The 139,349-nt window shown below is 43.3% G+C and overlaps 7 protein-coding genes across 22 annotated transcripts; 2 read left to right on the top strand and 5 right to left on the bottom strand.

Annotated features, from left to right (window-relative positions):
• The first annotated feature begins 33,353 nt into the window (after nt 1-33,353).
• Nucleotides 33,354-36,776, top strand: LOC106578915 (chymotrypsin-like elastase family member 2A). Its single transcript, XM_014158170.3, has 6 exons — nt 33,354-33,551; nt 33,920-34,029; nt 35,026-35,120; nt 35,399-35,679; nt 35,858-36,021; nt 36,235-36,776. The coding sequence occupies exons 1-6, from the start codon at nt 33,422-33,424 to the stop codon at nt 36,412-36,414; spliced, it is 960 nt and encodes a 319-aa protein (XP_014013645.1). The 5' UTR covers nt 33,354-33,421; the 3' UTR covers nt 36,415-36,776.
• A 185-nt stretch (nt 36,777-36,961) lies between these two features.
• LOC106578916 (mitochondrial import inner membrane translocase subunit Tim23) lies at nt 36,962-40,425 on the bottom strand. Its single transcript, XM_014158173.3, has 7 exons — nt 40,009-40,425; nt 39,813-39,871; nt 39,596-39,689; nt 39,361-39,445; nt 39,154-39,212; nt 38,929-39,039; nt 36,962-38,804 (listed from the first exon to the last, which is right to left on the bottom strand). The coding sequence occupies exons 1-7, from the start codon at nt 40,103-40,105 to the stop codon at nt 38,689-38,691; spliced, it is 621 nt and encodes a 206-aa protein (XP_014013648.1). The 5' UTR covers nt 40,106-40,425; the 3' UTR covers nt 36,962-38,688.
• A 1,243-nt stretch (nt 40,426-41,668) lies between these two features.
• On the bottom strand, nt 41,669-81,253 carry LOC106578914 (protein quaking-B). Of its 7 annotated transcripts, none has more exons than XR_006760728.2 (8): nt 80,568-81,251; nt 65,215-65,366; nt 60,404-60,520; nt 56,187-56,330; nt 53,294-53,381; nt 52,841-53,137; nt 51,915-52,267; nt 41,669-46,262 (listed from the first exon to the last, which is right to left on the bottom strand). XR_006760728.2 is itself a non-coding variant. In XM_045702380.2 (8 exons), exons 1-8 carry the CDS (start codon nt 80,719-80,721, stop codon nt 46,247-46,249), a joined length of 1,065 nt encoding a protein of 354 aa, XP_045558336.1. In that variant the 5' UTR covers nt 80,722-81,253; the 3' UTR covers nt 41,669-46,246. The 7 variants fall into 7 exon arrangements, 5 of the variants coding, with proteins under 5 accessions (XP_045558336.1, XP_014013643.1, XP_014013644.1 ...); XR_006760727.2 differs by having other exon boundaries at nt 51,937-52,267; XM_045702380.2 differs by having other exon boundaries at nt 51,915-52,011; nt 80,568-81,253.
• An 11,248-nt stretch (nt 81,254-92,501) lies between these two features.
• LOC106578913 (peripherin-2) lies at nt 92,502-102,102 on the bottom strand. The gene is made up of 3 exons (XM_014158166.3): nt 101,154-102,102; nt 98,563-98,809; nt 92,502-94,442 (listed from the first exon to the last, which is right to left on the bottom strand). Exons 1-3 carry the CDS (start codon nt 101,732-101,734, stop codon nt 94,236-94,238), a joined length of 1,035 nt encoding a protein of 344 aa, XP_014013641.1. The 5' UTR covers nt 101,735-102,102; the 3' UTR covers nt 92,502-94,235.
• A 1,329-nt stretch (nt 102,103-103,431) lies between these two features.
• Nucleotides 103,432-105,232, bottom strand: LOC106578912 (tubulin-specific chaperone C). Its single transcript, XM_014158165.3, has 2 exons — nt 104,528-105,232; nt 103,432-104,389 (listed from the first exon to the last, which is right to left on the bottom strand). The coding sequence occupies exons 1-2, from the start codon at nt 105,116-105,118 to the stop codon at nt 103,922-103,924; spliced, it is 1,059 nt and encodes a 352-aa protein (XP_014013640.2). The 5' UTR covers nt 105,119-105,232; the 3' UTR covers nt 103,432-103,921.
• Nucleotides 105,233-106,058: 826 nt separating this feature from the next.
• LOC106578909 (BRD4-interacting chromatin-remodeling complex-associated protein-like) lies at nt 106,059-114,219 on the top strand. 6 transcript variants are annotated; one of them, XM_014158154.3, is made up of 13 exons: nt 106,059-106,233; nt 108,546-108,594; nt 108,932-108,977; nt 109,140-109,209; nt 109,333-109,398; nt 110,019-111,209; nt 111,319-111,355; nt 111,451-111,500; nt 111,579-111,628; nt 111,891-112,036; nt 112,158-112,252; nt 112,389-112,491; nt 112,584-114,219. In XM_014158154.3, the coding sequence occupies exons 2-13, from the start codon at nt 108,567-108,569 to the stop codon at nt 113,051-113,053; spliced, it is 2,352 nt and encodes a 783-aa protein (XP_014013629.3). In that variant the 5' UTR covers nt 106,059-106,233; nt 108,546-108,566; the 3' UTR covers nt 113,054-114,219. The 6 variants fall into 6 exon arrangements, with proteins under 6 accessions (XP_014013629.3, XP_014013627.3, XP_014013633.3 ...); XM_014158152.3 differs by having other exon boundaries at nt 108,541-108,594; XM_014158158.3 differs by having other exon boundaries at nt 106,061-106,233; nt 109,161-109,209.
• Nucleotides 114,220-115,207: 988 nt separating this feature from the next.
• LOC106578910 (uncharacterized) lies at nt 115,208-119,100 on the bottom strand. 5 transcript variants are annotated; one of them, XM_045702379.2, is made up of 5 exons: nt 118,711-119,100; nt 117,132-118,364; nt 116,842-116,943; nt 116,029-116,153; nt 115,208-115,940 (listed from the first exon to the last, which is right to left on the bottom strand). In XM_045702379.2, exons 2-5 carry the CDS (start codon nt 118,357-118,359, stop codon nt 115,902-115,904), a joined length of 1,494 nt encoding a protein of 497 aa, XP_045558335.2. In that variant the 5' UTR covers nt 118,360-118,364; nt 118,711-119,100; the 3' UTR covers nt 115,208-115,901. The 5 variants fall into 5 exon arrangements, 4 of the variants coding, with proteins under 4 accessions (XP_045558335.2, XP_014013636.3, XP_014013635.3 ...); XM_014158161.3 differs by having other exon boundaries at nt 117,111-118,361; nt 118,711-119,099; XM_014158160.3 differs by having other exon boundaries at nt 117,111-118,364; nt 118,711-119,098.
• Between the last annotated feature and the right edge of the window lie 20,249 nt (nt 119,101-139,349).

Genomic DNA, 139,349 nt, shown 5'->3' with positions numbered 1-139,349 from the left:
CATATTCTCACAATTTTACAACTAACATGCTGTAAGATTTCAGCTGAATTATTACTGTAAGAATGTTTATATTTAATGGCCAAGGAAAATCTAACTAATTTCCTGGTGAGATAGCACAGCCACAAGATAGCACAGCCACAAAGGCAGAATTGGCTATATCGTTAAAATTCATGAAAACAAAAATGTGCTTTTTTGTCATAATTTAAGGTTAGGGGTAGATATAAGGTTAGCGGTGTAGTTAAGGTTTAAAGTCACCTTTTAAGAAGAGAAATTGTATAAATACGTGGGGATTTGACTTTGTGGCTGTGGTAACTATTCACGACCCTCCCCTGTGAACATACCTCAGCTGTCATCTAATATAATGTTTGCCCCTCTCGTGATGAACACAAAGTTTTTTCACATCTTTAAGTTGTCACACAATATTTATTTTAATTAAATTAGATATAAATAGATGTGTGTTTGTCGTAGAATGATGAGACTAGTATAGTATCATCTTTTGTACCTGTGATATTTGCATATTTCCGTTGGGAAACGCCTACTATGAAGTGCGCGTTTTCAATAACTCAACTCGCCTTTGCACTCCTAAACAATGCCATTTTTGAAATATTGGCAAAGGGTGGAGTCTACAAAACTTAGTTCACTCTGTTCGTAGCATATTTTAGTTTTGGGAACAGAAAACTGTATTGAGATGAAATGTTTCGTCGATTAGTAAATTAGCAGAATGTCGGCCAAAATCCATCTTGTCCAACTGCCGTTCACTGGGCTTCCTCTCACGACCATATGTGGGAACGCCAAACGGATGTTCCACATTTATACATCCGGTGAAATATCTGCCTCATTGTTTTATCTGGGAGTGGGGTGTGTCGAATGTGCTCTGCTATTAGGTTAGAGGATTTTGATTGAGCTGTGTTTTTTTTCTTCTGTTTCTTGCCATGAAACTACCCTACATTGAGCTACCATACCGCTAGAGTTTGGATGAGTCTGAGTCGTATTTCACTGTTAGTTTTACACAAATAATTGTACAATTTTATTTATAAAACTGACAATTGTTTAATTTTAAATTGAAGTATTGATGATGACAAATGTTTAATTTATTTTTATTTAACCTTTATTTAACCAGGTAGGCCAGTTGAGAACAAGTTCTCATTTACAACTGCGAGCTGGCCAAGATAAAGCAAAGCACAGCAGTGCGACAAAAACAAAAACACAGAGTTACAGATGGAATAAACAAACATACAGTCAATAATACAATAGAGAAATCTATATACAGTGTGTGCAAATGTAGTAAGATCAGGGAGGTAAGGCAATAAATAGGCCATAGTGGCGAAATAATTACAATTAAGCATTAACACTGGAGTGATAGATGTGCAGATGATGATGTGCAAGTAGAGATACTGGGATGCAAAAGAGCAAAAAAATAACAATATGGGGATGAGGTAGTTGGGTGGGCTATTTACAGATGGGCTGTGTACAGGTGCAGTGATCAGTAAGCTGCTCTGACAGCTGATGCTTATAGTTAGTGAGGGAGATATTAGTCTCCAGCGTCAGTGACTTTTGCAATCCGTTCCAGTCATTGGCAACAGAGAACTGGAAGGAAAGGCGGACAAAGCAAGTGTTGGCTTTGGGGGTGACCAATGAAATATACCTGCTGGAGCGTGTGCAATTGGTGGTTGTTGCTATGGTGACCAGTGAGCTGAGATAAGGTGGGGCTTTACATAGCAAAGACTTATAGATGAACTGGAGCCAGTGGGTTTGGTGACAGATATGTAGTGAGGGCCAGCCAACGAGAGCTTTTGGGGCGACAGGTAGCCTAGTGGTTAGAGCGTTGGACTAAAAACCAAAAGGTTGCAAGATTGAATCCCCGAGCTGACGAGGTAAAGATCTGTCGTTCTGCCCCACAATAAAGCAGTTAACCCACTGTTCCTAGGCCGTCATTGAAAATAAGAATTTGTTCTTAACTAACTTGCCTAGTTAAATAAAGGTAAAATAAATACAGGTCGCAGTGGTGGGTAGTAAATGGGGCTTTAGTGACAAAACGGATGGCACTGTGATAAACTACATCCAATTTGCTGAGTAGAGTGTTGGAGGCTATTTTGTTAATGACATCGCCGAAGTCAAGGATCGGTAGGATAGTCAGTTTTACAAGGGTATGTTTGGCAGCATAAGTGAAGGAGGCTTTGTTTGCGAAATAGGAAGCCGATTCTAGATTTAATCGCGGGCAGCGATCGGTTGAAGAACATGCATTTAGTTTAACCGGCATTTAAGAGCAGTTGGAGGCCACGGAAGGAGTGTTGTATGGCATTGAAGCTCGTTTGGAGGTTTGTTAGCACAGTGTCCAAAGAAGGGCCAGATGTATACAGAATGGTGTTGTCTGCGTAGAGGTGGATCAGAGAATCACCAGCAGCAAGAGTGACATCATTGATATATACAGAGAAAAGAGTCGGCCTGACAATTGAACCCTGTGGTAACCCCATAGAGACTGCCAGAGGTCTGGACAACAGGCCCTCCTGATTTAATACACTGAACTCTATCTGAGAAGTAGTTGGTGAAGCAGGCAAGTCAGTCATTTGAGAAACCAATAAGAATGCAATAAGAATGCGGTGATTGACAGAGTCGAAAGCCTTGGCCAGGTCGATGGCGGTTATGATATCGTTTAGGACCTTGAGGCGTGGCTGAGGTGCACCCATTACCAGCTCGGAAACCGGATTGCATAGCGCAGAAGGTACGGTGGGATTCGAAATGGTCGGTGATCTGTTTGTTAACTTGGCTTTCAAAGACTTTAGAAAGGCAGGGCAGGATGGATATAGGTCTGTAACAGTTTGGGTCTAGAGTGTCTCCCCCTTTGAAGAGGTGGATGACCGCGGCAGCTTTCTAATCTTTAGGGATCTCAGACGATATGAAAGAGAGGTTGAATAGGCATTGCAACAATTGCAGCAGATAATTTTAGAAAGAGAGGGTCCAGGTTGTCTAGCCCAGATGATTTGTAGGGGTCCAGATTTTGCAGCTCTTTCAGAACATCAGCTATCTGGATTTGGGTGAAGGAGAAGAGGGAGGGGGGCTTGGGCAGGTTGCTGAAGCGGGTGCAGAGCTGTTAGCCGGGGTAGGGGTAGCCAGGTGGAAAGCATGCCCGGCCGCAGAAAAATGCTTATTGATATTCTCGATTATCGTTGATTTATCAGTGGTGACAGTGTTTCCTAGCCCCAGTGCAGTGGGCAGCTGGGAGGAGGTGCTCTTATTCTCCATGGATTTTACAGTGTCCCAAAACTTTTTGGAATTAGTGCTACAGGATGCAAATTTCTGTTTGAAAAAGCTAGCCTTTGCTTTCCTAACTGACTGTGTATATTGGTTCCTGACTTCCCTGAAAAGTTGCATATCGCGGGGGCTTTTCGATGCAATTTCTTTTTATTTTACCGTTATTTTACCAGGTAAGTTGACTGAGAACACATTCTCATTTACAGCAACGACCTGGGGAATAGTTTCAGGGGAGAGGAGGGGGTACACCACAGGAAGTTTTTGTGCTGGTCAAGGGCAGTCAAGTCAGGAGTGAACCAGGAGCTATATCTGTTCTTAGTTCTACATTTTGTGAATGGGGCATGCTTATTTAAGATGGTGAGGAAAGCACTTTTAAAGAACAACCAGGCATCCTCTACTGACGGGATGAGGCCAATATCGTTCCAGGATACCCGGGCCAGGTAGATTAGAAAGGCCTGCTCGCTGAAGTATTTTAGGGAGCGTTTGACAGTGATGAGGGGTTGTCGCTGACCCATTACGGACGCAGGCAATGAGGCAGTGATCGCTGAGATCCTGGTTGAAGACAGCAGAGGTGTATTTGGAGGGCAAGTTGGTCAGGATGATATCTATGAGGGTGCCCGTGTTTACAGATTTAGGGTTGTACCTGGTAGGGTCCTTGATAATTTGTGTGAGATTGAGGGCATCTAGTTTAGATTGTAGGACGGCCGGGGTGTTAAGTATATCCCAGTTTAGGTCACCTAACAGTACGAACTCTGAAGATAGATGGGGGCAATCAATTCACATATGGTGTCCAGGGCACAGCTGGGGGCTGAGGGGGGTCTATAACAAGTGGCAATAGTGAGAGACTTATTTCTGGAAAGGTGGATTTTTCAAAGTAGAAGCTCGAACTGTTTGGGCACAGACCTGGATAGTAAGACAGAACTCTGCAGGCTATCTCTGCAGTAGATTGCAACTCCGCCCCTTTGGCAGTTCTATCTTGAGGAAAATGTTGTAGTTGGGGATGGAGATTTCAGAATTTGTTGTGGCCTTCCTAAGCCAGGATTCAGACAAGGCTAGGACATCAGGTGAGCGCTACCATCAGTCCTGTGTCATGCCAACAGTAAAGCATCCTGAGACCATTCATGTGTGGGGTTGCCTCTCAGCCAAGGGAGTGGGTTCACTCACCATTTTGCCTAAGAACACAGCCATGAATAAAGAATGGTACCAACACATCCTCTGAGAGCAACTTCTCCCAACCATCCAGGAAGAGTTTGGTGATGAACAATGCCTTTTCCAGCATGATGGAGCACATTGCCATAAGGCAAAAGCGATAACTAAGTGGCTCAGGCAACAAAACATTGATATTTTGGGTCCATGGCCAGGAAACTCCCCAGACCTTAATCCCATTGAGAACTTGTGGTCAATCCTCAAGAGGCGGGTGGACAAACAAAAACCCACAAATTCTGACAAACTCCAAACATTGATTATGCAAGAATGGGCTGCCCTCAGTCAGGATGTGGCCCAGAAGTTAATTGACAGCATGTCAGGGCGGATTGCAGAGGTCTTGAAAAAGAAGGGTCAACACTGCAAATATTGTCTCTTTGCATCAACTTCATTTAATTGTCAATAAAAGCCTTTGACACTTATGAAATGCTTGTAATTATACTTCAGTATTCCATAGTAACATCTGACAAAAATATCTAAAGACACTGAAGCAGCAAACTTTGTGGAAATTTATATTTGTGTCATTCTCAAAACTTTTGGCCATGACTGTATGTTTAGTTCGTAGATGGAAAGTGAGATTAAAATATATTCGAAAAAAACTAAAAACTTTACAGACTAACTAATATGGGACAAGACAAACACACGCCCGACTGCTACGCCATCTTGGATTGCTGTCAGTGGAGGCTGGTGGGGGGAGCAATAAAAGGACGGGCTCATTCTAAAGGCTGGAATGGAGTTAATGGAACAGTATCAAACACATCAAACATGGAAACCACATGTTTGACTCCGTTCCATTAATTCCATTCCAGCCATTACCATGAGTCTGTCCTCCTATAACTTGTCCCACCAGCCTCCACTGATGGCTGTACTGTTGCTTCATGCATTGTTTCCTTGTGCTTATTGTAACTGTGTATAAACCCTAGATAACTAACACGGGGAGCTGTATTGAAGCGACAGGCCAGCCATCTTGGCACTCCTCAATTGTAAAAAATATTTTGGAAGCTATAGAAATACATTTATTAATGTCTACATTCATTTTTGACACATTTATTCTATTACAGACACCTTAATGCAGACTTTTAAATTATATTATGTGACCTAAACAGAACAATAAAAAAATAAAAAATAAAACAAAATATTTTTTTAGAGTGTACTAATGCTACAGTGCCTACTACAACAACAACAAAAAACACATACATATATTTAATTTTGTCCTTATAACATTTCATTGAAATACTATAGAATGCCATTCATTCCAATGGAGGACTGTTCCTACTAGGGAGTGCCAATACGGCCGACCGGTGGCTTCAAAGGCTCTCAATGACCAATACATATCATCAGTAACTCAGGGTTTGAATACGTCATTGGTTACTATTAGGTAGCTACTTCCCACACCGTGGCCGGACAGTAGTGCTTGTCAAGCGGTAGTGAAGGGCACTGTGTCCCAGTGTTGTTGCCCTCTCCTTTGAGTAGTAGACTGTATGTACGTATATATGTACAGGTGAAGTCGGAAGTTTACATACACCTTAGCCAAATATATTTAAACTCAGTTTTTCACAATTCCTGACATTTAATCCTAATACAAATTCCCTGTCTTAGGTCAGTTAGGATCACCACTTTATTTTAAGAATGTGAAATGTCAGAATAACAGCAGAGAGTGATTTATTTCAGCTTTTATTTATTTCATCACATTCCCAGTAGGTCATACGTTAACATACACTCAATTAGTATTTGGTAGTATTGCCTTTAAATTGTTTAACTTGGGTAAAACGTTGTGAGTAGCCTTCCACAAGCTTCCTACAATAAGTTGGGTGAATGTTGGCCCATTCCTCCTGACAGAGCTGGTGTAACTGAGTCAGGTTTGTAGGCCTGCTTGCTCGCACACGCTTTCTCAGTTCTGCCCACACATTTTCTATAGGATTGAGGTCAGGGTTTTGTGATGGCCACTCCAATATCTTGACTTTGTTGTCCGTAAGCCATTTTGCCACAACTTTGGAAATATGCTTAGGGTCATTGTCCATTTGGAAGGCCCATTTGCGACCATGCTTTAACCTGTTGGGGCTAGGGGGCAGTATTTGCACGGCCAGATAAAAAACGTACCCGATTTAATCTGGTTACTACTCTTGCCCAGAAACTAGAATATGCATATAATTAGTAGATTTGGATAGAAAACACTCTAAAGTTTCTAAAACTGTTTGAATGGTGTCTGTGAGTATAACAGAACTCATATGGCAGGCCAAAACCTGAGAAGATTCCATACAGGAAGTGCCCTGTCTGACAATTTATTGTCCTTCTGTAGCCTCTCTATCGAAAATACAGCATCTGTGCTGTAACGTGACATTTTCTAAGGCTTCCATTGGCTCTCAGAAGGCGCCAGAAAGTGTAATGAGATGTCTGCAGTCTCTGGGCAAAGAACAGCAGCAGAGTTTGTTACTGGCCTGCCTGGGGACAGTGACACTGGAGATGCGCGTTCATGTGATTTCTCCATTTTGTTCTTTCAGTCTTTGAATGAATACAACGTCGCCCGATTGGAATATTATCGCTATTTTACGAGAAAAATCGCATTAAAATTGATTTTAAACAGCGTTTGACATGCATCGAAGTACGGAATGGAATATTTCGCATTTTTTTGTCACGAAATGCACTCGCGCGTCAACCTTCGGATTGTGACCTGAACGCACGAAGAAAACGGAGCTATTTCAATATAACTATGGATTATTTGGAACCAAAACAACATTTGTTGTTGAAGTAGAAGTCCTGGGAGTGCATTCTGACGAAGAACAGCAAAGGTAATCCAATTTTTCTTATAGTAAATCTGAGTTTGGTGAGGGCCAAACTTGGTGGGTGTCAAATTAGCTAGCCGTGATGGCCGGGCTATCTACTCAGAATATTGCAAAATGTGCTTTCGCCGAAAAGCTATTTTAAAATCTGACACCGCGATTGCATAAAGGAGTTCTGTATCTATAATTCTTAAAATAATTGATATGCATTTTGTGAACGTTGATCGTGAGTAATTAAGTAAATTCACCGGAAGTTTGCGGTGTGTATGCTAGTTGCTAGTTCTGAACATCACATGCTAATGTAAAAAGCTGTTTTTTGATATAAATATGAACTTGATTGAACAAAACATGCATGTATGGTATAACATACTGTCCTAGGAGTGTCATCTGATGAAGATCATCAAAGGTTAGTGCTGCATTTAGCTGTGTTTTTGGTTTTTTGACATATATGCTTGCTTGAAAAATGGCTGTGTGGTTATTTCTGGCTATGTACTCTCCTAACATAATCTAATGTTTTGCTTTCGCTGTAAAGCCTTTTAGAAATCGGACAATGTGGTTAGATTAATGAGAGTCTTATCTTTCAAATGGTGTAAAATAGTCCTATGTTTGAGAACTTTGAATTATGACATTTTGTGGTTTTAAATTTGGCGCTCTGATGTGTCACTGGCTGTTGAATAGTGCGGGACGATTTCGTCCCACCTACCCTACTTCCTGACTGATGTCTTGAGATGTTGCTTCAATATATCCACATAATTTTTCTTCCACATGATGCCATCTATTTTGTGAAGTGCACCAGTCCCTTCTGCAGCAAAGCTTCTCCACAACATGATGCTGCCACCCCTGTGCTTCACGGTTGGGATGGTGTTCTTCGGCTTGCAAGTCTCACCCTTTTTCCTCGAAACATAACAATGGTCATTATGGCCAAACAGTTCTATTTTTGTTTCATCAGAACAGAGGACATTTCTCCAAAAAGTACGATCTTTGTCCCCATGTGCAGTTGCAAACCATAGTCTGTCTTTTTTATGGCAGTTTTGGAGCAGTGGCTTCTTCCTTGCTGAGCGGCCTTTCAGGTTATGTCGATATAGGACTCTTTTTACTGTAGATATAGATACTTTTGTACCTGATTCCTCCAGCATCTTCACAGGGTCCTTTGCTGTTCTGGGATTGATTTGCACTTTTCACACCAAAGTACGTTCATCTCTAGGATACAGAACACGTCTCCTTCCTGAGTGGTATGACGGCTGCGTGATCCCATGGTGTTTATACTTGGGTACTATTATTTGTACAGATGAACGTGGTACCTTCAGATGTTTGGAATTTGCTCCCAAGGATGAACCAGACTTGTGGAGGTCTACAAATTTCTTTCTGAGGTCTTGGCTGATTTCTTTTGATTTTCCCATGATGTCAAGCAAAGAGGCACAGAGTTTTAAATTAAATAATTTAAATTAAAATTAAATTAAATTAAATTTTAAGGTAGGCCTTGAAATACATCCACAGGTAAACCTCCAATTGACTCAAATTATGTCAATTAGCCTATCAGACGCTTCACAATGTCACGATTGGCCTCCTGGTGAATTCCATGAGAAGTTTCCTTCCTCTCTGGCATCTGAGTCAGGAAGGACGCCTGTATCCTTATAGTGGCTGGGTGTGTTGATTCACCATCCAAAGTCTAACTTCACCATGCTTAAAGGGATATTCAATGTCTGCTTTTTTTTTACTCATCTACCAATAGGTGCCCTTTGTGAGGCATTGGAAAACCTCCCTTGTTTTTGTGGTTGAATCTGTGTTTGAAATGCACCTTACAGACAATTGTATGTGTGGAGTACAGAGATGAAGTAGTCTTTCAAAATCATGTTTAACACAATTATTGTACACAGAGTGAGTGTGACTTGTTAGGGGAAAACACAACAAAAGCTATTCACCAGCAAAAAGACACTGAAGGCTGGTCACCAGCACAAATACAACAAAGGCTGGTCACCAGCACAAACACAACGAAGGCTGGTCACCATTGAAAACAAAACCAAGGCTGGTCATCAGTGAAAAGACAACGAAGCATGTTCACCAATAAAAAACAACAAAGGCTGGTCACCAGTGAAACACACACAATGCTGGTCACCAGCAAAAACACAACGAAGGCTGGTCAACAGCGAAAACACAATGAAGGCTGGTCACCATTGAAAACAATACGAAGCCTGGTCATCAGTGAAAACACAACGACGGCTGGTTCCCAATGAAAACACAATGAAGGCTGGTCAACAGCAAAAACACACACAATGCTGGTCACCCGCACAAACACAACAAATGCTGATCACCAGCGAAAACACAATGGAGGCTGGTCACCAGTGAAAACACACACAATGCTGGTCACCAGCACAATCACAATGAAGGCTGGTCACCAGCCAAAACACAATGAAGGCTGGTCACCAGCGAAAACACAATGATCAATATGGAGTTACATACAGGGAGTACCAGTACCAGTCACCATCGAAAGCAAAACGAAGGCTGGTCACCAGCGAAAACACAACAAAGGCTGGTCACCAGTGAAAACACAACGAAGGCCACACACACACACAAATCAAATCAAATGTTATTTGTCACATGCACCGAATACAACAGGTGTAGACTTAACTGTGGAATGTTGCTTATGAGCCCTTCCGGTACGATGACGAATAAAAAAAATGAATTGGTAACACAAGAGGAATAAAATACACAAGAATGGAGTTATATACAGAAGCAGCAGTACCAGATCAATGTGGAGTTATATACAGGGAGTACCAGTACCAGATCAATGTGGAGCTATATACAGGGAGTACCAGTACCAGATCAATGTGAAGCTATATACAGGGAGTACCAGTACCAGATCAATGTGGAGCTACATAAAGGGAGTACCAGTACCATATCAATGTGGAGCTATATACAGGGAGTACCAGTACCAGATCAATGTGGAGCTATATACAGGGAGTACCAGTACCAGATCAATGTGGAGTTATATACAGGGAGTACCAGTACCAGATCAATGTGGAGCTACATAAAGGGAGTACCAGTACCAGATCAATGTGGAGCTATATACAGGGAGTACCAGTACCAGATCAATGTGGAGCTATATACAGGGAGTACCAGTACCAGATCAATGTGGAGCTATATACAGGGAGTACCAGTACCAGATCAATGTGGAGTTATATACAGGGAGTACCAGTACCAGATCAATGTGGAGCTATATACAGGGAGTACCAGTACCAGATCAATGTGGAGCTATATACAGGGAGTACCAGTACCAGATCAATGTGGAGCTACATAAAGGGAGTACCAGTACCAGATCAATGTGGAGCTATATACAGGGAGTACCAGTACCAGATCAATGTGGAGCTATATACAGGGAGTACCAGTACCAGATCAATGTGGAGTTATATACAGGGAGTACCAGTACCAGATCAATGTGGAGCTACATAAAGGGAGTACCAGTACCAGATCAATGTGGAGCTATAGACAGGGAGTACCAGTACCAGATCAATGTGGAGCTATATACAGGGAGTACCAGTACCAGATCAATGTGGAGTTATATACAGGGAGTACCAGTACCAGATCAATGTGGAGCTATATACAGGGAGTACCAGTACCAGATCAATGTGAAGCTATATACAGGGAGTACCAGTACCAGATCAATGTGGAGCTACATAAAGGGAGTACCAGTACCAGATCAATGTGGAGCTATATACAGGGAGTACCAGTACCAGATCAATGTGGAGTTATATACATTTTGTACCAGTACCAGATCAATGTGGAGTTATATACAGGGATTACCAGATCAATGTGGAGTTATATACAGGGAGTACCAGTACCAGATCAATGTGGAGTTATATACAGGGAGTACCAGTACCAGATCAATGTGGAGCTATATACAGGGAGTACCAGATCAATGTGGAGTTATATACAGGAAGTACCAGTACCAGATCAATGTGGAGCTATCTACAGGGAGTACCAGTACCACATCAATGTGGAGTTATATACAGGGAGTACCAGTACCAGATCAATGTGGAGCTATATACAGGGAGTACCAGTACTAGATCAATGTGGAGTTATATACAGGGAGTACCAGTACCAGATCAATGTGGAGCTATATACCAGGGAGTACCAGTACCAGATCAATGTGGAGCTATATACCAGGGAGTACCAGTACCAGATCAATGTGAAGCTATGTACAGGGAGTGCCAGTACCAGATCAATGTGGAGTTATATACAGGGAGTACCAGTACCAGATCAATGTGAAGCTATATACAGGGAGTACCAGTACCAGATCAATGTGGAGCTATATACCAGGGAGTACCAGTACCAGATCAATGTGAAGCTATATACAGGGAGTACCAGCACCAGATCAATGTGGAGATATATACAGAGAGTGCCAGTACCAGATCAATGTGGAGTTATATACAGGGAGTATCAGTACCAGATCAATGTGAAGCTATATACAGGGAGTACCAGCACCAGATCAATGTGGAGATATATACAGAGAGTACCAGTACCAGATCAATGTGGAGCTATATACAGGGAGTATCAGTAACAGATCAATGTGAAGCTATATACAGGGAGTGCCAGTACCAGATCAATGTGGAGCTATATACAGGGAGTACCAGTACCAGATCAATGTGGAGTTATATACAGGGAGTATCAGTACCAGATCAATGTGAAGCTATATACAGGGAGTATCAGTACCAGATCAATGTGGAGTTATATACAGGGAGTACCAGTAACAGATCAATGTAGAGTTATATACAAGAAGTACCAGTATCAGATCAATGTGGAGTTATATACAGGGAGTATCAGTACCAGATCAATGTGGAGTTATATACAGGGAGTACCAGTACCAGATCAATGTGGAGTTATATACAGGGAGTACCAGTACCAGATCAATGTGGAGCTATATACAGGGAGTACCAGTACCAGATCAATGTGAAGCTATATACAGGGAGTACCAGTACCAGATCAATGTGGAACTACATAAAGGGAGTACCAGTACCAGATCAATGTGGAGCTATATACAGGGAGTACCAGTACCAGATCAATGTGGAGTTATATACATTTTGTACTAGTACCAGATCAATGTGGAGTTATATACAGGGAGTACCAGTACCAGATCAATGTGGAGTTATATACAGGGAGTACCAGTACCAGATCAATGTGGAGCTATATACAGGGAGTACCAGATCAATATGGAGTTATATACAGGAAGTACCAGTACCAGATCAATGTGGAGTTATATACAGGGAGTACCAGTAACAGATCAATGTAGAGTTATATACAAGAAGTACCAGTATCAGATCAATGTGGAGTTATATACAGGGAGTATCAGTACCAGATCAATGTGGAGTTATATACAGGGAGTACCAGTACCAGATCAATGTGAAGCTATATACAGGGAGTACCAGTACCAGATCAATGTGGAGTTATATACAGGGAGTATCAGTACCAGATCAATGTGGAGCTATATACAGGGAGTACCAGTACCAGATCAATGTGGAGCTATATACAGGGAGTACCAGTACCAGATCAATGTGAAGCTATATACAGGGAGTACCAGATCAATGTGGAGTTATATACAGGGATTATCAGTACCAGATCAATGTGGAGTTATATACAGGGAGTACCAGTACCAGATCAATGTGGAGTGATATACAGGGAGTACCAGTACCAGATCAATGTGGAGCTATATACAGGGAGTATCAGTACCAGATGAATATGGAGCTACATACAGGGAGTACCAGTAACAGATCAATGTAGAGTTATATACAAGAAGTACCAGTATCAGATCAATGTGGAGTTATATACAGGGAGTATCAGTACCAGATCAATGTGGAGCTATATACAGGGAGCACCAGTACCAGATCAATGTGGAGTTATATACAGGGAGTATCAGTACCAGATCAATATGGAGCTACATACAGGGAGTACCAGTACCAGATCAATGTGGAGCTATATACAGGGAGTACCAGTACCAGATCAATGTGGCGCTATATACAGGGAGTACCAGATCAATGTGGAGCTATATACAGGGAGTACCAGATCAATGTGGAGCAATATACAGGGAGTACCAGTACCAGATTAATGTGGAGTGATATACAGGGAGTACCAGTATCAGATCAATGTGGAGTTATATACAGGGAGTATCAGTACCAGATCAATGTGGAGCTATATACAGGGAGTACCAGTACCAGATCAATGTGGAGTTATATACAAGAAGTACCAGTGTCAGATCAATGTGGAGTTATATACAGGGAGTATCAGTACCAGATCAATGTGGAGCTATATACAGGGAGTACCAGTACCAGATCAATGTGGAGTTATATACAGGGAGTATCAGTACCAGATGAATATGGAGCTACATACAGGGAGTACCAGTAACAGATCAATGTAGAGTTATATACAAGAAGTACCAGTATCAGATCAATGTGGAGTTATATACAGGGAGTATCAGTACCAGATCAATGTGGAGCTATATACAGGGAGCACCAGTACCAGATCAATGTGGAGTTATATACAGGGAGTATCAGTACCAGATCAATATGGAGCTACATACAGGGAGTACCAGTACCAGATCAATGTGGAGCTATATACAGGGAGTACCAGTACCAGATCAATGTGGCGCTATATACAGGGAGTACCAGATCAATGTGGAGCTATATACAGGGAGTACCAGATCAATGTGGAGCAATATACAGGGAGTACCAGTACCAGATTAATGTGGAGTGATATACAGGGAGTACCAGTATCAGATCAATGTGGAGTTATATACAGGGAGTATCAGTACCAGATCAATGTGGAGCTATATACAGGGAGTACCAGTACCAGATCAATGTGGAGTTATATACAAGAAGTACCAGTGTCAGATCAATGTGGAGTTATATACAGGGAGTATCAGTACCAGATCAATGTGGAGCTATATACAGGGAGTACCAGTACCAGATCAATGTGGAGTTATATACAGGGAGTATCAGTACCAGATCAATATGGAGCTACATACAGGGAGTACCAGTACCAGATCAATGTGGAGCTATATACAGGGAGTACCAGTACCAGATCAATGTGGCGCTATATACAGGGAGTACCAGATCAATGTGGAGCTATATACAGGGAGTACCAGATCAATGTGGAGCAATATACAGGGAGTACCAGTACCAGATTAATGTGGAGTGATATACAGGGAGTACCAGTATCAGATCAATGTGGAGTTATATACAGGGAGTATCAGTACCAGATCAATGTGGAGCTATATACAGGGAGTACCAGTACCAGATCAATGTGGAGCTATATACAGGGAGTACCAGTACCAGATCAATGTGGCGCTATATACAGGGAGTACCAGTACCAGATCAATGTGGAGCTATTTACAGGGAGTACCAGTACCAGATCAATGTGGAGCTATATACAGGGAGTACCAGATCAATGTGGAGTTATATACAGGGATTATCAGTACCAGATCAATGTGGAGTTATATACAGGGAGTACCAGTACCAGATCAATGTGGAGTGATATACAGGGAGTACCAGTACCAGATCAATGTGGAGCTATATACAGGGAGTACCAGTACCAGATCAATGTGGAGTTATATACAGGGAGTACCAGTACCAGATCAATGTGGAGCTATATACAGGGAGCACCAGTACCAGATCAATGTGGAGTTATATACAGGGAGTATCAGTACCAGATCAATATGGAGCTACATACAGGGAGTACCAGTACCAGATCAATGTGGAGCTATATACAGGGAGTACCAGTACCAGATCAATGTGGCGCTATATACAGGGAGTACCAGATCAATGTGGAGCTATATACAGGGAGTACCAGATCAATGTGGAGCAATATACAGGGAGTACCAGTACCAGATTAATGTGGAGTGATATACAGGGAGTACCAGTATCAGATCAATGTGGAGTTATATACAGGGAGTATCAGTACCAGATCAATGTGGAGCTATATACAGGGAGTACCAGTACCAGATCAATGTGGAGTTATATACAAGAAGTACCAGTGTCAGATCAATGTGGAGTTATATACAGGGAGTATCAGTACCAGATCAATGTGGAGCTATATACAGGGAGTACCAGTACCAGATCAATGTGGAGTTATATACAGGGAGTATCAGTACCAGATCAATATGGAGCTACATACAGGGAGTACCAGTACCAGATCAATGTGGAGCTATATACAGGGAGTACCAGTACCAGATCAATGTGGCGCTATATACAGGGAGTACCAGATCAATGTGGAGCTATATACAGGGAGTACCAGATCAATGTGGAGCAATATACAGGGAGTACCAGTACCAGATTAATGTGGAGTGATATACAGGGAGTACCAGTATCAGATCAATGTGGAGTTATATACAGGGAGTATCAGTACCAGATCAATGTGGAGCTATATACAGGGAGTACCAGTACCAGATCAATGTGGAGCTATATACAGGGAGTACCAGTACCAGATCAATGTGGCGCTATATACAGGGAGTACCAGTACCAGATCAATGTGGAGCTATTTACAGGGAGTACCAGTACCAGATCAATGTGGAGCTATATACAGGGAGTACCAGATCAATGTGGAGTTATATACAGGGATTATCAGTACCAGATCAATGTGGAGTTATATACAGGGAGTACCAGTACCAGATCAATGTGGAGTGATATACAGGGAGTACCAGTACCAGATCAATGTGGAGCTATATACAGGGAGTACCAGTACCAGATCAATGTGGAGTTATATACAGGGAGTACCAGTACCAGATCAATGTGGAGCTATATACAGGGAGTACCAGTACCAGATCAATGTGGAGCTACATACAGGGAGTACCAGTAACAGATCAATGTAGAGTTATATACAAGAAGTACCAGTATCAGATCAATGTGGAGTTATATACAGGGAGTATCAGTACCAGATCAATGTGGAGCTATATACAGGGAGCACCAGTACCAGATCAATGTGGAGTTATATACAGGGAGTATCAGTACCAGATCAATATGGAGCTACATACAGGGAGTACCAGTACCAGATCAATGTGGAGCTATATACAGGGAGTACCAGTACCAGATCAATGTGGCGCTATATACAGGGAGTACCAGATCAATGTGGAGCTATATACAGGGAGTACCAGATCAATGTGGAGCAATATACAGGGAGTACCAGTACCAGATTAATGTGGAGTGATATACAGGGAGTACCAGTATCAGATCAATGTGGAGTTATATACAGGGAGTATCAGTACCAGATCAATGTGGAGCTATATACAGGGAGTACCAGTACCAGATCAATGTGGAGTTATATACAAGAAGTACCAGTGTCAGATCAATGTGGAGTTATATACAGGGAGTATCAGTACCAGATCAATGTGGAGCTATATACAGGGAGTACCAGTACCAGATCAATGTGGAGTTATATACAGGGAGTATCAGTACCAGATCAATATGGAGCTACATACAGGGAGTACCAGTACCAAATCAATGTGGAGCTATATACAGGGAGTACCAGTACCAGATCAATGTGGCGCTATATACAGGGAGTACCAGATCAATGTGGAGCTATATACAGGGAGTACCAGATCAATGTGGAGCAATATACAGGGAGTACCAGTACCAGATTAATGTGGAGTGATATACAGGGAGTACCAGTATCAGATCAATGTGGAGTTATATACAGGGAGTATCAGTACCAGATCAATGTGGAGCTATATACAGGGAGTACCAGTACCAGATCAATGTGGAGCTATATACAGGGAGTACCAGTACCAGATCAATGTGGCGCTATATACAGGGAGTACCAGTACCAGATCAATGTGGAGCTATTTACAGGGAGTACCAGTACCAGATCAATGTGGAGCTATATACAGGGAGTACCAGATCAATGTGGAGTTATATACAGGGATTATCAGTACCAGATCAATGTGGAGTTATATACAGGGAGTACCAGTACCAGATCAATGTGGAGTGATATACAGGGAGTACCAGTACCAGATCAATGTGGAGCTATATACAGGGAGTACCAGTACCAGATCAATGTGGAGTTATATACAGGGAGTACCAGTACCAGATCAATGTGGAGCTATATACAGGGAGTACCAGTACCAGATCAATGTGGAGCTACATACAGGGAGTACCAGTAACAGATCAATGTAGAGTTATATACAAGAAGTACCAGTATCAGATCAATGTGGAGTTATATACAGGGAGTATCAGTACCAGATCAATGTGGAGCTATATACAGGGAGCACCAGTACCAGATCAATGTGGAGTTATATACAGGGAGTATCAGTACCAGATCAATATGGAGCTACATACAGGGAGTACCAGTACCAGATCAATGTGGAGCTATATACAGGGAGTACCAGTACCAGATCAATGTGGCGCTATATACAGGGAGTACCAGATCAATGTGGAGCTATATACAGGGAGTACCAGATCAATGTGGAGCAATATACAGGGAGTACCAGTACCAGATTAATGTGGAGTGATATACAGGGAGTACCAGTATCAGATCAATGTGGAGTTATATACAGGGAGTATCAGTACCAGATCAATGTGGAGCTATATACAGGGAGTACCAGTACCAGATCAATGTGGAGTTATATACAAGAAGTACCAGTGTCAGATCAATGTGGAGTTATATACAGGGAGTATCAGTACCAGATCAATGTGGAGCTATATACAGGGAGTACCAGTACCAGATCAATGTGGAGTTATATACAGGGAGTATCAGTACCAGATCAATGTGGAGCTATATACAAGAAGTACCAGTGTCAGATCAATGTGGAGTTATATACAGGGAGTATCAGTACCAGATCAATGTGGAGCTATATACAGGGAGTACCAGTACCAGATCAATGTGGAGTTATATACAGGGAGTATCAGTACCAGATCAATATGGAGCTACATACAGGGAGTACCAGTACCAAATCAATGTGGAGCTATATACAGGGAGTACCAGTACCAGATCAATGTGGCGCTATATACAGGGAGTACCAGATCAATGTGGAGCTATATACAGGGAGTACCAGATCAATGTGGAGCAATATACAGGGAGTACCAGTACCAGATTAATGTGGAGTGATATACAGGGAGTACCAGTATCAGATCAATGTGGAGTTATATACAGGGAGTATCAGTACCAGATCAATGTGGAGCTATATACAGGGAGTACCAGTACCAGATCAATGTGGAGCTATATACAGGGAGTACCAGTACCAGATCAATGTGGCGCTATATACAGGGAGTACCAGTACCAGATCAATGTGGAGCTATTTACAGGGAGTACCAGTACCAGATCAATGTGGAGCTATATACAGGGAGTACCAGATCAATGTGGAGCAATATACAGGGAGTACCAGTACCAGATTAATGTGCAGCGGTATGAGGTATTTGAGGTAGATGCTGTATGTACATGAAGGCAGGGTAAAGTGACTAGGCATCAGGATAGATTATAATAAGAGTATAATAAAGAACAGGGTAGCAGCAGCATATGATGAGTGTAAAAGTGTGTGTGTTTGTGTTGTGTCGGTATACGTATGTAGTGTATGTGTGTGGGTTTTGTGTGAGATTGCCATTGTTTTGTGTGTGTGTGTGTGTGTGTGTGTGTGTGTGTGTGTGTGTGTGTGTGTGTGTGTGTGTGTGTGTGTGTGTGTGTGTGTGTGTGTGTGTGGTGTGTGTGTGAGTATATATAATCTTGTGAGTGTGCATACAGTCAGTGCAAGATACCCACTGGGCACACGTCAATTGAACGTCTATTCCACATTGGTTCAATGTAATTTCATTGAAATGACATAGAAACAACATTGATTCAACCTGTATGTGCGTAGTGGGTAGGGTCAGTGCAGATAGACTGTGTAACCATTAATTAACTATTTAGCAGTCTTATGACTTGGTGGTAGAAGCTGTCTTGGAGCCTGTTGTTCCGAGAGCAGATGCTCCCGTACCTTTTGCCAGATGGTAGCAAAGTGAACAGTCTATGGCTTGGGTGGCTGGATTCTTTGGCAATTTTTCAGGCCTTCCTCTGTAACCGTATGATGTGGAGGTCCTGAATGGCAGGGAGCTTGGCCCCGGTGACGTACTGGGCTGTCCGCACCACCCTCTGTAGCAATCGAGGGTGGTGCATTTCCTATACCAAGTGGTTAATCAAGATGCTCTCGATGGTGCAGCTGTAGAACTTTTTGAGGATCTGAGGGCCCATGCCAAATCTTTTCAGACTTCTGAGGGGGAAGAGACGTTGTAGTGCCCTCGACACGACTGTGTGGGTGTGTGTGGAATATGTTAAGTCCTAAGCTCCGTTGATATGGATGGGGGCGTGCTCATGTAGATTGTGTTTAAGCAAACTTTCAAAAATGAAAATACGATTTTTCACTTCAAAGTAAAAAATGGCCTTGACCAAATTATAAAAAATTCGAAAGAATTTTGTTGGAAGCAATTATTGTCCTTTACTGTGTAATGTATCTCACCTGTGGTGCCTTTCAGGTGCCTACGGGTGCCTACAGGGTAAAACATTGCCATTCAACCAGTTTTGAAAGAAAAAAACTGAACACTCTGCTCAATTGCACTCTATTATAAAATGCAAGGGTGCCAATATATCAGACTGCAACTGTATTCTCAGGCTAAAAATACTTTCAATGGAGATTCAACATTGAGCGTGCCATTTAGTCCAAGAGCACGCTTAATCTGGGCCATGGAAATCAACACACACACACACGCACCCACACACTTTGCTCAGGGATTTGGTTAATCTGAGAGAGCAGAGCTACAGCTAATGAGATGACAAGATGCTAATCCTTAGGGCTAATGCTAATGCTACAGCTCTAAGTCACACATATACAGCCACCTGCCCATCTTGGGCTCAGAGAGAGAGTTAGAGAGTGAGACAGAAGAAGAGAGGAAGTGATAGAATGAGTGTGAGAGGGGAAAGAAGGGAATGAAGGAGAGGTGTTCAAGAGGAGGAGCAGTATGAAGCAGGTAGACTCAGCTGTGGAGGAGAGGTGTACAAGAGGAGCAGTATGAAGCAGGTAGCGTCAGGTGTGGAAGAGAGGTGTACAAGAGGAGGAGCAGTATGAAGCAGGTAGAGTCAGGTGTGGAGGAGAGGTGTACAAGAGGAGGAGCAGTATGAAGCAGGTAGAGTCAGGTGTGGAAGAGAGGTGTACAAGAGGAGCAGTATGAAGCAGGTAGAGTCAGGTGTGGAAGAGAGGTGTACAAGAGGAGGAGCAGTATGAAGCAGGTGGAGTCAGGTGTGGAGGAGAGGTGTACAAGAGGAGGAGCAGTATGAAGCAGGTAGAGTCAGGTGTGGAGGAGAGGAGCAGTAGAGTACAACAGGACTCATAAAGGTAAGACCCTATAGAGTGTATCCAACGGTTGGGAAAGAGTGAGTGTTCGTGAGTACAGGGTTGATTTCCACGGCCCAGATTAACCATACTCCTGGACTAGATGGCACGCTCAATATTGACTCTTCATTGAAAGTATTTTAGTCCGGGAATACAGTTGCGGTGAAATATTTTGGCATCATTGTATTTTTCTAAGGCACTGCATCTCAGTGCTAAAGGCGTTACTACAGACCCTGGTTCAATTCTAGGCTGTACCACAACCAGCTGTGATTGGGAGTCCCATAGGCGGCGCACAATTGGCCCAGCGTCGTCCGGGTTAGAGTTTGGCCCGGGTAGGTGGTCATTGTAAATAAGGAATTTGTTCTTAACTGACTTGCCTAGTTAAATTGAGGAGAATGTTTCGTTTTTTCTTTCAAAACTGGTTGAATGGCAATGTTTGACCCTGTAGGCACCTGAAACGTACCACAGGTGAGATACATTACACAGTAAAGGACAATAAAGGACCAAATTTATTAGAATTAAAAAAAAAATTGTTTGAAAGTAAAGGACCAAATTTATTTGAATTTTTTATAATTTAGTTTGAAAGTTTTTTACTTTGAAGTGAAAAATCTTAATTTCAATTTAAAAATATATATTTTCTTGGTCCTGTGCAGTTGTAAATCAAACAAATAAATGTTTAAACACCCAAAAAATGTAAATGTCAATTTATTTTAAAAGAAATAGTGAACCAAGCAAGGGTGCCAATATATTTAACCTCATCTGTAGGTTTAATCTGTGTGTGTGAAACTGGCCTAAAGCATTTGTAAGGTGAGGTCAGTTTATGCGAGAGAGACAGGAGACAGAGGGATGTGTGGGTTTGACTGAGGACAACCATTGTGTGTGTTTTTCTCTCCAATAGCAGGCAGTTTGACTGGGTTTTCGAAAGCTTCTCAGCTATCTGGAAGGTTTAATACACCCACAAACACACTGCCTGGCACAGACACAGGACACAGGACAAACACTCAGTTGGCATGGTCATGTGGCTTTGCATTTTTTCAACTCATCGCTAACTCAATTATAGGATCCAGAGAGCTAAACTTAGTTGAATTGTTTTCCATGAGCCTATTGTTGTTCTCCTCTTCAGCTGGTCCATGCTGGTCTACGCTGGTCCATGCTGGTCTGTGCTTGTTGGATGCTGTTCAAGGTGGTCTGACTAGCATTGTTTAATGCTGGGCATACACTACACAACTTCTAAAATCTTAACTTAGACGTGCTCACATTTCCCCATTTCATTCCGTTTATCCTCAACCCCAGGACGTGGGTGCTCACATTACACAATGATTTCCTAGTTGATCCTGCCCTGCGTTTCTTGGTTGTCGTATGAAAAAAATGCAGATGCAAACAGTGAGCTGCTTTATTAGTGTGCATACATTATTATTGCTGAAAAAAATAGATAAAACTCAACTCTGGATCTGTTAGTTGGATATGAGGGGTCTAGGTGGTAAAGCTGATCTGACCAGCATGGTCTAGCTGGCAGACCAGCCTTCGTGGTGTTTTTGCTGGTGACCAGCCTTCGTGGTGTTTTTGCTGGTGATCAGCCTTCGTGGTGTTTTTGCTGGTGACCAGCCTTCGTGGTGTTTTTGCTGGTGACCAGCCTTCGTGGTGTTTTTGCTGGTGATCAGCCTTCGTGGTGTTTTTGCTGGTGACCAGCCTTCGTGGTGTTTTTGCTGGTGACCAGCCTTCGTGGTGTTTTTGCTGGTGACCAGCCTTCGTGGTGTTTTTGCTGGTGATCAGCCTTCGTGGTGTTTTTGCTGGTGATCAGCCTTCGTGGTGTTTTTGCTGGTGATCAGCCTTCGTGGTGTTTTTGCTGGTGACCAGCCTTCGTGGTGTTTTTGCTGGTGACCAGCCTTCGTGGTGTTTTTGCTGGTGATCAGCCTTCGTGGTGTTTTTGCTGGTGATCAGCCTTCGTGGTGTTTTTGCTGGTGACCAGCCTTCGTGGTGTTTTTGCTGGTGATCAGCCTTCGTGGTGTTTTTGCTGGTGATCAGCCTTCGTGGTGTTTTTGCTGGTGACCAGCCTTCGTGGTGTTTTTGCTGGTGATCAGCCTTCGTGGTGTTTTTGCTGGTGACCAGCCTTCGTGGTGTTTTTGCTGGTGATCAGCCTTCGTGGTGTTTTTGCTGGTGATCAGCCTTCGTGGTGTTTTTGCTGGTGACCAGCCTTCGTGGTGTTTTTGCTGGTGACCAGCCTTCGTGGTGTTTTTGCTGGTGACCAGCCTTCACTGTGTTTTGGACACTGGAGACCAGCATAAGCTAAAGAAAAACCACCATCAAGTCACAAACTGGCTAGCAAAGTGATGTATAATTACAATTGAAATCCTAGAGTGGATTTCCATAATCTGCATTTAGAATGGCTGCCACAGTTTGAAAGATGAATGAATGAGATTACCTAAACCATCTAAACTGGAACAACCATTTCAGTAACGGGTGTAATAAATCCAACTAACAGATTGGATTGGTTTAACAAAATGTACGTAATTTATATTTTTGTGGCATAACGTCCAAAGCTTTGTTTCGCCGAACAACCACCTGATTGCTTTGGTACTGGTTTCGGGTCAAAGACAAAAATGCTACTCTGCACATGTGCTACGGGGTGTGGGACATCATCTATAATAATTTGTTTGCTCTAAATTATTTTGACCAGCAGGTGCCACTAGCGTACACGGTGTTGATCAAAGTCTCGATTAATGAATCTATTTTCAACACAATTGGTTGGAAAGCCTTAATGGTTCAGGAAGCTTTGTTTCCCCATCACTAGTGAATGGGCAAGAAAATAATATTGAAGTGCCTCTGAATGGGTAGTAGATGCCAGGCACACCGGTTTGAGTGTGTCAAGAATTGCAACGCTGCTGGGTTTTTGATGCTCAACAGTTTCCTGTGTGTATCAAGAATGGTCCACCACTGTCAGGAGAATCTTTCAATCCCAATGATAATAACTAACAATCAATAAACTTAGACTAATCCCCTATGTTTGCAAGACACTGGGTTAATAATAATTAGTCAAAGACTCGGCTTCTGCAAAAGGTTCATACAGTTTATTCACGAGAACGTTCTGAAGTCCATAATACAGACATTCATTTTATAGTTCATTCCCTACTTACGCACATACATCCACACAAACAGTAGATATCCTACGCACATACATACACACGAACAGTAGGTGAGTTGTATCCCTCCCCAGAGTTCTCACCACTGTTTATCACTACCCAGCGCTGTCCGTTCCATTCCCCAGAGATTAGAGAAACCTTGAGAAGTACTCCCTGTCCAATCATAAGTCTCACAGAGTTCTAGCCAGGTCGAGACAAACACAGTTTTAATTGTTCTCTGTATTTTCTTCGACACACACACTTCTCTTCCTCACAGGTCTCTACTGAACCTTATGGGACTTACGTTTAGTACTTTAATTATTCATTATACATGCTACATAAACTAATAATCACTAATACACTGCTCAAAAAATAAAGGGAACTCTTAAACAACACAATGTAACTCCAAGTCAATCACACTTCTGTGAAATCAAACTGTCCACTTACGAAGCAACGCTGATTGACAATACATTTCACATGCTGTTGTGCAAATGGAATAGACAACAGGTGGAAATTATAGGCAATTAGCAAGACACCCCCAATAAAGGAGTGGTTCTGCAGGTGGGGACAACAGACCACTTCTCAGTTCCTATGCTTCCTGGCTGATGTTTTGGTCACTTGAATGCTGGCGGTGCTTTCACTCTAGTGGTAGCATGAGACGGAGTCTACAACCCACACAAGTGGCTCAGGTAGTGCAGCTCATCCAGGATGGCACATCAATGCGAGCTGTGGCAAGAAGGTTTGCTGTGTCTGTCAGCGTAGTGTCCAGAGCATGGAGGCACTAGGAGGACAGGCCAGTACATCAGGAGATGTGGAGGAGGCCGTAGGAGGGCAAAAACCCAGCAGCAGGACCGCTACCTCCGCCTTTGTGCAAGGAGGAGCAGGAGAAGCACTGCCAGAGCCCTGCAAAATGACCTCCAGCAGGCCACAAATGTGCATGTGTCTGCTCAAATGGTCAGAAACAGACTCCATGAGGGTGGTATGAGGGCCCGACGTCCACAGGTGGGGGTTGTGCTTACAGCCCAACACCATGCAGGACGTTTGGCATTTGCCAGAGAACACCAAGATTGGCAAATTCGCCACGGGTGCCCTGTGCTCTTCACAGATGAAAGCAGGTTCACACTGAGCACGTGACAGACGTGACAGAGTCTGGAGACACCGTGGAGAACGTTCTGCTGCCTGCAACATCCTCCAGCATGACCGGTTTGGCGGTGGGTCAGTCATGGTGTGGGATGGCATTTCTTTGGGGGGCCGCACAGCCCTCCATTTGCTCGCCAGAGGTAGCCTGACTGCCATTAGGTACCGAGATGAGATCCTCAGAACCCTTGTGAGACCATATGCTGGTGCGGTTGGCCCTGGGTTCCTCCTAATGCAAGACAATGCTAGACCTCATGTGGCTGGAGTGTGTCAGCAGTTCCTGCAAGAGGAAGGCATTGATGCTATGGACTGGCCCGCCCGTTCCCCAGACCTGAATCCAATTGAGCACATCTGGGACATCATGTCTCGCTCCATCCACCAACGCCACGTTGCACCACAGACTGTCCAGGAGTTGGCGGATGCTTTAGTCCAGGTCTGGGAGGAGATCCCTCAGGAGACCATCCGCCACCTCATCAGGAGCATGCCCAGGCGTTGTAGGGAGGTCATACAGGCACGTGGAGGCCACACACACTACTGACTTGTTTTAAGGACATTACATCAAAGTTGGATCAGCCTGTAGTGTGGTTTTCCACTTTAATTTTGAGTGTGACTCCAAATCCAGACCTCCATGGGTTGATAAATTGGATTTCACCAGCGAAAACACAGCGAAGGCTGGTCACCAGCAAAAACACAACGAGGGCTGTTCGCTAGGGAAAAGACAATGAAGGGAGAGAGAGGAAGAAAGGAAGAGAGAGCCAGAAGGGAGAGGAAGTGGCCACCTGTTAATGATCTCTTAAATCTAACTCAATCCTATGTTTTACTAAATAATCTAATAATCTTGACCCTGTAATCTTATTACCGGAAGTTAATCTGTGTGTGTGTGTGTGTGTGTGTGTGTGTGTGTGTGTGTGTGTGTGTGTGTGTGTGTGTGTGTGTGTGTGTGTGTGTGGGGGGGGAGAGAGACGAGAGAGTAAGAGAAGCGTCAGGGAGCATCTGACAGGAAGGGTTTATGAAAGGAGAGAAAGACAGGGGGTAGAGGGAAAGAAATTAAAGAAGAAAGAAAGGAGAGTAGAACAAACAACCAGGCCACTGCTGGAAGACGCATTGATTGATCCCTTCTTCCTATTTGTCAGTGTTATGGCGAGGCGCTGGCGTCCGTCATCGGACCACTTCCCCCCTGCCAGCTGCCATTTTGGATCAACAGGTGGATTCAGGACAAAGAGAAATGAAGGGGGGGGGGGGAGAAGAGGAAGAGGAGGAAGAACGCTCGCCCATCTACTCTCTCTCCAAGAGCTCCATGGACATAGTCATGGCAACCGGACACCAGCATCTGCGAGACCCGGCCTGGGCAAAACTGGAGCTGAGACGGAGCGCCAGCCACAACACACACTCCTCCCCAAACACACAAACACCAAAGCTCACACAGCTGCAGCAATACAGACAACACGCACCCTCACACACGTCTCAAAACACACACGGGCACAGATCTCCCCTTGGCAACGAGCGTGTGGAGAGTTGGAGTGTGTGTAGTGGCATTGTGTGTAGTGGTGGTAGCACGCCAGAGACGGTCATATGGAAGGGAGGGGCCTCCCGCCCCTCGATTATAGCTGAGAGCCCCTGTGTCCCATACTTCACTCGCTGCTCCAAACTGGCGTCAGAATCTCAGTCTTCCTCACCCCTAGCTGTAACCTCACCCTTTACCTCACCTCTAAACACACCCACACACGCCCCAACACTACAATCACACCACCCCCTACACCCCCTCCAATACATACCATCACACCTAACTGTAGACACACCCCATCAGACACACACACCCTCACCTGTAACCTCACCCCTACCTTTAATATCCTCAACTCCACCTGTAACCTCACCCCTACCTGTAACCTCATTTCTACCCTCACCCCTACCTGTAACCTCACCCCTACCTGTAACCTCACCACGATCCTCACCCCTACCTGTAATCTCACCTCTACCCTCACCCCTACCTGTAACCTCACCCCTACCAGTAAACTCATTTCTACCCTCACTCCTGCCTGTAACCTCACCTCTACCCTCACCCCTACCTGTAACCTCACCTCTACCCTCACCCCTACCTGTAACCTCACCCCTACCAGTAACCTCATTTCTACCCTTACCCCTACCTGTAACCTCATTTCTACCCTCACACCTAACTGTAACCTCATTTCTACCCTCTCCCCTACCTGTAACCTCACCCCTACCTGTAACCTCACCACTACCCTCACTCCTACCTGTAAACTAATTTCTACCCTCACCCCTACCTGTAACCTCACCCCTACCAGTAACCTAATTTCTACCCTCACCCCTACCTGTAACCTCACCTCTAGCCTCACCCCTACCTGTAACCTCATCCCTACCTGTAACCTCACCCCTACCCTCACCCCTACCTGTAACCTCACTCCTACCTGTAACCTCACCACTACCTGTAACCTCACCACTACCTGTAACCTCACTCCTAGCCTCATCCCTGACACATAAAGGATGCCCACCAAATCCTTACATTGACGAGGCTCGTTCCCCCCACAAGTATCCCTCTTCCCCCTACCCCTTCCCCTCTCCTTCCTGTAGAGCTCAAGGTGAGGAAGGTCTAGTGGAGAGGGGCAGCAATGAGCTGGTCCCACCCCAGCCAGGGTGCACCAGTGTGGGGACATGCTATGGAGAGAAGCCCCCTATCCTGAGTGCAAAACCCAGTCCCAGTCCTAATAACAACACACATCCCCTGGGTGTTAGCCTGGGCAGCCCTGTACAGCAGCAAGATGGGGAGATAGACCCTTGGGTGTTTTTCCCGAGCCCACCATCTCACCTGGCGTTGTCATGGTTACAGAGGCGCACCTGTCCGTCTGGCCGAGGTCAGAGGTCGGTGGCTTTAGTTTCCTCCATCAGTGACTCGCGATTGGATGGCTGCCACCGCTGCTGCTATAACTCTGCCCACTCAGGGGTCATGAACTTGACGTCATCACCCCAGGGGTCAGGGTTCAAGGAGGAGGGGACGATGACATCACAGAGGGAGCTGGTTGAGGTAGGGGTGCAGGCGGGGTCACCTCTAGGGTCAAAGTTCAACTTTAGGTCAAAGTCCTTCCAGAGCTCCATAAAGGATCATGGGTCGGACAGTAATCTGGGGTCTCCCCCTCGGTCCCACACCTGCATTGGCTCCAACTCTTATCTAGGTTCACAGTCTATCTTGGGGTCCCCTCCAGGGTCAAGGTTGAACCTGAGGTCATCGCTTGGCTCCCACTCCAACCTAATGTCGCCTTCTTCCAGTATGTGCCGTCTGGACAGCCCTGGAGAGGAGAGTGAGGAGGAGGTGAAGTGGGAGGAGAGCAGCTCTCCCCTGCTGGGGGAGATGGGGAGGAGGAGGTCCTGTCTGAAGGTGGTGGTACAGGAGGAGGAGAGGAGGAGGAGTGGAGAGAGGGATCACAGCAAAAGGAGGAGTGGTATGAAACAGGTGCAGTGGGATGAAGATGGACTGACCTGGGAAGTTTACGGAGCCTCCCTGGACTCAGAGGTGCTCAGCTCAGCCATACAGGTGTGTGTAGGTGTGTGTGTGTTAACCCTGCGTGGTTTCCGTCCCTACAGGTGTGTGTAGGTGTGTGTGTGTGTTAACCCTGCGTGGTTTCCGTCCCTACAGGTGTGTGTGTTAACCCTGCGTGGTTTCCGTCCATACAGGTGTGTGTGTGTGTTAACCCTGCGTGGTTTCCGTCCCTACAGGTGTGTGTAGGTGTGTGTGTGTTAACCCTGCGTGGTTTCCGTCCCCACAGGTGTGTGTAGGTGTGTGTGTGTGTTAACCCTGCGTGGTTTCCGTCCCTACAGGTGTGTGTGTGTGTGTGTGTGTGTGTGTGTGTGTGTGTGTGTGTGTGTTTGTTTGTTAACCCTGCGTGGTTTCCGTCCCTACAGGTGTGTGTAGGTGTGTGTGTGTTAACCCTGCGTGGTTTCCGTCCCTACAGGTGTGTGTAGGTGTGTGTGTTAACCCTGCGTGGTTTCCGTCCCTACAGGTGTGTGTAGGTGTGTGTGTGTTAACCCTGCGTGGTTTCCGTCCCTACAGGTGTGTGTAGGTGTGTGTGTGTTAACCCTGCGTGGTTTCCGTCCCTACAGGTGTGTGTAGGTGTGTGTGTGTGTTAACCCTGCGTGGTTTCCGTCGCTACAGGTGTGTGTAGGTGTGTGTGTTAACCCTGCGTGGTTTCCGTCCCTACAGGTGTGTGTGTGTGTGTGTCTGTAGCTTGCCTATTCAGGTGATGGTTTCTATATGTTACATTTTGTTCTCTGATCTAATCATATTGTGTCTTCCAGAAATACCTACAACTCCTGACCAGGACAGACAGCACAAACACAGAAACCACTTCCAAGACCAAACCCAAGTCAAGGGTTAAGATCAGGTCTAAGACCAAGACCCCTCCCATGGAAACCGCTACCACGTCAACCCCTGTTATGACAACCAAGCTCAAGACCCCTCCCATGGAAACCGCTACCACGTCAACCCCTGTTATGACAACCAAGCTCAAGACCGCTTCCATGGAAACCGCTACCACGTCAACCCCTGTTATGACAACCAAGCTCAAGACCACTTCCATGGAAACCGCTACCACGTCAACCCCCGTCACAAACAAAAGAAAGGCCACTTTCATGGCAACTTCCCCAATGGCAACCCTTGTCACACCCTTATCGATTAATACCATGGTGACTGCTGCTATAGAGACTGAGACTGACACTAAAGGAGAGGGAGATAGAGAGGGAGACAGAGAGGGAGATAGAGATAGAAAGCGAGGAGAGGTAGAGAGAGAAGAAGATGTACAGAGAGAAGCAGAGGGAGAAATAAAGGGAGAGAGAGAAGGAGAGGTAAAGAAAGGAGAGGAGGAGGGAGAAGGTACAGAGGAGGAGGGGACACCGGTGCTGTCTCGTAAGTCGTCATCCCATGAGAGTGGGCGGCGCAGAAAGAAGAGTGGAGGAGTGATGAGGTCACTAAAGCGATGCGTTCGCTCCTCAAACCCCAATGACTAACACTGGAAGCACACCCAGAAGGTGGACATTCTCCCATTATAAGACTAACCGATGACTGTATAGGACTAACACAGGGGGTTGGTGTGGTTCAGTCTAAAAGGGAAGAGTCATCGTATAGCCCCAACACTGGACTCCATCTGTATTGCCCTAACACTGGAGGCCATCTGTATTGCCCTAACACTGGACTCCATCTGTACATAACTAACACTGGACTCCATCTGTATTGCCCTAACACTGGACTCCATCTGTATTGCCCTAACACAGGACTCCATCTGTATTGCTCTAACACTGGAGGCCATCTGTATTGCCCTAACACTGGACTCCATCTGTACATAACTAACACTGGACTCCATCTGTATTGCCCTAACACTGGACTCCATCTGTATTGCCCTAACACAGGACTCCATCTGTATTGCCCTAACACAGGACTCCATCTGTATTGCCCTAACACTGGAGGCCATCTGTATTGCCCTAACACTGGAGGCCATCTGTATTGCCCCAACACTGGACTCCATCTGTATTGCCCTAACACTGGACTCCATCTGTATTGCCCTAACACAGGACTCCATCTGTATTGCCCTAACACAGGACTCCATCTGTATTGCCCTAACACTGGACTCCATCTGTATTGCCCTAACACAGGACTCCATCTGTATTGCCCTAACACAGGACTCCATCTGTATTGCCCTAACACAGGACTCCATCTGTATTGCCCTAACACTGGACTCCATCTGTATTGCCCTAACACTGGAGGCCATCTGTATTGCCCTAACACTGGAGGCCATCTGTATTGCCCCAACACTGGACTCCATCTGTATTGCCCTAACACTGGACTCCATCTGTATTGCCCTAACACAGGACTCCATCTGTATTGCCCTAACACAGGACTCCATCTGTATTGCCCTAACACTGGACTCCATCTGTATTGCCCTAACACAGGACTCCATCTGTATTGCCCTAACACAGGACTCCATCTGTATAAACCTAACACTGGACTCCAAACCTAACACTGGACTCCATCTGGATTGCCCTAACACTGGACTCCATCTGTACATAACTAACACTGGAGTCCATCTGTACTGCCCTAACACTGGACTCCATCTGTATTGCCCTAACACTGGACTCCATCTGTATTGCCCTAACACTGGACTCCATCTGTATTGCCCTAACACTGGACTCCATCTGTATTGGCCCAACACTGGACTCCATCTGTATTGGCCCAACACTGGACTCCATCTGTATTGGCCCAACACTGGACTCCATCTGTATTGGCCCAACACTGGACTCCATCTGTATTGCCCTAACACTGGACTCCATCTGTATTGCCCTAACACTGGAGGCCATCTGTATTGCCCTAACACTGGACTCCATCTGTATTGCCCCAACACTGGACTCCATCTGTATTGCCCTAACACTGGAGGCCATCTGCATTGCCCTAACACTGGAGGCCATCTGTATTGCCCTAACACTGGAGGCCATCTGTATTGCCCTAACACTGGAGGCCATCTGCATTGCTCTAACACTGGAGGCCATCTGTATTGCTCTAACACTGGAGGCTATCTGTATTGCTCTAACACTGGAGTCCATCTGTATTGCCCTAACACTGGAGTCCATCTGTATTGCCCTAACACTGGAGGCCATCTGTATTGCCCTAACACTGGAGGCCATCTGTATTGCTCTAACACTGGACTCCATCTGTATTGCCCTAACACTGGAGGCCATCTGTATTGCCCTAACACAGGACTCCATCTGTATTGCCCTAACACTGGAGTCCATCTGTATTGCCCTAACACTGGAGGCCATCTGTATTGCCCTAACACTGGAGTCCATCTGTATTGCCCTAACACAGGACTCCATCTGTATTGCCCTAACTCTGGACTCCATCTGTATTGCCCCAACACTGGACTCCATCTGTATAAACCTAACTCTGAACTCCATCTGTATAAACCTAACACTGGACTCCATCTGTATAAACCTGGACTTCGTACTGATGTAGTGTAGTTTTTAGCTACTTAATATTTTTGTTGTTACCTCAAACAAAATGTATTTCTGTTGGTATTCAAACGTATCTGCCAGTAGGTAAAACAAGTTTTTGCTTTTTAATAGAAGAGATACTACTTGAGTTCAGGGCTGCAATAGCATAAAGGTCCAGGATTCCTTGACGTCAATATGTGTTTTTATTTATCTGTTACTGCCTAACTGCAGGGTATTACAATATGTGTGGGAATATGAATGTATGGATGCTATGGTTGACTGTAAAGAATCTCCAATGGAAGAAAAAAACTATGTAATGTATTAAATAATCCGGTTAAAACATAACTATTGTCACTTTCATATGTATTCTCTGCACTATACATATACAGTACACTCCCTCACCCTCTCAAAATAAACACACAGGCACTCAGTGTGTAAACTTGGTGAACCATGGTGGTGTGAGTGAGTCTGTACTATATATGTTCAGTTCATTCAGGCTCTGTGTAGTGCCACTGTTCAGATGAGCAGGCACATTCCCTGTCTTTCACCATAGTAAAGGCCTGAAACCTTACCCTCGCTAGCTGCTTCTACTGTTGTCATATCTCACTGTTCACGAACAAACACGCTAGTTGTATGTATCATGTAGAGTAACAAAGCTCTCACTCTCTCTTTTTACATCATGCTCCCTGTGGGATGAAAGTGGTACAGTCTTGGGCCTAGTTGCAGGCCATACTTATATAGGATGACTTCATCCATCCACAGCCCTAAGGACGTTTGGATGAATTTAATGTAATGTAATTCCAATAAAGTGGTTTTGTATTTTATTGGATAGGTTACAGAGGTTAACTGGTGACGATTTATAGTTAAGTAAATGTTTAGATTAGTAAAAGTAAGCCTTATGAGGGAGATTATTTAAGCAATAAGGCCCGGGGAGGTGTAGTACATGGCCAATATACCACGGCTAAAGGGTGTTCTTAGGCACGATGCAACGCAGAGTTATAAACTGATTACCAACGTAATTAAAGCAGTAAAAATAAGTGTTTTGTCATACCCATGGTATACGGTCTGATATACCATGGCTCAAACCACCCAGTTTAGAATGAATGGGGTTTAATAGCTTGTAGGCATGAATGGGTAGAGTGATGATTTGATCAATTGTGTGTGTGTTTATGGGGGTAGGGGGTGGGGTTTGGGGGGGTACCGGTAAGGTCATCTAGAGGTCACCGGGTCACGTGACACAGGATCAGGAGGTGGCCTGATGGGGGGGGGGGGGGGACCTACATGTTTGTCCTATGTCTGCGGCCAAGGGAGCGTGTTGTGCCTGTGTGTATGTATTCATGCATGCGCATGTATGAATGTGTGTGTGTGTGTGAATGTGTGTGTGTTGAAAGTGCTGATGGGCCTCCCAGAAGCCCCTGGCTGCAGGAGAACAATCCAACGCTGGGGCTTTGTGGTCCTTTTTGTCCTTGGGGGAAGGGGGGAGTGTGTGTGTGTGCGCATATTAGTTTGTTTATGAATGTGTGTGTATGTGTATATGACTGAGTTTGTCCAGCGCTGTATAAATAGTGAGCTGTGGGCACGAGGCAGTGATTCTGCTGAAGATGGTTGATGTTCCAGGACCTCCGCTCATATCTCTGCTGCTGCTGTTGAGTGTGTCGGCTCTGCCTGCCGCCGCATACACCCTGACCCCTGGCAGACTGCCCCAGGGCCAGCACAAAGTCCTGCAACTAGGTGAGCCAGAAACACACAGTCATCTTAACAGCGACTACACCTCTCTCTCATTTATTCAGTGTGATCTCAACCCTTTCTACTTGGGCCAATAACTAAAACGAAGTCAAACAAAGAAATATCATTCTAATTGTTCTGACCTGTGATAGTCACAAAGGCTGTTTACACAAGCAGCCCAATTATGGGCAAAAGAGCGTATCTGATTGGTCAATAGACCAATTAGTGGAAAAGTATCAGAATTGGGGTGCCTGTGTAAATGCAGCCATAGTTTCGGATATTCTTAAACCGGCCCACAGACTTTGACATGGCTGATCTAGGATCAGTATTAGTCTGACTGTACTGACAGTTCATGTGTATTTTATCTCCTATAGACTGGCCTAAGGACTGTGGCATGGCACACTACAAACCCAACATGGCTGAACGGATCGTCTCTGGCAACGAGGCCAGACCTCACTCCTGGCCATGGCAGGTCTCCCTACAGGTAATCAATCAACATATCAACCAGCTAACTTAGGGCATAACATTTTTACTTAGAGACCAAGTGAAAATTTTACTTAAAAGTAACTGTCCATAATTTAACTTGTTTCCCAAATAATGTTATTGACTAGTCCTATACTCGTATATGGCCAAAGCAGAAATTTGAGAGAAAAAACCCACCTCAAACTTCCATCTCAAACAGACGTTTCAAAAATGCTAGCTATTTCCTCTTAGAAACCGGGTAGTTTGGCTCCTGGATGCTGATTGGCTTAAAGCTGTGGGTTCCCCCACACAACGCAACATGGAGTGCCTGGATACAGCCCTTAGCCGTGATATATTGGCCATATACCACAAACCCCCGAGGTGTCTTATTACTATTATAAACTTTTTATCAACCCAATTAGAGCAGCAAAAATAAATGTTTTGTATCCAGGCACTCCCCATTGCGTCGTGACTAAGAACACACCCACTGGGTCTTATTGCTTAAATATACCACGGGTATAATGCAAAACGACTTGTTTACTGTTATATTTATGCTGGTAACTGGTTTATAAAAGCAATAAGGAAGCACACCTCCTCGGGCCTTATTGCTTAAATAGAACACAATGTCATGTTGGCTCATTGGCTGAGCTGACCAATCAGCGGTCTACTCGCATGAATATTTTTAAAGACCGGTATACGCCCACACCATTCTGTTGTCGGGGTACGCCCACACCATTCTGTTGTCGGGGTACGCCCACACCATTCTGTTGTCGGGGTACGCCCACACCATTCTGTTGTCGGGGTACGCCCACACCATTCTGTTGTCGGGGTACGCCCACACCATTCCAACACAGAAAGGCTGCTTTTTGAAAATACTTAATTGCCATTTTTTGGAAGGAACATTATTTCACTCATATTGTAATTAAATGCAGGTCATATTTCATAGAAATCTGGAAACACAACAGTTACTTGAAGAGGAAGGTCTTGCTTGTGGGTTAATGGTACCTGTGTGTCTCAGGTTCGTCCCAGAGGTAGTAAGCACTACATCCACGTCTGTGGCGGAACACTCATCCACAAGAACTGGGTCCTCACCGCTGCCCACTGCTTCCAGAAGTAAGACCAGTTAGACAGTACAGACACACACTGACTCCCTAAGTAAGATTTGCCATTTCAATAATGTTGTGTGCTACCACTCATGAACCTGAGCTAGAAATAACCCCTAGGAGTGCTCTAGTCTCTAACCCCTACACTAAAACTCAGTTAAGACTAGAGTCAATACACCTTGAGAAAACATCAACGACTAGTAGACTACTAGATTACCTGTGTGGATTGAGACAGTTTCAGTCTGAACCCTGTGTGAACTCAGTTACCCACCATGCTGTGTGTCTCAGGGGTAAAGCCGAGGATGCTGGGAGTTGGAGGATCGTCCTGGGGAAGCATCGGCTGAAACGTTCTGAGACGCCCGAGAGGACTATCCCGGTGAAGAGGATCTACCGTCACGAGCACTTCCGTTACCCCACACACAGCGAGCTAGACTATGACATCGCCCTGGTCAAGGCTGCCACCGACATCGTGCCCAACAACCATATACGCTACGCATGCCTGCCGCGCAAACAGATCAACCTGAAGCCTGGACAATACTGCTGGGTGACGGGCTGGGGAGACACTCGGGGTAAGGTGGGATGAGAGGGGGAGGCACAAGGGTTGAGGTGGGAGGCTGGAGGGAGACTATAATCACTTATGTGAGAACTAAGATTGAGGACAAGAGAGCATCGACCAGGGTTGTGTTCAGTAGTAACAAGAATGTTACTCAAAGGTAATCCTGTGGTGTTTCCCTGTCTGCGTATCAGGTGGGAAGGAGAACGTGTCTCTGGCTGAGGCTCTGAACCAGGCCCGTCTGCCCATCATCGACTTCAAGACCTGCCGCCAGAAGAAGTTCTGGGGAGACCGCGTCAGGGACTCCATGATCTGTGCCGGCTTTAGAGATACAGAAGGACCACCTGCTGCCTGCCAGGTAGAAAGGGACGGAGGAGAGAGCAAGGGAGAGCAGGAGGGAGATGGGGACAGAGAGGGAGGGTAGGAGGAGGGAGCAAGGGAGGGAAGGGTGGGACAAAGGCAGGAATGGGAAAGAAAGACAGAGCCCAAAAGGGAGGAAGAAATACATACTTGTACTTTGTATTAACATCGGAATGTGATCTAACAATGTCTCTAACCCCTCTCCTCTCAGGGTGACTCAGGGGGTCCTCTGCTGTGCCAGCTGGGGCGTGACAGATGGGAGGTGCACGGTGTGGTGAGCTTCGGCCCCATTGGCTGCACCGTGGAGAACAAGCCCAGCGTGTTCACCCGCACTGCCAACTACATCCCCTGGATCGAAGCTACCCGCATCAGAGACTTCTTCCTGCACTAGACCACACACACACACACACACACACACACAGAACCTTACAACCCCTCTGCACCCATCAAACTATAGCAGTGTTTTTTGGGGAGAGATACCATATTGCAGTTTGTTTCGGAATTACACTCATGTCAATGATTGTGTTGTTCCATGTCCATAACCTATCAATTGTCTTGAGCATTCTGTTCTGCTAAATGTAACATTCAGAATCATGTTATCCCATTTTAAATGGTGCATATTTGCAATTTGTATGGCACTTATGACACCTTGACCTCCACCCTGTCCGCAACCACTGCTCCACTTCCTGGTTGCACTCTTTCCTGACTACATTTCCCACCATGGACCCAATAAAGTTAGCAGAAAAAGCAGAACATTGTGAAGCGCTTCTTTCTGATGTAGAACACTATGGTTATTAGTTTAGCTTACTGACCGATAGGATGCTGAGTTTGTGGCAGGTGAATTCAAACCCAGTCAGTCACAATGGCATATCCCCCCCCTACAGGCTTTCACCATGTAAACAGCATGAGCACAACTGACAAAGACCCAGTGCAACACATTCGTATTTCCAATGTTTGTTGTATTGTTCTTACAGTGGGATTAACAGGCAAGGCGACACAGATACACACTTCCAGTACTGTTTGGAGGTAACTTTTTTAAACAGGCCAGCATCAAGCCCAACTAACAGGAAAATGGTACTCACTATGAATAGCTGCATTAGAACAGTACTGCTTGTAAGGCCTTGGTAGGGTGTGTGTTGGGAAAGTTTCTCATGGCTCTTCAGTTTGAAGAAAAGAGTATTGTGGTTCGTATCTGAAGGACTACAACCAACATCAAGAGACAGGACTACAATCATGGTTTCCAGCAGCTTTCTGATCAGGTCTAAGACCAGTGTGGCAGAGGTGGTTCAATGAACCATGCTTAGATGATGAATAACCTTGCCTGAGAAGACTTGCTTTAGCTCTCTGTACTAACCACTCGGCTTTACAAGAGGGAGCTAATAGTCTTTACATCTTAAAGGGCAATTCCACCACTTTTCAACCTCCTTTCCATCATCAAAACAATGTCTACATATGTGAACAGTGTTTCTAAGATCTGTGGTTTAAAAGAATGTCCTAAAAAAACTGACATCACAGGGTAAGATTAAAACCTTCAAGTTTCTAGCCCAAGGCATGGTATGTTCCTGCTCCCCACGTCACTGCAAATCTGTTTAAAAATCACTTTTGATGTTATCAGGTAGAACTTTTTAAACTTCACATTTCTTTTCTACAAAACGTAGAAATGCACCGTTTTCACAAAACGTTGACACGTATTGTGTTGGAGAAAATGAAAATTAGGTTGAAAAGTGGTTTCCCTTTAAATACCTAGTCGGTAACACCAGCAGAGGTCTTCAAATATATCCATCATTCCTTCACCCCTCCTCGAAGTAATCACTGATCGGACATTTTATTTTTTACATTTAACCTTTATTTAACTAGGTAAGTCCGTTAAGAACAAATTCTTATTTACAATGACGGCCCACCCCGGGCCAAACCTGGACGACGCTGGGCCAATTGTGCGCCGCCCTATGGGACTCCCAATCACGGCCGGATGTGATACAGCCTGGATTTGAACCAGGGACTGTAGTGACGCCTCTTGCACTGAGATGCAGTGCCTTAGAACGCTGCACCACTCAGGAGAGCATGACTGGATAGGGGTAAACAGATCTCCACCGCATTGTTTCCATCACTCCAGTCATGTCAGATCAGTGACTACTTAACAGGGAGGGAGGAGGCATGTAAAAAGTATTACAACAGGGCCCCAGTCTCCCTCTGCTTAGTAAATACTGTTAACATGTCTCTCTCTCTCTCTCTCTCTCTCTTCCCGGCTGCTAGACGCAGCATTCAATAATATAACAAAAGATACATTTCTAAAAACAGTTCCCAATACCATAACACATGAACGCCTTGGAAATAGCTTTTCAGATAGATCTATGGGGGGTGAGAGGGGAGGTACCCCAAAGGGACTGGGCTCTGTCACCAGGTGGGCGGGGCAGCAGGGACAGTTGTGTGTAGACAGAGGGGTGTTTCTCAGAGGTCATTTTGTCCATGGTTTAACGACATCTCAGTCCTTCCTCCAATATCCCAGAACCCCTTAAAAAATAAAAAAAATAATCAGGAGGTGAACAGGGGGAGAGGCTGTTGATATTTGTGGGAGGGGTTTGACTACTGGCATCCTATTCCCTGAGGATCTGGAGGGAGGGAAGAGGGTGCCATTTTGGATGAAACCAAATAGACAGGGACGTGTTCAGTAGAGACTTGAAGAGGAGCCGCCTCTGATATGGTCCCAGTTGCTGTAGAGAGCATAGGCACCGGACAAGGCTAACCCCGCCAGACCACCACGCGCCACTCCCTTCAGCCCTCCTGAAACACAACACACACAATAAAATGAGTGAGACAGTCCATGGTGTTTACATGGCTCTATATCAGCACACAAGACACACAAACGTAGACTAATCACAGACAGGGCACACACACACACCCCTACCTGTGGATTTGAAGAGCATGCCTGTGAGAGTCCCAGCAGCCACAGTGTTGATATCATCCTCTGCTCCTCTAGCCTTCTCTATGGCAACGCCAAATACACTGTACAACAATGCTGTACACACACACACACCATGGTTAATACAACAATACTAAGGACAGAAGACCCAGACACCTGGTTAGCATGTTGATGAAGAAGAGATAAGGAGAGGAAGATGTGAGTGCTCACCAACAGATCCCAGTGTGTTGGCCCATGATGCACCTTGTCTGGTCACCATGTTGAGAATCCTGAGGTCAAGGTCAGATAAGTGAGCCAATCAGAGAGCAGTATATAGAGCACCATCCAATATAGCATTTCTATTAGCATGACTAAGACCAGCCTCCAACGTGATAACACTAAAGCCACATTCTACTGGAGGAACATAGTGGTGCTTACTGGACGTTGCGAGGTTTAGTCCAGCCCATTTCTCTTGTATCCTTCAACCCCATCCTCAGACCATTCACTGTCCCAAACGCAGCTCCTAGGGACGGAGAGAATCAGATACAAGCAGAACCAGCAGACAACAACTTCATCTGGGGGAGGGGGAGTGAAAGGGACAGAGAGAAGAGATGAGAGAGGGAGAAACAGAGAAACCCGAGGGAGGAAGGGAGAGAGGGAGTACGAGTCTCACCTGTGATGCAGCAGCCCCCAATGGTGAAGAAGGCCAGTTCAAACCTCCCTCTGGTTTTGCTGGCCCCTGTGGGCAGAATGAACTCATCTGTGTCCTGGAACACACATGGGTTAACATCTGTGATCTTAGTCGACATGTTATTGGGAATGTCACAAATCTATTCTACATTTATTGATTGAGGTCAAATGTATACTACTAGTTAACTAGAATATCTTACCTGTACGAGGTAGCGGGGGTCGACATTGAGATAAGGTGACAGGGGGCTCATTCCAGTCACTGTGTAGAAAATTAGACAATTCAACAGTTGTCATGTTCAACATAAACCTTTAACCACCTCTGTGATGTCAACGTGTCTAGCTAACGCTAGTTAGCATGCTAGCTAGGTACATACATAAATTGGCAGGGGCACTTACATGGGACACCGGCGAGTTCTGTGTTGGAGTATTCGCTGCCTCCAAAGAGACTCCCGAAGCCACCTTTCCCTCCCGATCCGGGGGCATTGTTGTCCATGTCTGGGGAAGATCTGGAGACACACCCGGCAAATGCTTCGGACTGGAGATGCTGGTTGGGTGAGTTAGCTAGCTAGCCTACAAGACCAAACGGTATGATGCAAGCCGAGGGACCGACAGTTCTCGTTGGAAAAGCTATATAGCGATGTTTCCTGGTATCTAGAACGCAGTAATATGTTGACGTTTCAATAGGTTTGTACACTGTCTTACTGTAAGTTGTCAGGTATTGAACTGATCAGCTTTTTGTAATGGATGGTTGGGTTCGCCTTTTCATCATGCTTCTCTGACCTCCACGCTCTGCCGTAAAGCGACCACACGGGTGATTACGTAAAAAAAAAAAGGTAAACACAGCATTGAGGTCAATAACTAAACGTAAAAGGGGTGAAATAAAGCAATGATTGCATTTGATACGGGGCTATAAACATATCGAAATACATTTGAGATGACTGAAATGACAAAAGCCATACATTCAGATGTAAATGAAGCGTGAAGGGTCCGATCATTTTTGCGACACTTCATGACATCACAGGGTCAGTTAAGGTACTAATATATTGCGCTAGATGGAAGCAAAGTAACATTAAATCGCTCAACGCCAGTTTGTCTGTAACCGAAAGACAACACCCCAAAGATTATAATAACTAACTCCTTTCATTTTCCCTTTAATTCCCATTTCATTTGTGACCAGACTATGGAGACCACCAATACTCTCTTTGATTAGACTTTAGTGTGTGTTAGGTCTTTGTTCACTCTAAATCTATTTTGTTTTGCATAGACACACCCACACACACAAATGTTTTGGCTTGCGCCCTCCTTAGTGTGTCCACAGTCCAGCCATCTGTTGCGGGTCAGAGGGATACTGAATACATTTATTGTGATTTAAAAAAAACACCCACAAATAACAAAAAACATCTTATTTAGATGCAGCCACAGTAGCTGCCTTGTGTTATTGTGTATTCAGCCCAGTCCAAGTGGAGCGATGAAGATTGCCATTGTTGCTGTGTGTGTGTGTGTGTGTGTGTGTGTGTGTGTGTGTGTGTGTGTGTGTGTGTGTGTGTGTGTGTGTGTGTGTGTTCAAGCTGCCTGGCACAGTCTGTGAGTAACTGTTGTCTCCGTATGGGAGATATGTGAACCCGCTGGCCTCATACAATACCCTATTCAGTCTCACACACACACACACACACACACACACACACACACACACACACACACACACACACACACACACACACACGGGGACTGACCAAGAGGCCAGCTCATCCTCAGCCAATCACCAGGAGGGAGGAGGGGGCACAGCCCGAAAAATAGTCTATGTGAGAAAAATAGCTGTGATGTCATCTTTAATCTTCTTCTTCTTCTCTCTCCCACATGCACACTTGTTACTAGATCTCTCTCTCTCTCTCTCTCTTGATCTTTGCTATCTCCACCCTCTCTTTTTTTCTCTCAGCTGAACTAAAGCTGAACTAAACCAGTACCAAAAGGGGCCTCAACAGGAGCCTTGTGTTTGTGCTTGCTGTCACAGAGACAAGAAGAGAACATTGTGGCTCTTTAAACAGGCTCAGTGCAGTGTGTTTTACAATTTTATTTGATATAGCCTTTATATATCCAGGTTAATCTCATTGAGATCAAATGCATTTTTCAAGTGAGACCTGGTCCAAACAAGACAGGGGGAACCATGTTTCAGACAAATATCAGGCATAGACACACCATAAACAACATTTATGCGTTACAATTACAGAAACATTCAAACGTATGTACCACCGCATGAAGTCCTAATGACAATCACATTCCTCAGTAACATGTGAGTCAAGCAAATGTTTAAACTCCAAGGAAACAAGATTCTGGTGTTTCAGCTATGGTCTGGTAGTAGGTGCCTGGCACATTGTTTTGTGTCAAGAACTGCAACACTGCTACGCTGCTGGATTTTTTACGCTCAACAGTTTCCTGTGTGTAGTGTCACCCACCCAAAGGACATCAAGCCAACTTGACAACTGTGGGAAGATTTGGAGTCAACATGGGCCAGTATCCCTGTGGAACGCTTTCCACACCTTGTAGATTCCATGCCCTGACAAATTGTTGGTTGGTGGCAATCTTAAAGGCTGCATGCTACACAGAATCAAGTGTCTTCAGGGTAGAACTTGAGGTTTGCATGTAAATTACATCACTGTAGTCCAACACAGACAGGAATGTACGCCGTATCAGTGCTTTTCTGGCTCCAAAGAAAAACAAGCCTTATGAAGGTAATAAAAACCTATTCTCAACATGAGCTTCTTTTAATTTTTTTACTTTTACAATTTTTTCTCTCCAATTTCGTGATATCCAATTGGTAGTTACAGTCTTGTCTCATCGCTGCAACTCCCCTATGGACTTGGGAAAGGCGAAGGTCGAGAACCATGCGTCCTCCAAAACACGACCCTGCCAAGCTGCACTGCTTCTTGACACTGCTCGCTTAAACCGGAAGCCAGCCGCACCAATGTGTCGGAGGAAACACCGTCCAGCTGGCGACCCAGGTCAGCTTACAGGCGCCCGGTCCTCCACAAGGAGTCGCTAGAGCGTGATGGGAGGAAATCCTGGCCGGCCAAACACTCCCCTAACCCGAACGATGCTAGGCCAATTGTGTGCCGCCTCATGGGTCTCGGCAGGCTGTTACACAGCCTGGGATCGAACCTGCGTCTGTAGTGAAGCCGTAGACCGCCGCGCCACTCGGGAGGCCCAACTTGAGCTTCTTTACCAGCTTCTCAACATGATTAGTGAAGCTCAGCTTCTCATTCACTCAAACTCCCAGATATTTGTACGTTTTGACTTGCTATATGGAATTTCCTTTCAAGGTAGCAATGACATGGTTATCCGAGTGTTGGAAGCTGTGGGCTAGTATTGTCTGTAGGCTAGATTAGACAGAGAGGAGAGGAGCTTACCACATGGAGATCCTGGCAGTGGTGTTAAGTACTTAAGAAAAAATACTTTTACTATTTATATTTATGAAAACTTTTACTTCACTACATTTGTTAAGAAAATAATGTACATATTCCCTGACACCCAAAAGTACTTGTTACATTTGGAATGCTTAGCAGGACAGGAAAATAGTCCAATTCACACACTTATCAAGAGAACATCCTGGTCATCTCTACTGCCTCGGATCGGGCTGACTAACTAAACACAAATGCATCGTTTGTAAATTATGTATGAGTGTAGGTGTGCCCCTGGCTACCCAGTTTTGTTTAATATAAGGAATTTGAATCGATTTATACTTTTACTTTTGATACCCAAGTATATTTGAGCAATTACATATACTTTTGATACTTAAGTATATTTACAACAAAATACTTTGACTTTTACTCAAATAGTATTTTACTGGGTTACTTTCACTTGAGTAATTTTCTATTAAGGTACTTTTTCCATCACTGGATCCTGGACTGAACATCATAAAACTAGACAAAACAGGAACAGCCAAAATCGAGAGCGCGTGCGCGCACACACACACACACACACACACACACACACACACACACACACACACACACACACACACACACACACACACACACACACACACACACACACACACACACACACACACACACACAGTGTTCTAGATGTTTCTGACAGGTGCATCTGCCTCAAACCCCAAATGGGAGAATGACGCAGTAGGAAAAGGGAGCATATGGGGAAAGGCAAACCTTTATCTTCTCTTCCTTGGCATTTCTTCTTCTCCCTCGCACTCATTCTCAATCTTTCTCTTTTAGCCCACTCTCCTTCCATAGGAATGTCATATTGATGTTCTTGCTCCCACACTCTAGTCCAGCGGGTTGCCAGATCATACTCCTTCTCCCCCAACAGCTGCAGGGGCAGTATCCAGAACACAGGCCCAGAGCCAAGCCTGGGGCTCAATTACCTCGTTACACCCAGAGAGGGTGCAGGAAGGGCAGGGAGAGAACAACCAACTGACAGCCCTGTCAAATAAATATTTTATAGGTCTATATACCGTATGTGTGCTTGGGTGCAGTCTTTGAGAGAGAGAATGTACACCAGTTAAAATATGACACATGGCTGTAATTAACCGTGGAATGAGAGAGATACTATACGTTAGGGAGAGCCACAGTGTTCCAGTATAGTTCGCTCAGCAGATGCGTTTGCATGTTTGTGTGTGGGTAGGTAGGTGTGAGTGAGTGAGTGAGTGAGGTTAGGTTGCACAATCGATTTGCTTCAGATTGCCCATCATCTTGGAATCTCCTTTTTAAAATCTGTCTAGCTGTTTGAGTGGGAGAGAGCCAGAGAGATGAGGGGGAAGGGGAAACAAGTATGTCTAGCGTACTTTCTTTCTAAAGCATATAAGTGTATTCCAATAGTATCTGCAGTGTGTCTAAGATTAGTACACAGAAAGGAAGCTCTGAGGAAACTTTAGATGCTACAGAGAAAAGTGACAAAGTTTGTTAGTTTTTTTAAACTACCAGTTTAATAATATGTTATCGTTTTCCAGTACAAAGAGTTATTTTTTTTTTTACCAGCTTTTAAAAAGTTAAACATTAACAACACTTTTTAATTATCTGATTCACACAGTTTATATTTGAAAAGAAACCAAAGCAGAGACAGATATGAGTAAAGCGGTTAAAAGTACAGGACTGGTCAGTTAGTACAAAGAGTAGATTAATATTCAGTACTACAGAGTTAATCATCCTTCTTTACATACAGAAGTTACAGAAGGTAAGCAACACTGAGATGAACTTGAAAAACAAGAATCTTACAGAAAATGTGAAGGTTTTCAGTATATCAGGACTTTAAAAACACTCCGGACACTTTGTGAATGGCACATTGGTTGGAGGCAATATTAGCTCTTAAACTGAATGAAAAAATATATTCATAGTAAGGTATACTGTTCTTATCTGAAAACATAATTTAATGTTATTTCTCACATAAAAAATATAATATAAAATTGTATTATAAAACAGATGTTACAGATGTTATACATGTACAGTAGTGTCCATGTTTTGTCTTGAAGGAGACGGTTTGTGTGGAGTAAAAACAACCGCTTGGCAAGAGGTGAGTTAGGGGCTCAAATATGTAACACACACACACACACACACACACACACACACACACACACACACACACACACACACACACACACACACACACACACACACATCTAATAACACAACACTATACGATAGAGTGTGTTCTCAAAGGCAGACACGCACAGAAATACATAAACATCACTCCCCAAAATAAGATAAACACACAACATTAATACTGTTCTGAGAAGGTCCTACTGCACTAACGGAAGGAACTGACCATTTGGCACTTCACTCTAAACCCAGAAGACGTGTGGGTTTATGTTAAACCCCAACATTGAGATGGTTTCTGTAAAATACACCACATCTCTTTCACTGTGTCGAGAGATAGACAAGATGGCGTCAGGTTATTCCTCTTTCATGGAGATTAGAAAGCCTTCATAAAAAGGCTGGTCTGTAACAGATCTATTTAAATAACTAAAAGGCACTTTGTTCTCCGCATTTCTATAATACTGTAACGTTGTGGTTGAGACTATACCTGAAGAGCTTAGATCTTACACATTAGATAGGCTCAGCTCACTGTAGAAAGGCAGGCATGGTGCAACAGTCTTAGAGAGGACATCGTGTGAAACTGGTGTGACCTGGTAAACCCGATCTAAGTAACGTTTTGTGTGACAGTAACGTTTTGAGAACAGGGACAGTCAGACTAGTGGGCGTGGAGGGTCAGTGTGCTCGAACAAGTATAATTATGATCACACATATGACTGTTATTATTTGGATGATTGAATTATTATAATTTTATAGCTCCTCATCGACTCAGTGCAGGGCAAGGAATAGAGCCAGGTTTTCTGACCAGTGCAGATTGGGGAGATTTGGTTAAAGCGGGTTGTGGTTGGGTGGTTTGGCTGTGGGGTTTCCTATAAAAGGGGCACATGGCTTGATAGTGTAGTGTTTGGGTGGGTGTGGCTGGTGACTGGGTCCTGATTGGGTCCTGAAGGGTCGTTACCATGGCCGCTGGTCTCTGGTTGGTTAGGCAGAGGTGACTCTGGGGGAGGGGCGTGGCTGCTGTCCAGAGCATGGCAACGAGCGAGGCACAGGCGGAGTCGGGTGGGTCATCAGTGGGCAGAGGTCAGGGGTTAGTTGCCGTGGCAGCTGGGGGGGGGGGGGGGGTTAGGAGACAGACGGACATACACAAAGAAATGAGAACATAAAAAAGACACAAAGAAAAAGATAGAAAGAGATTAGTGTCAGCTAGTGGTGTCAAGATGACCACATGAAAGATCTACTCCAGTCACAAACACACACACACACACACACACACAACACCTTCATAAACACTACATTGACAGTTAAAAGTCAGTAGCCGCAGGTTGACATAAGGTCTGGCATCTGCATTAAGTGACACGATGTGAGATGCCAACCAGTGACTGCTGACATAGGCTTATGTTACTGCTAATGAAGGCATTGTAAAAGAGCCTTTGTAGAAGGTTTGAACACTGTTACAGTGAGGCTAGCTGCATTACAGACTGAGAAACCATGGAGAGAGCAGAGGGTATGGTTTCTTGTGAGGGTGTGACAGTGTCACTGACGTCTAAAGCTGCTCTGACTAACCCAGTGTTTCTCAACCCAGTCGACTTGTGTGGACCACATGTGGTCTCACATAATCTAATCCTAATCATCAATGCCTTGATGGACTAGACCAGACATGTGAAACGACCACTAGGTCCTGGAGGTTGGGTTCAGCAGCGGTTAGCAGTAGTCACGGTGTAACGTTATGGTGTAACGTTATGGTGTCTTCACAGAAAAGACCAAATGCAATGAAGACCAATTAATTGATTAAAAATGATCTGGCGATGATTTCCAGACTGCTGTTAAGCATTAGAGAAGAAACGAGGCCTGCAGTTAACAGAGAGCCATGACATGTTAAGAGATGTGGTTTTTAGAAGGAATTAAGAACAGATATTTTTAACAGATATTTTCAAATTATAATAATTGGTTTTCAGATTATTATTTTTTTTTATCTCAATCTTTGGTTCTCTATGTACACCAGTTAAACTATAGCTGACACAGAGCAAGGCAAGTCCTACTGTTACCAAAGTGACACCAAGAATACACCAACATCACTTTAACACACAAAGTCATACCGAAACAACCCTTGAACCGTTTGCTTCATAAATATGAATTAGAGCTTCAAGTCTGCAGTCTAAACTCTAAAGAAAACATCCATTTATTTTTGGAAAGCGTATGAGCAAAAAGGACAATAATCTAAAAAGAACAGGCTACGCATAATGAGATGACAACGGAATGTCTATCTAAATTCTCTCTCATGTAAACCCATCCCTACCCTGAAGGTCCAGTAATGCTTACTTTACACACACACACTATGGAAATCTCCTAATAGAGATTTCAGTAGTCTTTTAGAAGTATAGAGTCATATAGTATACAGTATATAGGATCATATGGAGTATGGCTATGAGGTGGCTGTTTCAGCTTCAAGTACTGTATGTCTGATCCATGAGATCCACAAAACAATCATTATAATCGTTATAAAACCACATCAATAAATAAAAGAGTAGATTAAAAGGTAGAGTTTACCTTGACAAAATCAAATGAAAGGAATGGTGTAATTTAAGACAATATAAAAATAGATGACGACTTGTCTCTAAGGTTGAACAGTAGTGAAATAACCAGGAAAGAGAGAGAGAGAGAGGAAGAAAGCGAGGGACACACCTTCTCATTCAAGGGTTTTTCTTTATTTGTACTATTTTCTATATTGTATAATAATAGTGAAGACATCAAAACTATGAAATAACACATATGGAATCATGTAGTAACCAAAAAAGTGTTAAACAAATTAAAATATATTTTATATTTGAGATTCTTCAAAGTAGCCACCCTTTGCCTTGATGACAGCTTTGCATACTCTTGGCATTCTCTCAACCAGCTTCATGAGGTAGTCACCTGGAATGCATTTAAATTAACTGGTGTGCCTTGTTAAAAGTAAATTTGTGCAATTTCTTTCCTTCTTAATGCGTTTGAGCAAGACCAAGATCAAGTCCATATTATGGCAAGAACAGCTCAAATAAGCAAAGAGAAATAACAGTCCATCATGACTTTAAGATATGAAGGTCAGTCAATCTGGAAAATTTCAAGAACTTTGAACGTTTCCTCAAGTGCAGTCGCCAAAACCATCGAGAGCTATAATGAAACTGGCTCTCATGAGGACCGCCAAAGGAAAGTAAGACCCAGAGTTCTGCTGCAGAGCATAAGCTCATTAGCATTAACTGCACTTCAGATTGCAGCTCAAATAAATGCTTCACAGAGTTCAAGTAACAAACACATCTCAACATCAACTGTTCAGAGGAGACTGCGTGAATCAGGCCTTCACGATCACATTTCTGCAAAAGAAACCACTAATAAAGGACACCAATAAGAAGAAGAGACTTCCTTAAGCCAAGAAACACAAGCAATGTACATTAGCCGGTGGAAATCTGTCCTTTGGTCTGATGAATCCAAATTTGAGATTTTTGGTTCCAACCGCTGTGTCTTTGTGAGATCCAGAGTAAGTGAACGGATGATCTCTGCATGTGTGGTTCCCACCATGAAGCATGGAGGAGGTGGTGGTGTGATGGTGCTTTGCTGGTGATACTCTTATTTATTTAGAATTCAATGCACACTTAACCAGTATGGCTACCACAGCATTCACCATCCCATCTGGTTTGAGCTTAGTGGGACTATCATTTGTTTTTCAACAGGACAATGACCCCAAACACACCTCCATTCTGTGTAAGTGCTATTTGACCAAGAAGGAGAGTGATGGTCCTAACCCAACTGAGATGGTTTGGGATGAGTTGGACAGAGTGAGGGAAAAGCAGCCAACAAGTGCTCAGCATATATGGGAACTCCTTCAAGACTGTTGGAAAAGCATTCCTCATGAAGCAGGTTGAGAGAATGCCAAGAGTGTGCAAAGCTGTCAAAGGCAAAGGGTGTCTATTTTGAAGAATCTCAAATATATTTTTATTTGTTTAACCCTTTTTTCTAACTACATGATTCCATATGTGTTATTTCATAGTTTTGATGTCTTCACTATTATTCTACAATGTAGAAAATAGTACAAATAAAGAAAAACCCTTGAATGAGTAGTTGTGTCTAAACTTTTGACTGGTTCTGTATGTATGTATGCATATATATACAGTTGAAGTTGGAAGTGTACATACACTTAGGTTAGAGTCATTAAAACTTGTTTTTCAACCACTTCGCAAATTTCTTGTTAACAAACTATAGTTTTGGCAAGTTGGTTAGGACATCTACTTTGTGCATGAAACAAGTAATTTTTCCAACAATTGTTTACAGACAGATTATTTCACTTATAATTCACTGTATCACAATTCCAGTGGGTCAGAAGTTTACATACACTAAGTTGACTGTGCCTTTAAACAGCTCAGAAAATTCCAGAAAATTATGTCATGGCTTTAGAAGCTTCTGATAGGCTAATTGACATAATTTGAGTCAATTGGAGGTATACCTGTGGATTTATTTCAAGGCCTACCTTCAAACTCAGTGCCTATTTGCTTGGGAAAATCAAAAGAAATCAGCCAAGTCCTCAGAAAAACAATTGTAGACCTCCACAAGTCTGGTTCATCCTTGGGAGCAATTTCCAAAAGCCTGAAGGTACCATGTTTATCTGTACAAACAATAGTAGGAAGGAGGAAGGAGACGCATTCTGTCTCCTAGAGATGACTGTACTTTGGTGCAAAAAGTGCAAATCAATCCCAGAACAACAGCAAAGGACCTTGTGAAGATGCTGAAGGAAACAGGTACCAAAGTATTTATATCCACAGTAAAACGAGTCCTATATAGACATAGGAAGAAAGGAAGGAAGAAGCCACTGCTCCAAAACCACCATAAAAAGCCAGACTACGGTTTGCAACTGCACATTGGGACAAAGATCGTACTTTTTGGAGAAATGTCCTCTGGTCTGATGAAACAAAAATAGAACTGTTTGGCCATAATGACCATCGTTATGTTTGGAGGAAAAAGGGGGATGCTTGCAAGCCGAAGAACACCATCCCAACCGTGAAGCACGGGGGTGGCAACATCATGTTGTGGGGGTGCTTTGCTGCAGGAGGGACTGGTGCACTTCACAAAATAGATGACATCTTGAGGCAGGAAAATTATGTGGATATATTGAAGAAACATCTCAAGACATCAAGTCAGGAAGTTAAAATGGGTCTTCCAAATGGACATTGACCCCAAGCATACTTTCAAAGTTGTGGCAAAATGGCTTAAGGACAACAAAGTCAAGGTATTGGTGTGGCCATGACCTCAATCCTATAGAAAATGTGTAGGCAGAACTGAAAAAGTGTGTGCGAGCAAGGAAGCCTAAAAACCTGACTCAGTTACACCAGCTCTGTCAGGAGGAATGGGCCAAAATTCACCCAACTTATTGTGGGAAGCTTGTGGAAGGCTACCTGAAATGTTTGTCCCAAGTTAAACAATTTAAAGGCAATGTCACTAAATACTAATTGAGTGTATGTAAACTGGGAATGTGATGAAAGAAATAAAAGCTGAAATAAATCAATTTCACATTCTTAAAATAAAGTGGTGATCCTATCTGACCTAAGACAGGGAATTGTTACTAGGATTAAATGTCAGGAATTGTGAAAAACGGAGTTTAAATGTATTTGGCTGTGGTGTATGTAAACTTCCGACTTGAACTGTATGTATGTATGTATGTATGTATGTATGTATGTATGTATATATATATATATATATATATATATATATACACATATACATATACACATATACATATACATATATATATATACATATACATATATATATGTATATATATATGTATATATATATACATATACATATATACATGTATATATATATGTATATATATATACATATATACATATATATATATATATATATATATATACATATACATATATACATATATATATACATATATATGTATGTATGTATGTATGTATATATATATATATATATATATATATATATACACATATACATATACACATATACATATACATATATATATATACATATACATATATATATGTAATATATATACATATACATATATATATGTATATATATATGTATATATATATACATATATACATATATATATATATATATATATATATACATATACATATATACATATATATATACATATATATATATATATATATATATATATATATATATATATATATATATATATATATATACATATATATATATATATATATATATATATACACACATATATACATATATATATATATATACATATATATATATATGTATATATATATACACATACATATATGAGGAGAGAGAGGGCGAGAGAGGAGAGGGCGAGAGAGGAGAGGGCGAGAGAGGAGAGAGCGAGAGAGGAGAGAGCGAGAGAGGAGAGAAAGAGTGGAGAGGAGAGACAGAGGAGAGGAGCGAGAGTGGAGAGGAGAGAGAGAGGAGAGGAGGGAGAGTGAGAGAGAGAGTGAGAAACATAGTATGTGAAGAGAGCTCTCAGAACTCTAAAGAGAGTCACAAGGTCACAGTCAGATGGAGGAACGGTCCATTCTATTAGCAGGGGACAACAGACTGTTGTTAGACATTTACACACAGCCCACTGTTTGACTTTCCCCTCACATTCTGGTCTCATTCCTCTCTTAGCAGGCGGCACACATAGGTCAACTGACGGACACACACACACTGTCGCGGAAACACAATCAAAACCACTCACGAATGCGTATTCCCACTCACACAGTCTGGTGATCTAACTGACCTCTGTCGGTGTTCACTACTCTTTGGTAAGGATGGGCTCTCATATTGTGGCGTTGCACCTGAGCCGTCATCGCTCCTGCTCACCGCGCAACCACATCACCAAAACACAGGAGGTTAACAATGACATCATCAAACAGTGACAGAATCATTAAGACAGACAGACAAGAGGCCCATTTCAGATAAGCCTTTCCTGTGTGTGTGTGTGTGTGTGTGTGTGTGTGTGTGTGTGTGTGTGTGTGTGTGTGTGTGTGTGTGTGTGTGTGTGTGTGTGTGAGAGAGGTCCATGTGTAGGAGAGAGTTCATCTCTCAGCCTTTGGTTTGGAAAGCCATACCTGGAGACAGAGAGAGAAATAGAACCAGGTCACAACACAACAACACAACCCTCATGCCCAAATCAACTTGATCTGTGTGTGTGTGTGTGTGTGTGTGTGTGTGTGTGTGTGTGTGTGAGCTGAACAGAGGGAAACCTAACTGGGAACACCTGAGTGAGGAACTTCATGTTCTCATCACAGTGGAAGACTCACACAACAGAGCTCAGATCAAACTACAAAGAGCTACCGCAGAGGTCAAGAAACTACTCGTACCAGCTGTGAGTACCAGGAGTTTCGTGTGTGTGTGTGTGTGTGTGTGTGTGTGTGTGTGTGTGTGTGTGTGTGTGTGTGTGTGTGTGTGTGTGTGTGTGTGTGTGTGAGCTGAACAGAGGGAAACCTAACTGGGAACACCTGAGTGAGGAACTTCATGTTCTCATCACAGTGGAAGACTCACACAACAGAGCTCAGATCAAACTACAAAGAGCTACCGCAGAGGTCAAGAAACTACTTGTACCAGCTGTGAGTACCAGGAGTTTCATGCTATAATTGTCTGTCTGTCTGTCTGTATCAGTGTATCTGTGCATCTGTGTTTACCTAGTACACCAGTAGTGTCCATGGGGTATTCTAGTATAGATGGAGTTAGGGTGTAGGGGGAATATTCGTAGGGAGCGTAGAAGAACCCTCCTGATTCAGGTGATTGCTGCATCAGTGCTGCATGCTGATTGGCTCCTTGCATGAGGGCCTGCTGACTCTGGATCTGACGAATCAGGTGAGGCATGAGGTTGGGCTGTTGACCAGGGGCGGGGCTTCGCATAGCCTGCTGCATGACAGGGGAGGGGCTGGAGATGAGCCGAGGCTGCTGAGAGGAGGCTAGGGAGAAGGCCATAGTGGCTACAAACACACACACCCCGACAGACAGACACACACACACACAGAGAGAGAGACAGAGAGAGACCAAAGAGACAATCCATTACTAGATGGAAAAGAAAACACCTCCCTCAAAAAGTCAGTTTCAGGACAGGCGCTTCCTGATGATGTCATCCTTACGTTGCTTGATGTTGGCGTCTCTGTAGGTTCCGTTGAGAATGGCGAGCTCCATTAGCTGCATCTTTTTTAGACTGTCCTCTCCATCAGCCTACACACACACACACACACACACACACACACACACACACACACACACACACACACACACACACACACACACACACACACACACACACACACACACACACACACACACACACACACACGTCAAGTTGGTTGAAGGTTGGATTATGTTACTCTCTGGCCAACAGATTATGAGGGATGTACAGCTAGGTCAGGTTAAACTAACAGATATAGTAGAAATTGGAAGTTACCATACACCTTAGCCAAATACATTTAAAAACTCAGTTTTTCACAATTCCTGACATTTAATCCTAGTAAAGATTCCATGTCTTAGGTCAGTTAGGATCACCACTTTATTTTAAGAATGTGAAATGTCAGAGTAATAGTAGAGAGAATGATTTATTTCAGCTTTTATTTCTTTCATCATATTCCCAGTTGGTCAGAAGTTTACATACACTCAATTCGATTTTAGTAGCATTGCCTTTAAATTGTTTAACCTGGGTCAAATATTACGGGGAGCCTTCCACAAGCTTCCCACAATAAGTTGGGTGAATTTTGGCCCATTCCTCCTGACAGAGCTGGTGTAACTGAGTCAGGTTTGTAGGTCTCCTTGCTTGCACACGCTTTCTCAATTCTGCCCACACATTTTCGATGGGATTGAGGTCAGGGCTTTGTGATGGTCACTCCAATACCTTGACTTTGTTGTCCTTAAGCCATTTTGCCACAACTTTAGAAATATGCTTGGGGTCATTGTCCATTTGGAAGACCCATTTGCGACCAAGCTTTAACTTCCTGACTGATGTCTTGAGATGTTGCTTCAATATATCCACATAATTTTCCATCCTCATGATGCCATCTATTTTGTGAAGTGCACCAGTCCCTCCTGCAGCAAAGCAACCCCACAGCATGATGCTGCCACCCCCATGCTTTACGGTTGGGATGGTGTTCTTCGGCTTGCAAGCGTCACCCTTTTTCCTCCAAAAAGTAGGATATTTGTCCCCATGTGCAGTTGCAAACCGTAGTCTGGCTTTTTATGGCGGTTTTGGAGTAGTGACTTCTTTCTTGTTGAGTGGCCTTTCAGGTTATGTCAATATAGGACTCGTTTTACTGTGGATATACATACTTTTGTACCTGTTTTTTGTACCCGTTTCCTCCAGCATCTTCACAAGGTCCTTTGCTGTTGTTCTGGGATTGATTTGCACTTTTCGCACCAAAGTACGTTCATCTCTAGGAGACAGAACGCGTCGCCTTCCTGAGTGGTATGACGTCTGCGTGGTCCCATGGTGTTTATACTTGCGTACTATTGTTTGTACAGATGAACGTGGTACCTTCAGGCGTTTGGAAATTGCTCCCAAGGATGAACCAGACTTGTGGAGGTCTACAATTGTTTTTCTGAGGTCTTGGCTGATTCCTTTTGATTTTCCCATGATGTCAAGCAAAGAGGCACTGAGTTTGAAGGTAGGCCTTGAAATACATCCACAAGTAAACCTCCAATTGCCACAAATTATGTCAATTAGCCTATCAGAAGCTTCTAAAGCCATGACATCATTTTCTAGAATTTTCCAAGCTGTTTAAAGGCACAGTCAACTTAGTGTATGTAAACTTCTGACCCATTGGAATTGTGATACAGTGAATTATAAGTGAAATAATCTGTCTGTAAACAATTGTTGAAAAAATTACTTATTTCATGCACAAAGTAGATGTCCTAACCGACTTGCTAAACTAAAAAGTTTGTTAACAAGAAATTTGTGGAGTGGTTGAAAAACAAGTTTTAATGACTCCAACCTAGGTGTATGTAAACTTCCGACTTCAACTGTATCATTAACCCCTACCCACACACTCTGATTTTCTGGATTAAGTTAAATGCCCAAAATGTGATTTTCCTGTGCTTTATATTTATTTCCACACTACGAGGTTGGAATGATACTGTTAAATTATACAAATTATGATAATGCCTTTTTAGTGTTAGAGCTGTTTGAAAAGACCACCTGAAATTTCAGCCTGTTTTGGTGGGATGGAGTTTTGACCTTCCATGACCTTCCATGTAGTAAATTAGTTAATAGACCAAAAAAGTTTCAAACTTCTCTGCCAATAACAGCTAGTTTTAAGTTTCCCCTGCAAAACTCTTGTTTGAGAAAAGACTCTTTCCTAAGAAGCTATTTTTGTAAATGTTTTACAATTTTAAAACAATCACATTAAGGTACTTAATTGTTACCCAGAAATAATTTGATATTGAGATAAAAAAAACGGCTGCATTGGACCTTTAACATGTATCATTGTAACCTCTCTGGTGTTGATACTGCACTCTGATTGGACATTTTAAGAGACAGGGGCGGGACAGAATAAGTTGACAGGGGGCATTAGTTATGTTACTGTAAATCAATGCAGTGTGATTTGAGAGTTCGTTTGAGGGTTCATAACTACTCTATTCAACGTTGAATTTCAGTAGAGCAACATTGTTAGCAATAATGTGTCTGTGTGAGGTGTGGGGGCAGAGGGTAGGAGGCTAAGAGAATGGGAGAAATGTTGAGGACACATGGAAAGAGTTGATGTGAGAAAATAGAGAGAGCGAGGAAGAGGGAATTCATTAAGGATGAGGAGTGAAAGGAGTGATAGAATGAAGAGAAAGTGTGAACAGTCTCTCCATTCATCCCCTAATTTCACATGCATTACCATGGTTACGCCTTTATACATGCTGCCTGGCGAATTACCCAACACTCACACTCACACACACACACACACACACACACACACACACACACACACACACACACACACACACACACACACACACACACACACACACACACACGAAACTCCTGGTACTCACAGCTGGTACGAGTAGTTTCTTGACCTCTGCGGTAGCTCTTTGTAGTTTGATCTGAGCTCTGTTGTGTGAGTCTTCCACTGTGATGAGAACATGAAGTTCCTCACTCAGGTGTTCCCAGTTAGGTTTCCCTCTGTTCAGCTCTTCCTGATACACATAAAAAACAATAATATTACGGTGTGTGTATTTGTGTTTGAGTGTGTATGTGAACATCTTCCTTCATCCATAAAAAATGTTTACGTTTCCCACATTGGCTTCAGTTCTGTAACGACACGGTACACTGTGAGAACCAGAAACATGTGACACACTCAGAACCTAAATGTCAGTGTTTAAAACTTAACCATTAGGTATTTAGATTTGCCATTGAGGCTAGATTAAACATGATAGTAATCTTTTTCCTGTCGGTTTCCAACCAGGAGAACACCTATATCTCCTAAGTGTTCAGATTTTAAACAATAGCATTTACTTTCCTACTGTCCTGTTTAGACTTTAGTCATAAAACAAATGTGTGACTTTCCATACCTTTTATTCAGGACATTTGATTCAATAATTATTTTAAAATCGTCGAGCGCTCTTGTTACTCGACTGTGTAGAGTTCCTTTCCTTGAAGTCTCTCAGAGTGAAAGACACGGTAGTGGCCTCATTATCATATTTCCCAGCGTCCTTTGTTTCAGGTTGATTTTTAACAAAAGTTTGTTTTAATATCTATGTTTCCTCATGCACATTGATTGATTAATTGATCTTAACTATACAAAGATAAATAACAAACATTTCTAAACTAATCCAATCTATAAGGGGTTGGACTTATTGCAACTGTTACTGAGATGGTTGTTCTAGTTTAGATAGTCTTGTTTGTGATCAAATATTCAAATTGTTGGATATCTTCCCTCTGGATGGATTCCGATAGGAATTACTAATCACTTCACAAACCAGCGTACTGTTCATTACAGGTCTGATGTGGCCCATTATTTTCAGACCAGAATGTCAAGGATAACTAGGCCATAACTAAAGGCCTTATGAACGGTGTAATATGAGGTCATAAAGGGTTCAGTTTTAATTCAAACACATTCACTTAAGCAGTCACTTAGTGAAGGCTTCAAGAATAATGTAATTGAACGCAAGAACCATGTCTCTGTCACTAACAAACAGTCATTAGTGGGTATCTTTCACATTCACTCGAAAGGCATGCTGGGAAATATGAAATTACGGCTTTACACCCAGTGTTCAGCGTTTAAAACCTGAACGTCTTGTGCTGAATAAATGTGTTCATGTGTTTAAAAAGTGTTACTGTGAATAAACATGTTCTGGTGTTTACAATATAAACACCGTGATGCATTTTCATTACCATTCTAAATGCCTTGACGTGTTTAAAAAGTGTTTCAGAAAAGCGTTTAGTTATGTGTTCAGATCCTAAACACTTGGTTTTACAGTGTAGCCGTTTAACGGAATAATCCCCACTCATGAAGGTCAGAATGTCTACTAGGGACGAAATGGTTACCCGTTTCACCATAAACCACGGTAAAATTCCCAACGGTTAGTATTACCTTTTCAATAATAATTATATAATGTAATAATAATAATAACAATAATACTACTACATTTGCTATTCTCTTGTTTACAGAGTGGGCGTGCAGCAGGCAAACCCAGTGATGCTACTGGTCCCTCCTCATCTACAGTTGTGACACAGACACTTGAGCAAGCATTTAAAAAGGCAGGCTGCTTATGCACCCACATCAAAAAATGCTCAAGACCTCACTGCCGCCCTTTCATATTACATTGCAAAGGACATGATGCCATTTCAAATTGTTGAGATGCCTGGCTTCCTGAGGCTGATGGAGGTTGCCGTACCTTACTACAAAGTTCTATCACAAACATTATTTTCCAAGACTGACATCCCAACTGATGTTGGAAAACGTTTGACTCAAGGCACATGGTTTGCTGCAACTACTGACCTCTGGACCAGTGAAAGCGGGTGTGGTCAACCCTATATCAGCTTCACTATCCATTACCTCACCCCAGACTGGCAACTGGAATCAAACTGCCTGGAAACAGTTCTTCCCAGAAGATCATTTGGCTCACAACATCAGAGAGTTTTTTTTAGAATACGCTGGAAGAGTGGGGGGATTAACAAGAAAGACCTGGTCTGCATAACCACAGACAACACAACAAACATGATCAAGGCTTTTGAAGCGTTCCCAGATCTGTGGCTTGGGTGCTTTGGCCATCATTTGAACCTGGCCATCTCAAAGGCTGTGAACATTCAGAGAGTTGACACAGCAGTCAAGGCCTGCCATCAACTGGTCCAAGGCTTCTCACAGAGCTGGAAGAGAAGGAGAGACCTGAGAGAAAAGCAAGCTGCCCTCAACATGCCACAGAAGGCTCTGATCCATGATGTGGTGACCCAATGGGGATCTACACACAAGATGCTTGAGCGTTTCCTCAGCCAACAGCAGCCAGTCTGTGCGACACTGGCTGGAGAAAGAGGAACTTGGCATCTGATGCCCAAGGATGCCGACATAAGTGTCATGGAGCAACTGTGCCAGCTTCTTGAACCTCTGAGCAAGTTTACAGATGCACTTGCCTCAGAGACACGAGTGACACTGTCAGCCATCAAGCCTGTCCTGGACCACATCACCCGTGATGTTCTGGTGGAAAAGGATATGGAGCCATCCCTGACCAAGGAGATGAAAAGGGTAATGAGAGAAGACCTTAACAACAGATACACAGAGAAGGCAAAGAGAGTCATGCATATGGCTTGTTTCATTAACCCCCGCTTCAAAAGGAGCTTTTTAGATGAGCCTGAGGCTGCCAAAGTTGATACTGACAGTTGTGTCCAGGAGGCCTTGAATCTTGTATCTGCACAAGTCAGGGAAGAACCACAAAGCGCCAGCAGCACCTCCACCACCATCACCCCCACAGCGACATCAGAGGAGAAAGGCCTGGCTGGGTTGCTGAGAAAGATTACCTCAACAAGGCAGCAGAGAGGTGAAGAGGGTCAGATTCCGACCACCCCAGAAGACAGAGTGAAAGAAGAGATCAAGGACCACTTGTCTCTGCCACCCATTCCAGCAGAAGAGGATCCACTGGTGTGGTGGAGGGGCCCCACCCATTCCAGCAGAAGAGGATCCACTGGTGTGGTGGAGGGGCCCCACCCATTCCAGCAGAAGAGGATCCACTGGTGTGGTGGAGGGGCCATGCATCTGAGGTTGCCAGGAAGCTTTTGTACATCCCAGCAACCTGCGTGCCATCAGAGAGAGTGTTCAGTGCCAGCGGGCACATCGTCTCCCCTCGCAGATCACTACTTAAACTGCACAAAGTAAATATAATGCCATTTTTACATTTCAATCTCAAGTGAACAAAGATGCATACATACAGGATGTTAGGCCAGCAGCACCTTATTTCTTTATGAAGGAGAGTACGGACATACAATCAGCGCTGTTCATTTGATTTGTTTATATATTGTGTGGTGTTATTTTAATGTCAACACCTGCACATTGGATTTGTTTACATATGGTTGTATTGTTCTTGCATGCACATTGCTTTACTTGTGTTGCTATTATATGCACATTTGATTTTGCTTCATTAAGGTTGTGTTCATTAAAACCTGCACTAGGGAAACTTTTACCTGTCATGGCCACATGGTGCCATCTTTAATGTTATTACTTTGTTTATGCACACAAAGTGCATAGTGCTGCTAATGTTATTGTTATTTGTTGTTTTCAAATATAAAACTTGGTGAAATGATTTCAGTCTGTATCAGTACTTTTTGAACATTTCTGGAACATTTTAACAATACCGTGATAATACTGCTTATACTGCTTATACTGATAACTGTGATCATTTTGGTCACTATAATCGTGATATGAAATTTCCATAACGTTTCATCTCTAATGTCTACCCACTCTTTCAACTAATTTCCACATCTCTCCATCTCTCTTTCTTTCTCTGAGGTATGGAATGGGTGTATTCTCATGAGAGGTGGATGGAATGCTGGCTGCGCTCCACCTGCCGTTAGCTGCTCCACTGGAAGGCTGACCAGAGAACCTAAACCAGCAGAGAAACATACGGACCCAGCTCTATTCACCTCTACTCCACTCTTTAGAATCTACTACCAAAAACAAATACACATGCTGCGTGTGTGCGTGCATGCTTTTGTTTGTGTGTTTGTGTGTGTGTGTGTGTGTGTGTGTGTGTGTGTGTGTGTGTGTGTGTATACATACCTTCTTCTTGTCTCTCATGGATCCTTTTCCTCGTACCATGATCTTACAGCCCGTCTCTGCCTCCAGCTGTTTGGCTGTTAGACCCCTTGGACCCAGTATCCTACCTACAAAGTTAAACTAAACACACAGAGAGACAGAGAGACAGAGAGACAGAGAGAGAGAGAGAGAGAGAGAGAGAGAGACATTTTAAGAAGAAGAAGAAGGGCCAGGAGTTGGTCAAACTTGGTCTTTCCATGAAACACTCCTGGACCTGGTTGGTAACTTGGTCTAATTTGCCTGGCCATGAAATACTCCTGAGCCTATGACGGACATCGCTCATCCATCCACTTGTGTGTGTAAGGTAGTTGTTGTGAAATTGTTAGATTACTTGTTAGATATTACAGCACGGTCGGAACAAGAAGTACAAGCATTTCACTACACGTGCAATAACATCTGCTAACCATGTGTATGTGACAAACAAAATTGTATTTTATTTTATTTGGCCTGGTTGGTAACTTGGTCTAAGTTGGCCTGGCCATGAAATACTCCTGGACCTAGTTGGTAACTTGGTCTCGGTTGGCCTGGCCATGAAATACTCCTGGTCCTGGACGGTAACTTGGTCTCGGTTGGCCTGGCCATGAAATACTCCTGGTCCTAGTTGGTAACTTGGTCTAAGTTGGCCTGGCCATGAAATACTCCTGGTCCTGGACGGTAACTTGGTCTCGGTTGGCCTGGCCATGAAATACTCCTGGTCCTAGTTGGTAACTTGGTCTAAGTTGGCCTGGCCATGAAATACTCCTGGTCCTGGACGGTAACTTGGTCTCGGTTGGCCTGGCCATGAAATACTCCTGGACCTAGTTGGTAACTTGGTCTAAGTTGGCCTGGCCATGAAATACTCCTGGTCCTGGACGGTAACTTGGTCTCGGTTGGCCTGGCCATGAAATACTCCTGGTCCTGGACGGTAACCTGGTCTCGGTTGGCCTGGCCATGAAATACTCCTGGTCGGTAACTTGGTCTCGGTTGGCCTGGCCATGAAATACTCCTGGTCCTGGACGGTAACTTGGTCTAAGTTGGCCTGGCCATGAAATACTCCTGGTCCTGGATGGTAACTTGGTCTCGGTTGGCCTGGCCATGAAATACTCCTGGTCCTGGACGGTAACTTGGTCTCGGTTGGCCTGGCAATGAAATACTCCTGGTCCTGGACGGTAACTTGGTCTCGGTGGGCCTGGCCATGAAAAACTCCTGGTCCTGGACGGTAACTTGGTCTCGGTGGGCCTGGACATGAAATACTCCTGGTCCTGGACGGTAACTTGGTCTCGGTGGGCCTGGCCATGAAATACTCCTGGTCCTGGACGGTAACTTGGTCTCGGTTGGCCTGGCCATGAAATACTCCTGGTCCTGGACGGTAACTTGGTCTAAGTTGGCCTGGCCATGAAATACTCCTGGTCCTGGACGGTAACTTGGTCTCGGTTGGCCTGGCCATGAAATACTCCTGGACCTAGTTGGTAACTTGGTCTAAGTTGGCCTGGCCATGAAATACTCCTGGTTCTGGACGGTAACTTGGTCTCGGTGGGCTGGCCATGAAATACTCCTGGTCCTGGACGGTAACTTGGTCTAAGTTGGCCTGGCCATGAAATACTCCTGGTCCTGGACGGTAACTTGGTCTCGGTTGGCCTGGCCATGAAATACTCCTGGACCTAGTTGGTAACTTGGTCTAAGTTGGCCTGGCCATGAAATACTCCTGGTTCTGGACGGTAACTTGGTCTCGGTGGGCCTGGCCATGAAATACTCCTGGTCCTGGACGGTAACTTGGTCTCGGTTGGCCTGGCCATGAAATACTCCTGGTCCTAGTTGGTAACTTGGTCTAAGTTGGCCTGGCCATGAAATACTCCTGGTCCTGGACGGTAACTTGGTCTCGGTGGGCCTGGCATGAAATACTCCTGGTCCTGGACGGTAACTTGGTTTCGGTTGGCCTGGCCATGAAATACTCCTGGTCCTAGTTGGTAACTTGGTCTAAGTTGGCCTGGCCATGAAATACTCCTGGTCCTGGACGGTAACTTGGTCTCGGTGGGCCTGGCCATGAAATACTCCTGGTCCTGGATGGTAACTTGGTCTAAGTTGGCCTGGCCATGAAATACTCCTGGTCCTGGACGGTAACTTGGTCTCGGTTGGCCTGGCCATGAAATACTCCTGGTCCTGGACGGTAACTTGGTCTCGGTTGGCCTGGCCATGAAATACTCCTGGTCCTGGACGGTAACTTGGTCTCGGTGGGCCTGGCCATGAAATACTCCTGGTCCTGGACGGTAACTTGGTCTCGGGTTGGCCTGGCCATGAAATACTCCTGATCCTGGACGGTAACTTGGGTCTCGGTTGACCTGGCCATGAAATACTCCTGGTCCGGACGGTAACTTGGTCTCGGTGGGCCTGGCCATGAAATACTCCTGGTCCTGGACGGTAACTTGGTCTCGGTTGGCCTGGCCATGAAATACTCCTGATCCTGGACGGTAACTTGGGTCTCGGTTGACCTGGCCATGAAATACTCTTGGTCCGGACGGTAACTTGGTCTCGGTTGTGACATAAAAAAAAAAAATAAGAATCGACAAAAGAAAGTTCATTTGTAGTTCTAAACATATTTAGGGTGTTTTTTACTCACTTTTTGTCTCTCCCACGACGTTATTCCTCTCTCCTACAGCGTCCATCACAATTACATGGCAAATTATGCAAATTAGGTGATGATGTCATTTAGCGACTTCTAGCGACTTTTAGGACAGCCAATAGCTACTTTCCTTACTGAGGAGTTGGCAACACTGCGGGTGTATTAGCAACAACTGTCCTCACGTTCGTAAGCTAACATAACGGTTTACCACAGACAGGTAAGGTGGCTCCAGTAGAACATATAAGGGGAGTCAAAAGTAACAAACAATAATTCACAAGGGCTACATAGCGAACATAAAAACGACAACTGTTTATAATAGATTATCCTTACAATTAAGTGTGTATACGCTACGCAGTGTGTGAATTAACGTTTCCACTATAGTAATGGCGCAACCATGACGCTAATGAGTCTGCATTCGCTTTTTTTCCTCTAAGGCACACGGAAACAACTGTACAGCGAAGCCTTATCATATTACAACAATTATCTGGGAGATATTTTTCATAGTTGCATAGTGCTCCCAAAATAAAACTCCCGTTGGCGCATGAAAATATTTTGTCGCACTTTAGAGCGTGTGAGTCAGGAATAGGTCATTGTTTGTTTTGGCAGGTGGTGGTGAGGCCAGACTCTCTTCACTTTATCTGTCACTGGAGCTGAGAGATTAGCAAGACAGCTGCCTCTTCTCGCTCTCCTCTCTCACACCCGTTGTGTCTGTCTTTATTTGTTTCTCTGACCTCCACACTTTTATACGGATGTGAACGCATTCTCTTCCTTCCTGAAATAACCCCTTTAAAGCAAGCGCACACACACACACACACACACACACACACACACACACACACACACACACACACACACACACACACACACACACACACACACACACACACACACACACACACACACACACCGGGGATATTCTAATGTATTTTTAGCCTTGATCTCATCTGTTCCATCGGTTTGTGTGCGTGCTTCTGTGTGTTTGCATGTGTCTGTGTGTGTTACCAGTGGTTACACTGTCCATGCTATTTGGGATCCTTGGACGTTCCATCTCAGACGTTACCCCATTGAAGTTGAAATTTAAAATGGTCATTGTAAAAGTTAAGGTCGGACTTCCCAATGATCCCGGATAGCACTAACCGTGGTTATATTGTCATTTTATCATGTGAAGGAAGAGAAGCTTCAGTCATTGAAGTTTGGAGCATATTCGAAATTTGACTTTGGAGAAAAAGAATGATACTGAGCAGGAGTGGTCAACCCAAGGTGTCAAAACACTTTGACTTTTAACATTGGAGTAACGTGGATAAACGTCTAATTCTGCAGTGAGACTGTGAGAGCTTGTTGGTCGTCACCCCTATCTGATGTCCTCAGCCATACATTCTAACCCACTTTTATAAGGGCTGGGAGCTTAGAAAGCAGCCCTTTACCCTTTACTGCTACCCCATCTATGTTAACCAATCTGGATGGACCAGACATGAGTAAGCAACATGGTGATGGCTCTACCATAGAAATAGAGGTCAATGATGGCATAATGGTTGGACTGGTGGCCATTGAGAGTATACCCATAGGAGCAGAGCTACGTTGAAGATGTCAAAGGTTAAGACAACTCTTTTCAACAATTGGAGCAGCTTTGCTAGTAAGGAGCAAAGTTAGGTCGAAAATATACAGCGTCGTCAAAAATCTGGGACCAGAGCTGTTGCTAACTACCAGCACCGTTGCTAACTAGCATAGCTGGTCCCATTGTTGCAAACAGTTATGGGATATTAGAATGCGGTTGTCTTAACCTTTGACATCTTCAACCTAGGAGCAAAGCAGGAAGTAAAAGCAGGAAGTCTACCCATCAATCTGTGTGGTGATTTGTTGAATCAACGCAACTGACATTACAGAAAATATATTCATTGCATGAGCCACATCAGTTAGCATAATTTGAAAAACAATTCTACCTTACCATGGAAATTATTGCATCACAATACCAGGCAGCCATTGTGAGTGTACTCATGAGTTTACCAGTGAAATTGCAAGGGTTAAAGGTTCCAAGCCCGTTCTATTCATATCAGCTTTACCTTACCCTCCAATGGGCCGGACGTTTCTGTTATGGAAAGCGATAGATATTCTGTTATTCATTTAGACACTGACATAAAGACATCTATAAAGGTTGAAAAAAGGTTTGTCTACTCACGTCGGGGTACTCTTTAACGGGCACGTAGAGCTTCTCCTGCAGCTGAGCCACTGGACCAATCCCATCAGGCAGCTCCTCGGAGTCCCGCCCCTCGGCAGCCACACCGCCATTCATTGAGTCGTTATACATGTCCTTGCGCACTCTACCTATCTCTGATGGAGGGAGAAAGAGAGCGAAGAGAGATTGGGAGAGAGAGAAAGAGATTGAGAGAAGGGAAGAGAGAGAGGAAAAAAAAGAGAGAGAGAGCAAGGAGGGAGAGAGAGAAACAGATAATAAATTTAAAAAAGTCAAGCACTACAAAATAAAGACGGAGACAGTGGGTGTTTGTTTAAAGCTGTCTGACTCAGACTTTCAATATTGTTGCATGATGCATTAATAACAACATGCCAACCACTATAATAACCTGCTAGGCTAGACACACACACACACACACACACACACACACACACACACACACACACACACACACACACACACACACACACCCCTGTGAAATAACTATGGCCTGACGAAAGCGGAGTGATAACTAAGTGTGAACATAGTTATAATAACTGAAACTATAATTATCTAAAGCTATATTCACAACAGCTATATGCCACTAATAACACACCTGACCTCACACGTAAACCTGATTACACACACACACACACACACACACACACACACACACACACACACCACACGCCTAGAAGTACACATACACGCAGGGCTCTAAAGTGCGACCAATTTGGGAGAGGGAAAGGGGATGCTTAGTCAGTTACACAACTGAATGCATTCAACCGAAAGGTGTCTTCCGCATTAACACCTCTGAATCAGAGAGGTGCGAGGTGCTGCCTTAATCGACGTAAACATCATCGGCGCCAGGGGAGCAGTTGTTGGGGGCACAGGGCAACTAGGAAAAATATATTTCAGATAATAATTGTTTTAATGATTAGGCTGTGCCGTACTGTTGTTTCCGAGTGCCCTAGAGAAAGGAGTGCAGATTTGATAGTGTCATGGTTGCACCATTACTACAGTGGAAACGGCTTGCTTGTGGCCCAATCGGGTAAAAAAATAACATACCAGTGCAACATTTTTATCTTCCTCGCCGGGACCGCATTTTACATTCATAAACCATGTCGTGGGCAGTTCTAGTGTAGCTCAGTTGGTAGAGCATGGCGGTGCAGCGCCAGGGTTGTGGGTTCAACTTGCATGGGGGATCAGTACGAAAAAAGTATTTTAAAAAATGTATGCACTCTGGATAAAATGTAAAACTACTCGCGTGTCGTTAACCATTTGTTTACACTTTGTTCAGTCATGTTACCTCATTGGCTAGCTAACAACCTGGTAGGTTTATATCCAAACATAAAAAAATAAGGGATAGCTTCTTCAGGAGATCAAGACAGAGCGAAAGAGGCGAAGCGAGAGGGTGGCTCAGTTGGTAGAGCATGGTGTTTGCAACACCAGGGTTGTGGGTTCGATTCCCACGGGGGACCAGTACGGGGGGAAAAAATGTATGCATTCACCACTGTAAGTCGCTCTGGATAAGAGCGTCTGCTAAATGACGTAAATGTAAATGGATAACTGGGCCCAAAATCTGTCTTCAACAGCAGATGGCGTTTTTTAATGCAGACCAAGAGAGGAGTTTTTGTATGGAGGTCAGGGAGAGTGTAAAATTTGGTTAACAAAAAAAATGAATGGCTTATTTGCTACGTGTGGCTTACTTGATTGAATAGAAGTTTCGTAATGATTAGGGTTTTACGAGTATACTGATATAAGTTAGACATGTGACATACTGGAAACTGAGAAAAAACACTTTTAAACCTAACCTTAACCACACTGCTAACCTTATGCCTAGCCCTAAACTTAAATTAAGAACAAAAAGCAACAAAAAAAACATGCATTTTTATGATATAGCCAATTTAGACTGTGTTTGTGGTAACTATTGGAAACCGTTATGCCCGTTGTTCACAAGCTTATCTGCCCTCTCATTGGCTAGAGTGGTCCCACCTAGGGGTGTTACGGTGACCATATTAGCGCCACACCGGCAGTCACGAGTCATGACCGCAGTCAAATTCCATGTGACCATTTAGTCATGGTAACTAGGCTTCTCCAAACTCTGATGCTGCTGGTCATCAGTAGCCTACCAAACCTGTGAACTGCCTGGTACTCAGCACTGTATTGTCCCTCTAATCACTCTGACATCGATGCAAATGTAATCGAAAATCAAGTCAAACACTTCATGAGAGCCCATGAGCTCATGTTGCGCAACATTTCTATAGGCTATGCAATTGCATGAGTAAACAGAGTTTGATGGCCTCTATTAAAAAGAGGAGGGTAACTACAGCTTTCTATAGACTAGGCCTACTATATTTACTTATCAACTTTCCTACTATTAAGCACATTCCTTCGCTTTACAACAGGAGTATAGCTTACCTGCCTGGCATGCAAATGAACCATGGGAAAAGCATCCTCCATTCACTATTTAAGTGCAGAGATGACATGTATTTTATTCCCCTGCCCCTTTTCTGAGAGGTGCATGATAATGGTCCATTCTAAATCAAAACTTATTTCACACATATATTATTTAGTATATGTAAAGACAATATTAAATTAAGAATAGTCGGATGGGTGACAGTATTATCGCTTGTGAATGATGTATTATCGCTTGTGAATGATGTATTATCACTTGTGAATGATGTATTATCACTTGTGAATGGTGCCCAGTGTGTGCAGTAAGGCAGGAAACAGCGCATGCCTATTTTTTGTGACTTAAAAAAATGATAGTCACACACCTCATGTAGCCTAGCCCATAAGCCTATATGTTGATAAGGTTTGCATCATAACTAAAGTGGCCAAATAACTTCAAAAAATTAAGTTAAGTTCGGGGAAGACAATTTTCACCCTAAAAATACACCTTTATAATAATGCATTACATGCATAATCACATTTGCGGTCACTTTTGAGAATGATGTTTTCCCGCTAATTGATTGCATTTTGGAACATTTGCTCTTATAGCCTACTGCCGTGTGCGCATTGCCGCGCTTATAATATGAAGAAATAGCCTAATAGTTTACCAGCATTTTAAGCTAAACGTTCTGATCTGTTGCATCAACCTCATTGCTTTTAAAAGATTGTTTGATGCGAGTGGTTGTATTAATTTGGAATCTATCGCATTCCAATCAATCAATCAAATGTATTTATAAAGCAGATGTCACAAAGTGCTATACAGAAACCCAGCCTAAAACCCCAAACAGCAAGCAATGCAGATGTAGAAGCACGGTGGCTAGGAAAACAAACCCTAGAAAGGCAGGAACCTAGAAAGAAATCTAGAAAGGAACCAGGCTCTGAGGGGTAGCCAGTCCTCTTTTGGCTGTGCCGGGTGGAGATTACAAGAGTACATGTCCATTTAAGGCCAGATTGTTCTTTAAGATGTTCAAACGTTCATAGATGACCAGCAGGGTCAGATAATAATCAGTGGTTATAGAGGGTGCAACAGGTCAACACCTCAGGAGTAAATGTCAGTTGGCTTTTCATAGCCGATCATTCAGAGGTCGGGACAGCAGGTGCGGTGGAGAGAGAGAGAGTTGAAAACAGCAGGTCCGGGACAAGGTAACATGTCCGGTGAAAAGGTCAGGGTTCCATAGCCGCAGGCATAACAGTTGAAACTGGAGCAGCAGCATGACCAGGTGGACTGGGGACAGCCAGTTGTCCCGGAGTATATTCCAAATATTTCTTTCTCGCACAGAAGGACAAGTTGACCAATAGAATAGGTCAACTTTTGTACTATGGGGGGATAGTAGATTTACATAGGCTAGTGTTTTTTTATGTTCGTTAGGCTTACTCATCGTGTTGGCTGATGAAAAGTAAATGTGAACAGTTCTTTTAACATCTTCAATATGTGCTTCGGAATTGGATTAGAAGGACACACGCAGTTGCGTCTCCGATGGGTCTGTTTTCACTTGTAGCCTACTTTAGAGCTGAGATACCTGTGAGAAGGATCCGATCATGTGACAGGCATTGGCTAATAAGAATTGAGATATCTGAGAGAGCCATGTGAGTGAGAGGTGCTTCGGAGCACGGCGATTGGCAGTCAGGAGAAGGGAATTATAATATTCAGCCCAAGGGCACAACGGGCCACTTTGGCCGCCAAAGGCATGGATTTTTTTAGGGGGCATTACAGCCACACAAGGGGGATGCCGCCAGGAAATTCGAGGATCGGTGAGAATATTATCAAGTGCTTGTCAAATTGTGAATGAGAGACTGATGAAGTGTGTGCAGCCTGCGCAAGAATCAAAGCAGAGTTCATGCCTTTCATGTGACTCTTTACAAATCATAATTAAAATCGCATCATGCAGCCTTAGAATGTTTTAAAAATCAAAATATATAGGCCAGCATTTGAATCACAACTAAAGTTGCATAAATAACTCTAAATTAAGCATATTGGAGGACCTGTTTCTTTGTTAATGCACTCCTTTTGTTAACACATTCCCTCAGAAATAAATAAAATAACGTCAAGGAATTTTAAGCAAATTGTCTGCTAAATGAACTAGTGTAGCACACAAGCATATGGCATAGCCAGAGGGACAACTCAGAGTATTATATTCTGTTCTTCTGAAATAGACTACATTTTCTTCATATCATGTTTCTTTAGACCTGTTTAAAATAAATAGTGGACTTATTGTGATGGTGTAGGCTATATTAAATGTATGTATTAAAATGTAGATGTTCCACTGGTCTGCATCAGTGGCTTGTAGTCTACGCAAGGAAGCCAGGAGATGCTAAACGTATTCATGTTAATTAATGGTAAATTACCATGAGACCGGCAGTTATTTGCTTGACAATCACCAGCTGACACAGCCCTAGTCCCACCTGATCTTGCCTCCTCCCGACTGCCTTCCATTTTTGAAGACATTTATTTTCAATGTTAGAGCAGCCACTAGAGCGTCTGGTCAATATAATCTGTGTCAATGATCATAGCAATGAATGAACGGCAGATCTTTTGCATTTCGTCATCACAAACCTGACATTCTTAAAGAGAGTGTAATATGTTCAATGCAATGCAATGCATCTCAATAGGAAAATAGTGAGGCGCATACCAACAAAACTGTGGTTATATGTAGAAACAACCAAGCCTCAACTTGATAAAACAACCTTATCCCAAGCAACTGGAAGAGGGTGAGCAATCCATTTCGTACAACAGTGAACCAATCAGTTTGTAAACAGTGCAGCAACACGAACCCAACAGATCATGGCCTCCGTCAAAGCAAAGGACAAAGGGCAACTTGGAAATGCAATCGAGAGTAATGAACAGTTAAATGCTCTCCAGGAAAACAATACTAAAATTCTCAGTGCCCACCAAAACTAACAAACTGCTACAATCTGTTGTTAAAAAAGTAGATTGACAAAGTACTGAGTAAAGGGTCTGAATATTTATGTAAATGTGATATTTCCATTTTTTTTTTGTAATGCATTTGCAAAAAAAATCTAAAAACCTGTTTTTGCTTTGTCATTATGGGGTATTGTGTGTAGATTGATGAGGGGGAAAAACGATTTAATCCATTTTAGAATAAAGCTGTAACGTAACAAAATGTGGAAAAAGTAAAGGGGTCTGAATACTTTCTGAATGCACTGTATATGTCAATAACTGTCCTATGGATGTGTGTGTGGGGGGGTATGAGTGTGTGTATTTGGGTGGGTATGTGTGTGTATATGAATGGATGTGTGAGGGAGGTGTGACGAATGGTGAATTTCAATATGCGTAGGAAGGCGGGAGAGAATGGGTGAATGCATAGGGTGTACACAAGTATACCAAACATTAGGAACACCTTCCAATTTATTTATTTTCATAGCCGAGCATTCAGAGGGCGAGACAGCAGGTGCGGTAGAGAGAGAGAGAGAGAGAGTCGAAAACAGCACTTGCAAGCCTGCTGTAAAATGGGACTTGCAAGCCTGCTGTAAAATGAATAAGTGTTCTGGCCAAATTAGGAGAGGACGTCAAGTCATTATTATTCCTTGTTTGCCATTAAACATAGTTAAGATCCAACAGTGGTTATTGGCGAGAGTGGAGATGGGCTCTATCTGAGGGATCGGGATGGGGGAGCTGGGAGGGAATCAGACACTTCCCTGAAGTATGTGTGCTGCCTCCACTCATCTCACTTAGGTCTCTCAGTGCACCCAATAGAGACCCACCAGGCACTATACGTTAATTCACAAGGTATTGCAAACTGACCACAGTATTTAAGTTGTAGTCTTTCTCCAATGTATTTACAATGACACAATCCACAGATTTTTGGTACAGTACAGTCGTGGCCAAAAGTTTTGAGAATGACACAAATATTAATTTCCATAAAGTTTGCTGCTTCAGTGTCTTTAGATATTTTTGTCAGATGTTACTATGGAATACAGAAGTATAATTACAAGCATTTCATAAGTGTCAAAGGCTTTTATTGACAATTACATGAAGTTGATGCAAAGAGTCAATATTTGCAGTGTTGACCCTTCTTTTTCAAGACCTCTGCAATCCGCCCTGGCATGCTGTCAATTAACTTCTGGGCCACATCCTGACTGATGGCAGTCCAATCTTGCATAATCAATGTTTGGAGTTTGTCAGAATTTGTGGGTTTTTGTTTGTCCACCCGCCTCTTGAGGATTGACCACAAGTTCTCAATGGGATTAAGGTCTGGGGAGTTTCCTGGCCATGGACCCAAAATATCGATGTTCTGTTCCCCAAGCCACTTAGTTATCACTTTTGCCTTATGGCAAGGTGCTCCATCATGCTGGAAAAGGCATTGTTCGTCACCAAACTGTTCCTGGATGGTTAGGAGAAGTTGCTCTCGGAGGATGTGTTGGTACCATTCTTTATTCATGGCTGTGTTCTTAGGCAGAATTGTGAGTGAGCCCACTCCCTTGGCTGAGAAGCAACCCCACACATGAATGGTCTCAGGATGCTTTACTGTTGGCATGACACAGGACTGATGGTAGCGCTCACCTTGTCTTCTCCGGACAAGCTTTTTTCCGGATGCCCCAAACAATTGGAAAGGGGATTCATCAGAGAAAATGACTTTACCCCAGTCCTCAGCAGTCCAATCCCTGTACCTTTTGCAGAATATCAGTCTGTCCCTGATGTTTTTCCTGGAGAGAAGTGGCTTCTTTGCTGCTCTTCTTGACACCAGGCCATCCTCCAAAAGTCTTCGCCTCACTGTGCGTGCAGATGCACTCACACCTGCCTGCTGCCATTCCTGAGCACGCTCTGTACTGGTGGTGCCCCGATCCCGCAGCTGAATCAACTTTAGGAGACGGTCCTGGTGCTTGCTGGACTTTCTTGGGCGCCCTGAAGCCTTCTTCACAACAATTGAACCGCTCTCCTTGAAGTTCTTGATGATCCGATAAATGGTTGATTTAGGTGCAATCTTACTGGCAGCAAAATCCTTGCCTGTGAAGCCCTTTTTGTGCAAAGCAATGATCAAATCATATTTATTTATACAGCCCTTCTTACATCAGCTGATATCTCAAAGTGCTGTACAGAAACCCAGCCTAAAACCCCAAACAGCAAGTAATGCAGCTGTAGAAGCACGGTGGCTAGGAAAAACTCCCTAGAAAGGCAAAAACCTAGGAAGAAACCTAGAGAGGAACCAGGCTATGAGGGGTGGCCAGTCCTCTTCTGGCTGTGCCGGGTGGAGATTATAACAGAATATGGCCAAACTCTCAGACATACAAATCCAGATGGAAAATATTTACACAAGATGCAACCTACTATCACACAGTCAAACTCTCAGTCATTTAGTAAGTTCATCATTCTGCCATTTAAAAAAATATATATTCAATTGCCTACCTGCAGTTATATTGCAGGTGTGTTACCGTCAGTTAGGTTATTCAAAAGTGTTATATTTATCATTCTGAACATTTACTACAACTCAGTTGTATGATTTAATTAAATGATGACGGCACGTGTTTCCTTGCAGGTAACCATGATTGACAGAGGAAGAACAATGATTCCAAGCACCACCCTCCTTTTGAAGCTTCCAGTCTGTTATTCGAACTCAATCAGCATGACAGAGTGATCTCCAGCCTCGCCCTCGTCAACACTCACACCTGTGTTAACAAGAGAATCACTGACATGATGTCAGCTGGTCCTTTTGTGGCAGGGTTGAAATGCAGTGGAAATGTTTTTGGGGATTCAGTTCATTTGCATGGCAAAGAGGGACTTTGCAATTAATTTCAATTCATCTTATTACTCTTCATAACATTCTAGAGTATATGCAAATTGCCATCATACAAACTGAGGCAGCAGACTTTGTGAAAATGAATATGTCTCATTCTCAAAACTTTTGGCCACGACTGTACATTAGTGGAGTAGGAGCTTAAAATCCCTAAAAAGTACAAATAAGTACTTGCTTTATGTTTTGTGTGTTCTCTCTTAAATGTTTGCCCAGTCTACATGTTCACACGTTTTATATACAGTACGTAATGTATGCAATAACTATGTATTCATACTATGACTCTTCCATATACATGGGGATGTCCATCACCCTCATAAGGCATGTCTGCGAAAATGTTTTATCTGGTTCTTCAATGACAGTTAACTTTGATTCTATACAAGTAAAGGCCAACAAAATACAACTTATTGCATGGAATGTGCACAGGCTTCATTTGAAGAGATTGTCAGCAGATGTGGTTTTCCTGCAAGAGCTACACTTAAAAAATGAGAAGATGAATATTTAAAGACGAGCTGGGTTGGAGAGACTGATGCAGCCACCTACTGTCGTAACAGCAGAGGTATAGGCATCCTGATAAATACGACTACACCATTTTCCCTTACATCCCAGCACCCGGACCAAGAAGGACGTTTTCTAAATTTTTAGTTGTACCTTACATGGGGAAAAATATATATTGATTAAATTGTATATCCCCCCAGGGGCAAACTTGACATTTTTAGATACAATTCAAGCTATATCAGATCAAGCCCAGACAGGAATTATTATTTCACAGACATAGCTATAAAAAGGCTAATTCAAGGAACCTCCAAAGAGGCTGAAAAACTTAAATCGCTACAAATATTTTACAGGACACCTTGCGATTATTATTCCCAACTACAAAAGTCTCCTCCTTTTTTCTCAAAGTAAGAAAAGCTGTTCAAGAATTTACTATTTATATTATTTCCAAAAATGCACTCTACAATTTACTGGGTTAAAAAATCCATGATAGCAGGTCATACTCCTGTATCATGCATAATTACACCGAGAAATGCATTTAGTGATAGAATATGGAGAATGAACAGAGCACATCTTCAAGACCCGAAATTTAATATATGTGTAAGGCCAGACAAAATTGATTCACTGTTTAACAGATTTCCCCCCCAGAAAGATGAGGCGAGCGAGCGAAAACATGAATAAAATAAAAGACCTTGGGTATGACACTACAAGCATGGCACACCTGTATTTGGGGAGTTATTCTCTGCAGATCCTCTCAAGATCTGTCAGGTTGGATGGGAAGTGTCGCTGCACAGCTATTTTCAGGTCTCTCCAGAGATGTTTGATTGGGTTCAAGTCCGGGCTCTGGCTGGGCCACTCAAGGACATTCAGAGACTTGTCCCTAGGCCACTCCTGCGTTGTCTTGGCTGTGTGCTTAGGGTCATAACCTGCTCCAGAGCGGACTTTCATCAAGGATCTCTCTTTACTTTGCGCCGTTCATCTTTCCCTCAATCCTGACTAGTCTCCAAGTCCCTGCCGCTGAAATACATCCCCACAGCATGATGCTGCCACCACCATGCTTCACTGTAGGGATTGTGCCAGGTTTCCTTCAGACATGACTCTTGGCATTCAGAACAAAGACTTCAACCTTGGTTTCATCAGCCCAGACAATCTTGTTTTTCATGGTCAGGGTCCCTTAAGTGCCTTTTAGCAAACTCCAATCATGTCATGTGCCTTTTACTGAGGAGTGGCTTCCGTCTGGTCACTCTACCATAAAGGCCTTATTGGTGGAGTGCTGCCGAGATGGTTGTCCTTCTGGAAGGTTCTCCCATCCCCACAGAGGAACTCTGGAGCTCTGTCAGAGTGACCATTGGGTTCTTGGTCACCTCCCTGACCAAGGCCCTTCTCCCCCGATTGCTCAGTTTGACAGAGGAAAAGAGGACGCAAATCGGGCTGCCTTTGAGAATCCTTAGGCGAGCGAGTAAACTCCCACTGCCATCAATTGTACTTGCTAACATGCAATCATTGGCAAATAAAATTGATGACCTACGATTACGATTATACTACCAATGAGATATTAAGAACAGTAATATCTTATTATGTTTCACCGAGTTGTGGCTGAACGACGACAAAGATAATATAGAGCTGGAGGGATTTTCAATGCACCAGCAGAACAGAGATGCTACATCTGGTAAGACGAGGGGTGGGGGTGTGTGTCTTTTTGTCAATAACAGCTGGTGGTCGATTTTTAATATTATAGAAGTCTTGAGGTATTGCTCGCCTGAGGTAGAGTACCTTATGATAAGCTGTAGGCCACACTATCTACCAAGAGAGTTCTCATCTGTATTTTTCGTAGCCATCTATTTACCACCACAGACCGATGTTGGTACTAAGACCGCACTCAACCAACTCTATAAGACCATAAGCAAACAAGAAAATGCTCAACCAGAAGAGGCGCTCCTAGTGGCCGAGGACTTTAAAGCAGGCAAACTTAAATCAGTTTTACCAAATTTTTACCAGTATGTCACATGTGCAACAAGAGGAAAAACAACTCTAGACCACCTTTACTCCACACACAGAGATGCATACAAAGCTCTCCCCCACCCTCCATTTGGCAAATCTGACCACAATTCTATCCTCCAGATTCCTGCTTAGAAGCAAAAACTAAAGCAGGAAGTACCAGTGACTCGCTCAATACGGAAGTGGTCAGATGACGCGGATGCTATGCTACAGGACTGTTTTGCAAGCACAGACTGGAATATGTTCCGGGATTCATCCAATGACATTGAGGATTATTCCACCTCCACATCGAGCTAAAGGCTAGAGCTGCCGCTTTCAAGGAGCGGGACACTAATCCGGACACCTATAAAAATTCCCGCTATGCCCTCAGATGATCCATCAAAAAAGCAAAGCGTCAATACAGGATGAAGATTGAATCCTACTGTACCGGCTCTGACACACGTCGGATGTGGCAGGGCTTGAAAACTATTACAGACTACAAAGGGAATCCCAGACGCGAGCTGCTCAGTGACGCAAGCCTACCAGATGAGCTAAATGCCCTTTATGCTCGCTTCGAGGCAAGCAACACTGAAGCATGCACAAGAGCACCAGCTGTTCTGGATGACTGTGAGATAACGCACTCCGTAGCCGATGTGAGTAAGACCTTTAAACAGGTCAACATTCACAAAGCCGTGGGGCCAGATGGATTACCAGGACGTGTACTCAAAGGATATGCAGACCAACTGGCAGGTGTCTTCACTGACATTTTTAACCCCTCTGTTTTGTACACTGCTGCTACACTCTGTATATTATCTATGCATAGTCACTTCACTCCTACCTACATGTACAATTTACCTCTAACATGTACAATTTACCTCTAACCTGTACCCCCGCACACTGACTCGGTACCGATACCCTCTGTATATAGCCTCTTTATTGTTATGTTATTGTGTTACTTTTTATTTTATTTGGTAAATATTTTCTTAACTCTTCTTGAACTGCACTGTTGATTAAGGGCTTGTAAGTAAGCATTTCACGGTAAGGTCTACACTTGTTGTATTCGGCGCATGTGACAAATAAAGTTTGATTTGATTTGAGACAGGGATGTCCTTTCTCCCCCCTCATGTTTTCACAGGCAATTGAACTGCTTGCAGATAGAATTAAACAGGCCCCAAACGTAACAGGTATCAGTATTGGCAAACATGAATAGAAACGTAACTTATTTGCTAAAAATCTCCTGATATATCTCACTAATATTGAAAACTCAATGTCCCCCTTGTTACAAATATTTTCGGAATAATCGAAAATCTCAGGATATAAAATGAACGTGGAATTTTTTTAATAATGGCAATAGGAAAAATAATAACTCATGATTTACAGCAATCCTTTAAGTGGACAACAAAAAATATTAAATACTTTGGATGCTTAATAAGTGACAACAAACAAAAAATATATAAAGATAATGTTGTTGAGTAATGAAATAAAGTTAAGGCAGATCTAATTAAATGGAAAAATCTCCTCATAAATCTTACAGGTAGAATAAACATCTGTAGAATGGCATGGCTCCGAAAGTTTTTAATATTTATTTTCAGTAATACCAATTACCCCACCGAAGACATTCTTTCAAAAAAGTATACATGTCCCTAAATCTGAGGGTGGTTTTAACCTCCCAGATTTGGAATTGTATCAACTCACAACCCAAGGCTTTTACTTGCAACATATTATTAAATGCACTAAAGAGGAGGAATGGGTACATATTGAAGAGGTGCATGGTTTCCCCAGAATCTTCTCACGTGTCTGTTTTCAAAGGATGGAGCTAAGCACGTTAACAACTTAATAGTTAACAACATTATGACATGGAAGAAAATTAAACGGATCCTACAAGGACCAATATCACTCCCTAAAAGCACATCCCTTTGGAACAATCCTTGGCTTTTCAGAATTCACCGACAAATTGGCCCACATGGAAAACTAAAGGCATAGAAACCGTAAATGATGTGGTAATAGGAAATACAATTATTTCCATGACAGAATTAAAAAGCAATTTTGGACTGACCAACATAGACATTTTCAAATATTTGCAACTTAAGTTTTATATTACAAAATTTTGACCTGAAAGCTTTTGGACATCAGAGCAATCCTATTTGAGACAGAAAATATACTAATATGATAGGTAATTTATACAAAACCTTGCAAAGAGCCTGTCCAACTGACAATCTCTTAGAAAAAAATATAAACTATTGGAACCAAGACATAAGAACATTACACAGTTAACTCAAATGTACGCTTAATCCAGTATAAACTAATGTATAAAATGTATTATACAAATTCTACAGCACAACGTCAGAGTCAAGTCTTAAGTGTAAAACTAACAGTGACTCAATGACACATGCCTTCTGGGAGTACTATAAAGTCCAAACGTTATGGGCGGAGTTAGAAAGAGAGCTGTCAGAAGTTTTACAATATACATTTACTTTTAATCCATCGATCTGCATATTTCAAGACATGGCATATTGGGTTGCAGTGAGATACTCAATGGGTTGAACAATATTATTTTTAGCACTTATATTGAAAAAGCTATTACTTAAATACTGGACGAATCAAATGCTTTATTATTATTTTTGAAACTGGCTACAGACAGAAATGTCATAACACAATTTGAAGTCAGAGTCTTACAAGCAATAGAAACAACATTTGGATGTGGGTACGATTGGAACATGTGGGTCTGAGCAAGTGTGATGTCATTAATGTTGGTGGAAATGTATGCATGTAAATATTGGTAGAATCAAATGTTTTAACATTTAAATATTTGTCTAAAAATCTGGCTACAGACAGAAACAACATAATGTTGGTGGAAATGTATGTCAATGTTAAGTAGGTTTATTGTGTTTTTGTTTGTCAACAAAAAAAGAAAAGTGAAATAAAACATTACAACAACAAAAAGGAAAATAGAGCTTTTACACAATGTCGGAACCTAATATTCCACTAATGACTTTGTAATTTCAATGACAGGTATTTGTATCAACATCTTAGCTTTTATAACAAACTGTCTTTACAGTGTTGCATATTAGTTTCTGGGGCACAACATGCGTTTCAAAAGTAGCTAGAATTCATATAGGCTGTATCGCAATCAATAAAATAAAAACCGTATTTTCTGGTGCTCCTAAGTTGTTGGGAGAACCAGTGCTACCAATAAAAATAAATAATTTAGAGCCCTGCGTACATCACACACATCACACACACACATTACCCATACAATGGAAACTGCCACAATAAGAATAATGTAGCTGCAGAATGGAAAGAGAGATGGTGCATGAGTGTGAGTGAGTATGCGCAGTCTATATATATATACACAGAGAGAACTCTAGATAGTGTAATGGCAGGTTGAAGTGTTGAGATAAAGCCAAGCACAAATACCTCCCCGGCCTCTTCCCCTCTTGTCTTTCTCCTGTTGTCTTCCTCTCAGTCATTTCTACATTATTTCTCCCCCTCTCCTTGTCCTTTGTCAAAATCAATATAATCTGATCATTAATTCCACATGACATCTCATTGTTTGTTACTATGTTGTTTGACCTGCTTGGTGTGTTTTTGGTTGTTGTGATGGGGGTCCTCTTCAAAAACTACAATCAATCAATCAATCAGCCATACTGTACACACACACACACACACACACACACACACACACACACACACACACACACACACACACACACACACACACACACACACACACACACACACGAGTTTACTGGTTCTATTCACATACATACAGTCTAAGCACGCCCTCCAAAGTCAAGTATTTTCAGGTTGACATCCCGTTGACCGTGTACTGAGCCTCGTGACTAACCGGGGATGGGCTGCCACATTCACACCGCCTTGCACAATAGGTCACCGACCCTCACTAACAACTGTCCGTTTGTTCACATCACCAACTGCCTGGTGTGTCTCTCTTAATGTCTATGGTCTGTCTGTTTATTAATGTGTGTCACAGTATCTCACCAAACAACATAGTTGAAATATCAACCAACTAATTATCAGTGGTGTAAAGTACTTAAGTAGAAATACTTTAAAGTACTAAGTTGTTTTTGGGGTATCCGTACTTTACTATTCATATTTTTGACAACTTTAACTTCACTACATTCCAAAAGAAAATTATGTACTTTTTACTCCATACATACTCCGTTACATTTTGAATGCTTAGCAGGACAATAAAATGGTGTAATTCACACACTTATCAAGAGAACATCCCGGGTCATCCCTACTGCCTCTGATCTGGTGGACTCACTAAACACATGCTTCGTTTGTAAATTATGTCTGAGTTGGAGCATGCCCCATGCTATCCGTAAATAAATAAAAAAACTAGAAAATGTGGCCATCTACTTTGCTTAATATAAGGAATTAGAAATTAATTATACTTGTACTTTTACTTTTGATACTTAAATAAATGTAATTGCTAAAATATACTTTTGATACTTAAGTATATTTAAAACCAAATACTTTTAGACATTTACTCAATAAGTCTTTTACTGGGTGACTTTTACTTGAGTCATTTTATATTAAGGTATGTTTACTTTTACTCAAGAATGAAAATGTGCTACTTTTTCTATCACTGCTAATTATAGACCTACCATATTTTTTTATAAATCTTAAAATATATACATGCATTTTAGCCTAAGCACTTACCTTCGTCTAAGAGCCGCTCCAGGTGAGTGAAGATGCCAGTGAAGTTGGGCAGCGAGCTCATCACCTTCCGGTCTGTCATCAACTGCATCAGGTAGTCCGGGCTGGGCCTTGGTCTGGGTCTTTCCCGGACCTGCTCACTCATCTCACCGACCATTGTCAAACTCACCACTCAAGTTTACCAGCCAAAATCAGGGCCGACGCTCTAGAATGACGCTTAACAAAAAATTATACTTTTATTTTAAAGTTATGTCCAAACTGCTTCCTCAAGCCCCAGCCTCTTCCGATTCTGAGATTTGGCACACAGCGCTCTGAAAAGGGGAAAGCAATAATGCGAGGCGATTTGTAAATATATATATTTTTTTAACTTCGCTGTGTTGGATATGCCTAAAGTCTAGTTAAAGTTAGTTAGTTAGTGTCCCCCGTTGCTTTAAACTAATTTTCTTCTCCGCAGTTTCAGTCAGATAGGCGTTCCCCAGTAACTGCTCACTCTCTCTCAGTGTCCGCGACACACACTTAGCCACTTGTTTTCTCCGGTTTACGCCTCCTCGCTCATGTCGAGTGTGTTGGTATTCAGACCCTGTCATATGACCACACATCACACTGCAAGAGAAGGAGAAATAAGGAGAGAGAGACCGAAATGGGGAAGGGGGTGGTACCAGAGAGAGCTGCGCGTCCCCGAAGATTGGATTCAGATTTAGAAAATCTATGGAGGAGAGACAGCGTGCTTGTCATCTCGCGTCTGTCTCTCCTCCCCCACACCTCCCTCTCTCTCTCTCTCTCTCTCTCTCTCTCTCTCTCCCACACACACATAGGGATAGTGCCATCAGAAAGTATTTGCACCAATTGACTTTTTCCACAATTTGTTGTGTTACAGCCTGCATTTAAAACTGATTAAATTTAGATGTTATGTCACTGGCCTACTCACAATACCCAGTCATGTTGTTTTTTGACATTTCTACAGATATATATAACATTTCACGCCCTTTGTTATAGCAAGCCTAAATAAGTTCTGCAGTAAAATTTTGCTAAACAAGTCACATAATAAATTCACACTCTGTGTGCAATAATAGTGTTTAACATGCTAAATGACTACCTCATCTCTACCCCACACGCACAATTATCTGTATGGTCACTCAGTCGAGCAGTGAATTTCAAACACAGATTCAACCACAAAGACCATGGAGGTTTTCCAATGCCTCACAAAGAAGGGCACCCATTGGTAGATGGGTAAAAAAAAGTAGACACTGAATAGCCCTTTGAGCACGGTGAATATATTAATTACACTTTGGATGGTGTATCAATACACCCAGTCAATACAAAGATACAGGCATCCTTCCTAACTCAGTTGCCAGAGAGGAAGGAAACCGCTCAGGGATTTCACTATGAGGCCAATGGTGATTTAAAAACAGTTACAGAGTTTAATGGCTGTGATAGGAGAAAACTGAGGATGGATAAACAATATTGTAGTTACTCCACAATACTACCCTAAATGACAGAATGAAAATAAGGAAGACAGTACAAGCTGTTAGCAACAAGGCACTAAAGTAATACTGCAAAAAACTTGGCAAAGCAATTAACTTTTTGTCCTGAATACAAAGTGTTATGTTTGGGACAAATCCAATACCACACATTATTTTCAAACATAGTGGTGGCTACATCATGTTATGGGAATGCTTGTAGGCGTTAACTTCCCTGGGCTAGCGTCCCACCCTAGTCAACAGCCAGTGGAATCGCGTGGCGCGAAATAGAAATACCTCAAAAATGCTATAACTTCAATTTCTCAAACATATGACTATTTTACACCATTTTGAAGACAAGACTCTCGTTAATCTAACCACATTGTCCGATTTCAAAAAGGCTTTACAGCGAAAGCAAAACATTAGATTATGTTAGGAGAGTACCCTGCCAAAAATAATCACACAGCCATTTTCAAAGCAAGCATATATGTCACAAAAACCAAAACCACAGCTAAATGCAGCACTAACCTTTGATGATCTTCATCAGATGTGGGACATTATGTTATGCAATACATGCATGTTTTGTTCAATCAAGTTCATATTTATATCAAAAACCAGCTTTTTACATTAGCATGTGATGTTCAGAACTAGCATACCCACCGAAAACTTCCGGTGAATTTACTAAATTACTCATAATAAATATTCACAAGATACATAAAAATTATTTTAAGAATTATAGATACAGAACTCCTTTATGCAATCGCGGTGTCAGATTTTAAAATAGCTTTTCGACGAAAGCACATTTTGCAATATTCTGAGTAGATAGCCCGGCCATCACGGCTAGCTAATTTGACACCCACCAAGTTTGGGACTCACTAAACTCAGATTGACTATTAGAAAAATTGGATTACCTTTGCTGTTCTTCGTCAGAATGCACTCCCAGGACTTCTACTTCAACAACAAATGTTGTTTTGGTTCCAAATAATCCATAGTTATATTCAAATAGCTCCATTTTGTTCGTGCGTTCAGGTCACTATCCGAAGGGTGACGCGCGAGCGCATTTCGCTCGCGCGTCAAAAAATGTCAAAAAATTCCATTACCGTACTTCGAAGCATGTCAAACGCTGTTTAAAATCAATTTTTATGCTATTTTTCTCGTAAAATAGCGATAATATTCCAACCGGGCAACAATGTATTCATTCAAAGGCTGAAAGAAAAAAATTGAGAATTCTCGTGACCGCGCATCTCAGTCTCACTGTCCCCAGGCTGACCACTCACAAACAGAGCTGTTGTACTTTGCCCAGAGACAGCAGACACCCCATTCCACTTTCTGGTGGCTTTAGAGAGCCAATGGGAGCCTTAGAAAGTGTCACGTTACAGCACAGATGCTGTATTTTTGATAGAGATGCAACAGAAGGACAACAAATTGTCAGACAGGGCACTTCCTGTATGGAATCTTCTCAGGTTTTGGCCTGCCATATGAGTTCTGTTATACTCACAGACACCATTCAAACAGTTTTAGAAACTTTAGAGTGAAATCTACTAATTATATGCATATTCTCATTTCTGGGCAAGAGTAGTAACCAGTTTAAATCGGGTACGTTTTTTATCCGGCCGTGCAAATACTGCCCCCTAGCCCCAACAGGTTGGACTGGGGAGTTTTTCAGGATAAAAAAGAAACGGATTGGAACTAAGCACAGGCAAAATCCTAGAGGAAAACCTGGTTCAGTCTGCTTTCCACCAGACCCTGGGAGATGAATTCATCTTTCAGCAGGACAATAACCTAAAACACAAGGCCAAATCTACACTGGAGTTGCTTACCAAGAAGACAGTGAATCAAATCAAATCAAATTTTATTGGTCACATACACATGGTTAGCAGATGTTATTGCGAGGGTCGCGAAATGCTTGTGCTTCTAGTTCTGACAGTGCAGTAATATCTAACAGCAATCTAACAATTCCACAGCAACTACCTAATACACACAAATCTAAGTAAAGGGATGGAATAAGAATATATACATATAAATATATGGATGAGCGATGACCGAGCGGCATAGGCAAGATGCAATAGATGGTATAAAATATAATATATACATATGAGATGAGTAATGAAAGATATGTGAACATGATTAAAGTGGCGTTATTAAAGTGACTAGTGATCCATTTATTAAAGTCCTTCCTAACTCAGTTGCATGTTCCTGATTGGCCGAGTTACAGTTTTGACTTAAATCTGCTTGACCTGAAAATGGTTGTATAGCAATGATCAACAACCAATTTGACAGAGCTTGAAGAATTTTGAAAAGATGAATGGCAAATGTTGCACAATCCAGGTGTGGAAAGCTCTTAGAGACGTACCCAGAAAGAGTCACAGCTGTAATCACTGTCAAAGGTGTTTCTACAAAGTATTGACTCATCATGTTTTTGCTTTGTCATTATGAGGTATTGTGGATAGATGGATGACAAAAAAATATATTAAATTAATTTTGAATTCAGGCTGTAACACAGCAAAATGTGGAATAAGTCAAGGCGTCGCCGGAGGGGCGTCGCGGGCCTCCAATGCGGCCGGAGGCTCCGGACTAGGAGGCGTCGCCTGAGGCTCCGGACTGGGAGGCGTCGCCGGAGGCTCCGGACTGGGAGGCGTCGCCGGAGGCTCCTGACTGGGGGGCTTCGCCGGAGGCTCCGGGCTGAGGAGCGTCGCCGGAGGCTCCGGGCTGAAGAGTGGAGGGCGCACTGGGGGACAAGTGCGCGGAGCCGGCACCGGACGTACTGGGCCATGAAGGCTTACTGGAGGTCTGGTGCTTGCGGCTAGCACAACCCGTCCTGGCTCAATGCTGACGCTAGCCCGGCAAGGGCGGAGCGCCGGCACAGGATGAACTGGGCTGTGCTGGGGAATACGGGGTACCGTGCGTGGAGCAGGCGTAGGATATACTGGGCCATGTATTTTCCCTGGAGGTCTGACGCTTACAGCTTGCATAACCGGTCCTGGCTCGATGCTGGCCTTAGCCCGGCAAGGGCGAAGCGCTGGCACAGGACGAACTGGGCTGTGCTGGAGAATGCGGGTTATCGTACGTGGAGCAGGCGTTGGATATATTGGGCCGAGGAGCTGCATTGGAGGCCAGATACGTTGAGCCGGCGCACTTTTACCTGGCTGCCGGCTAACTGTCGCACGACAACGTTGAGGAGCCTGTACCGACCACACCGGGCTGTGAGTGCGTATGGGCGACCTAGTGCGCATTACTCCATACTGCATAGCTCTTCCCTCTGTGCGTCTGCTCCGTCGTGCCCTTTCCGCCAGTCCCTCTCTCCGGAATCTAGCGTCGTAATCCGCTCTTGATTCCCCGACTGGCTCTGGTTTCCTCCATGGCTCCCACCGAAATGCCCGGGAAGTTAGGTCAGGGTTCCCCCCTGACCTTGCCAAACTCCCCTTATGCCGCCCCCCAATTTGTTGGGGGGGCTGCCTCTTCACCTCCTCAATTGGAGGATACAACGCCTCGATATTCCCGTCGTTCCCTCTTAGCTTCGTCCAGTTCCTCCTTCGGGCGCTGGTACTCCCCAGCCTAGCTCCATGGTCCCTTTCCATCAAGGATCTCTTCCCACGTCCACGACTCAAGATACCTCCTCTCACGCTGCTTGGTCCTTTTATGGTGGGTAGTTCTGTCACAGGGGTCGTGAAATGGAGACCAAGATGCAGCGTGGATAGTGCTCATTTTCAATCTTTTAATGAAGACACTTGACAAAAATAACAAAAACAACCAACACAGTCCCGTCAGGTACTTAGACTAGAACGGAAAACAACTACCCACAACCCCAAAGGAAAAACAGGCTGCCTATGTATGGCTTCCAATCAGAGACAACGAAAGACACCTGCCTCTGATTGGAAACCATACCCGGCCGAACATGAAAACCAACACATACAAATAGCCAACTAGAACAAACCCACATAGGAACAGAAAACCCAAAATACATACAAAACAAACCACCCTGCCACTCCCTGACCATACTACTATGGCAAATGACCTCTTTCACTGGTCAGGATGTGACATTACTATACTTGTGAGGACATTTTGGGGACAATTGATTCCCGTTCAAAATCTTATTTTCCCTAACCCTTAACCCTAACCTTAACTTCCAAACCTAACCACTAACCCCTAACCCTAATTTTAACCCTAACCCTAACCCTTAAGACTAAAATAGACTTTTTACAAGTGAGGACCGGCAAAATGTCCTCACTTCTCTGAATTTTAGCTGTACACACACACACACACACACACACACACACACACACACACACACACACACACACACACTACACACAGACTTATAGGACGAGCTGTGAACAAATTTCCTTTAGATTTGTTTGGGGACTATCTGTTGTTCCATGTAGTGAATCTGATATTCAATGTGATTGTATTGGCTGATAGCAGTAAGGGCAACAATGTCAACAATGCTGTCTCTCCATTTGCCTTCAGAGGTTTGCACACCTGTTTTACCTCACTCTCTGTCACTCTGCGGGATCTCTGGATGTGTGTGTGGCATTCAAGTGGTCTCTCTCTCTCTCTCTCTCTCTCTCTCTCTCTCTCGCTCTCACACACACACACACACTTTGCTTTGAATAAAATGCTAAATGAATGTATAGTTTGAATAATAATGCCTTGTTATTGGCAAGGCTGTATGTGTGTGTGTGTGTTCTGACTCTGTGGACTAGCTGTTCTGACTCCAGTCTTTGTCCGCCACAGCTGTCTCACACTGTTGTCCCACTGTCCACTCCACCACAGACATGGAGCAGAGAGAATATTCATCTGACACAAACACACACTACACAGACAGAATATTCATCTCAGATTCAGTTCCCATCTCCCCCACCACTTATCTCTCCCCTTTTCTTGCCCTCCCCCTCCTCTTCCCCCATCTCCACCCACCAGGCACCACATCTCATTCCTCCAAACAATCAGATGTGTGTATTTAACCTTCAAAACAACGACGGTCTTATACGTCTGATGGGGTAGAGGACAATGTGTGTGTGTGTGTGTGTGTGTGTGTGTGTGTGTGTGTATGTGTGTGAGCATGTGTTTGTGCGCCTGTGTGTGTATATATATATATATGTGTGTACTGTATATGTGTGTATGTACAGTTGAAGTCGGAAATTTACATACACCTTAGCCAAATACATTTTAGCTCAGTTTTTCACAATTCCTGACATTTAATCCTAGTAAAAATTCCAGTTAGGATCACCACTTTAATTTAAGAATGTGAAATGTCAGAATAATAGTAGAGAGAATGATTTATTTCAGCTTTTATTTCTTTCATCACATTCCCAGTGGGTCAGAAGTTTACATACACTCAATTAGTATTTGGTAGCATTGCCTTTAAATTGTTAAACTTGGGTCAAATGTTTCGGGTATCCTTCCGCAAGCTTCCCACAATAAGTTGGGTGAATTTTGGCCCATTCCTCCTGACAGAGCTGGTGTAACGGAGTAAGGTTTGTAGGCCTCCTTGTTCGCACACACTTTTTCAGTTCTGCCCACAAATCTTCTATAGGATTGAGGTCAGGGCTTTGTGATGGCCACTCCAATACCTTGACTTTGTTGTCCTTAAGCCATTTGCCACAACTTTGGAAGTATGCTTGGGGTCATTGTCCATTTGGAAGACCCATTTGCGACCAAGCTTTAACTTCCTGACTGATGTCTTGAGATGTTGCTTCAATATATCCACATAATTTTCCTGCCTCATGATGCCATTCATTTTGTGAAGTGCACCAGTCCCTCCTGCAGCAAAGCACCCCCACAACATGATGCTGCCACCCCCGTGCTTCACTGTTGGGATGGAATTCTTCAGCTTGCAAGCCTCACTCTTTTTCCTCCAAACATAACAGTGGTCATTATGGCCAAACAGTTCTATTTTTGTTTCATCAGACCAGAGGACATTTCTCCAAAAAGTACAATCTTTGTGTCCATGTGCAGTTGCAAACTGTTGTCTGGCTTTTTTATGAACATTTTGGAGCAGTGGCTTCTTCCTTGCTGAGCGGCCTTTCAGGTTATGTCGATATAGGACTCGTTTTACTGTGGATATAGATACTTTAGTACCCGTTTCCTCCAGCATCTTCACAAGGTTCTTTGCTGTTGTTCTGGAATTGATTTACACTTTTCGCACCAATGTACGTTCATCTCTAGGAGACAGAACGCATCTCCTTCCTGAGCGGTATGACGGCTGCGTCGTCCCATGGTGTTTAAACTTGCGTACTATTGTTTGTACAGATGAACGTGGTACCTTCAGGTGTTTGAAAATTGCTCCCAATGATGAACCAGACTTGTGGAGGTCTACAATTGTTTTTCTGAGGTCTTGGCTGATTTCTTTTGATTTTCCCATGATGTCAAGCAAAGAGGCACAAAGTTTGAAGGTAGGCCTTGAAATACATCCACAGGTACACCTCCAATTGACTCAAATGATGTCAATTAACCTATCAGAAGCTTCTAAAACCATTACATCATTTTCTGGAATTTTCCAAGCTGTTTAAAGGCACAGTCAACTTAGTGTATGTAAACTTCTGACCCATTGGAATTGTGATACAGTGAATTATAAGTGAAATAATCTGTCTATAAACAATTGTTGGAAAAATTACTGATGTCATGCACAAAGTAGATGTCCTAACTGACTTGCCAAAACTATAGTTTGTTAACAAGAAATTTGTGGAGTGGTTGAAAAACGAGTTTTAATGACTCCAACCCAAGTGTATGTAAACTTCTGACTTCAACTGTGTGTGTGTGTGTGTGTGTGTGTGTGTGTGTGCGTGCGTGCGTGTGTGTGTGTGTGCGTGCGTGTCTGTTATTGGGTGATGTCGTTGTTTCAGCCAGGTATGGTATGATGGGTATTCAGGGCGGGGCCCAAACAATACCCCCTCTCATTAAGACACAAGACATTGATTAGCTACTAAAACATACTCACAGCAGAGGGCTCTCTCTCTCTCTCTCTAGATAAACATAGTTTTTCTGTGTCTTTGATGGTTACGTGTTTGACCCCAGAGCTCTGGGTTAAAGGTCAAACTATGACATCACTAAACAAAGGACAAAAGTCCAGGGGAATACCAAAGGAGACATTGGGATAGTGATATCTTCTGTAGAATGACAGGATGAGGGAGGAGAGCAGTACCTATCAGCACCAGCAGACTGCAGCAGAGGACAGCTTCTTTGAGTGACATCATAATGGGACTCCCTAAAAACATGCCACTGATACTGTTAAGGCCGGAAGTGACTTCTCATAGCAGGTTAGGAGTGCATTTTCCCTTACCCTAACCCTAAAATTGTATTTAAAAAAAGTATTTCATGATTTTAAACTGAATCTTATGACTATTGCATACTGTTTTTACATTCAATTTAATTCATTTAAGCATTACATTTTACATTTTAGTCATTTAGCAGACGCCCTTATCCAGAGCGACTTACAGTAGTGAATGCATACATTTCATTTCATACATTATTTTTCTGTGCTGGCCCCCCGTGGGAATCGAACCCACAACCCTGGTGTTGCAAACACCATGCTCTACCAACTGAGCTACAGTGACGCTCTTATCCAGAACGACTTACAGTTAGTGCATTAATCTTAAAATAGCTAGGTGGGACAACCACACATAGATTTTTACTCAATAAAGGAGGAGGGGGTGCGAAGGGGGGAGGCTATGAGATTATTTAAGATACTCTTTAAAGATGTAGGGTTTCAGATGTTTTCAGAAAATGGCCAGGGACTCTGCTGTCCTAGCTTCAGGGGGAAATTGGTTACACCATTGGGGTGCTAGGACAGAGAAGAGCTTGGACTGGGCTGAGCGGAGCTGCCCTCCCGTAGGGGTGGAAGGGCCAAGGGACCAGAGGTGGCCTGCTGGTTTTCTGTTCTACCTGATAATAAATTGCATCCACCTGGTGTCCCAAGTCTAAATCGCTTCCTGATTAGAGGGGAACAATGGAGAAAAAGCTATGAAACTGGCTTCGAGGTCCAGAGTTGAGTTTGAGGGTTGTAGAGGAGCGAGTCACTGCAGGAGCGAGTGGACGGCGCCAATGACTTGGTGTATAGAGAGAAGAGGAGAGGGCCTAGAACCGAGCCCTGGGGGACACCAGTAGTGAGAGTGCGTGGTGCAGACACAGATCCTCTCCACATCACCTGGTAGGAGCGGCCTGCCACATAGGATGCAGTCCATGAGTGTGCAGAGCCTGAGACACCCAGCCCTGAGAGGGTGGAGAGGAGGATCTGATGATTCACGGTGGATTTGACGGTTCACGGTGAATTCAATATTCAAATTCAATATTTGAAATAAGTTTACAAACTATAATTTCAAGTTTACCAAAGTTCAATATATTCAATTTCTCAGATGCATTCAGATTCAGTTTTAAAATTCTGTTCTCTAAATTCAGATTCATAACTTCAAAACAACATCCTGGTGCTTTTCCAGCTAGGAAAGGTAGAAGAGAACAGATATAATCTAACGCTCTCTGTGGGAAACAGAAGGTATTGTAATGGACGTCACGCTGCTTGCTTAGTGGGTACCGCTTTCCCCTGATTCAGCTCATACCACCCCACCTTAGTGACGTAATTCCAGGACTGTATAGTTGTTCTCAAGGCTGTCTAACGATGCTAATCTAAAGCCTCTTTTGGCCTCTTATCTGCTCAGACCTGCTGGTTAACCACAATACCAAAATACCACCTACTGTTGGCCTCTTTACCACTGCCTGCAGCTACACCAAACACCCACTAACTATCCCTCAGGCCCCCACTTACTAGCCAACTACCCTACACACCCGCTAACCATCCCTCAGGCCCCCACACACTAGCTTACTACCCCACACACCCGCTAACTACCCCTCAAGCCCCCACGCACTAGCTAGATACCCCACACACCCACTAACTACCCCTCAAGCCCCCACGCACTACCTAGATACCCCACAAACCCACTAACTACCCCTCATGCCCACACTCACAAGCTAACTACCTCATTATACCTGGTACTTTACAGTACCATAATAACACCTACTGCTGTTCTGCTCTCTATAGGTCTCCCCTCTGACTTGACCTGGAATCAGAACCTTGATTTTTGGTACAGTGGGACAGCATTGTGCTTTTCCAAATATCTCCTCACTACCTCAAACATTTTAGCCATCAATGGGATGTAAGGCCGATTATAATTATTATGGCCAAGGCTGCATTTAGACAGGCAGCCCAATTTGGATCTTTTTTTCTCACTGTGAAAAAGATCTGATGTGATTGGTCAAAAGACCAATTAGTGGAAAATAGATCAGAATTGGGCTGCCTATGTAAATGCAGCCCAAGTGAAACAGAATTTGGCAGCTGCATGGAACTGGTTGGCGACTTACTTGACAAAATATGTGATGATCGCCTATAGATGAATAACATTGTTGTATCTCTGTTGGTCATTGAATGCTCAGATGAATGACTGGGCTCTGGCATTGTCTGGTTGTCTCCTCAGTTTATAGATGTATAGGATTTACTGCCTACCACTGGATACAGACAATCACACAATGTCATAGACAATTAGACATCAAATGTCACAATTAAATTAGTAGATTTATCAAGGAAGTCTTGCAAAGGTGCTTTAATGACAACATTGGAATTGGTAACGTAGTTAATGGCAGATCCTTTGGTAACGTAGTTAATGGCAGATCCTTTGATAACGTAGTTAATGGCAGATCCTTTGGTAACGTAGTTAATAGCGGATCCTTTGGTAACGTAGTTAATGGCGGATCCTTTGGTAACGTAGTTAATGGCGGATCCTTTGGTAACGCAGTTAATGGCAGATCCTTTGGTAACGTAGTTAATGGCAGATCCTTTGGTAATGTAGTTAATGGCAGATCCTTTGGTATTGTAGTTAATGGCAGATCCTTTGGTAATTTAGTTAATGGTGGATCCTTTGGTAATGTAGTTAATAGCAGATCCTTTGGTAATTTAGTTAATGGCGGATCCTTTGGTAACATAGTTAATGGCGGATCCTGTGGTAACGTAGTTAATGGCAGATCCTTTGGTAACATAGTTAATGGCAGATCCTTTGGCAATGTAGTTAATGGCAGATCCTTTGGTAACGTAGTTAATGGCGGATCCTTTGGTAACGTAGTTAATGGCGGATCCTTTGGTAACGTAGTTAATGGCGGATCCTTTGGTAAAGTAGGCGGATCCTTTGGTCGCTTAACAACTAAAAACACCTAGAATGTTAGAGATACAAAGTTTAGTTTTTTTTACATCTAAAGTCACAGAACGAACACAACACGCACACGCACATACGCACACACCCTCGTCCTTTAGTCTCCATGTGCAGGGTTGTCCTGTGTCCATGTGAATGCGATAATCTGATGATTACCCTGATCCAATTGGCTAAATCAGGCACCCCGCTGAGTTCCCAGAAGGCATTTCTGTTTGATCTTTGATCAGTCTTAAGTAGAAACAACACAACACCAATATGTCCAACTCTACTTCACAGGGCTAGCTTCCTTTATTAACATTTTCATTTACACAATGGCCTCATCATCCTTCTACACAACATACAGAAAGAAAAACAGAAGGATTTCTCATGGCAAACATTTTCTTTACAGTAAATAAAATAATTTAAATGAATTACACTCTTTAAAAAAAGTTATATATCAATACTAGACTATTTACAAAGACAACAGTAGCCTGGGCGTTGGTCTGTGAGTGTGTGGGTATGTACAGTAGCTCTTGATAATCCAATAAGAGAATGCTGATTGGACCTGCTGAGTGACCTCACAGAGCAGAGGGCTGGGTTCAGAGTTCAGGGGTCAGAGGTCAGGGGTTTAGCTGCCAGTCTCAAATGTCCTCAACTTTGGGGTCACCCCTGGTTCACCCCCGCCACGTCTCCTTTAGCCCCTCCACCCCAAACTTCAACAACATCGGGTTAGCATAAAATGGTTCTACCTATTTCAGCCCAGGAGTCTCCAGCCCTCCACCCCAAACTTCAACAACATCGGGTTAGGGTGAAATGGTTCCACCTCTTCCAGCCCAGGAGTCTCCAGCCCTCCTCCCCAAACTTCAACATCGGGTTAGGGTGAAATGGTTCCACCACTTCTAGCCCAGGAGTCTCCAGCCCTCCTCCCCAAACTTCAACAACATCGGGTTAGGGTGAAATGGTTCCACCTCTTCCAGCCCAGGAGTCTCCAGCCCTCCACCCCAAACTTCAACATCATCGGGTTAGGGTGAAATGGTTCCACCTCTTCCAGCCCAGGAGTCTCCAGCCCTCCTCCCCAAACTTCAACAACATCGGGTTAGGGTGAAATGGTTCCACCTCTTCCAGCCCAGGAGTCTCCAGCCGCCCCTCCATATCTCAAATTAACAGTTAGAAATTAAGAACTTTAAAGAGGTGATATCTGGGGTGTTTCAGTCCTTTTCTTTGGAATTTTCTATGAATTATCGAATAGAAAAAACTGCACTACAGGTGGATCCAAAAAATATATTCCTTGGGCTATGAATTAACATTTAACCTTTCCACTTTAACCTCCTCTCTGGGAAGGAGAGCGGGTTGCATCGCAACCACCAGCCCCACATTATCCATAAAACACAACATACCTGGTTTCCTGACCTTACTCTTAAAAATGCATTTTCACAGTACAATGCAAAACATCTGACATTATGCATTTTCATGACAATGGGTGGTGTTTAGTTTTCCCCTCGTTTTATAGAAAATGGGGTAAAAATAAAATATGAAACAGAGCAGAATTATACAGAACGTAAGAAAACACACAGAAAACTGAAGCAGAGTAGCAAAGTTGGGGTTGGAGGAGGTGTGTGTGTGTGTGTGTGTGTGTGTGTGTGTGTGTGTGTGTGTGTGTGTGTGTGTGTGTGTGTGTGTGTGTGTGTGTGTGTGTGTGTGTGTGTGTGTGTGTGTGTGTGTGTGTGTGTGTGGAAAAGGTATGAGCTTTAGTCTGTGTGTATTGGAGTGGGGGAGGGCATATTGGAAATTGGTTATAATGTAACTTATACATACATTCATGCATTCGTACATTCAACATATCGTAAGTGCTGACATGTACTCAAGAGTCCATTTGTGTCCATTTCAGTTTTCCCTTCAGATGGACAGTATCGTGTGTGTCGGGCATGTATGTGTGTATTATGTGTGTATTTTGTGTAATAAATGCAAAGGAGGTGTTCAATCTGCCTTTCTATCCTTCGGTGGGAGTGGTCTCAGTTTGTGTCAACGTGTCTTGTTCAGCTGACCGTGGCGACATTATCCACTCCGGCCTCGTCCACTGCATTGCCTTTACTCATGGCTTTCATCTTGTCCATGATGTCAGTAAATGTCTCCTTCACTGTCTTTTCCAGGATCCAGCCTTCGCTCTCACACTCTGGGTCCTCTGGGTTGGCCAGGTTAGACAGGGAGGTATTCACGTACTGGAGGCCGATCATCACAATAACCTACAGGGGATAGAGATAGACATATTAGTTACACCTAGCCTGGGCTAAGACTTACAGCAAGCCTGGGTGAAGAGCTACACCTGGCCTGAGGTAGACACTAGCTTCAGCGACTTGCTCATGTACTGGAAGTGAAAACCCAAAACTTAACCTAACCCCACATTAACCAACCTACAGGGGTTGAGAGAGATAGCTATAGCATTTAGCGCAGGCTGACGTGTCTAACAGATCACACCAATCAGCATTCAGCAACTGAAATATAGCTTTGCTTATGTTCCAAGTCAACACATCAAACCCGTCTGAAACAAAGAGTTAGCTAAAAACAGAGAATCACACTGACAGGGTATGCAACAACAGGCAACAGCAATCATAAGTTTGCTACACCGGCATAGGCTAGTGTAGTAGCATCTGTGTAGCCCTACAGAACCGAATAAAAGACATACCCCATTCCACTACTTTGACACTATCTGCTCCTGCAACATGCCAACGGCCTGGGAGGACGGGACACCACCACTCAACACACCCTGTAACTCTTCTGAAGTCAAATCTTGCATGCCCAAATACTTCTCTGCAGCTGCCACCACCACATCTATTTTCTGTGATTTTATGTTCTATCTCTGTGGTACAGTTGATAAGCATTGCTATGTACGCTAAGAAGCCAGCCTTAATGAAGCTCAAAACACCCTCTGACACAAACCTATTACCCACTGGGATCTTCACCGTTGACCCATCCTCCTCTACTTTCTTCACTGCCTCAGCATACGACAGCTTCTGCACTACTCTGACTCTGGCCACTTCAACCTGCCTCTCTCGCATCGGACACTTCCAATCCCCAACAACATGGGCACCCCTACAGTTGACACAAGCAACTTTATCCACCGAAATTACACAATCCTCTGTCCCATGCCCTCCTGCACACTTCCCACATCTTGGAATCATCCTCCTACACACTGCTGCGACATGACCATAAAAGTTGCACTTGAAACAGTGCAATGGGTTCGGTACAAAAGCTCTAACAGGATAAAAAACATTTATTTAACATTTATTTAACTAGGCAAGTCAGTTAAGAACAAATTCTTATTTACAATGACAGCCTACCGAAGAAGCTCAAAAAACCCTCTGACACAAATCTATTACTCACTGGGATCCTCACCATTGACCCATCCTAATCTATTTTCTTCACTGCCTCAGCATATGACAACTGCTTTGTTTAGGGGCAGAACGACAGATTTTTACCTTGGCAGCTCAGGGATTCGATCCTTTCAGTTACTGTCCCAACGCTCTAACCACTAGGCTACCTGCCGCCCCAACATGACTTTGTTAAGTAGAGACTTTGACTCAAAAGGACTGTGATGACTCCTCTGTTTCACCACGCTCCCCACCTGGTCTGCGTCGCACCAAACGGCAGGCATCACAAATACCAGGAATATTCAACTTCAATTGCTCCAGCTTTTGTCAAAAGTAGATTTATTTATTTTTTACATTCGAGCTAAGCCTTTTCCAAACTTAAACCTAACTCCCCTAACCTGCTACGTTAATTCTCCAAACCTAGTACGAAAAGTCAAATCTGACGTTAATTTGACAAAAGCTGGATCCTTTCTAGCATGACCCCTCTGACAAAGCTATAGGTAAGGTAATACCATGGAGACAGTTGCGTAACCATGGCTATTCCAGGTAGGAGATCTCTCCGGTTGTTTTTATCCCTGATAAGCTTTAGCAGATTGAGTCCAAGTCCAGGTTTTCAGGACAAATTAAGGGAGCAACTGAAGGCAATAAACAACTTCTCTGGTAGAAAACGGTCTATGTGGCATCCATATTAGTCAGAAACATTTATTATTGTGTCAACATTGACTACTACGAAGTGTAAATAGGATAGTTTTGGTCATTGAGTCAGTCTTGTCCAAAACTGAGATTTGCAAGATAATTAGGAAAAAATGGTATGTCACAGAATGAAGGGTACCGTAACAGTTTTCCTTGGGTTGGATTTATTTCAATCCTGCCTACAGCTGGAAGCACCCAAGTATTTATCAATTCAGATTGCATCTGCACATGGCCCTATCCTAACGACCATGGTCAATTTGATGTGTTTGATATTTGACATCCATATGGGACTCGTTACGAACCATCAGTAAATTACACAATGTACATGGGACAATACTTTTAAATGTCAATAGCTCCAAATTTCAATGACTTAAAAACCTCAAACCAACTATAAATTGTAGAAATGCATATACAAATATTGAAAGCATTTAATGAGACAACCAGGAGATGTGCAACATGAAAATATTATCTCATTTACACAGTGTACTTTTTTGACGTACCTAACTAACCCCAGAGATGGGCTATCCAAAGTCAAACCAACTTTGACACTTCCAGACCTGAGGCCTATACATGGTTTGAGGAGTTAGGGAGGTAACTTTGGTTAACTCTGAGTTCAACTCGGGATAACTGGTACCTCGAAAGTTGCTCACCTTTCAGTCAGGTAAATTCCTGTGGCAACAAATCCTTCAGAACTAACCTGCTCAAATATATCCTGAATGAAGTGTCTGAGCTGCGAGTTGAGGACCAATGAAATCAGATTCCCTCCCTCTCGCAAAGATTGCATCATCATCATTCCTTTAATTTGAGGAACATGACTGATTCAAAATTGTATTAATAAAAAAACAGTGTTAAAAAAGTTACATTAAAATACCTATCACATTACACATGTAGTAATGACAGAATGCATTTTAAACTTTGCACAGAAACTTTTGCTTTTATTGATAGGTGTTGGGGAAAAAAGTGCTTGTGCATTGACAAGCATGCCAAAGATGGCATTAACGATAAATAAAGACGTCACTTCAACAAGCCTATTTCACACCATAGCCTGCTGAATATGCAAGACAACTTTTCTTTCATTTTGATTTAGGCACAATTGAAAATGTGGCACTGACTCTCCATTGCATTGATGTTTCAGCATTGTCTCAATGAAGAGTTCGGTGCTCGACTAGCCACATACATCATAAGCCTGCAAGAGTTAGCAGCAGGCGGACAAGCAATATCCACATCGTAGTACGAATGAAGCATGAGCTGGACTGTGAAGCTAACTGAAGCTGGCTAGCATTAGAAAACGCTGAGTAGATCTAGCTTATATATACCCCTCTGGTCAGATTGTTTCAAGTTATCTGGAAGGGTGAGTGACTGTAACTGTGCACTGTTTTGGCTGAGTGAAAGTACAAACACTTCCCACGTTCAAACACACACACCCCAGAGACACCCACATCAAAGCCTCCAAGACCCAAACCTCGCTCTCAGTTGCACTTCCTAATGAGGAGAATTGAATCCAAAGCTGAATCAAGTTTAGGTATTTTATTGCTTTGGTTGGAGTGAAAGCCTGCATCCACATGGCCCACAAGAAGACCACTAAAGCGTTACCAGCCATGTGCACTACCACTGTAAGCCTGCCTCTACGTGTGTGTCCATGTGTACCGTTGTAAACCTGGCAAGTGTGTGTATGTGTGTACCGTTGTAAACCTGGCAGGTGTGTGTATGTGTGTACCGTTGTAAACCTGGCAGGTGATGGCGTCCCTACAGCAGAGAGCAGGAGATGTAGAAGCAGGTATCATGAGTAAGGCAGGACGAAGGGTTGGGGTGGAGGAGATGGAGGTGGAGGGGGGTGGTGTAAGGAGGTGGTGGAGGGAGTTGGAGGGAGCTGGTGGAGTTTGTGGGGGGAGGTGTAGGGAGGTGAGGAAAGTGGAGTAGGTAAGGGAAGTGGAGCGAGGAGGTGGAAGGAGGTGAGGAGGTGGATGGAGGTGGTGGGGGGAGGTGATGGTAGTGGAGGGAGGTGGAGGGAGGTGGAGGTAGGTGGAGGTAGGTGGTGGAGGAGATGGAGGGAGGTGGAAGTGGTGGAAGAGGTGAGGGAGGTGGAGGGAGGTGTGGAAATATACATTGAGAGTACAGGAGGACACCATGCCAGGAATTCTGGATCTAGCCAGGCATCTGGGGCATCTTTGTCAACTCTCAGTGACAAACTTCATCACAAAAAACAGCCCATGTCTTTTAACAAGCGAGTGAAAGGGAGTATTTGGTAAAACTTTATTTGGATAGTCCATCTGTAGATGCTCTACAGACTATATTTTCTTACCTCCAGAATAGTGACCAGCAGCACCAGGGCTCCTATGCTGTTCATCATGCCTCCGTAGTAGGAAATCAGAGCATCGCGGCAGCCCCGTTTCCAGATGTTCAGGTCCTCGGTGTGGTGGTCGTAGGAGTAGTGGGCCGTGTTGTTGGTCACCTGGTACTGGATGCAGGGCCGAGGTGAGCTGGGGTTACAGCAGCTGAATGGAACAGCATCCATCAGGTACTTCCCATCCACGTTGCTGCCGATACGACTGGGGGGGGTGAAAGGGCAAAGAGCAGAGGTTAAGGTTTTATGGCTTAGGGTCAGTGTATTGTGTGTTAGGGTCAAGGTCTTATGGGGTTAGGGGAGTGAAAAGGTAGCCTCCATCAAGTACTTCCCATACTCATTAGTGCTTAAATGACTGGGGGTCAGAGGGCAAAGGGCAGATTTTATGGTCAGGGTAATATATAAAAAGCCCTACACAATCCATCCATCATAATGTACTGTAAGCGTGATGAAGTCCTAGTGAACTACCAGTATTTAGAAAGGTAGTATTAGGCTGAAAGACCTGACACAACCCTAACACTGCTTTTTCATGTTCTTTCCATGACAAAGGGTTTGCAGTGCTTGCATTGTTTCTGACAGAGCTGAAATCAGTTCATATTGTACCTGGTAAAGAGAGGATCATGAAGCTCTATCAGTCTCTCACATGCTGTTTGAAAGGGATTAACCCCGTTAGCCCCTCTCTACTGGGAACAGTCTGCTCTCCTCACATTGGATTTGGGAAGAAACAGTGCAAACGAATACTGTCACTTGCTTTCCAAAAAAAGGTGCATGAGCCAACTGAGAATGAAGAATGAACTCTGCTTACATTGGGAAGGAACTATGATACTTTCACTACATCTCGGTCTCCAACACAAACAGATGAGCACACTGAAGATGAGAAAAACATTCACCAACTCTCATTGAACACACGTCCTCATTGGTAAGACATCTATCTGCCACGGACTCAGAAATTACAACAAAGGATTATGGAGGATAATGATGCACACCACTTACAAAGGATCTCTCTCAGAATGACTTTCCTCCACTACACTGAGAAGGCATTTCAGAGGATGTATTGAAATTCAATTCAGAAATTGATGGTTGATCCATTACTTCGAATGATGATGAATTGCCTAAATGGAATTAGTCTGCATACTAACTAATCGATGGCTGGATATACAGTAGTAGCTAGTTAACCTAGTTGTGGCTTGTCAACATAGTTATAGTTGACAGGTAATCAATCAAGCAGTTTGTTGATCATCTGAGTAGATGTGGATTATCCCCATAAAGTGAGAATGACTGGACTGACCGGGACAGCAGTAATCTCTCTGATTCTGTAGCAGGAAGTGTGCATTTGGCCTTTGGGTGGTCTGGTGGTAGGGTTTCAACTGTGATTGACAGTTGTAGGGCAGTTCTAAATTCGAGTCATGCAAAGAGTAGTCTGATGGGATCAGAGATGAGAGAGTGACAGGGATATGAATAATTTCCAGTCATTCCCAACAACAAGGACATAGAATAACACTCTGTTGGGAATACTGAAAATGCTTGATAACGCTGACACTCTAGACAGGACCGATTAACTGAATGAGGTGTATTAAAGTAGGGTTGGAGCCACTACTAAGAACTCACAGGCTCACACACACACACACACACACACACACACACACACACACACACACACACACACACACACACACACACACACACACACACACACACACACACACACACACACACACACACACACACACACACACACACACACACACACACCGGGTGCACGTACGCCTTATACCACTTACTGCCCCTTCAGACAACCAAAACTGCACACTTGATATCACTTACACTGAAAACCAAAACTTGAAACACCTGAATCCATCCTCATGCCATTTGTGTACACTGTATATAGACTTTCTTTTTTTTCTATTGTGTTATTGACTGTACGCTTGTTTATTCCATGTGTAACTCTGTGTTGTTGTTTCTGTCGCACTGCTCTGCTTTTTTTTTTCACCTTTATTTAACCAGGTTGGCCAGTTGAGAACAAGTTCTCATTTACAACTGTGACCTGGCCAACCTGGTTAAATAAAGGTGAAAAAAAAATACACACCTTACACCTGACACTGCAAAACAGACCCCGGAATCATTCCCCTTCAACTCTCACAGACTGAATCTCCTTCCCCCAGACACTGTTCAGTAATCCTTTAAACAAACCCACATGCACACACCACCATCACTACCTCTAACACTAAAATCTAAAATCCACTGACCCTGTAATCCCTCCTTAAACTTATAACAAAAAGTGGCCCTTTTATATTACTTAGCCCCCCCTCCTCGCACCTGCAATACCTTTATACTGAACACCCATTAAGAACAGTGAACCCCCCCCATAAACTAACTCTACAATCTCCATTCATACCATTTGTTGGTGTGGGCCTATTATAGAGTCATCTTACTTAAAATAAAACATACTATGTTTAACACTGATCTAAGGTCAGTTTTGCATTATAACCTCCTAATGGTTAGGGATCTTTAGAACTGATCCTAGATCTGTTGCTAATATCATGACTCACTCTTTTACTTCTTTGGCACTGAAGTCGAGGTAGCGATTGCTGACCCACTGGATCTCGAACCAGTCCCTGAAGTTGTTGTTGCCGCAGCAACGGAACTCCATCTGCATCTGGTCCAGGGTTCTCTTCATGTAGCAGCGTCCCGGTGTGTCTGTGTCCTTGTAGAACTTCAGGGCGTTCTTCAGGCCCTCGGCCAGCGTGAACTGGAGAGGGATCCTCATTAGGAAGCAGAGCAGAGCCGTCAGCACCAGGAGACAATTGAAAGCCACACAGGAGACTAGGAAGGGTTTGAGCATAGGCTTCCACCTGGAGAACTTGCTGGGGTCCAGGGAGTCGTAGCAGATCTTGCCTCCCATGGCATTGATCCCACAGGCCAGCAGCCCCACGCCGATTAGTAGGTTAGGGACAAAGTGGCTCTCGTTGTTGTCCATCATCTCTGAGCGCTTACGCAGCTCGATCTTAAAGAACAGCCCCATGCTGAAGACCAGCACGCCTGCCATCACTGAGAACCAGTACATCAGCCATACGAACTGGGCCAGTTTCACCCGCTTCTTCAGGTCAAACTTGACCTTCATTAGTGCCATGGTGGCAATTTAGGGAGATTCCTAAAAGGAAAATACACTACTGAGATGAGATATAGCTATAATGTCTGAAGGTCTGGTCCTTCTTTTGGATGTCCCAGGCAGCAGTTTCAGCAGGGCAGGAGTGTCAGCTCAGCCAATGATCTGTAATCCATCCCAGAGAGAAGGAGAGGTAAGGAAAGAGGAGTGCTGTTATTACTTCAGGGCCCTTTCCTCACCCATAATGGTAGGACCCTAAAAAGAAAACTCACCAAACTCACCCAGACGGATTACAGAACACAGGGTCACACTTTTCCCCCTTGCCTCTGTCCCAAACTTTCCCTCCAAAAATGTCAAAATCAACAGGTGAGGCTAATTGTGATGTCCCTTTCGCTGGCTGGAGGAGGATTGAGGAAGATCCTCCAGATTCCAGGCAGAGGGGTGGTGCGTCATGATAATCCCCTGTAAGCAGTCTGATCCCATTTACAGAAATCCCTCTCCAGAAGATGAGCCAGGCCGTAAACTGCTGCCAGGATACATAATTGGTTTGAATGCTTACATGGTCCACGGTCGCCCCGATCGAACGCACCGGGGGCCGGAAACGAGGACAGTTAATGGTTAGTGGTTAACGAAGAGCCGGTAGGTGGAACTAAGATGTGCTGTGATGTTGACATGACTCCCTTGGTTAAGACGAGGCAGGATGTTTGCAGTGTAGTCAGTAAGACGATTCAATAAAAACAACCCAAAAACCTGTAAGCCCCTCACAGACAGGCTCTGGAAGAATGGATCCTTAGAGTAGCTCCTACAACAGTCTCCCCATGACCCACTTAGCTACACCTGCATTCAGCAGCCAACATAAACAACCTGGCAGTCTCTCACCAGAGGGGTCTACTACAAAGCAGGATCAGATAACTTTGATCAACAACCAGAAAGAACTATTGATTTTCAGGTTCATTAAGAAAGCTAAACTGAGATGTTTTTTGGGCTGTTAAGACAATTAAACCATGCCCGTTTTTAGCTTATATTTCTAAAAAAGAAAACCTTATTTCAGAATGATAAGGCAAGTTAGCTGGCTAACTCATCGATCCTGCATTGTAATATACCCCGCTGTAGTAAGGAAGCAGGCAGATTTAACTATGTAGGTGTTTGTGTCTGGACTGAATGAACTGTGTAATGCTGCTGGCAGTTTGGTGGACCAACAACTAACTTCTAAAGGGGTCCTCTTCATTGCACAGCAAAGCTAGGATTGTGATGTGTACACTATATAAGAGAAGGGAGATTTGTGTGGTTATATGAGCATTCAATCAACTACATGATGGCAGGTGCACATGGGAGCTGCACAGGGACACACAACAGGCCAGCAGACCTGATATGACATCTTCAGAAGTTGGCAGAACTTAAGAGAAACCAGAGGAGCATACTGGTGTTAGAGTAGCTGAGGGCAGAGATCAGCACTGTCACTGCTGCACTATGATAATAACCTCTAATAGATGTCAGCTTTCTCATGGGAAAAGTGGGGACAGGATGTGGAAAAGAAAACAGTTAGGGGTGGTTTTCCATACACAGATTAGGCCCGGTCCTAGACTAAAAAAACCTTTCAATGGAGAATCCCTATTGAACTTGCTTTTTAGTCCAGAACTAGGCTTAATATGCATCCAGGAAAACCACCCCAAACTGTTTCAGTAAAATATTTAATGTACCATTAAAGACAAACTGACAGATTTATTGGTTTGTCAACCAAACCCTTTATTTACATCTTTACTAACACTCACCAAGACCACTTCCATAGATGAGAGAACAGTGAAATACATGTGTTTTGTAAACATTAAGGTGTGGCTATTATATTTTTAAAGGACTAAGGTGGTCCTTTCTGATTAAATGAACGTGTAACAAACTGTGTTAGTGACATTACCTGTGGTTAATGTTCTAATTGTACTGCTCAGAGTAGGGTAGTGAGAAAGCAGCAATGCGTGCGCGCGCGCACACACACACACACACCACCACACCACACACACACACACACACACACACACACACACACACCCCCCTGTCAGGACATTATGAAACAACCCATCAGCATTAGTCACATAAGGCTTTGTCTCCATCAGGACTGAGTGATTGTTGTTGTTGTTGCGAAGTCAACTACATAAATTCTAGAAAATAAGAAAACAGTATTCATTTGTTTGATTGACAGGCTCTTTATTTATGTCTCTAGGAGTCCCATTCAGTTCTTCTCTCAGCTTCTGGGATGACACACCAGTTAGGTGATTGGGTCCCTATGGCCAGCCAGTTAAAATCATCCACCTGGTTCCAGTTGTTCCTCTCCCGGTCCAGACCAGACACCTTAAAGTCCTGGTCCAGACCCGGGTAGGACCAGGCAAAGGGGGCGAAGCACACCCCTTGACAGTCTTCTATGATGGCGCGGCTAGTGACGTGCAGATAGACCTGTGTGTCAGTAGTGTGGTGAGTTCGTAGCTGCTGGCAGGGGAAGGAGAGGGTGCTGCCGGTGCAGTGGTCAACGAATACAGAGCTGGAGACCGGCCCAGAGAAGATCTCACAGTTCTGGACGTGTTTGATGTGGATGGTGCTGGGGGAGCCCAGGAGTCTGACCTTGCAATTGGTCAGGTGGGTCAGGAGAACATCCTGTTGTTTGATCTCCTCCCCTGTCTTGGTCAGCACCTGCCAAAAACAAAACAGTGGTCATCAGACATTTAAACTACATACCTTCAAAGAGTAGATTATACAGCACAATTGACTAGAGACAAGCATTCTCATAAGAAATGATTTAATGAATCTTGTTTTGTTAGGGCCTTTTACCTGGGACTCAAAGTGGGAGAAGCCGCACTGCTCTGGGGGGCTTATGGCTCCGTCCACTTTAGTTCGGCCAGAATCCTTAGGCGTTACAGGTGTCGCTGGGTCCGCGACAGGTGGATCTACTTTGGGTGTATTTGCTGCACGCGACCTAAAGGCGAACTTCTTCTTGGGGAGAATCTCATCTCTCTTCTCGGCAAGAGAGCTCTGTAGTTTCTGGAGCGCCACCTGTGCCTGTCTCAGTTCGTACTGCGGTAAAAACACCATGCTGTCGTTTAGAAACTTCTGGAGCTGTTGTGTTTTAGTAGTCACCTCCTCCAAGGTTTTGGTGGCCAGGACACGGTCAGTAGCCCCCGAGCAACCAGCCAGTAACTTCTCGATAGCCGCCCTTTCGCTGCCGAACGTCGCGGTGAAGAACCCACTCTTCTCCTCCGTGACAGACTGGCTCTTTTTCACCTCTTTCTTTCTCTCCACGTCCTCGAGCCTATCCTGTTCCCGTTTCAGCATCCTCTCGGGGATCTTCACGCCGAACTCACTAGGACCAGAGTCCCCGTTTCCCTGACAAATACCACTCTCCACATCCATATTCTCGTTCATGTTGTTTGTATCGGCAAATGCGGAAGAGATAATGTCGCTTCGTAACAAACGGCCTTCTCATTGGATAAATCCCTCCCCACTCGCTTGCCGATACTGTCACTTAATTGGTGGATTATGGAACGACGTTTACTACGTTCCCCCCACTCTGACCTGGACTGGTTGACGCGCGATCCAAAGGTCCTCAGTGCCCACGAGAGTTGGTGTCAGCCAGACCACAGAAGTTCATACACGATTGTTTCTGCAACCCATAACAAATATCCATCTATAATGATTCCCATGTTCTATCGTGCCCTACTGCGAAAACAAATGGAAGGATTCCTGGGTTTTAAATCTAGGCGAATATAAAACGAATCTCAGAATAGTAAAAGAGTATATCAGGGGCCACCTTCACAGTAGATGTAGAAGAGTGTATTGATTCCTCAATGTCACACACACACCTCACTTTCATATACAGTAACGTTTTATTATTATGCAGGGAGGAATAACTACTCTTCCAAAGGAGACAGCTGTAACTGTTTGATGCAATAATATGAAATGGGTCTATATTGTATGGAATAAAATAGGCCTACATGAATTCACATCACAATAGATTGAATTGCAGTATATGTAGTTGACCCCAATCTCTGATTGAAACATGGTGTACAGAGCAGCCCTATGAATAGGATTACTTATTAAAGCTGTTACCGCCCTCCTATATGCCCCTGGAGGGTATATGAGTGGGATAACGCCCTCGTTTGATGATCTCTTTGTAGTCACAATGTGCAGTCGATCCTCCTCAATTACTTAAGCAGCCACATCAAGGTGTGGCATCTATTAGTGGCCCCCTACCGTTCATAATAGCCAAGTGTACAGTAAAACAATTTCCTATTCATATGGGAGAATTTAAGTATCTGTTAAGTAAAATATATATATATATAATGAATGGTAGAACATAGTTTTTCATTATTTATAGTTTAGTAACTATTTGGTTGTACTATGTGAGTACTATGGAATATTGCAATGCTATCTGTAGAATGCTCTGATGTTGCTGCCTTCTGCTGGAGCGGCACTACCCCGACTACCCGTGCTGTGATGGCGAGGAAACCCCGTTGACAAGGCACTGCTTTTTCATGACGGTGAGTTTCCCTTTGAGTGTATTATAATTTTGTGATAAAATTTCAAGGAAAAAACACACACAACCTCCTTCCTCCCTTCTGGGGGGGAATAGAGTGAGAGTGGAGAGAAATATATCTGAGACAGAACAGGGACAGTGAGAAAAATATATGAGTGGGAAAGGAGGGAGGGAGGAGGAGGGGGAGCAAATTAAAAGTTGCCAAATGGAGATATTGGGTTTCAAGAAGAGTGAGACAGGAGTAAGGGTTTGCCTTCTTTCAGTCGTCTTTATGTTATGCTAATTGAAATAAATATTTATGTCTCGACGCTGTTTAGTCCGTTAGCCGTGTCAACGAATTCTGTCCGACGATTCTAAATAGGCGACAACGGAGCTAACCTAGAACAGGCCGATGTTTACCAGTAAAACAAATCCTCGGTCAAATAAGTAGCCCCAGGAGCTGCTTGATTGAAGACTCCGCGATTGAAATACGTCTGTTCAGCAAATCGAGAGAAATGTGACGTTTTGCATGCTGGCAGATGAACTAAATACTGTAGTAGACAAGTGGTAGCCTTAGTCTACCCCAACAGAGAACGAGCACGTCAGCTAGAGGCTGGAAGGACAGGCTTTTTGTGCTCGAATGCGATTCATTGTCTGTCGATTCAGTCTATTTTTGGACATAAAAACAGCAAGCTGTACATTAACTGGCTTTCTTAACGATGCCAAAGATTGAGCGCTGTGCCACGACTGTCGTTAGCTAGCGGTTCGATTCAGCACAATGCTAAGATTTGGGAGGGTGTTATTGCGATGTCGAAATTCAATTGGAGCAAAATGTTTCGACTATTCTTCGGATGAGCTGGTTTAGCTATCTCTTCTTATACGCCTACTCCGACCACTGGGCGAGTTGTAGGGGGGAGAGGAAATGCTATATTTTGTTTATTTTGCATTTATTGGCCAGCTAGCTGACAACGTTTTAGCTAGCTGCTTGTTTTCCCACATTCGGTCAAATTTATCAAGTCAAATCTTTGATATTTCAAAGCCAACTGACAGGGTTTTTTGACACTGCGTGTGAATTTGGACACTTAACGTTATTTTACACGTATAAATTCGATGTTTAGTGGTGCTAGCTCGCCGCTATGGCATAAAATAACCCCAATGAAATGGGCAGAGGGACATTGTAAAACTAGCTAAGGTTAGCTAGTCGCGTAGCCAACGACGCCATCAGATTATTTTTCAACTAACGTTATCGTTAACAAGACTTGAAGGGACCATCCAAGAGCCCGTGTATCGGTTTAATTTGTTAAGTAAAATGTATTGTTTTGTTTCCTTTTTGGGGGGTGGAAAGCTGCATATAAAGTGCCACGCTTATCTGCGTATGCCATATGTCTTGTTAAGGACAAAAAAACAAGCTAGCAGCCCAACTATTGAAAAATACAACTAGTTTCACAATTTCAAAACGGCCAGTTAAATTTTCTGATTGACCATAGTCGTGTAATTCCCTACATTGAACTACTCAATTGTAGCTGAGACTTTGTCGCATTGCTTTGAGTCTCATCAGGCTTTTGTTTCTCAAATAAAGATGGTGGCGGAGTCGCCATTTTGTTTCAGACTTGTTACATTTTTACACAGACTGATACGGGAGTAAGAGGCTACATCACTGACTTGACACAATGTATCAGTTTTGTAATTTGACATGACGTCGAATGAATGATACAAATACGTTTTTTAAAAAAAGTATATAATTGGGACACATCACAGTATATTAGGCCCCCTACACTGGCAATCCATTTTTCAAAGCCCCACCTTGTTTAACCTTGGCATTGCAGCTCTGAATTAACCAAATAACAGGTTCGCCCTTGAGAATAGTATGATACTATTGCTATTCACTGTTCTATGGCCCCCTTCCGCCATGATACAAGGTCAACATCATAGGAGTTAGTTCTGTGGAATGTTGGCTATAGAACACATTTAAATGCTTTCTAAACGTTCAACTCCCAGACAACCTTGAAATTGAACAGTGTGGAGTAATTTACACCGATGGCCATCTTCATTCTATGGGAGGTGACAGGAGAAGGGTAGGGTTCGGGAGCGTCACTCGCGGTCTGCTGTAGAGCATGGTGCTTGCAACGCCAGAATAGTGGGTTGTATGCACACGACTGTAAATCGCTTTGGATAAGAGCGTCTGCTAAAATGACATATTATTACTCTCAGGGAATCTGGATACTAGGTGGAGGGATAGGGGCAATACTGTACATACTGTTCTCTTAACCTCGCTCTCTCTTTCCTGTATCTCTCCCATCTGTCTCTCTCACCCTGCTCCCTTCCACTCCAGCACAGAAAATAAAGGGTGGTTAATTAATGATTCCATGCTGGCTGTCAGAAAGCTGTGAGTGTTTTATTGCGTCATCACCAACTGTCACCACACACCACTTCCTCTGTATTGGCCCACTGTCAATGTTTCTGCATTGCTCTTTAGTGCTCATAAGCATTCATAAGAATTGTTGCCGCAATCTAGAGTAGTAACAGGGGTTTGAATAAAAACTCTTATATTGCATTTGAGCTTTTTAGCATAGTTACAGAATGTATACAGTTAAAAGCCTAATAGAATATTTTCCACTTATCCTTCCTTCAATTACACATAATTTTTCTCACATCATCATCTCTGCTCTCATCCACCCCTCCTCTCACCTCGTCCCTCTTTGCTTTCACCTCTCCGCTCCCAGGTGTCATGGATGATGAGGACGATCGCCGTCTTCTGGATATTATAGGGTAAATCTATCTGACAATTAAATCACAAACATAGTCTATAACACATATATAACACTAAGACATTCATAATGGCAGGTGGAACAGAGAAGTATGTTGCCCAGGGGCTTCAAATGTTAACTAAATTGCATTAAAAAAAATAATTCATATTGTCTCTGACTCCAGCTCCCTCCCTCTCTCCTTCAGAGATGTGCAGGCATTGAATGACTACCTCCACGGCTCCACCAACAAGTCTGTGAGTGTTTCCCCCCTCTGGTCTACTAGTTCATCCATGCCCATTTCAACTAACATAATATTTAATAAAGTTAGCAGACTGTTTTGTGATACAGGTGAAGTGACAGTGTGTTTTCCCCTTCAGATTGAGGAGGATGATGTGACGAACGCAGCGTACGGCTCTGCTGGAACCTTCTTCACTAGTAACACTGTGAGTCGTAGTAAACCTTTACTTACCTGCTGCCAGTGGGTTTATATACTGACGGAGCCTGCATAGTTGCCAGCAGCATACCACCTTGCATCCCGCTGCTGGATTGCCTCTAAAGCTAAGCAGCGTCAGTCCTGGTCGGTCCCTGGATGGGAGACCAGATGCTGCTGGAGTGGTGTTGGAGGGCCAATACGGGGTACTGTTCCCTCTGGTCTAGGGAGATCCCAGGGCAGTGTTGGGAACTTTGCCCTGCCTATTGTGCAGTCTTTCCAATGGGACATTAAACGGGTGTCCTGACTTTCTGTGGTCATAAAAATCCCATGGCACTTATCATAAGAGTAGGGGTGTTAACCCTGGTGTAATGGATAAATTCCCAACCTGGCCCCATTCCATCGTGGCCACCTAATCATCCTCCTAATTTGCATATATCACTCCTCACCTCGCCACCTGACAGCTGATGTGTGCTGAGTGTTCTGGCACAAAAATGGTCGGCGTGCATCACCCAGGTGGGTGCTAGACACTGATGGTGGATAAGGTGAACTTCCCACTATTATGTAAAGCACTTTGAGTACCTTGAGTATCAATTATAGTTATAAAGTGTTTTCATTTTTTCTCTCTCTCAGGCTGGCTCTAACTCCGGCCTCAAAGATGGCGAGTTTGAGGATTCAGCGGGGGCTGGCCTCCAGCTTTCCAGCAGCCTATCGTTCATCGAGGATGAGCTGGGGGGAGGAGCCTCTCCAGGAGGAATGGATCTTGGAGGAGGAGAGGACCAGCACTTTGACATCCTGCAGAAGTCTCTCATGGAGGCAGACATCACCGAACAGACTCTGGAACAGGAGGCCATGCTAGACTCCCAACCACCTCCCCCTCCGGCCCCCTCCCCATTCCCCACCCAGCTGGTCTCGGGGGGGTACAGCGGCGGGGTCACCACGGCGACAGCAGCGTTTCCCAGTGGTCAGTTCCTCCAGGGCGTATCCCAGGTGTCCCAGCTGCCCAACGGCCAGGCAGGGGGTCACATCCAGGTGTTGGGGTCCTTTGGAGGTGGAGGGGTCCAACAGATCCTTCTCCGGCAGGGTGGGGAGATTGGGGGGGTAATGGGGGGAGTAGCAGCAGGGGGGCAGGTGTTCGCCGCCGCCTCCCAAGCGGGCCAGGTGAACCAGGTGGGCTTGCCCTTTAAAAACATCCCCCTGCAGAACATCATCATCCAGAGAGGACCAGGGGGCACCCAGGCCCTGGTCAGACCTATCCAGCCCAAACCCCTTCAAGCTGGGGCTCAGACAGTCTACAGCCTGGGACTCCAGACCACAACCACCACCATGGTTAACACTGCAGCCCAGGGACACTACACAGCTAACGGCTCCATCCTGGTCCACTCTCCACTGGGGCAGCAGAACCAGGGACAACAAGTCCAGGCCAATCTGGCCCCAGGGCAGTACCTGGTCCACCACAATGGCTCCTCAGATCCATCCCAATCAACCATGGTAGCCAATCAGAACACAGTGCAGCTTGTCACCGGGCAGAACTTCACGGCGACGGCGGGTGGTCAGCTGATCCAGGTGGGAGGCAGTCAGGTGGGAGTAGGAGGAGCCATGACCCAAAAATGGCAGACTTTTCCTGGTACTAGCCCTGCCCCCATCCAGTCGGCATCAAATCAAGGGTGTCTGACACTGGTTGGCACAGCGACCGCAGGGGTTCGGGGTCAGGTGTCGTGCAGCCCAGTGCAGCGCCTCGTAGTGACTCAGAACAGCAGCTCCCTCTCCCCCATGTCTCTCTCTGGTACTGGTACTGCCACACAGGACGAGGAATACTCACAGGTACTAACTACAACTCTCGCTCTCTCTCTCTTTTTCTCTCAAATATTACCCTCTTTGTATTCGTTTCCATAATATATTTTGTTGTTTTCTTTTCCACTTCCTGTCACAGGCTCAGACACAGCTTGTCAACCTCCTTGGAAACAAAGGTTTGTGTTTGTATATGAGTGTGTGTGTGTCTGTGTGTAGTTACAGACATATAAAAACCCCTCTCCTGACTCCTGTTTCCTTTTTTGTCTCCTAGCTGTGAAAACAATGACCTCCATGAGCCAAGACTCCCTGCTAAACACACAGGTAGTCTACATGTTGCACACGTGTGTGTTTGTGTGTTAGTTTGTGTGCGTGATGATGAAAATGACGTGTCTCTTGTAGGTCAGCGCTCAGAAGAGGCCGGCCCCTCAGCAGCTCACCAGAGGAGCAATGTAAGTAGTGTATGTTGGTGCGTATAAATCAGTGGAGGCTGCTGAGGGGAGGACAGTTCGTAGTAATGGCTGGAATGGAATAATATCAAACACATGAAAACCATACGTTTGATACCGTTCCATTCACTCCATTCCAGCCATTACTATGAGCCGTCCTCCCCTCAGCAGCCTCCAGTGGTATACATGTGTGTGTGTGTGTATATATCCACATATGCATATATACTGATTGTATGTGACAAGTGTACAATGTGTATGTCTACAGGATGCTACATCAGTTGACGATGGATCGTTCAGGGGTTCTGTCACCTGACATCACCCGCTTCACCTCATTGGATGACGCACTGCACAGACTCCTCCCCTACCACATGTTCCACGGTGCTCCGCCCAACAAAGAAGCATTTTCTCAAGGTCAGAAACCTCCCCTACACCGTGTGTGTGTGTGTGTGTGTGGGTGTGTGTGTGTGTGTGTGTGTGTGTGACGCTGTGTGTGTGACGCTGTGTGTGTGACGCTGTGTTCTGTCTGTACCAGTGGATGATGAGTTTGAGACGATAGCGACTCAGGTGTTGAAGAGAACCCAGGTTATGATCAACAAATACAGACGACTGCTGATGGTGGAGGCTGAGGTGAGAACACACACACACACACACACACACACACACACACACACACACACACACACACAGACATATGCACATACACACAAATACTTGTTTATCTTCAAAATTGTAAGGATGTTGCTAAGTCCCTCTTTTCCTGCAGCGCTCCAGTCCCTCCTCAGAGATGGTGATGATTGACAGGACCTTTAACCAAGAGGAACGCCAGAACCTGACACAGGACAAACGTATGATACTGGTTGACCCAGGTGAGGAGGAGGGACATGGCAGGAATGTGGATCATTCAAAAGGTGTGGACCATTATTTTTCATCATGTCTCTTTCTCTCTCTCCCTCCATAGATGGCTTCTTGGAAGATTTCTGTTGTGCGGTGAAGACGTCTCCCCTCTCTCCCCCCTGCCTCCCCTTGGACCCTCTCTCCTCCCCCTCGTCCAGCCATGGCCATAGACATTCAGTGAGGGGGGTGACCACAGTCCCCCCTTACAGGACAGATCCCCAGTCAGGCTATGGAGACCCGGGGGGAGGTAGTGGGGGAGGAGGAATAGACTCTTATAAGAGTATCATTGACCTGAAGAGGACTCAACATAGCAACTATGGAAACAAAGCTGCTTGTAGCAGCAACAACAACAGAAACTATCACCGAGGAAACGTGGCTGCTACGGCCACAGCGGCAGTGTCGACAGGGACGGAACAGACTCAGCACCTGTCTCACCTGTCCTCTCACCCCCAGGTCCCCCTACCCCTGCCTCCCACCCCGCCCGACACAGACTCGGTTCTAGAGGCAGCCGTCAACAGCATTCTAGAATGTTAGACAGACTGACAGGCAGACGTGCCCATCACTCTTATCGTTCCATTTCTCCATCTCTCGCATCCTCCCATCCTTTCCCCCCAGGGATTACGTTTGTTGTTTATTTTCTCCTTCTCTCTCTTTGTCAGTCCAGTTCAACCAGCTCTGAGTTAGTTACAGCCATAGAAATATAATCTAGATAGTATTTCTATGGTTACAGTATTATGTTTACTGTAGCACAGCCAGTGGTCATGATCTTTGTGACATCATATCCTGTTGGGTGTGAGTGGGGAGAGGATGCAAAAATTGTCTATTATATTGACAAAATAGTCGATTGACTGCTCTAACAATGGAAATACATGTCCTCTAAGATGGAAGGCAGGTGGGAGGTGGCGAGATCAGGTAGGACAATTTTAGCCAATGAGAGGGCAGATACGTGTATGAATAACAAGCTATAGAGATAGATGGACGACTCTTCTCTGTATCTGTGCCATCATAGCGTCTGTGACAGCATGGGCAGCGCCATTGAGGCTATTTCCATTTTAAAGTAGTACATTTTCTTCTTCATTGGTCGATTGCTAACAACTCATAGGAATCCCCACCGAGTTGGCTACTTTAAAGTGGTGGAAGCCCCAATGGCCACTTTAAAACGAGTTATATCCACGATGAGTCCTCTATATACAGTATCTCTATGACAACAGGTACAACTCAGATATTAATGCCACGTGTATCCACTTATATCAGTGCATTTGTAACAACCTAACCATTGCAAAACTTCTATTTGATCAAATAAGCCTCATGTAGCAAATTACCAATTACATTTTTTGTTGACCAAATTCGACACCCTCTCTCATTGACCTCTATACAAAAAATCCTGAACCCCAATGTTAGGCTACGTCCCACAATGCTGAAGTTCAGGAAGGAGCAAGATGATGATTTTGTGCCTGAGAAATTCTATGTTGTCCTTGAAATGTTTACATGAAGAAGCCTTGTAAGAAATGTCCTTTTTGCACCTGACATTACACACCTTCACATAAAATACAGTAGTAATTGATGGATTGGAAAACAACAACAAATATAGCTATTTTTGTGTTTTCTTCTTCAGTCTTCACGGTAAAGTCAAGCCAGAGAGCTCACTCACACTCTGTGTCTATATAATGACTAAACAAGCAGCTTTTGGTTTTCTGTCAGTTTTGTCATCTTCTTATTTGGCATTTTTCTTTTGTACCTTAAAGGTATGTGACGCCCCTCTGCACTCACACACATTCACTCTCGTCAGAGTGTATTGGTGTTGGGGGGAGATAACTCCTCAGATTGAGGGAGAAATGTTTCGACGTGTTTTATCTTTTTTTTGTTTCAATTTTTAATTTTTTTTATAAATCACTTATTTGTTTTGTTTGGGATGTGTGTCCCAGCGAAGTCAACACGCAACCACTGTAACCGTCGTGACATTTAATGACCCTGGAAGGTCATGCGTTGTATGTGTATGTCTCTGCGTACGTACACTGGACGAATGTTACTCATTACTTCGCCCACTTAACTTTCCTCTCCTCCATTCTATCCATCACTTCACTCAACCCTCCTGTCCCTCCCAACAATTATAACCCAATCAACAGGAGAGAGAGAGGTTGTCAACCCTCTGTATTTCAGCCCTGGTCCTGACCACCCCCATGTCTCAAATTACACCCTATGCCTGTGATAGTGCACTACTTTTGACGAGCTTATGTGGCGTGGAGCAAAAGTAGTGCACTTGATGGGGAACAGTCGTTTCACACAGGAGTGCCTAAGGTTGATATACTAGGCTCTTTCTGCCAAGGAGTGACACATTTTTACTTCATTACGCCCATTTTCACTGTTTACTTTTGTTTGTCACACTCTGTACATGATTTGTATAGTTTTTATATATATCTATATATATAAAAATGAAACAATATTTATACTTTTTTGTAAAGAAAAATAATGTAAAAGTTTTTGTATTCTGTTGGCTATGAAGTGTTCCAAGAGAAATCATTACAAATACTGTCAGTTGTTCATTTTTAGTTTGTGTTCACTACAACAGAAAGAGAAAAGTCAACAATAAATTCATTTGGAATACAATCATAAATGGGCATAGCCTGATTCATTTGAAATTTAACCTTTCTCAAACATGTAGTATTGGTAAAACCTTCACAGTCAGTAAATTTTTTTTAAACATTTTAGTCATTTAGCAGACGCTCTTATCCAGAGCGACTTATAGTAGTGAATGCATACATTTCATACATTTTTTACGTACTGCAAGCACACACACCGTAATACTTGTAATTATAGTATTACTATACTTGGGCAAGTTTGTCTCACGGCTGGTCATGACTTTACATTCAATCATTTGAGGCATTGATTGGGTGGGTATACTACACACATTAGTACATTGTCAGTTTAAACAAAAACAGTCCAACAGTGACACTTGCTGGGAGTCTTTTAGGAGTGCTGAATTAGCTTTGATGCTGTTCTCACTAGTTTAGAGAGAACACAATTCATTTTAACTTGTCCTAAAAGCAGAAGTGATGTAACATTGAGATATCCTTCCCTTTCATAAACAGTTAACAAAACAATAGCAAATGCGACAAATACTTAAAGAGTTGTACACAAGGTTTACAAGAAATTAAACTTCAAACTGAAATGAGACCATTTTCCTCGGCACCTCAGTGTTGCTTCTGTATACATTTCATCTCCTTTCACACAGAAGAATATATGTATAAAGCCAAAGCATTTTTCGCCATAGCTGCAGCTCATCAAATATGTCTCCTGTTGGAAAATGTTTCTCCACCAAACCACTAGGGGCGTGCTCCCAGAGTGAGAGGTCTTCACTTAGTTTGACCCCTACCGCTGGCGCTCAGCAGGGCTCAGTGGTACTTCCTCCAGCGGTCATGCTCTATTGAGGGAAAACACACAAGTCAGTAAACATAGAAAAATAAAGAAAGTGAGTAAATTTTCTGAAGAAAGATTGAAGTCACACATACACACTTACTGATGTGTGGGTAGTGCCAGGTGTAGCCCAGGATGCAGTATCCTGCCAGCAGCATGGCCACTCCTCCCACTCCACCTTTCCTCACATCTATATACCTCCTGTAGTACCACTGCCATCCTAGAGAAAGAGATGGTAGATGGACCTAAAAGAGATATCATGGGATAACCGAATAGATTCACTGTGTGTGTGTGTGTGTGTGTGGCACAGGGTTCCCCTACTGGCGTTTTATTTGGCACCCCCAAGTTTTCTGATAAAAAAAACCATTTAAAACTACGGGAAAAAAACTACCATACGCCGTTCAAAGGCGCTTAAATCTTGTCTTGCCCATTCACCCCCAATGGCACACACACACACAATCCATGTCTCAACTGTCTCAAGCCTTAAACATCCATCTTTAACCCGTCTCCTCCCCTTCATCTACACTGATTGAAGTGGATTTAATAAGTGACATCAATATCACCTGGATTCATCTGGTCAGTCTATGTCATGGAAAGAGCAGGTGTTCCTAATGCTTTGTACACTCAGTGTACATTAAAAGTTGTTTCCACTATTTTCAAAGCAACTTAGTAGCTGGTAACTTCTTAATGTTTTGTATACTCAGTGCATGTGATGGTATACAAATGTAAGCAAGGTTTAAAATAATAATGTTTTTGTCAAATATATCTGTTTGGGCTTATTGCGGTCAATTTGCAGTCTACAAATTATTTGTAACTATGTTCCGGCCCCCTGACCATCCGCTCAATGAAAAACAAATCGTCCTATAGCTGAATCTAGTTGATGATCCATGGTGTAGGGTGTCTTCTACCGCTGTTCAGGGCCTCTACTCCATTTCTGGGGTTGCGGGGAGCTCTGGTAGCGATCCAGGAAGGCAGTTCCTTCAGCCTCACCTCCCCTAGAGACAGTTTACCTACAACACAACATGCCAGTCAATCAGTACTGGTCTCATCATCTTCAGGGAGTAGGGATGTCAATGGTTAACCAGTTAGTGCTGGTCTCATCTACAGGGAGTAGAGAGGTCAATGGTTAACGGATTAGCCAGCCATAATACAGTAGGACCAGATAAACACTACAGACCCATGATCCTCTGCTCAGTACCATACTTCCTGGTGTCGAATGGCGCTTTCTCCCTTGTCACGCTCTGATTGGCTGTTGCTGACTCTGTCCTCATGGAGGTTTGACCGAGTTCAACTGTGAGCAGTCTTCTGGTCTTGTTATACAGACAGTCTTTGTTACGATCAGCGGTTGTGGTCTGAACACGGTCCAGTACTGTTGAAACGTGGTTGACCGTGAGTGGTCCCCTGTTGCTTGTCTTGCTGCGTAGACCGTCTTTATTGAGGTCGGAGGTTATGGTTGGGTTATGGTCCAGTGTGATTGTCTTGCTGTACAGCCGGTCAGGTTTGATGGTGGTATGGTCCTGGATGCTGGGTCTGGGCTGACCACTGCCTGATCTCTGCAGCTTCTCTTCTCCTCCCACCTCCTCCCTACTGCTCCCCATCTTCTCCCTACTGCTCCCCACCTCCACCTCCTTCCAGAAGGGTCTTGCGTCACTCTGTGCCCCTGGTAAAGGTTGCTGGGATAGTGTGGCAGCAGCTCTGGCTGTCTGAGCGGATAGTTCAATCTGCTCCCTCAGTGAAACCTTCTTCTTAGAGGCAGCTTTGGCTTTAGTGCTCACTGGGGCTGTGGCAGGGACTGGGGCTGTGGCAGGGACTGGGGCTGTGGCAGGGACTGGGGCTGTGGCAGGGACTGGGGCTGTGGCAGGGACTGGGGCTGTGGCAGGGACTGGGGCTGTGGCAGGGACTGGGGCTGTGGCAGGGACTGGGGCTGTGGCAGGGACTGGGGCTGTGGCAGGGACTGCTTTGAGTTTGGCTATCACTTTGGGTTTTGTGTGGATATTGGCTGGATCTTTTGCCAGACTGTCCTTGGAGAGAATGAAAGTCTCATCAAGGAGCTTCTGCCGTTTCTTTGAAGTTGTTGTTGATGACAATGAGGAAGGTGATGGTGTCTTCTTATTGCTTTTAGAAGTTGTCAATGATGATGATGTTTTCTTACTCTTGGTTGTACTTGCCAATGGTGATAACGCTGGTGATGGAGATGAAGATGATGCCTTCTTACTCTTAGTAGAAGTTGTTGATGGTGATGAAGAAGACAATGATAAAGATGTCTTCTTGCTGTTCTTGTCTATGATGAGGTCAGCTGGGCCAGGGAGGGTCTGCGAGCTTTGTGTGGTTGTGGCGACCGGAGCCATCTTGCATCTGGGAAGGTGGCTGTTCAGTCTCTTGAAGTTTTTCCCACAGAACGGGCATGTTTCACTGGAGGACGACATCACTGCTGGAAAAGAGAGAGGATTATAGATGATGTAAATATTATGTTGTTATTATGGTCTGACAGAGTTTGACACAAAGGATGAAATTATTTTCAGAATGTTGTCTCTTACAACCAATACCTTTCTAGCTTTAATATCTTAGAGAAAAACTATACATAATCTATACATGAATATGTAATACATGCATTACTTTTCTCTCAACCAAATGGGTTAATGAGTTTGATGACCATTATTAGGCTTTTCTAATCTGCATAGCCAGAGTCGTGCTCCTGACAATGGGAAATGCCATATTGGCTTGTAAACATAACCCACATGACATGAGTCTTGAGTGGTAGAATCAATTTGACTTGCCGTTTGTTGGTTGCTAGAACGAAACCAGCGCCACTTCAACAGCTTCTAATGCTTATCTTCTTCTTGACGAAATGTAAACTTGTGCCATTTTACTGTACGCGTGGAACATTGTGTGCAGAAGTTGTTTCAACCATAACATTTTTGTCTGCTAAATACTTTTGGAAAAGACCCCTTGGGTAGCACAAGTAAACGCCTGAGAAAATTAGCTAGATAATTCCACATCGAAAATATTTTCAGCACAAATAAAGCTTTAGAAATGTCTGATATTACTTTCTCTAAACGAACTGTTATTGCACTCGTTACCGATACAGCAATTGGTTAGAATTGTACCGGTAAAAACGAAACAATGTATCTCGTAGTCTAGAAAAAGTGAGCGTGGAAGTTGAAAAATAGATAGATCTTTGCTGACCCCTAGTGGAAGCTACACCCACAGATAGAACAATGAGACAGACATTTCACCGGATGTATAAATGTGAAACATCCGCTGGGCGTTTACACTCCCTACCAAATATGGGAAGCGGAAGCCCAGTGGCCGGCAGTGGGAAGGCCAAATCAAATGAAACGCGAACGAGCGTGTACTCGCTGGAATTAGAATGCCCGGTCCTGAATGACAGAAAACAGGCGCTTAAAATCAGAAAAGCAAATCTACTTTTCTCGCGTGTATGCGAAGCAAAGCTCGTTCGCGTTTCGTTTGATTTGGCCTGGAGAAGAAGGAACGATATCGATTTTGGGGGACATTCTGCAAATGTTGTCATCTATGAAACATTTGATCTCAATACAGTTTTCTGTTCCCAACACTAGAATCACATTTTTGTAGACTTTTTGTACACTTTGCCAAAGTTTCCAAAAATTGCGTTGTTTAGAATGAGTGCAAGGGAGAATTGAGTTAGGGGCTCCCGAGTGGGCAGCGGTCTAAGGCACTGCATCTCAGTGCTAGAGGCATCACTACAGACCCTGGTTCGATTCCAGGATGTATCACAACCAGCCGTGATTGGGAGTCTCATAGGGCGGCGAACAATTGGCCCAGAGTTGTCCGGTTTAGGGTTTGGCGGGGGTAGGCCGTCATTATAAATAATAATTTGTTCTTAACTGACCTGCTTAGTTAAATAAAGGTTAAAATATATATATATATATATATATATTATATATATATATATATATATATATATATATATATATATATATATTGCACACGCGCAATACTGAGTAGGCGTTCCCTAACGGAAATATGCAAATAACGCTAGAACGCGCCAATAGGATCTCGCTAGCTCGTGCTTGGCTCTGCCCACGTCCTTGCTTGTTCTGCCAACTATGACTCATTGTTCCCATTGAAAACGAGAGGCTGTGGTCTATCTTGGGTTACTTATAAACCTCTTTGCTACAGCTCCAGCCTGAACAGAGAGATTGGAACCATAGATTATATGTTTACTGCGAGTAAAGTACGTAGGATAAAACATGACAGGCCTGATGGAAACAGAAGATTTGTCGGTAAACTTTCAATATATCGACTAAAGAAAATACGCTAGACAAGGTGGGATATTTTTGTGTCGGTAAAATTAATTATGCGAGAAATGTAGAAATGTCGCTGTGAACGCTTTTATGCGCAAATATTAATATAATAACTATCATATCGAAGTAAATTTGGAGTCACGTGATAACATTTTATGGTTCTCCCACAACAACTCGTCGTGAAAGCATACAGTTTATTCGGCTACAGATTAAATACATTATGATGAACTTCAGAGGGCGGTGAAAGTGCAAGGTGATGAGTTTGAAACTGCTTTCCAATAAATACCTAGGATCTTCTTATTCTGGTGACATGATAATCGATGTTTGGCTGCCGTTTGCCAAATACAAATGATCTTGCTCTTCTGGCTATTATAATATTCTCAATATACCTGTAACTGCAAACTGTTGGCTAGCCTGCACGTGTCAATACCAGTGTTCGTATATAACGCACATTCCTTTGTGAGAAAACCCCAGTTGAAAATGCGATGGAAACCCATTCAATTTGTATTTCTTATTCGCTACATGGGAATTTAACCATCACGCACAGTTTTTTTTATCAGTCAATGTGATGGAAACACATCTCTGGTGGGAAAATGCGCATATTGTTTTTATGTGGATTTTAATATTTGCATGAAAATCTGCCTATAGAGTACCACGGTATGAGTCATAATACTAATAAAACATAGTGATCAAACAGGGAAATGGCTCCAATCGTTTTTTCCACTATTCATTTCCCCCCCCATAAGGGATTTTAGAATTGTAGGAATACATCAAATAAGGGCTGTGTTTCGTGTAAGCTTACCCTAGCGTGACGTTTTGATAACTGTAAATCTGTCTAAGACAAGGTTACTTAATATATTTGCTAAATGTAATAATTAATAAATTGGTAACATTATTTAAATGGTCAATTCTGTGAACTGTCTTGTGCACGTTTTAAATTGACACAATACCTGTTAGCAAAGGCGTCAGCTAGAGATGACTGGAGGGATTTGTAGTTTTGCATTTATTCTACTTTGATGCTAATTAGCATTTTTGAAATCTGAGAGTAAATAGAGCAGAATATATTGATAAGTCACCTTGTCCAAGATAGATTTACATGGTTATCAAAACGTCACGCCAGGGTAAGCCTAGATGAAACACAGCCCTTATTTTAAGTGTTTCTAAAATTCCCTATGGGAAAAATTGGTAGAAAAACGATTGGAACCATTTCCCTGTTTGACCGCCATGTTTTATGGGTATTATGACACCTCCACTGTGGGGTTCTACTGGATGGAAACCTAGCTACTGAAAATAAGGTTGCGTTTCAAACTCAAAGTAGACAGCCCTCGGCCCTAAACCCTCAGCCCTTGGGGGAATCCCCGCAGCCATGCTTGTTGTCGGTCCAAATGATTAGCCAAGCAAGGGAAGTTGGCAACATAAGCCCCTCAGCCCTCAGTTTTTAATGGAGTTTGCGAGTACAATTTTTCAGGGAAGTTAGGAACCAATATACACAGGCAGTTAGGAAAGATAAGGCTAGCTTTTTCAAGCAAAAATGTTCATCCTGTAGCACAAACGCAAAAAAGATTTATGACACTGTAAAGTCCATGGAGAATAAGAGCACCTCCTCCCAGCTGCCCACTGCACTGAGGATAGGAAACACTGTCACCACCGATAAATCCACTATAATTGAGAATTTCAATAAGCATTTTTCTATGGCTGGCCATGCTTTCCACCTGGCTACCCCTACCCCGATCAACAGCTTTGCACCCCCCACAGCAATTCGCCCAAGCCTCCCCCATTTCTCCTTCACCCAAATCCAGAAAGCTGATGTTCTGAAAGAGCTACAAAATCTGGACCCCTAAAAATCAGCCGGGCTAGACAATCTGGACCCTCTCTTTCTAAAATTATCTGCCGAAATTGTTGCAACCCCTATTACTAGCCTGTTCAACCTCTCTTTCGATTCGTCTGAGATTCCCAAAGATTGGAAAGCTGCCGCGGTCATCCCCCTCTTCAAAGGGGGAGACACTCTAGACCCAAACTGCTACAGACCTATATCCATCCTACCCTGCCTTTCAAAGGTCTTCGAAAGCCAAGTTAACAAACAGATTACTGACCATTTCGAATCCCACTGTACCTTCTCCACTATGCAATCTGGTTTCAGAGCTGGTCATGGGTGCACCTCAGCCACGCTCAAGGTCCTAAACGATATCATAACTGCCACCGATAAGAGACATTACTGTGCAGCCGTATTCATCGACCCGGCCAAGGCTTTCGACTCTGTCAATCACCACATTCTTATCGGCAGACTCAACAGCCTTGGTTTCTCAAATGATTGCCTCGCCTGGTTCACCAACTACTTCTCTGATAGAGTTCCTTTGCACCCCAGTATCTCTACTTGCACATTCATCTTCTGCACATCTACCATTCCAGTGTTTAATTGCTATATTGTAATTACTTCGCCACCATGGCCTATTTATTGCCTTACCTCCCTTATCCTACCTCATTTGCACACACTGTATATAGACTTTTTCTACTGTATTATTGACTGTATGTTTGTTTATTCCATGTGTAACTCTGTGTTGTTGTATGTGTCGAACTGCTTTGCTTTTTCTTGGCCAGGTCGCAGTTGTAAATGAAAACTTGTTCTCAACTAGCCTACCTGGTTAAATAAAGGTGAAATAAAAATAAATACAATTGTGTTCACTTCGGGCCTGAAACGCCTCATAAAATTCAATTTGCGATGATTGTATATCCGCTAAGACTGGACAGTTTTATCTCAAAGACTCAATCATGGACACTCTTACTGACAGTGGTGGCTGCTTTGCGTGATGTATTGTCTCTACCTTCTTGCCTTTTGTGCTTTTGTTTGTGCCCAATAATGTTTGTACCATGTTTTGTGCTGCTACCATGTTGTGTTGCTGCCTTGCTATGTTGTCTTAGGTCTCTCTTTATGTAACATTGTGTTGTCTCGTCGTGATGTGTGTTTTATCCTATATTAATGTATTTTTAAACCCAGCCACCCATCCCAGCAGAAGGCCTTTTGCTTTTTGGTAGGCAGTCATTGTAAATACATATTTGTTCTTAACTGACTTGCCTAGGTAAAGATTAAAATAAATAAATAAATTTAAAAAAGTCAGCCAAAACTTAAAACCTCAATGTCAATATGGAGTCAACATACAAGTGTAAGTAAAAACTAGTGTAAATAAGTTAGTAATTGTGCTCCTAATGCACAAACATCTCATAAAAGTAATGATGTTTTTGTTTGGCTAGCTTTTGGAAATTGTAGAAATAAAACATTTTCCTTCTTTAGAAGTAGCTAGGCAGGCTAACGTTAGTTAGCTAATTAATTTTCTAGCTATCATACAGTATGCGTATATTAATAGTTAAATAGTTAATAAGTAGATATGCAATCATATAAAAGCACCCACAAGCTACCGGTGGCTGAAAACACAATCATCGCGGGATGAATGAGTGACGAATTTCCAGCCAGGGTGGGCCATTTAAAAATCATTCCTTCCTCCCTCGCCCTGCAAGTGTATACTCGTCAGACGTCATCAGAAGTGTCCACTTAATTTGAGGGTTGAGGGGATAGTGTGTGTCTTAAGTGTTTTGAATCCAGCCTTAGGCTATGGTCCAAACATTTACTCCGGTCGCTTTGCCTCTTACTCTCTGATGTAACATTTTATACCAGGGTTTCTCAAATTATTGTCAACTATCTGTAATTGTCAGGCCCTTGTGTAGTTGAATCATGTGTGCTAGTGTTGAGCGGGAGAAAAAAAATGTGCACACTGGGGTGGCCTCTGGTCCAGACTCAAACTGCTGCTTTATAGTCCATGGGCTGAATGAATGACAATTCCCACTTTATTAGAAGTGTTTATTGTAAAAATTAGTGGCATAAAAAAAAGAATGCAGATTGTTAGAGAAAGAAACATATGTTCATTGACAAGGCCAACCGTGAAACAGTGATTTTTTTGTTGTTGTTGAACCATTTACACATGGAAGTAAACAGTTTTATATTACAACTAAGGCATCAGGGAACAGTTTTACAAAAGTTATGCAAAAAAACTTAAGCTTCTTAAAAATAAGTAAGTTCATAAGAACTCAAATGCAATTCCTCAAAGGTTTCATAATTCACGATTTTCTTACAGACTTCTTAACTATCTTCCTAAGATGATTGTCGCTAGCCAACCGAGCTAGCTAGCAAGGGCAATCATGTTAGCATTTTTCTTACCAAGATTACTGGTCTAAAATGTTTTATTGGATATAAAACAATAACTACAACTGAAAGTTTCAGTAAAGTCAATAAACATGTTCAATTGCTTTCATTAGCTTATTTTCTCACTTCCATGAGTTTAAGACAAGGGTTGACTATAGCCATCTTGGAATTACAAGAAGAAATCCAATAACTTTATTTTCAAGACTCTAATTTATTTTTAACTATTTTCTTAGGAAGAAACTTAAGAACATTTGCAATAACCTTATTGAGGAATAGCAAATTTTAATACATATAAAGTTAAGGGAAAAAAATGGCACTTAAGAAATGTCTTAAAAGGTTTTGTGAATCTGGGCCCAGGTGTCAGTCTGTACAAGGCCAGAGTGAGGCACAGTGGAAAGACGGACACGTAATCTCCGTAGCTAGAGAAACTAGGACAGTCGATCTTTATACAGTCATAGAAAAGGCACAGTGTGACTTGGCAGGAGAGAAACGTTCAAACGCTAATCTGGAGTCAGTCTCTAGCTGTCTTTCAGCACTATGAGGTGGCGTATCTTACAGTGTTGGCATACCTATACACACACTATGGTCATCAACAACAGGTTACAGTATGGACCGGAAACAAACTAATCTGTCATGATTTTAAACTAAAAGAAACATTTGAGTCAGTCTGTACAACTATAAACATGATCACATCCATTAGACAGACCAACACAACGTAAGTCCCTTTACAAGGCCACCAATGGGAAGGGAAGGAGGAGGCGGTACCTTTAACTTGTCGTGGTAACCTGTGCCACGTTCCGTGGGGGCAAAACATTATAGAAAGTTCAGACAGAAATTAACACGCATACGAATCTGCCTGAAAGTTCTGTAAAATTAAAGTACTGTAGCCCAGGGTCTGAGACATGCCCCCTCTGCTTTTCTGTCCCGTTAGGGCACACTGTAGAAAAATGTTTCAAAACATTGTGCAATGGAAAAAGAAAAACAAGCGTTTCTTATTGGACAAGTTCAGATAGTACATCCCTGTTTCAGCCCGTTTGCTTCCGCTTCATGCTTAGTGAATACGTCCCAAAACAGGTTCTCACAGGAAGACATTTAACAAAAAATCGAAAGCTTCAACCTGGGATATACACTATAGACCGGGAGTTTTCAACTCTGACCCTACGAGGTACGGAGTGCTGCTGGTTTTCTGTTCTACCTGATAATTAATTGCACCCACGTGGTGTCGTAGGTCTAAAATCAATCCCTGAATAGAGGGGGAAGAATACAAATCTAAAAGCAGTGGAGGTCCAGATTTGAATTTGAGGGTATAGACAGACTACAGCCCTATGGACAGACTGTTTATTACAATAATAACACAGTAATGACATCCTTTGTAGAGGTACCTCCATCCAACCCTGAGATAACAATACTAGATAACCGGCCAAGTGTGTGTGTTGTGTCCTTACAGCAGAATTACATGAGAACTACCTGGGAATAGAAAGGTAGAAATTTGTAAACTGTATACACACATTAAAATGTATTGACTATAAAAGGACATGATAGCTAATGCCAAGACCGGTATACACAGATAGCACAGGGGGCACACACACACACACACACACACACACACACAGTGATTAAGGGTTATTAAGACGTTGTATGAACGCGTTGTGGTTTCTGTCAGTCACACAGGTCTCAGATCAGTGGACAGGAGCGGGGCTATGACAGCATGGCAGGCTTCAAAACTGATCCAAGGACAGTGCTTATTATCCAGCGTTCAATCATGTCCCTGGCTCCTAGAAGGTCAAACTCACCTCAGAGCAGTCTATAGACCATCCACTCAACACAGTGCAGTAAAAACCAAATAAAACCATTGAAACAACAAAAGTGGAACATCAAGGTCCTCCCCAAGGCACTGGTGTCCTCAATCCGGTCCTCTTTTGAAGGTGAGAGCAGTCCTCAATCAGGTCTTCTTTTAGGCGGGAGAAGAGGTCCTCTCTGAGGTTCTCTCTGAGGCTGGTTCCTCTCAGGTCCTCTCTAGAGGTCATAGGTCACTGGAGCATAAGCTGTTTGAGGTTTTCATGGAGGATGGTATCCTTGACATCTCGGAACACCAGGCGGATGTTCTCCGTGTTGATGGCCGTGGTGAAGTGGTGGTACAGGGGCTTCTGTGTCGCATCTCTTCTCTTCCCCCGGAAACAGTCCACTAGGAACTTCTGGACGTCCGGCAGGCTGTGGTCCGGCCCCGTGTACTCTGGAAAGTATTTCTTCAGCGAAATGTTCGTGACCTGCCGGGAACAGATCAACACAAAGTTTATTCGCCACGTGCACAGGATACATCAGGTGTAGAACATTACAGTGAAATTCTTTACTGAGAGCTCTTTCCCACAATGCAGGGTTGATAATCATGTAAATAGATAGAATAAAAACATACAAGAAGTACGATATAAGTTGAAGAAACATGGGAATGCAAGTATATACAGGTCAGTGCCAGTCCCTTATTCAATGTGTAAGGTGGTTTCCGTTAGGTAAATGTGGCACAGGACAACATCACCGGCAATATTTACATTTACTGGACATTTGAGAAATTTACCGGACATTGATCTGCATCCAGATCGGCGTCCACCCATGGTGCTCAAAATCACATTTAGATTGTAATTCATTTTAACAGAATAGAAATTAGCCGGGAAAGTTCAAAAATAAAGTAGAACGATGTTCTTATACCAACATGTCAGGTTTTATTGAAAAGCAAAATATAACATTTGTATAATATAATTTGCGAACAACCTGGTCTATAAGCCATTTGTACGTACACTTTAATAAATATCAACTGATTGGCTCAAACGCATCGAGGAAAGAAATTCCAGAAATTAACAAGGCACACCTGTTAATTGAAATGCATTCCAGGTGACTACCTCATGAAGCTGGTTGAGAGAATGCCAAGAGTGAATAAGTGAAAATCTTAGTCAACCAACAGCCTATCGACCAAACAATTGACCAGTTGACTAATTGGGGTCAGCCCTAGTAGAATCTGAAGGTTGGTGTGGCCTCAATTACAATACATTTATCTCTGAAAAGCGAATAGAGCCTACTTTCTTGAGTGTGAACCCTGCTTCCTAGAGTGTTTGGTGTGATTGTGATGTTACTGACCTTCTCCTCCAGGAGGTCAGTCTTGTTGAGGAAGAGGATGATGGAGACGGCGAGGAAGACTCGGTTGTTGACTATCGTCTCAAAGATGTTCAATGACTCTCTCAGACGGTTGGTCTGTCGGTCCTCCATCAAGACCTTGAAAAAATAAATACATTAGGAAGTGTGTGTGGGTGAGAGAAACAAAGAGAATGTGTGGTGAGTAGGGCTGGGCGATATGGCAAATAGATTATCACGAGATCTATATATTTTTTCATTCGATAACGATAATTATCAGGATATTAATCACGTTTAAAAGGTGCATATCTGCTTCAAACTCAAGAATGCCTTAACAAATCGTGGTTAGAGTGTTGGGCCAGTAACCGAAAGGTTGCTACATCGAATCCCCGAGCTGACAAGGTAAAAATCTGTCGTTCTACCCCTGAACAAGGCAGTTAACCCACTGTTCCTCGATAGCCCGTCATTGTAAATAAGAATTTGTTCTTAACTGACTTGCCTAGTTAAATAAAGGTAACATTTTTATTTATTTTTTATGCGAGCTACACGTAAAATTAGACTTGAAGGAAAATTGTTCCATGTTTGCGGCCAGGGAGCACGAACCTGGGGTCAATTAAATTGATAAGCCTCTTGAAACCTTCCTTTTCGACTGTGCTAATGTCCTTAGCAATGAAATGCATAATAGCATTTATGATGTCTTTGTCTTTTCGATGTTTGCTTGTAGGGCATAAACGCCGTCAGTGTTGACTGCATTGGGCAAACATCCCTAGATTGGCTGGTTCTTGAGGGGCGTTTATCAATACCGTGGCGCAAACTAAAACTTCCTGCATGTTCCAGAGTGATTTTGCTTCAGATGTTGAAAAAGGTTTGTCGTATTACCAGACTTCGTAGCCACCTGTCTACGGCACAATTTGCACCGAACATTGCTCTGCTCTTGTCGGACTTCAAAAAGCCAAACCACTTCCAAATTACTGAAACAGATTAACCCTTTTTACAATAATTTCTTTGTTGGAAGCTAGTCCTTCTCCATGGCTATCACTGCCACTGTTTGCCCCTACATCACTAATTTTTCGTGGTTAATAGTGGCTACTCCATCACTCGAGGTGCTAAGTGGTTTTTAGCACCTCTCCACGTGCATATTGTCACTTCTCCGCACGTTCCTGCTGCGTCACAGAGGTGGAATGGACGGCTGTACCTAATTATTCTATATCGACATTATCAAAAATGAACCTAAACGTTTTTATATCGTTATTAAGGGACGTAATTACCGATATTGATTTATCGCCCAGCCCTAGTGTTGAGTGTGTGTCCACTGTGTGTGTACCTGGTCATACTCTGAAGAAGACACTAGGAACAGTATGGAGGTGACAGAGTCAAAACACTCAAACCATCGTCGTCTCTCTGAGCGCTGTCCTCCCACGTCCACCATCTTGAAGGGAACGCTCTTGATCTCAAAGTCGTACTCATGGATGCCCTTAGTGGGCTTGCGGGCTAGCAGGATGTCCTGCTGGGAAGGGATGTAGCTCTGGAGGAGAGAGAAAGAAGGATAAGTGGAGGACAGGAGGGGGATGTAGAGCAAAAGAGGTAGAGTGATTGAGGGATAAAGAGGAAACCCACCTGCTCCCCCAGCATCTCCACATTGTCCAAGAAATACTTCACAGACTCGCCCTAAGAGACAGAGAAGAGAAATTTGTTTTAGGTTCATGGATAATCATACAAATCTATCAGCCTAAAACTGCTGCATGTGAGTGTGTGTGTGTGTGTGTGGGTAGAGCATTTATGGATCTTCCTGTGAGTGTGTGAAATGAGCATGTGTGCCTGTATGTGTGTGCTCGCGTGCGTGCATACACAGTGGCAAGAAAAAGTATGTGAACCCTTTAGAATTACCTGGATTTCTGCATAAATTGGCCATCAAATTTGATCTGATCTTAATCTAAGTCACAACAATAGACAAACACAGTGTGCTTAAACTAATAACACACAAATTGTATTTTTCTTGTCTATATTGAATACATAATTTAGGTTGGAAAAAATATGTGAACCCCTTGGCTAATGACTTCTCCAAAAGCTAATTGGAGTCAGCTAACCTGGAGTCCAATCAATGAGACATGATAGATGTGGGGCAAGGCAGCTCTAACCAACAAAATTTGAGTTTGCTATTCACAAGAAGCATTGCCTGATGTGAACCATGCCTCGAACAAAAAGAGATCTCAGAAGATTAAGAATTGTTGACTAGCATAAAGCTGGAAAGGGTTTCAAAAGTATCTCTAAAAGCCTTGATGTTCCTCAGTCCACGGTAATACAAATAGTCTATAAATGGAGAAAATTCAGCACTGTTGCTACTCTCCCTAGGAGTGGCCGTCCTGCAAAGATGACTGCAAGAGCACAGTGCTCAATGAGGTTAAGAAAATCCTAGCGTGTCAGCTAAAGACTTACAGAATTCCCTGGAAGATGCTAACATCTCTGTTGACGAGTCTACAATACGTAAAACACTAAACAAGAATGGTGTTCATGGGAAGAAACCACAGCTGTCCCCCCTCAAAAACATTGCTGCACGTCTAATGTTAAAAAAAAAAAAAAAAGTGCAGCTGGATGTTCCACAGCGCTACTGGCAAAATATTCTGTGGACAGATGAAACTACAGTTGAGTTGTTTGGAAGGAACACACAACACTATGTGTGGAGAAAAAAGGCACAGCACACCAACATCAAAACCTCATCCCAACTGTAAACTATGGTGGCGGGAGCATCATGGTTTGGGGCTGCTTTGCTGCCTCAGGGCCTAAACAGCTTGCTATCATTGAGGGAAAAATGAAATCCCAAGTTTATCAAGACATTTTGCAGGAGAATGTAAGGCTATCTGTCCGCCAACTGAAGCTCAACAGAGGTTAGGTAATGAAACAGGACAACGACCCAAAACACAAGTAAATCAACAACAGAATGGCTTGAACAGAAGAAAATATGCCTTCTGGTGTGGCCCAGTCAGTCCTGACCTCAACCCAATTCAGATGCTGTGGCATGACCTCAAGAAAGCGGTTCACACAAGACATCCCACGAATATTGTGGAACTGAAACAGTTTTGTAAAGAGGGAAAGGTCCAAAATTCCTCCTGACCATTGTGCAGGTCTGATCCACAACTACAGAAAACATTGAGGTTATTGCTGCCAAAAGGAGGGTCAACCAGTTATTAAATACAAGGGTTCACATACTTTTTCCAACCTGCACTGTGAATGTTTACACAGTGTGTTCAATGGAGACATGAAACATTATAATTGTTTGTGTGTTATTAGTTTAAGCAGACTGTCTATTGTTGTGACTTAGATGAAGATCAGAACAAATTGTATGACCAATTTATGCAGAAATCCAGGTAATTCTAAAGGGTTCACATACTTTTTCTTCCCACTCTATATACAATTGAAGTCGGAAGTTTACATACACTTAGTTTGGAGTCATTAAAACTCGTTTTTCAACCACTCCACAAATGTCTTGTTAACAAACTATAGTTTTGGCAAGTCGGTTAGGACATCTACTTTGTGCATGACACAAGTCATTTTTCCAACAATTGTTTACAGACAGATTATTTCACTGTATCACAATTCCAGTGGGTCAGAAGTTTACATAACCTAAGTTGACAACCTTTAAACAGCTTGGAAAATTCCAGAAAATGATGTCATGGCTTTAGAAGCTTCTGATAGGCTAATTGACATAATTTGAGTCAATTGGAGGTGTACCTGTGGATGTATTTCAAGGCCTACCTTCAAACTCAGTGCATCTTTACTTGACATCATGGGAAAATCAAAAGAAATCAGCCAAGACCTCAGAAAAAAAAAAGTAGACCTCCACAAGTCTGGTTCATCCTTGGGAGCAATTTCCAAACGCCTGAAGGTACTACGTTCATCTGTACAAACAATAGTACGCAAGTATAAACACCATGGGACCACGCAGCCGTCATACCGCTCAGGAAGGACACGCGTTCTGTCTCCTAGAGATGAATGTACATTGGTGTGAAAAGTGCAAATCAATCACAGAACAACAGCAAAGGACCTTGTGAAGATGCTGGAGGAAACAGGTACAAAAGTATCTATATCCACAGTAAAACGAGTCCTATATCGACATAACCTGAAAGGCCGCTCAGCAAGGAAGAAGCCACTGCTCCAAAACCACCATAAAAAAAGCCAGACTACGGTTTGCAACTGCACATGGGGACAAAGACCGTACTTTTTGGAGAAATGTCCTCTGGTCTGATGAAACAAAAATAGAACCGTTTGCCCATAATGACCATTTATGTTTGGAGGAACAAGGGGAAGACTTGCAAGCCGAAGAACACCATCCCAACCCTGAAGCATGGGGGTGGCAGCATCATGTTCTGGGGGTGCTTTGCTGCAGGAGGTTGCACTTCACAAAATAGATGGCATCATGATGAGGGAAAATGATGTGGATATATTGAAACAACATCAAGACATCAGTCAGGAAGTTAAAGCTTGGTCGCAAATGGGTCTTCCAAATGGACAATGACCCCAATCATACTTTCAAAGTTGTGGCAAAATGGCTTAAGGACAGCAAAGTCAAGGTTTTGGAGTGGCCATCTCAAAGCCCTGACCTCAATCCTATAGAAAATGTATGGGCAGAACTGAAAAAGCGTGTGCGAGCAAGGAGGCCTACAAACCTGACTCAGTTACACCAGCTCTGTCAGGAGGAATGGGCCAAAATTCATCCAACTTATTGTGGGAAGCTTGTAGAAGGCTACCTGAAACATTTGACCCAAGTTAAACAATTTAAAGGCAATGCTACCAAATACTAATTCAGTGTAATGTAAACTTCTGACCAACTGGGAATGTGATGAAAGTTGAAATAAATCATTCTCGCTACTATTATTCTGAAATGTCACATTCTTAAAATAAAGTGGTGATCCTAACTGACCTAAGACAGATCATTTTTACTAGGATTAAATGTCAGGAATTGAAAAAACTGAGTTTAAATGTATTTGGCTAAGGTGTATGTAAACTTCCAACTGTAGGTGTTCCTTTTTGTCCAGGTGTGAAAGGGCAGTGTGGAGTGCAATAGAAGTTGCATCATCTGTGGATCTGTTGGTGCGGTATGCAAATTGGAGTGGGTCTAGGGTTTCTGGGATAATGGTGTTGATGTGAACCATGACCAGCATTTCAAAGCATTTCATGGCTACAGATGTGAGTGCTACGACTCGGTAGTCATTTAGGAAGGTTACCTTAGTGTTCTTGGGCACAGGGACTACAGTGGTCTGCTTGAAACATGTTGGTATTACATACTCAGACAGGGAGAGGTTGAAAATGTCAGTGAAGACACTTGCGAGTTGGTCAGCGCATGCTCGGAGTACACATCCTGGTAATCCGTCTGGCCCAGTGGCCTTGTGAATGTTGACCTGTTTAAAGGTCTTCCTCACATCGGCTACTGAGAGCGTGATCACAGTGGTCCGGGAACAGATGATGCTCTCATGCACGTTTCAGTGTTACTTGCCTCGAAGCGAGCATATAAGTTATTTAGCTTGTCTGGTAGGCTCGTGTCACTGGGCAGCTCTCGGCTGTGCTTCCCTTTGTAGTCTGTAATAGTTTGCAAGCCATGCCACATCTGACGAGCGTCAGAGCCGGTGTAGTACGATTAAATTTTAGTCCTGTATTGACGCTTTGCCTGTTTGATGGTTCGTCGGAGGGCATAGTGAGATTTCTTATAAGCTTCCCGGTTAGTGTCCCGCTCCTTGAAAGCAGCAGCTCTACCCTTTAGCTCAGTGCGAAGTTGCCTGTAATCCATGGCTTCTGGTTGGGGTATGTACGTACAGTCACTGTGGGGACGACGTCCTCGATGCACTTATTGATAAAGACAGTGACTGACGTGGTGTACTCCTCAATGCCATCGGAAGAATCCCGGATCATGTTCCAGTCTGTGCTAGCAAACAGTCCTGTAGTTTTGCACCTGCTTCATCTGACCACTTTTTTATAGACTGATTCCCTGTTGTTTCCTGCTTTAATTTTTGCTTGTAAGCAGGAATCAGGAGGATAGAGTTATGGTCAGATTTTCCAAATGGAGGGCAAGGGAGAGCTTTGTACATGTCTCTCTCTGTGTGTAGTAAAGGTGGTGTATCATTTTTTTCTCCCTCTGGTTGCACATTTAACATGCTTATAGAAATTAGGTACACCTGATTTAAGTTTCCCTAAAATTAAAGTCCCCGGCCACTACGTGCGCCACCTCTCGATGAACGTTTTCCTGTTTGTTTATGGCAGAATACAGCTCATTGAGTGAGGTTTTAGTGCCAGCCTCGGTCTGTGGTGTATGTATACAGCTACAAAAAAATACAGATAAACTCTCTAGGTAGATAGTGTGGTCTACAGCTTATCTTGAGATACTCTACCTCAGGCAGCAAAACCCTGAGACTTCCTTAGATATCATGCACCAGCTATTGTTTACAAATATGCATAGACCCCCACCCCATTTCTTACCAGAGGCTGCTGTTCTGTCCTGCCGATAGAGCGTATAACCCGCCAGCTGTATGCTCTTAATGTTGTCGTTCAGCCACGACTCAGTGAAACATAAGATATTACAGTTTTTAATGTCCTGTTCGTAGGATATACATGCTTTCACGTTTTGATCCTCACAAGGCATCCTGATAACTTTCCGCGAAACATACGTTTCCTTTTCCAGCGAATCGCGGGGATCTGAGCCTGGGTGTCCTCAGTATATCCCTTGCTTCCGACTCATTGAAGAACTCCTCATCCAATTTGAAGTGAGTAATCCCAGTTCTGATGTCCAGAAGCTCTTTTTGGCCATAAGAGACGGTAGCAGCAACATTATGTACAAAGCAAGTTTATATATATAAAAAATTAAAATAAATATTGCATGGTTGGTTAAGAGCCGATAAGACGGCAGCCCTACCCTCCGGCGCCATCTTCCAAACTTCTGTGCCAGTATTTAGTGTTGAATGCAGGCGGGGCAGCAGATGCTGGGTGGACTGAGTGTGTGTTCTGTCTATAAGCAGATCAACATTCCAGCCCAGATCACACTCAATCTCACCAACAAACAGTTAGTGATGAGGGTAAAAAGCAATACAGTAGACTGAGCATTGCGATATTAATTAGAACTATTATTAGGGTGTCCAATCAAAAAATGGTGTGTTAATTGTGCAGATACTCCTCTAACATCACCAAATGGTCTAAACCTCATGTTTATATCATAATCCTTTAGAAACTTATTGGAGTTTTTACCCTTGTAGGATGACCAAGATTAGGGTGACTAAATCAATGGAGGCCAGAGAAAAAAAAGTGGTCAAGAATCAGGAAAATACTGTGAGCTCCAAAAGTATTGTGACAGGAAGAAATGTGTTATCGTTTTGGCTCTGTACTCCAGCACTTTAGATTTGAATTGATACAATGACTATGAGGTTAAAGTGCAGACTGTCAGCTTTCATTTGCGGGTATTTTTCATCCATAAAATCAGTGAAGTGTTTAGAAATTACAGCACTTTTTGTACATTTTAGAGGACCAAAAGTATTGGGACAAATTCAATGTGTATTAAAGTGGTCAAAGGTTAAGTATTTGGTCTCAAGTTCATAGCATGCAATGATTACAACAAACTTGTTGGACGCATTTGTTGCGTTTCTGATTATGTTGTGCCCAATAGAAATGGTAAATAATGTATTGTATCACTTTTATTGTAACTAACAATAGAATGTTTCTAAATACTTCTACATTAACGTGGATGCTACCATGATTATAGATAGCCTAATGCTGAATTAATTGTGAATAATGATGAGTGAGAAAGTTAAGACATAAATATCATACCTCCCCAAAAAATTCTAACTTCCCTTGTTATTGTTATGGTGAAAAGTTAGCATGTCTTGGGGGTACGATATCACTCATTACTCACGATTCATTCAGGATTATGCACAATGATGGTAGCATCAACAATGTACAAGTGTTCAGAATCATATTCTATTGATATTTAGAATAAAAGTGATTCCAAAATGACAATACATTACTTACTATTAATTTCTATTGGGCACAGAATAATTTAATCAGCGCCCAAGTATTGTGATAATATTGTATTGAGGTCCCTGGCAATTCCCAGCCCTAGTGTATATGGAAAGCCCAGACGTCAAGACAAGAGAGCTGGGGTCTGTACAGGAAATGGACTGATGCACGTTCTTTAGCATGCGACACACACACACGCAAAGAGAGAGAGATTGAGAGACAAGGGAGGAAGCAGTAGGAAGTCTGGTCTTGACTCAGTTTCACTTTTACTTCAGATCAGCTCTGCCAGTCTGCGGAGTCTGAATCTGTGTGCGCGCGTGCGTTCGTTAGGGTTTCCGTTAGGAAAATGTTGATCCGGACAACGTGATCTGAAGATTTTAATTTACCAGCCATTGGGTGCATAACCCATTAGGGCCACGGTGCTCAGAATGACACTACATTCCTGGTTGGGTCTGGCAAAACCCATTTATAAACATCAATATCCTGCCAGCCAGGATTGAGTCTACATTTGCCTGGCATTTTAGCTATCAATGTGATGTTTGGAGGTGCCTAATCAGTCAGTTCTGTACCTGCCTGGCTGAGTGGAAGTGTGGGGGGAATGAGCGAGCTCGCCTGGCAACCAGAGCGCAAAACACTTGAGAAAATAAAACTCTGTAGTCTGCCTGGAAATATAAGATATATAAGATCATTTTCTGTTCTCCTCATTTCAATTCAAGTACTTTTAAGTTACCAACTTGAGAAAATGTCTGATTTAAGGCATTCCAGTACTTGAATTTCAGAGTGCAAAATTCTATTACTTTAAACACCCCAAGCACCTTGTGCGAACCCTGCATATAGGTCACCAGTAGTAAATGTACCGCTTATCCCAGTCCTTTAGCTACATTCATTTCTCTTAACGGTAAATTAATGTAATACGTTGTTTGCAGAGTTCACAACCTGCTACACTTGTGTGAAACAAGTTGTGGTTTATTTCATAACCATCATTTACGAGATCTGTACATTTTTTCATTATCTTTTGTTTGGAGTGCTTCTTGTGAGCAATGAGCATGTGTCTGGTTTCTCTGTCCTGATAATGTTGAGAGAGAGAGAGAGAGCGCCTGAGCACGCATAGAAGTACCTGGCCTGATGTGCGGAAATGTAGGAAAGTGTTGTTTTTTCTACACAAATTGCAAATGATAATATATTAAGACGACAGTTCCTCAAAGTAAGCGATTTGAAAAATCCTTCTAACAATCTCCCCCTCGATAATCACCAATCCTCGCTGTGAAAGAGCAATGGAAGTTATAGTCTTACTGCTGCATTGGCCTATAGGCTATGAGTACCATGCGCTTATTTCTTTAGCCGCCAATAGATCACGGTGTATCAATGTGTCCATGTGGCAGAGGCTGGATGACGGTGTATCAATGTGTCTATATGGCAGAGGCTGGATGACGGTGTATCAATGTGTCTATATGGCAGAGCCTGGATCACGGTGTATCAATGTGTCTATATGGCAGAGGCTGGATCACAGTGTATCAATGTGTCCATATGGCAGAGGCTGGTGCTCTTGCATTAGTTGAATTAACTTTGACAGATCTCCCACAAGGTCGAAAACGGGGATCCGAACCAGCGACCTATCAGCCACCGGCCCAAGCTCCCAACCGCCAGACCTCCAAGACCCCCCCCCCCCCCCACACACAGTTTAAAATACAATAATTCCATGCCCCACACCCAAACCACCGACCCCAATGCACCAATAAAATGAACAAAAGAGAAAAAAGAAAAACAGCAAAACAAGGCAAAAACAAAAGACATCAAGGACAACAAACATAACAGCAAGGCCATCGGAATACATTTGAGTAGCACTATTTACATGTGTGTATGTGTCCGTGTGTGCGATTGAATGCGAGTGTGTATATGCATGTGTACATGTGTACAAACACCTACGCGCCGTCAGCCTCAGGCAAACAGGCATTACATGTAACAACGTTGCCCCTCAGTGTCATTCAAACAAACTTTTTTTTTTATTACTTAAAAAAAAATGTTTTATCTTCATTGACCGTCATTTACATTTTAGTCGTTTTAGCAGACGCTCTTATCCAGAGCGACTTACAGTAGTGAATGAATACATTTCATACATTTTGTTTTTCCCGTACTGGTCCCCCGTGGGAATCGAACCCACAACCCTGGCGTTGCAAACACCATGCTCTACCAACTGAGCCACACGGGACCATTCAACTCCACTCCAACTTGTCTCCTATTCCACATCCCAACCCTCAGCTTACCTCAGCCCATCCCACCTACTGACTGACCAGGTCTCTCCAGATCACCCAACACTGCTATTTCTAGGGTCAATTTTAGATTTATAGTATGCTTTTTCAGCCATTCCTGAACCTGAGACCAGAAACAGGCTACCTGAGGGCAATACCAAAACAAATGGTCTATTGATTCTGCAATGATTGTATGCCCCAAATATTCACAATTTTGTTGGTGGTAAGAATTCTGTACAATTTTATCTGAAAAGCACAAAGTCTTGAATCTTGCGTCATTTTATATATAATCAACTCATACACTCTGTACCATGGAATAGGTACATCAAAAATCTCTTAAACTATTTTGCAATCTGTATGGCACAGCTGTCAACATTCTGGTCCTCAAATAAAACTAGTATACTTTCCCATTTATGCAATTTCTTTCCCTACACCAGCTTTGATCCTTTATATTGGGCAGACAGACCAGTTCCCTAGCTCCTCCCACTACCACCTGTCTCCTCCATTTTTGGGGTAATGCTGTAATCAATTGGTTGTAATCTTGGATTGAGCAGACCTTCCCAAACTATTTTGATAACTTCCATTCCAATTTACAAAATCATTTAAAAAACAAAATACCCTTTTCAAACATTTTCCATAAAAAAGTGTTTTTTCAACCAGCACATTTGAGTTCAACCATAATATTTGTTCTCTCTTTTCAGAGGGATGAAATTAAAATGGTAACCAGCTCTGCAATGCTTGTTTGAAAAAGAGATTTGATTCATTGAAAATGAGACATGGCAATCTGCACAAAGGCAATTTGTAAACAACGGATGAACTTTTCTTGGTAATCTAGTGAAGCTTTAAGGTTTAGTGCTTTTATATTTAATAATTTCAACACACCCAGTTCATATTCATTATGTAGATAGGCACGCTTTAGCATGTCGGGTTTAGCTCATCGGATTTGAAAAATGAATCAGGAGTAGGCAGCGCCATAAGTGACTAAACTGAGATATGGCTAAGGAGTTAAGCAGTGCAAATTTACCATAAATAAACAGGTATTTACCGCTCCATGGTTGCAGGATCATGTCTATTTTTACTAGTTTTCTATTGAAATTCATTTTGGAGAGCTCATTTATACATTTTGTAATGTGAATACCAAGTATGTCTACTTCTCCAACAGACCATTTTCTAGGTACACTACAGGGTAATGAAAGTTGTATTTTTTAAAGATCCAATACGTAATATTGTACACTTACCATAATTAGGTTTTAGTCCAGAAAAGTTATTCAAAGAGATATTGCAGGGATCTAGCCTGCGGACTTAATAAAGAACTTGAGTCATCGGCATACATGGACACCTTTGTTTTTAAGCCTTTAATTTTGTTATTTGATCTGATTTTAATAGCTTGCATTTAGATTCCCATTACGAATAGATATGGTGACAGTGGACACCCTTCTTTACCTCAAAACTCTGAGAAGAAGCTGCTATTTACTATTTTACACCTGGGGTTGCTATACATTACTTTTACCCATTTTACAAGAGACTCACAGAAATGTAAAAAAAGATCCAGGCATTTATAAATAAAA

This window comes from Salmo salar, chromosome 19, assembly GCF_965601325.2.
Source record: "Salmo salar chromosome 19, fSalSal1, whole genome shotgun sequence".
NCBI classification, from domain to species: Eukaryota; Metazoa; Chordata; class Actinopteri; order Salmoniformes; family Salmonidae; genus Salmo; species Salmo salar.
This window is presented reverse-complemented; position numbering and strand designations above follow the sequence as displayed.

What these genes read in the sequence shown, in the direction of transcription:
- LOC106578909 (XM_014158154.3), top strand. Translation starts at nt 108,567, where the DNA reads ATGATTCCATGCTGGCTGTCAGAAAGCT. An exon ending in CAGCTCACCAGAGGAGCAAT is followed by an intron (nt 111,629 to 111,890) that starts GTAAGTAGTGTA and finishes GTATGTCTACAG; the next exon opens with GATGCTACATCAGTTGACGA. An exon ending in CAAAGAAGCATTTTCTCAAG is followed by an intron (nt 112,037 to 112,157) that starts GTCAGAAACCTC and finishes TGTCTGTACCAG; the next exon opens with TGGATGATGAGTTTGAGACG.
- LOC106578915 (XM_014158170.3), top strand. Translation starts at nt 33,422, where the DNA reads ATGGTTGATGTTCCAGGACCTCCGCTCATATCTCTGCTGCTGCTGTTG. An exon ending in CATGGCAGGTCTCCCTACAG is followed by an intron (nt 34,030 to 35,025) that starts GTAATCAATCAA and finishes TGTGTGTCTCAG; the next exon opens with GTTCGTCCCAGAGGTAGTAA. An exon ending in GCTGCCCACTGCTTCCAGAA is followed by an intron (nt 35,121 to 35,398) that starts GTAAGACCAGTT and finishes TGTGTGTCTCAG; the next exon opens with GGGTAAAGCCGAGGATGCTG.
- LOC106578913 (XM_014158166.3), bottom strand. Translation starts at nt 101,734, where the DNA reads ATGGCACTAATGAAGGTCAAGTTTGACCTGAAGAAGCGGGTGAAACTG. An exon ending in AGTGCCAAAGAAGTAAAAGA is followed by an intron (nt 98,810 to 101,153) that starts GTGAGTCATGAT and finishes CACCCCCCCCAG; the next exon opens with TCGTATCGGCAGCAACGTGG. An exon ending in TGCTGGTCACTATTCTGGAG is followed by an intron (nt 94,443 to 98,562) that starts GTAAGAAAATAT and finishes TATCCCCTGTAG; the next exon opens with GTTATTGTGATGATCGGCCT.
- LOC106578916 (XM_014158173.3), bottom strand. Translation starts at nt 40,105, where the DNA reads ATGGACAACAATGCCCCCGGATCGGGAGGGAAAGGTGGCTTCGGGAGT. An exon ending in AGAACTCGCCGGTGTCCCAT is followed by an intron (nt 39,872 to 40,008) that starts GTAAGTGCCCCT and finishes TTTTCTACACAG; the next exon opens with TGACTGGAATGAGCCCCCTG. An exon ending in ACCCCCGCTACCTCGTACAG is followed by an intron (nt 39,690 to 39,812) that starts GTAAGATATTCT and finishes TGTGTGTTCCAG; the next exon opens with GACACAGATGAGTTCATTCT.
- LOC106578910 (XM_014158161.3), bottom strand. Translation starts at nt 118,359, where the DNA reads ATGTCGTCCTCCAGTGAAACATGCCCGTTCTGTGGGAAAAACTTCAAG. An exon ending in AGTAGAGGCCCTGAACAGCG is followed by an intron (nt 116,154 to 116,841) that starts GTAGAAGACACC and finishes CTCTTTCTCTAG; the next exon opens with GATGGCAGTGGTACTACAGG. An exon ending in ACCCACACATCAGTAAGTGT is followed by an intron (nt 115,941 to 116,028) that starts GTATGTGTGACT and finishes TTCCCTCAATAG; the next exon opens with AGCATGACCGCTGGAGGAAG.
- LOC106578912 (XM_014158165.3), bottom strand. Translation starts at nt 105,118, where the DNA reads ATGAACGAGAATATGGATGTGGAGAGTGGTATTTGTCAGGGAAACGGG. An exon ending in TCTCCCACTTTGAGTCCCAG is followed by an intron (nt 104,390 to 104,527) that starts GTAAAAGGCCCT and finishes TGTTTTTGGCAG; the next exon opens with GTGCTGACCAAGACAGGGGA.
- LOC106578914 (XM_045702380.2), bottom strand. Translation starts at nt 80,721, where the DNA reads ATGGTCGGTGAGATGAGTGAGCAGGTCCGGGAAAGACCCAGACCAAGG. An exon ending in AGACGCCAACATCAAGCAAC is followed by an intron (nt 53,138 to 53,293) that starts GTAAGGATGACA and finishes GTGTGTTTGTAG; the next exon opens with CCACTATGGCCTTCTCCCTA. An exon ending in GGACACTACTGGTGTACTAG is followed by an intron (nt 52,012 to 52,840) that starts GTAAACACAGAT and finishes CGCGGTGAGCAG; the next exon opens with GAGCGATGACGGCTCAGGTG.